Source organism: Squalius cephalus, assembly GCF_949319135.1.
Source record: "Squalius cephalus genome assembly, chromosome: 13".
NCBI lineage: Eukaryota > Metazoa > Chordata > Actinopteri > Cypriniformes > Leuciscidae > Squalius > Squalius cephalus.
In genome coordinates, this window is record NC_137134.1 from 37,095,764 (window position 1) to 37,217,659 (window position 121,896).

The 121,896-nt window shown below is 39.8% G+C and overlaps 3 protein-coding genes across 3 annotated transcripts in view; all 3 read right to left on the bottom strand.

Annotated features, from left to right (window-relative positions):
• The window catches only part of LOC307170061 (uncharacterized protein), a 128,398-nt gene extending 87,039 nt beyond the window's left edge, over window positions 1-41,359 (bottom strand). Inside the window, exons 1-4 of the mRNA XM_079891063.1 lie at window positions 40,882-41,359; window positions 40,288-40,531; window positions 36,191-36,838; window positions 34,757-34,978 (exon numbers count right to left, since the gene is read on the bottom strand). Coding sequence (XP_079747189.1) covers window positions 34,757-34,978; window positions 36,191-36,838; window positions 40,288-40,336 — 919 coding nt within the window. The 5' untranslated portion in view covers window positions 40,337-40,531; window positions 40,882-41,359. The remainder of the gene's footprint in view (window positions 1-34,756; window positions 34,979-36,190; window positions 36,839-40,287; window positions 40,532-40,881) is intronic.
• A 22,363-nt stretch (window positions 41,360-63,722) lies between these two features.
• On the bottom strand, window positions 63,723-69,464 carry LOC307169655 (uncharacterized protein; the record flags this gene model as incomplete). The annotated part of the gene is made up of 4 exons (XM_079890386.1): window positions 63,723-63,964; window positions 63,995-64,308; window positions 68,662-68,904; window positions 69,365-69,464. The coding sequence occupies 4 exons, from the start codon at window positions 69,462-69,464 to the stop codon at window positions 63,740-63,742; spliced, it is 882 nt and encodes a 293-aa protein (XP_079746512.1). The 3' UTR covers window positions 63,723-63,739.
• An 18,043-nt stretch (window positions 69,465-87,507) lies between these two features.
• LOC307169656 (uncharacterized protein) lies at window positions 87,508-118,343 on the bottom strand (the record flags this gene model as incomplete). The annotated part of the gene is made up of 4 exons (XM_079890387.1): window positions 87,508-88,279; window positions 89,424-89,440; window positions 97,577-97,865; window positions 117,689-118,343. 4 exons carry the CDS (start codon window positions 118,341-118,343, stop codon window positions 87,633-87,635), a joined length of 1,608 nt encoding a protein of 535 aa, XP_079746513.1. The 3' UTR covers window positions 87,508-87,632.
• Window positions 118,344-121,896: the final 3,553 nt, after the last annotated feature.

Consider the following 121,896-nt stretch of genomic DNA (forward strand, 5'->3'; position numbering starts at 1 on the left):
TGAACAGTAAACATTTCCTTTGTAAATTCCTTTTCCTTTTATTTTAAATAAAAAACTATAATTCATTAGTTTTTGATAAAACAAATACATATGAAATGCACAACGACACACCTAAAGTTGCTCACGCACATACAAGCAAACTCTACACACACGAGATACTCACATACTCATATGAGACGCGCGCGCGCACACACAAACTCTCCACGCACATACTTATATGAAACGCGAGCACACACACACACAAACTCGCGCACATACACATACACATTGTGAACCGAGCACACACACAAACTCTCCGCGCACATACTCATATGAGACGCGAGCACACACACACACACACACACACAATACCATAAAGATGTGGAAAAGTCTATCAAAAGTGTGGCTACATTTCTCCAGGCTCGATGCCAACAGCGCGCGATGCAGTATTTGCGGTAAAATAATTGCTGCAAAGACCGGTACCACGACAGATATGATGAAGCCCTTGACAGTGCACGGAGTAAACATAATAGCAGAAAGTTGCTCCGTCTTCGACTGGTAAATGAAGATATACCTTGTTGATCAGTCTGATAGTGTTTATATTGCAATAATGACCAACTGAATGTACACTGCCGTTCAAAAATGTGTTGGTTAGTCAGAATTTTTTTTCAGTAAGGATGCATTAAAGTGATCAAAAGTGACCTTAAAACATGTCACATGTGTAATGTTACAAAATATTTCGTTTTTAAATAAAACTAAATTACGCGGCTGAAAATAACCGTGCTTTCTGTTACTGAGCCTGTGTCTGTCACTCCTCTTAAAAGTGGAAGCTTGTGCGTAGCTTTGTTGCATTATATTGAAACTTTGTTGATGTTGTTATTGTCATGCGTGTTCTGGTTATTTGCGCATGATTAAACATGAGTCTTTATATGGCGATAAAACAAAGCTTTGTTGCGTTATTTTTTTGAAGTGGGGGGTTGGGGGTGCGCCAACCCGGTTGGGACATAGTAGGGGGTGCGCAGGAAAAAAAGTTTGGGAACCGCTGCACTAGCTCTACCTGGAGATTATAGATTCTCGCGAAAGTGTTGGGTGTCACCCAGCCTGCAGCTCTGCAGATGTCTATTAGCGAGGCGCCATGCGCTAGAGTCCAGGAGGAAGCCACACTCCTGGTGGAGTGTGCCTTCACCCCTAGGGGGCATGGACGACCCTGCGTCTGTTAAGCCAAGACAATGGCGTTCACTATCCAGTGAGACAACCTTTGCTTGGAGAGAGCTGTCGTAGAAATTTTAAACTGTATATTAAACTAACCATGTCTCTAACATCTAACCTAATTTCTCTTTTCAGGCCTAACATGATAACACTTTGAAACACAATGTACTAAAACGTTCTGTCCTGTGTTTTTGAATGCTGTATTTTTGCCATACCCCTTTGACTTTGGTTGTGTGAGTGTATAAATAACACATTTGGGAAATGAAACTAGACAGATGACTAAATTTGAACCTTGTGATTAACATTGAAGTAATCATTAAAACAAAGTTTGCTTTACCTGGTAACAGAAGGGTTTGTCTATGAAAACCAATCAAATTGTGGGGAAATTATGTAATGCAGTATGACATTTTTGCCATACCTCCTTATTCTATAAAAACTGTTGTATTATTTTAGCTGGTGGGATTCTCAATGGAATTTGTCAGAGATCCTCCGGCCTTGCTTCTTCTTGGGGGAGATTCTCAGAGAACTGCTCGAGAGATCCTCCGGCCGTGATTAAAGCATTTAAAGGACATTTGCTAAGGTCTGTTTGTCAATTATTCCTGCGCAGGAAGAAAGCTAGTTAGGGAAGCAAGTTAGTTAGGTAGCTATATAGGGAGATCGTCGACTGGAGACGGCCCCGGCATTTATTAAGCGTCGATTGGAGACGTTAGGGATCGTCGATTGGAGACGGCCCCGGTAGACTTAGGTAGGCTACTTAGGGCGTTTTCACAACTGAAAGTCCGCACCAAGGTCCGAAACAAAGGTCATGTTTTGATACATTGTATACATTTGGTTAGTTTTGGTTTGGTTTCACATTGCAATTATGCGAGCGCACTAAAGAACTTTACATTACGTACTTGCGTCCTGTCATCATCATCTATATGGGCTGCATCTTGACATTGATTGGTTTGTAAACGGACGCGCGTCCGACGCCAGCGTGTTTTCAAGTCGGCGGGTAACTTTGACAAGAATGAATGAACAGAGCAACGATATGCGTCTGTTCATTTATTCTTGTCAAAGTTACCCGCCGACTTGACAACACGCTGACGTCAGACTACTATACTGTTATTATTACGGGCACCGACTATACTCGAGGCGAGTTCAAATTCGCCAAATGAACGTCCTCGTTGTGCGAACATTTTAGCATCGCCGGCAGGACGCAGGAAATATGTGCGTGTGTGTGTGTGTGTGTGTGTATGTGTACGCGCGCACGTTTGAATCAACTGGAAGAAATGCGGTGGGCAGGACTGACAGATCTGCTCATAAATATTCTTCTTCAGTGGTTTAGGCTACGCGGGAACCACGGAACTTCCTGTAAATAGTCTGAAAGTCCGAACCATACAGAAATTGCTTTCACACTAGAAACGAACCAAACCTTTGTTCAGTTTGATCCGGACCGAGACTACCTCTTTTCGTCGGACCAAATTTCGTCTGTTTGGTCCGGACTGTGGTCCGGGGGGAGGTTTCACACCTGTAATTTTGATTCGGACCAAACTGAAAAGTCCGAAAGTCCGGACCAAACAAGGTAGGTGTGAAAGGGCCCTTAGTTAGGTTTAGAGAAAAATCTACGACAGAGCCTTTCCCTTTAGCTTCCCACCATAACAGACAAAGAGCTGGTCTGAGGTCCTGAAACACTGCGTTCTGTCTACATAAGCACGGAGGGCGCGTACTGGACAGAGCAGTGCCAAGGCTGGGTCTGCCTCCTCCGAGGGCAGCGCTTGCAGGTTCACCACCTGATCCCTGAAAGAAGTGGTAGGAACCTTGGGCATGTATCCAGGCCGGGGTCTCAAGATGAGAGTTACGTGAGAGTTAGCCGGCCCGAATTCCAGGCACGCTTTGTCAACTGAAAATGCCTGCAGGTCCCCAGCCCTCTCTTTTTTTTTTCTTTTTTCTTTTTTTTATTGCAAGTTAAAACATTGTAGCTTAAACAAGGTAAAAGATCAATGACATATATACACATACAGAAGAGAGAGGGACATACAGAACACTAAAAAAAGAGAAAAGAAAAGAGAAAAGAAAAAGAAAACAACTAAATATAAATATATCAATATAGTGATGTATGCACATTGGTAAGTTTAAGCAATGAAATATTTTAGTGATATAGATAGAGGCAATTTAAGAGAGTCGTAGTAATTGTGACAGAGTTGTAGTAAAAGTACTATTCATACTACTAATTATAATAATAATTATAACAATAATAATAATAGTAGTAGCAATATTAGTCGTAGTAATAGTAACAATAATATTCATGATAATAATAGTAGGAGTAGTGGTAGCACTGTAATTTATAATAATAATAGTAGTAATTATAATAATAATAATAATAATAATAATACTATATTTTAGGCCAGTCAATACAATTATTGTAGATAAACACTATTCTCTAGGCCTGGGGGCCACTCTACCACTGCCAGTGAGCACGACCAACAGACCCCCCCGACATAGACACCTCCCTCAGATTCACCAATCCACCTGGCCCCTCCCACCCCCACCATCAGCAACACCCAACCCCAGCAGTTAAGCCTCTATGTTTCGCTGAGTCTTCCTCCGCAAGGTACACTTTGGCACCATTACAGGCACCTCCAGACCAAGCTCACCTAGTCTGGTTGTGACCTGACAGGACAAAAGTCAAAAAATTCTTTATTTTATTTTGTGATCTATGGCTTGGACCCTAGTGTGCACCGGTTAGCTCCCTAGCCAGAGACACCACATCCAGCCCAGATATCCGTCCAACACATTTATTTTGCATAACAGAAGCCTGGGATTGGGGCAAAGGCGGTAAAAATGAGAGGCCAGTCAACCCAGAAACCGAGTTACTAATGAACATGCCGACAGGACATGCTAGTCACACCCACCGACAGCACCCAGAATAGTCGCCTGACCCAGATCATTTATATTTAAAAAGAATACAAATGTTTTTATAATATCAATACCAATACCAATACCACCATCCCTACTACCACCATCACCAACAACAACAATAAATAGTAATAATACGCAGCTTTTACATGTAAAATGAAAAGTATAGCTTATAGAACACAATATATACACACACACATATATATGTATACACGAATGATATATTTAATAATACTCAGAAATTATTTTTTATAGAAATAGTTTGTATTTATTCATATTGCGCTTCCTTATTATTAATCCATTTAATATCCCAAAGATTTAGTTGAGGCATCAACTACCTAGCTAGTTTTAATCAATATTTAAGGATGAGAGCAGTGGACTGAAAATGTTATTAAATTTGTATAGTTGGTTTTTAATTGCTGACGTTTGTTTCTCTTTAATAATATAGTCCCTTAATAGATGTAGCCATTGTGTCGTTGATATTTGGTAGAGATATGAGCAGAGGTTTGGAATGTTCAAAGGGAGGGTTAATTTGAGATGTGTCACCTAAAAGACATAGACAAAAGACAAAGACATAATGGGAGTGCATTAATTGTAATTTTAAAGAAATCTGATAGTTTATTAGCGACATCTATCCAGAACTGATGAACCGGTGGGCATAGCCAGAATGCATGAAGGAAAGTGTCTGATGTATTTAAACTGCAGTTAGTACATCTATCGGAAGTTACTAGTCCCATTTTAAACATCTTACGCTGTGTTATGTGTGTTCTGTGCAGGCCCGGGGTGGGTAATCGGGAGAATCGGGAGAATTCCTGGTGGGCCGCTTCACTTTTGGGCCGGTCGAGGAATTTTTTTTTTTTTTTCACATTTGTCACGTTAGTTACATTACACGTTCCGCATTCTGACACCGCAGCGCGCAGCCTCTGCATGGGTTGTACCATGTGAGGGAGTTCTCCCCTCCCCTCCTATAGAGTTGGTTGGGTCCATAGTCCGTCTTTTCCAAAACGTTTTCTCAGGTAGGCTACCGCGGCACCGCCTACCAATAGCTGGGCCGGCCCTACCGTAACGGTACGCGTCAGGGAGGATGGATGGGAGGAAGAGGCCAGGAGGTATGGAAGCTTGTTTCCGCCACAGAATAAAACATTTTAAAAGATAATTGCGACTTTTTATCTCAGAATTGCGAGATATAAAGTCAGAATTGCATGAAATAAAGTCACAAATGCGTGTTATAAAGTCAGAATTGCGAGATATAGAGTCAGAATTGCATGATATAAAGTCACAAATGTGTGTTATAAAGTCAGAATTGCGAGATATAGAGTCAGAATTGCGAGATATAAAGTCAGAATTGTGTGAAATAAAGTCACAAATGCGTGTTATAAAGTCAGAATTGCGAGATATAGAGTCAGAATTGCGAGATATAAAGTCAGAATTGTGTGAAATAAAGTCGCAATTGCGTGTTATAAAGTCAGAATTGCGAGATATAGAGTCAAAATTGTGTGAAATAAAGTCAGAATTGTGTGAAATAAAGTCGCAATTGCGTGTTATAAAGTCAGAATTGCGAGATATAAAGTCAAAATTGTGTGAAATAAAGTCGCAATTACTTCTTATAAAGTCAGAGTTGCAAGATATAAAGTCAGAATTGCATGAAATAAAGTCACAAATGCGTGTTATAAAGTCAGAATTGCGAGATATAGAGTCAGAATTGCATGATATAAAGTCACAAATGCGTGTTATAAAGTCAGAATTGCGAGATATAGAGTCAGAATTGCGAGATATAAAGTCAGAATTGTGTGAAATAAAGTCACAAATGCGTGTTATAAAGTCAGAATTGCGAGATATAGAGTCAGAATTGCATGATATAAAGTCACAAATGCGTGTTATAAAGTCAGAATTGCGAGATATAGAGTCAGAATTGCGAGATATAAAGTCAGAATTGTGTGAAATAAAGTCACAAATGCGTGTTATAAAGTCAGAATTGCGAGATATAGAGTCAGAATTGCATGATATAAAGTCACAAATGCGTGTTATAAAGTCAGAATTGCGAGATATAGAGTCAGAATTGCGAGATATAAAGTCAGAATTGTGTGAAATAAAGTCGCAATTGCGTGTTATAAAGTCAGAATTGCGAGATATAGAGTCAGAATTGTGTGAAATAAAGTCTCAATTGCGTGTTATAAAGTCAGAATTGCGAGATATAGAGTCAGAATTGCATGATATAAAGTCACAAATGTGTGTTATAAAGTCAGAATTGCGAGATATAGAGTCAGAATTGCGAGATATAAAGTCAGAATTGTGTGATATAAAGTCACAAATGCGTGTTATAAAGTCAGAATTGCGAGATATAGAGTCAGAATTGCAAGATATAAAGTCAGAATTGTGTGAAATAAAGTCGCAATTGCGTGTTATAAAGTCAGAATTGCGAGATATAGAGTCAAAATCGTGTGAAATAAAGTCAGAATTGTGTGAAATAAAGTCGCAATTGCGTGTTATAAAGTCAGAATTGCGAGATATAAAGTCAAAATTGTGTGAAATAAAGTCGCAATTACTTCTTATAAAGTCAGAGTTGCAAGATATAAAGTCAGAACTGCGTGAAATAAAGTCGCAATTGCTTCTTATAAAGTCTAAGTGAATTATTATTTAACCTTTACATTATTTATTGAACCATGGTATTAATACAAACTACACAATAGTACGAGCTGAACTGTTGCTTCATTTATCCAATTTGGAAAAAGTGCTAATTTGGAATTCCACCATGGAAAAAGTGGGCCGGTCTTGGGCCTGAAACTCCCGGGCTGAAAAGTGGCCCCACTCCGGCCCTGGTTCTGTGTATAATTTTATACTGAATTAACTGGATGTTTATGTTTGTACTTATGATAAAAGTGTTTCTGCAAATTGTTTTCCAAAATTCCTCATTTGTGTTGATATTGAGATATTTTTCCCATTGTTTAACTGGTGCTACTATTGTTTTAGAGTCTATAGATGATATTAGGGTGTATAATTTACTTAGTGTTTTTAATGAGTTACTAATTGTGGTGATATGTTTTAGAATTGGGGGAGGTTGTGCAATGTCTTTGTTTCCAATTATGGTTTTAATAGAATTCCTGATTTGTAAGTAATAGTAATACTGTTCTTTTCCTAAATAAAATTTCTGAGTTAATTCTATAAATGTAGCGAAGGTGTTGCCAGTAAACAGGTGATGTAGATGTGTGATACCTTTCTTTTTCCATTTAATATTGTTAAGCGGAATTTTGTTGATAGTAAAATCAGGATTATTCCATATAGGTGAGTTAATGTGTGGTATCAGCTCATGTTTTGTCAATGTATTAATTTGCCACCAAGCAGTGAGAGTTGTTTTAATCGTTATGTTCTTAAAAAGATTGTTCTGGTTGATTTTTTTTGTGTGAGGGATGGGAGATCAGATATGGTTATTTCTTTGCATTCTGTTTGTTCTAACTCTAGCCATGGGTTTTGGGGGTTGTCACCTTTGATCCATTTGCAAAAGTATTGTAGATGGGATGCTAATGTAACGGAGTTGTATATAAATGTGTGTGTGTCTCCACTTGCGGGTAATGTTATGTTAAATTATCACACTTGGGGATGATTGGATAGAATATATGAGTGACATGGTTTCCTATTGGCTGGCTGGTTCTCTTTGCTGCGTGCGTCCTGTGTTGTAACTACCAGTTCACATGTGTAAAGCCAGCGGTAAGTCGTGTGATTGAGAGCTCTGAATTCTGTCTGTAAATTATCTGTCAATTATATGTGTGATATATCATGAGCAATAGCCTACTTATTTTGAGACCAAGAAAAGTGTTATGTGAAAAATGTGTCTTGTTACAGTGTTTTTCAGGTAAATTGTTATATTTTTGATATGAAAGAATGAATTCATTTGAAACATGGTTTATTTTGTGAATCTGTTAAACTGTGTCATAACTACCAGTTCACATGTGTAAAGCCAGGGTGCGCCAGAGTGGTGTGACGCAGGCTGAATTATTTTGACTCACTCACCCTGGTTACACGATGTTTTTCAGGAGAATAAAATTGATTGGACCTGATTATTGAAGCACGAGTTTTATTAACAACACAACACAACGCAGAGGCACAATAAAAACCAGTTACATTGGTGCCGTGACCCGGATGGGAGTGAGGTTTAGGGGGTGAGTGTAACGGAGGCCAGCTAGTAGTTGCTGTGCAAGTAAACCTTTTTTAAAAAAAATAGACGCTCTAGCATCTGTCGCCAGAGCGTCTATTGAGATCAGAGGAGTGAGGTTTACTTGCACAGCAACTACTAGCTGGCCTCCGTTACACTCACCCCCCTAAACCTCACTACCATCCGGGTCACGGCACCAATGTAACCCCTCTCACCGGGTCCTTCAAACCCCGCTCCGTGCAGGTCTCGAACCCGGGTCTCCGGCATGAGAGTCAGGCACTCTAACAAAGAGGCTAAAGACTGCAGCCTCTAGCATCTGTCGCCAGAGCGTCTATTGAGATCAGAGGAGTGAGGTTTACTTGCACAGCAACTACTAGCTGGCCTCCGTTACACTAAGTAATAGTGCTGAAAATTTGGTGCTGCTAGACCACCTTGAGCTTTATTTTTTTGAAGGGTTTGTAAACCATGATGTAAACCATTTCTTAGTTGGTTGTACCGGAGTCATGGTGAATAAATAAAGGAGTTTTGGTAGAATACACATTTTAACTGGCAATACGACCTATAATGGAAAGCGATAGGTTCATCCATCGAGTTAAATCATCTTCTATCGTTTTCAACAGTGGATTGAAATTGAGGCTAAACAAGTCAGAGAGGTTCTGGGATATGTTTATTCCCAAATACTGTATGTAATATTATTAATTTTGAACGGTGTGTCTCTTATGCTCCTGTCATGTGGTTTCATGTTCAGGGGTAAAATTGTTGATTTCGTCCAATTTATGGAGTAGTCTGATATGATAGAATATTCATTGATGTATTTCTGTAAGAGATGTTTTCGGATTTTGTACAAATAGTAGTATGTCGTCTGCGTCAGAGCATGTGAGCGGAGTGGAGCGGGAGCAGGTGGGGAGCGGGAGCGGGCATATCTTGGACAGAGCGCAGAGCGGCATTTTTAAAAGGACGGAGCGTTGCCTTATTTCCCGCTCCAATTTCGCTTAGCTCACACCACGAGTCTGAAGCATGCTCAGTCAAACCTAAACCAGGATCCATCTGTCTTGCACAGTCATCAACAGTAGACTATTTTCAGTCAAAACTCGGCTCAATAATGGAGTTCAAAAAGCAGGCTACTTCGAAAAGGAAAATGAGAAGTCATACAGGTGTAGGCTACTATTAATATAACTAACTAACAATGATAATGTGGTACAAGAAAACAAATGTGGAGACATTGTTTCAGTCAGCAAAGATTCATTTTGGAATCTCAAAAGACACATCTCTCGAAAACATGAACGTGACCATACGCGAACACGCAACAAAAGGTTAGCAAATTGAATACGGTAACTTGTAACAAAGTGTAAATTAAATATAGCGTAATATTCAAATAAATTCGTAACCATTAGTAGACCTAATGGTTCGTTTTATTTAGCCGAATTTGTATCGTCCGTAATAATATTTATATTATTAGGCCCATTTATTCGTTTCATTTTACAGCAGTTTGTGTGTATGGAAGCCAATTTAAATTTTAATCGTGCGCGTTGCAAAAGTTCACGTATCAAAATTCTGGCCTTATAGTTAATTTACTTTTAAAAAATGTATATGTATATTTTTGTTTATATCATTTTTATTTATATTATTAGGCCCATTTATTCGTTTAATTTTACAGGACTTTTTGTGTAATTTGAAATAAAACATTTATATTTGAAAAATTACTCAGTTCTTTAGGAGGTAAGCTAAAAGTGATATACATGTAGATTTTTTTCCTTTTTCGGAGCGAGCGGGAGGGTGATTTGAGTGGAGCGCGAAGCAAACCTCGTTGAGTGCTGAGCAATAATGAGCGGAGTGGCCTGATGTAGCTTTGAGCGGGGGAGCGGAGGGGTGAACAGTTCCGTGAGAGATGAGCGGAGATTCTCACCGCTCCACTCTGCTCACATGCTCCGGTCTGCGTATATTGAAATTTTATGATTAGTGTTAAATGATAGAACTCCAATAATTTTATCATTCTGTCTTATTGCAGCAGCAAGAGGTTCTACAAATAAGGCGAAAAGTAATGGTGATAAGGGGCATCCTTGGCGATTACCTCGTTGAAGTTGGAATGGTGATATTATGCCATTCGTTATGACAGATGCTAGTGGGGTTTTATATAGTGTTTTAATCCAGTGAATAAAGCAGTCTCCAAACCCGCATTTTTTAAGTGTCATGTAAAGAAAGTGGCAACTAACTTTATCAAAAGCTTTTTCTGCGTTTAATGATTATGGTCATTATGGTCTTTCTTTTGTTTTGATTACATAGGTTCATAATGTTGAATAATCGTCTGGTATTATTTGATGACTGGCGTCCTTTGATGAAACCCGTTTGGTCTGGATGGATGAGGGATGAAATGACTGATTTGAGACGTGTAGCCAAAGCTTTACTAATAATTTTTAAGTCAGTATTTAAAAGAGATAATGGGCGATAACTAGTGCATAACGTTGGGTCTTTGTTTGGTTTAAGTAAGACTGAAATTAGTGCTGTGTTCATGTGAGGTGGAATAAAAGAAGTGCTTTTAATTTCTGCTGTCATTCGCAAAAATAATGGTGATATAGTTGACCAGAAATGTTTGTAATATTCTGGTGGGTATCCATTTAAACCTGGGGCTTTATTGTTCGATAGAGATTCAAGAGCTTTTTTATATTCAGTTGCTGATATGGATTCTTCTAATGATTCTCTCTGTGTCCTCTTGATGCCCTCTTGATGGAGGCCAAAGCGACCAGGGGCGCTGTCTTCATAGACAGGAAATTAAGCTCCACTGATCGCAATGGCTCAAAGGCAGCTCTTTGCGGGGAGGCAAAGAGATCAACCTGTGCATCGCCAAACTGTTCCCAAATCAGCTGAACCGCCTGGGGTCTCCATTCTCCAGGAAGTGGCTGAACGGTTCAGCTCTCCCAGAATGTGAATGGCTTGAAGCGACCTCAGATGCTTCTGACTCCATAGGAGGAGATGGCGGGCGAGTTGAAACATACGGCAGGAACGTAGACCACCTTGTCGGTTGATGTAGGCTACTGTCACTGTGTTGTCTGAACGGACTACTACGTGTTGGTCCTTGAGCAACGCCTAGAAACGGTGCAGAGCCAAGCATACTGCCAGGGACTCGATTAGGAAGCCAGTGCTGAAGCAGTCTCAGATGAAGCGATCCGAGCGGTCTGGCTTCCGCTGCTGACGCCATATGCCCCAGGAGCCTCTGAAATAACTTCAGTGGAACCACACTCTTGCCCTCGAATTGACTCAGGCAGTTCAGCAGTGACTGCGCAGGCTCATTCGCAAGCTGCGCGCTCATGGTGACCGAGTCGATTTCCATACCGAGAAAAGAGATCCTCTGCACAGGGGAGAGTTTGCTCCTTTCTCAGTTGACCCGGAGGCCCAAAAGTACTCTCGTGTTGCGTAAGTTTAGCTTACGCTACGGGAACCCTGTAAAATGCCGTGCGTGCTGAATTTCAAACACTTACGTCCCAAGGGCAGTGCCCGAGGCTCATGTAAAGTGAAGCAATCACAGCGGCATAACAGGTACTTCCAGGTTATAAAACCTTACAAATGTAGACAGCGAGGCCCAGCCTGCTGCCATACAAATGTCATGGATAGAAACCCCACTTGACCATGCCCACGACGAGGCCATACCTCTAGTCGAGTGGGCCCTCACCCCCAAAGGGCAGTTTAGACCTTTGGATGCATAAGCTGACGCGATAGCGTCCACTATCCATCTGGACAGGGTCTGTTTCGAGATGGATAGCCCTTTAATGCGGCCACCGAACGAAACGAAAAGCTACTCCGATTGCCTGAAAGCGGCGGAGCGCTCCACATAAATCCTTAATGCCCTCACTGGGCAGAGAAGGTTAACCCCTGCCTCACTATCAGACATAGGGAGGGCCGAGAGGGAGATAACTTGCGCTCTGAAGGGAGTCGTAAGCACTTTAGGGACGTAGCGCTTACTGAAAGCGCGTGCAGGTTGCCCACCCGTTTTACTGAGGCTAGCGCCAGCAGAAAAGCGGTTTTAAACGATAGGTATTTTAACTCTACCGTGTGCAGTGGTTCAAACGGTTCGCCCTTCATGGCCTCGAGGACCGTGGAAAGGTCCCAAACCGGAACCGAGGGTGGCCGAGGAGGATTCATCCTCCTAGCACCCCTGAGGAAACTAATTATGAGGTCGTTCTTCCCTAGCGACTGGCCATTTGCAGGGTTTGTGAACACTGCTATAGCCGCCACGTACACTTTGAGCATGGAAGGGGTTCTCCCGCTGTCCAACAGCTCTTGTAGGAAAGAAAGAACCACCTTTACCTCACCTTTTAGCGGGTTTAAATCATGAGCTGAGCACCACTCTGCAAACACTGACCATTTAGAGTTGTAAAGCCGTCTAGTAGACAGAGCTCTTACCTCTGTGATCGTGTTTAGCACTCCCTCTGGGAGGCGCAGTGGTGGTAGTTGATTGCCCACACATGCAGAGCCCACAGCTCGGGGTATGGGTGCCAAATCGCTCCCTGGGCCTGAGACAATAGCTCTTTCCTCAGCAGAATCGGCCATGGAGCCGCGCTCTCTAGTTCCATCAGTTCTGGGAACCAGACTTGATTTTCCCATAGCGGAGCTATGAGAAGTATCGAGCATTTGCTCTCCCTGAGTCGTTTGATTACCTGTGGTAACAGAGCGACCAGGGGAAAAGCATACAGCGGGCGTCTGGGCCAGTTTTGGGCCAGCGCGTCCATCTCTTTCGAGAAGAACATTGGGCAGTGAGCGTTGGCTTGCGACGCGAACAGGTCTACCTCTGCTCTGCCGAAAACGTCCCAGATATTTCGCACCGTGAGGGGGTGCAGGGACCACTCTCCCGGGGAGAGCTTTGCCCTGGATAGCATATCTGGGCCCACGTTCAGGACGCCCGGCACGTGCGCCGCTCTCAGCGAGCGCAGATTGTGCTGGCTCCATATGAGGAGGCGCTTTGCTATTGCAAAAAGGCTCTGGGATTTGAGGCCGCCCTGGCGATTTATGTAGGACACCACTGACGTGTTGTCTGTTCTGACTAGAACATGGTGGTTCCTCAGTGCAGGGAGGAAGAACTGAAGGGCATTCTCGATCGCTTTCATCTCTAGACAGTTTATGTGGAGACGCTTTTCTGCGTTTGACCACAGGCCCATAGAAGGTCTCCCTTCGTATGGGGCGCCCCAACCCGTGTTGGACGCATCTGTCAAGACCACTTTGATTCGTGAAGCGATGCCCAGGTTCACGCCTGACTGGTACCAGCCGGGTCTCGTCCACGGTTTCAGGGCGTTCGTTCAATATTATAATCTTATCAGTTAACGGTTAATAATCGATTAACGAGCGGCGGTTGTCGGTCGGGAAAATTAATCGAAATGAGCATCCCTAGCGCATATTCATCAAACCCAGCTGTAGTACTGACGAGGCTGAGGCCATGAGACCCATCATCCTCTGGAACACTCTGAGGGGGAGATTTTTCCCCACAGTGAATGTCGCTGCCAGGCGCTGTATCACTGCCGCGCGTTCTCGAGTCAGGCGCGCCACCATACAGTCGAAGTCCAGTTCTATCCCCAGAAAGGAAATTTTCTGGCTGGGGAGTAGAATGCTTTTGGCCCAGTTGACTCTGAGACCCAACTGCTCGAGATGGGTCAGCAGTAGTGTTCTGTGTAACACCAATTCTTCTTTTGACTGTGCTATAATTAGCCAGTCATCCAGATAGTTCAGGACTCTCACGCCCCTTCGTCTGAGGGGCGCGAGGGCCGTGTCCATGCACTTTGTAAATGTACGAGGTGCCAAAGACAGGACGAAGGGAAGAACGGTGTACTGATAAGCCTGGCCCTCGAAGGCGAACCTCAAGAAGGGCTTGTGACGGGCTGCTATTTGGATCTGAAAATAAGCATCCTTCAGATCCACTGATATAAACCAGTCCCCGGGTCGAATTAGAGCGAGAATTTGTCTGGTTGTAATCATTTTGAACGAGCGCTTCACCAGCGCTTTGTTCAGGTGTCTGAGATCTAGTATAGGGCGGAGCCCGCCATCCTTCTTTGGTGCTAAGAAGTAACGGCTGTAAAACCCCGACTTGCTTCCTGCCGAGGGGACTGTTTCCACAGCCCCTTTTCTCAGTAAATTCGCTATTTTGGTGCGAAGTAGGTGTGCTACTTCCTGATTCACAGAGGTTTCGACCCGGGCTATGAAGCGCGGTGGTCTGCGAGCGAACTGTAGCGAGTATCCCCGTTTCACTATATTTAGCACCCATTCCGAAGCCCCTGGAATGCTTTCCCACGCTTTCACGTGAATGGCCAGGGGTAGAATGAAATCTGGGTTGTGGTCGCTCATATTCGGGGACCCGGAGCCCCAGCCATGATGACGTACTTCGTTCATCATGTTCATTTCGGGCAGCTGCTTTGATACAGATACAGCTCTGTGAGCTCAGTGTGCGCTGAGAGGCAGACACGTGACCTGCACTCACACATTGAGGCTCTATGTGTGTGCGCAGCACAGATACAGTCATATTCACAAGCGGGGGTGAGCGCTGTACAGCGGGCACATTTCCTACACTTAGAACATGAACGGTGTGAGCCGGTTTGACTGATATGCACCTGTCCTACATTTAAGACACCTTCGGCCTGAGCCGGAATATGACCCAAAATAATGCTCTTTTTGAGAGATATGTGGGTCGCCGTGAGAACGGCGTTTGTGTGCAGGCGAGCGAGTTGTGGAACTGACTCGTTGGCTGCTGGATACACCCTTCGAGTCGCCTCTGCTGAGGGAACTGAGAGAGGGGTTCGTGCATACTTCGATGGCGGTCCGGCCGCAGCGGGGCTTGACCATCGGCGTTTTCCTAGAGTGGCTAGGAAGACTTGGGAGGCTCAAAGCTCGGCGCGAGCTCGTGCCTGGGTCCCCGGGCGGGAGGCGGGAGGCGGCGGCTGGTGGAGTGCGAATGCTGACAATCCCGAACCTGGCATTGTGAGGTGGGCGGAGGAGGCGGTGGGGGCGCTGTTTTCCGAGCGGGCGGCTGCTTCCTAGCGCGTCCTGCTGCGGAACTAGAACGCCGCGGCAGAAAATGTCTCATGGCCTGAGACGTTTGCTGCACCTCTGTATATCGCTCCGTGAAGCCCTTCACCGAGGGACCGAACAAACCCGCTGGTGACACGGGGGCGTCGAGGAAAGTGGCGCGGTCAGACTCAGACATGTCGGACAGTGTTAGCCACAGGCAGAAAGCAGCCATCCAACCTGTTAGGCGTGGGCTCCTTGGGCGTTGACCACTCGAGGCCGAGGTCTTCTACGGCCTTAGTGATAAGACGGAGAAGCTCGGCGTCGACAGAAGCCCTCACGCTGGATTCCTGCGTCGACGGGGCGGGGTCAGGGATGGAGCCTGACCAGCCATCACTCTCGGACGTCAGAATCGAACAGCTGTCGTCCTCCGCGATGTCCCGCTCCATCTCGTCGGGCGCCGCGACAGCGGGGCGTTGGCCGTCGAGAAAAGAGACGGGAGACTCAGAGAAAGAGGCTCGCGGGGACGCCACCGGCGAGTGCTCTTTCACAGAGACTTCTGGTGGCCTTTGTAGTGTGCAGTGGGGTTTTATAGGCGAAGCCACACCCTGTTCTGGCGGGCTATGACGACAGCGCGGGAAGGCTTCCCATTGGCGCTGGAGTCATGCCAAGACGCACTGATAAGTTGCAGCAGTTGCCGCAGAGCAGCCAATAGGCGCGCAAACTGTCTCGCCTATGTCTGCCTGCTGCAGCAAATGCGTTTTACATTCTAAAAATTAAAGGATAATTTTTTGCTTCAGTATTCTCCAGAAAAGGAGTTTTCCCGTAGCGTAAGCTAAACTTACGCAACACGAGAGTACTCTCGTAAGAGAACCTGGTCTCGAGAGTGAACTAATATCAGCCAGTCGTCGGGATAGCTCAGGATGCGAACCCCGTGTTGCTGGAGTGGCACAAGGGCTGCCTCGATGACTTTCGTGAAGATGCGAGGGACAGATTAAAGCCTATATATTTACTCTAGAAACTAACTCTACAAACATTTGTAAAACAGTGATAGATGGGTCTCTTAACCTTTACACTGAGGAGAAAATCCAACGCAACTTTGAAGGGACCAAGAGAAACATGATGGTAACACTTTACAATAAGGTTCCTTTATTAAACATTAGTAAATGTATTAACTAACATGAACTAACAATGAGCAATACATTTACTACTGTTTTTGTTCATCTGTGTTAATGTTAGTTAATAAAAATTAAGCTGTTCATTGTTTGTTCATGTTAGTTCACAGTGCATTAACTAATGTTAACAATATTTTAATAAAGTATTAGTAAATGTTGAAATTAACATTAACAAAGATGAACAAATGCTGTATAAGTGCAGTTCATTATTAATTAATGCTAACTAATGTAGTTAACTAATGAACCTTATTGTAAAGAGTTACCAACATGATTATGTATTTCTACTCGGCATGACTTTTAGATAAGTAACTAAAGTAAAATTATCAAATGATTTATTCTTGATGCAGGAATAAGGAGCAGACAATAAAAATGGACAATAAAAGTTTAATACTTGGTGCAGAAAATACAAAAAGAAAGTAATATTTTAAAGAGCTTTATTAAAGAGATAATAAAGCATCTCAATCAGCCTCTTCTTCAGCTTCCTGAGCAAGAACAGTTAGTAAAAAATATTGTAAAAAAAAAACACTTGTACTTTTAAACATAGATTATATTAAGTAAATTTATATATGCGATATTGCTCTTTGGGGAGGAACTTTATCCTTGAGTTGATGTGAATCTCACAGTTAAAACTGCTGTTCTTAAAGATAAACTATTTAATGTGACAAATGTTGACAATGTTTCTTTTATACTGTCGATGGTTGTGGCCAGGGCTGTAGAGTTCTAGAATCGCCGGTGTCCCAGATATGAGGTAGTTCAGGGGGTTCGGGGTCATGCTCCCCCGAGAAAATACATATGTGCATTTCAAGACATATGAAGGCTAAAATCTCCATCACTCTTTCTTTTTCTCTCAGTCTCCCTACTATGGTCTGTCTCTTCCCCTCCTAAAGCTGAGCTTTCTCTGATATTCTTTTGTCAGTGAAGAAAGTAAACATAGGGTCAAATGATATTTATATACATCAGTTTTCCTCATTATTTTTGTCTGTTGTTTTTAGTTGAGCTATATTTGATCTCACACTTCATGACCGTTAACTGAAGCGCTAGAACACTTCTGTGAACATAAAGCCTGTCTACTTTAATTTGATTGGTCACATTATTTCACAACCTTTATTATATACACCTCGGAAATATACTGAAGTCTGGACCTCGGTGACTTCATAACTGGCTACAGCCGTGGTTGAGGCTGGTTTAGACAAACTAATAGGAAAGAGAGGTGGCATCACACTTGAAAGTGCTGGAACTGAAGATAATCTACTTAATGTGAGTTTTTGTATGTCTGTGTAGACCAGATGAATCAGTGAAGCTCTTCCCACATGCAGTGCAGTGATACGGTTTCTCTCCAGTGTGGATCCTCTCGTGTGTTTTCAGATGTCCTGACCGACTGAATCTCTTGTCGCAGTGTGAACACTTGTAAGGTTTCTCTCCAGTGTGAATTCTCTGGTGCCGTTTCAAATCTTCAGCTGTAATAAAAGTCTTCTCACACTCAAAGCACATGTGATTTCTTACACCAGTGTGTATTTTCTGATGTTCTTTTAAATGGTACAGACGTGAAAAACTCTTTCCACACAAAGAACATGAATGTGGTTTCTCCTGTGAATGAACTATCATGTGTTTCTTCAGGTTTGAAGCCCTCAAAAATGTTTTGCCACATTGATCACATTCATGCAGTTTCTCTCCAGTGTGGATGATCATGTGAGACTGAAGGTGTCCTTTATGTCTAAAACTCTTCCCACACTGATCACATGTGAACGGTTTCTCTCCAGTGTGGATCCTCATGTGTTTCTGAAGGGTTCCTTGTTGTCTAAAACTCTTCCCACACTGATCACATGTGAACAGTTTCTCTCCAGTGTGGATCCTCATGTGAACATTGAGATTCTGTTTGTATGTGAAACTCTTTCCACACTGAGTGCAAGTGAAAGATTTCTGAGATCTTTGATGTTTCTCCACTTCATTCACTTCTTCATTCTCATCCATCAGGCCTGAAATTAAAGTTTAAAAAAATGCTCAGTAAATGAATAAAAGAAAAATTATGTAGTGAAAAATATATATATCAAATCAAATCAAATCAAGTATATTTGTATAGCGCTTTTCACAATACAGATTGTATCAAAGCAGCTTCACAGTATTAAATTAAAATAATACAACAAGGTTTGTTTCTTGGAATTTAATGATTAATAAAATTAAATTAAATATCCCCAAAATATCCCCAACTGAGCAAGCCAAAGGCAACAGTGGCAAGGAACCGAAAAACTCCATCAAGTGACCTGATGGAGAAAAAAAAAACCTTGGGAGAACCCAGGCTCAGTCGGGGGCCAGTTCTCCTCTGGCGTTTATGAACTAGAGGTCGGATTTAACTGTAAAATTAAAAGTATTATATGAATGCCTGGCTGAAGAGATGCGTCTTTAATCTAGTTTTAAACTGGGAGAGCGAGTCTGAGCAACGAACAGTATCAGGAAGACTATTCCAGAGTTTTGGAGCTAAATGTGAAAATGCTCTCCCTCCTTTGGTGGATCTGGATATCCTAGGTATGACCAAAAGCCTCGAATTTAGTGATCTTAAAGAGCGCGGTGGATTATAGGGTGATAGAAGATCCGTTAAATAGACTGGAGCTAAGCCGTTTAGGGCTTTATAAGTCAGTAGCAATACCTTGTAGTTAATACGGGTGTTTTGGTGATTGGAAAGGACTGTATAATTTGACTGGTCTTTAAAAGGTTGTGACCACCAGGGGCATCGATTAGAATGCAGACAAGATGTTCCATTTAGGTGTTTATTGAAATAAAGGTTTAAATATGTGTGGTTCTGAAACAGAGATACAGGCATAAATCAGTAAATGTAGACTCTCTATATAAATGTCAAATAGTTACTATATGCCTAGCAGGTATATAATAAAACAACACAATCAAGAGATTTAATGATAGTTTTGTTATGACTTAAATGCAGTGTTATAATAAATGCTTATTACTAAGCAAATACAAACTTAGAAATGCAGTAGCACACTACACTCACCTAAAAGATTATTAGGAACACCATACTAATACTGTGTTTGACCCCCTTTCGCCTTCAGAACTGCCTTAATTCTACGTGGCATTGATTCAACAAGGTGCTGAAAGCATTCTTTAGAAATGTTGGCCCATATTGATAGGATAGCATCTTGCAGTTGATGGAGATTTGTGGGATGCACATCCAGGGCACGAAGCTCCCGTTCCACCACATCCCAAAGATGCTCTATTGGGTTGAGATCTGGTGACTGTGGGGGCCATTTTAGTACAGTGAACACATCGTCATGTTCAAGAAAACAATTTGAAATGATTCGAGCTTTGTGACATGGTGCATTATCCTGCTGGAAGTAGCCATCAGAGGATGGGTACATGGTGGTCATAAAGGGATGGACATGGTCAGAAACAATGCTCAGGTAGGCCGTGGCATTTAAACGATGCCCAATTGGCACTAAGGGGCCTAAAGTGTGCAAGAAAACATCCCCCACACCATTACACCACCACCACCAGCCTGCACAGTGGTAACAAGGCATGATGATCCATGTTCTCATTCTGTTTACGCCTAATTCTGACTCTACCATCTGAATGTCTCAACAGAAATCGAGACTCATCAGACCAGGCAACATTTTTCCAGTCTTCAACTGTCCAATTTTGGTGAGCTTGTGCAAATTGTAGCCTCTTTTTCCTATTTGTAGTGGAAATGAGTGGTACCCGGTGGGGTCTTCTGCTGTTGTAGCCCATCCGCCTCAAGGTTGTGCGTGTTGTGGCTTCACAAATGCTTTGCTGCATACCTCGGTTGTAACAAGTGGTTATTTCAGTCAAAGTTGCTCTTCTATCAGCTTGAATCAGTCGGCCCATTCTCCTCTGACTTCTAGCATCAACAAGGCATTTTCGCCCACAGGACTGCCGCATACTGGATGTTTTTCCCTTTTCACACCATTCTTTGTAAACCCTAGAAATGGTTGTGCGTGAAAATCCCAGTAACTGAGCAGATTGTGAAATACTCAGACCGGCCCGTCTGGCACCAACAACCATGCCACGCTCAAAATTGCTTAAATCAACTTTCTTTCCCATTCTGACATTCAGTTTGGAGTTCAGGAGATTGTCTTGACCAGGACCACACCCCTAAATGCATTGAAGCAACTGCCATGTGATTGGTTGATTAGATAATTGCATTAATGAGAAACTGAACAGGTGTTCCTAATAATCCTTTAGGTGAGTGTATATCCCTGTTCAAAGATTAATTTGCTGCACATTAACTGCAACAATATACAACATACTAAATTCAGCTGAACATATAATAATTATGAGCTGCAGAATTACTCCTTAAATAAATGTTACACATTGTGCAATAACAAAAAAACATTATTTCAATTGAGACACATAAGGCTTGCAGAGCAACACCTCCATTAATTAAAAACGTTCTCAATTAAACACACGAGCAGTGCGAAGCTTCGCCATTATACGACAACGAGCAGCAACATGTCACGACATTATTGTGAGGTAAAAACAACAACAAACTTCAGTATACTTACTGGTAGTTGCACGCACACAATACTTGGAACTTGTAAATAAGTACAGCAACACTATCTTAGATTATCTATATAAATATAAACTACACAGTCTTTCAACGCCAGCACTCTCTTCCAAACGTTTCCGAAACTGAAACTTAAACTGTCTGCTTTCGCGAGCCGCAGAGCGCAGTGACGCTCCTGATTGACTGATTCTCAAACAGCCAGTTTTATCTGCCTGAAAAAGGTCGTCCTTCGTCACAACGGGACTTTATACGTAATCAATGAAGTGATGTTAAAATCGGTGTTAAATGATCATATTTTCTTGATCTAGTAAGAACTCTAGCGGCGGCATTTTGGACTAACTGTATCTAGTTTATATTGAGGATGCGGGACAACCAGCTAATAAAGCATTACAGTAATCTAGTCTCGAGGTCATGAACGCATGAACTAACTTTTCTGCATCAGAAACTGATAGCATATTACGTAGCTTAGCAATGTTTCTAAGGTGGAAAAAGGCTGTTTTTGTAACATATGAAATATGATTTTCAAAAGACAGGTTGCAATCTAGTATAACACCCAGGTCTTTTACTGTAGAGGATAAAGTAACAGGACATCCTACTATGTTAAAGTTGTATTGTGAGAGGTTTTGTGGGCGTTTTTTTGAACCGATGATTAGTACCGCTGTCTTTAAGAACTCTAGCGGCGGCATTTTGGACTAACTGTAGCTTGTTTATTGAGGATGCAGGACAACCAGCTAATAAAGCATTACAGTAATCTAGTCTCGAGGTCATGAACGCATGAAAACCCAGATGTTATAGCAGAAAGTACTGAGTTTTGTTCAAACAATTGATATACAAGGTTTTGTTGATTTTGATCCATTATGTCCCTGGAATTTTCCATGAAAGGGGTTCATTAATGTACTAGACATTATTTTTTTATTCATTAGAGTCACAAATCTATAGAGCCCCTAATAATGGATATTATGATGGGAGGAAAAAATATATTTCAATGCTTTACACGTGGGAAGGCAAACGCATTTGCAAGGGAGATGTAAGGGCGGCCTCAGGCAGTGGTTCAGGCTTTAGGATTGTCCAATAAAGAAACATTATCAGCATGCTGGTAAAAAACTGTATATTTCTTATCTATTACCACCCATCGCTACCAACCACGGACAGTTAGTATAGTAAAAAATATGTGGGAGAGCATTGCAAGTTTGTGACTATATTTTAGGGGAGCAACGGTACATGTATTCATCCCGAACCGTACGGTATGGGCCCGGATTGGGTCCTTCAATACTTGTGATCCAATTGACCAAAACGCATCTTAACACCAGCTGTAGACAAAGCCTCACAATCTTCTTTAATCCTTTTGAACATGTGATTGAAACCAAATGTGAGACATTTAAACTGACCAATCAGCAGATTACAGCTTTCCCACATCGTACTGAAGGTGTGACATTTAGCAAACCTCAGATGTACACACACATCTTGGCCGACAGACCTTTATCACTATCAGCACTTCTTTACGGATCACTAATGGCCCTTGTGGTAAGAAAGAGGGGGTTGGAGCAGGAAAGCAAACGTCTTTGTTCATTTGCAACCCTAAAGAACGCAAAAACAATGAAATATAGTTTTTCCATCACCATGTCCCTTTAGGGGCTCTGAGTAAATCACATTTTTGCAGTGAGAACTATTAAATATTTGATAAACTATGCAACTACCTAAAATATTAACATTTAAAAATACACAATAATGCTATAGTTTTAACACTCCCTGTTTTTACACAAACTAAACCACGTGTAGCAAAGTCTATTTATTTGATCTTTGTTTTTAAATGTTGGTGTTTTAGCAAGATAATAACAATATTTTGGAATGCGCAAAAACTGTATTAAGACATATCCATAATTTTGGTAACATGGTTGCAGTAATTGTGAACCAGATGTAAAATAAACAGAAAAAAAATGCTCAGAGAATACTAATATTGACTTACAGATAACAAACATCCTTGTTAAAAAAATCTTTGCACCCGGTTCATATTATTTGCTGCTTTAATTATAATTCACAACTAGATTTGTCCTACTATAACAGAGCTAAATCTGATGAACTGCTTTATAACCTTAATGTTCTTCAGCCTCACTAATGAAGAATCAGGAATAAACACCAACCTCTTTGTTCTTCAGTGTGTTTCATTCTGCAGTGTTCTGGATCTCTCATGTTCTCACTGTCCTTCAATAAACTCTGTCTTTGCAGATTTCAGCTCTTCCTGATGGTTTGATGCTCGTCTTCACTTGTAGCTGATGGGAATATTCCAGCATTTATTGGTGAATTGCAGTGGGAGGAGCTTCACTGAAGGAGGAGGAGCTTCACTGAAGGAGGAGGAGCAGATCTGACAAAATCAATAAGAAATCACTGACTGAATTTGTTTTCATACTAATAATTTTAATTATATATGGTCACATATCTGTCTATCTAGAGAAGTGACTTTTAAGTAAATTAATGGAAAAGTGTCAACCACATACTTTATTTCTACATTTATCTTACCTCTCATTAACATATTGGCAAAGAATTGTATAAAATATTAAGGAATACAACAATTAACAGGCACCAAATATATATAAGAATAAAGATGAAAGAATAAAACTTATAAAAAATAAATGTACAGATTTGCAAGAAACAAATAAAGCAACAATTGAGTTTCACTTATTTTGTTTTTGTTAATCATATTTTATATGAAACATTTTTAAATCCAGATTATTGAAATAAACAGTGTTATGAAACATACCTATATCTTTCAGATGTCACAATAGCTGATTGTGTCGTTTGCTCAAATCTGTTGACAATAAAATGAGCTTAATGTGTGAATTTACAGATCTGAAGACATCAGCATAATGAATGAGGAGAAAACAGGATCTATTGACATGAAATAAAGAGGCTTTTCAGCTGCTCTGATAATAGTGATGAGCCATAGACTATCAATACTCATTCAACAAGCCATTCAGGATCAGCACATCATCTCACTTTATTATAAGTATTTGCTGCTAGAAACAGATTGTTTGAGTCAGAATATCTGCTGAAAGACTATTAAAATGCTTTAAAATGACTATTATTTCTCAAATGACAGAAAACATAGTAATAATATGAAGACAGACACTATGACACCCATCTTTATCAACCATTGTAATTTGTCTATATGAATCTAAATATAGTAAATATTTCCTAATAACAACAAAGTAGTTCACTAACATCTTACCGTTTTGTATGTGAAGAGAAACCAAATCATGAAGACTGTATTTTAGTTAGCAGACACGTGAATCGCGCAATGTTTTACTCTTCAGTTAATTCTTAGCAGTGTTCTTGTGAGTAATTCTCAGAGGCTTGATAAATACGGGCCCAGACCTTTATCACTATCAGCACTTCTACCTTTACCCAGGGCTCGACATTAACGCTTGTCCGGGACAAGTGGATCTTTTGAAGAGACAAGTAAAAGAGAATTTTACTTGCCCGAACTGAATAGTAGCCTGATTAAACGTCAATGACAACAACAACAAAACTAACTAACTAAGGAATCACTAAACGAGAGAATTCTGATTTATTACATTTATTGTAAGTTGTGATCGATAGTGATCGGATAATAAATGTATTACTGACGGTAACAATGTTGTGCTGTTGAGGTTCACAGCCTCTCGAGGAGAAATCTGAACAAATGAGCGCAGCTCGCACAGAGAAACTCAGTGAACAACACACTGCCTATTCATTCGGTTCACATGACGTCACCGTAGCTTTGCGCCGCCATCTTTACGACCGACGGTCTCAGTAATGCCTGCAATATGTTGTGCACTTGAAAGAGGAATCCTGAACTGGTATTTTATACCAAAAGAAAAGGATATAAGAGAGAATAATTTATTTAAGTCTCATGTTGGTTTGTGGTTAATTATATTTCCATTATACTCTCGATGCCTAACATTATACAGACAGATATCGACAGATAATGTTTTTTCTTCATTTTATTTGTTGGATCTGTTTAAATGTTAAAGCACTTTATCATGGTAAGTTAGTAAGATTTGGGGTTGTTTTGAATATAACTGTCTGTCTGTCTGTTAGTTAATACATACCTAAATCTAATAAATATTTTTCTGAAGTTCATAAAGATATTGTCTTCGCCATATGCGCTTTAGATGTTATTTTGTGTAAGTAACGTTAACGTTAGCTCTGCAGATGATGCATAATCTCAGCCTTGAAATGCATATTAAAGGACTAGTTCTTCCAAAAATGATAATTCTGCCGTCATTTACTCACCTTCATGTGCAAATCCTTAAGTTTACTTTCCGTGGAAGACAAAGGGACATTTTTGAATATGTAGCCTAATGGAGACTCTTCTTGTTGATGTATTGAAAGTGAATGACTCTGAGTAACGTTAGCCTACTGGGGGCTGTCACGCAATAAATAATAATAAGAAAAGACAAAAAAAAAACATCACAAAAGTATAATAAAAGTGATCTAATACGACTCGTCCGTTATATTAATATCGTTATTTATTCATATGATAGCGTTATGTGACGAACAAACTGCAATTTAAGTCGTTATATTATAATCACTGATGAGCTTTACCTCTTGATAGCTTTGAATCGCAGCCGAATCGTGAGTGAATCATTCAAAAAGATTCGACTCGAAATATTCTTTCATTTCGATATTTGTGTGTATTAAACCTTCTCTATAATTGAACATCTGTTCTTTCAGACAGATATGGCAGTCTTTTATGATATTTGGCTGATGTCTCTGGCTGTGCTGATGCTGGTGTATGGAGCTAGAATTGTCTCTTTATTACATGCGAGAAAATAAATGATCTGAGAGAAAAAAAAAGTTTGAGAGAAAAAGTTATCACACTGATAGCAAAAAAAGCATTTCATGAGAGAAAAAAGAATATTTGAGAGAAAAAGTTTTCATACCAATAGCAAAAAATAATAATATTTGAGACCAAAAAAAGTTTTGAGAGAAAGTATTTTCTCATAGAACATAAAAAAATATACATTTGAAATTTTTACAATTATTTCTGAGAAAAAAAAACCTCTCTCAAAATACTTTGAAAAAACTCTCAAATATAGATTTTTTTGCTATCAGTGTGAAAACATTATCTCTAAAAAAAAAGTGTTTCTCTCAAAACGCTTTTCTTTGCTCTCGATGCAATTTCTTGCTCTCGTGTCAGATTTTGCTTTCACTGTGAAAATTGTGTCATGGGCGGGGCCCCGTTCCTATTGGCCAGTCGGGTGAGCATCATCTTGTCTTGGGAGTCGAAGCCCTATGAGTCGAACTGAATCATTATATGTTCGGTTCACCGGCATAGATGCCGCCTCTGCCTTAGTTGCCTTAGTGAGTTGCCTCTGCCTTCGTGCTTGAACCCCTAAAAAAAAAAAATCGTCAGTAAAGGCATGCGTCAGTATAGCATGACCCTGCGTCAAGTCGCAAAGCACCACAGGTTACGGCAAATAAAGATTCAGGAATTGAATGCAGGGTAGGAGAGTTACAAAGTGCAAAGTATAAGGAGAAGTGCAAATCAGGACAGACCCGAACTAGGGAGACTTCATCTGAACATCCCGAATAAGCACTTCCGCTTCGTCTGGAGAGCTGCAGAGGTGAGCTTCATCACCAATGTGGATCCTGAGGGTAGCTGGATACAACAGCGCGTAGCGGATCCTCATCTCGCGCTGTTTCTTTTTCACCGGGTCAAAAAGGCGGCGTTTCTGCGTCAAACCGTGGCTGAAGTCGGAATAAATGAAAAACTCTAGAGCCTTGGTACATCAGCTCATTTTTCTCCTGAGCAAGGCGGAGGATCTTAAGTTTTTCCTGAAAGTGGAGAAACTTTGCCAGAATGGGTCTTGGTCCAGCTTTGGAATTCCGTTTGGAGGAGGCTCCAGGAATGCAATGAGCACGGTCGATCACCGGTGGAGTGGGAAAGCTGGCTTCGCCCAAGAGAAGGGTGAGTAGACGTCCAATTAAGCCGATTGTATCAGTACCTTCAGCTCACTCAGGAACGTGAATGAAGCGAAGATTTAGGGCTCTGCTCCGATTTTCGGCGTCCTCGGCTTTCTGTAGAAGGACAGCATTTTGCTTCTCCAGGGTCTCAACGCGTTGCTCTAGATCAGTTATGTTATCCTGGTTTGAACTGACTCTAAATTCGAGCTCGCCTACTTGATCCCCGAGAGATTTAAGGGAAGACTGCAACGCATTGGCAGCTGTTTGCAGGTTGTCAAGTTTCGGGTCAAAATACGTGAACATCTCTTGCTTAAGTTGTTGGAGAGCGTTCAGAATGAATGCGTTGGTCGTGTTTTGTTCCATGGCAGAGCATAGGTGAGATGATCAAGTGAACAGTTTGTAAAAGTGTTCGTCCAACAAGTCACAAAAAGGAGGTTTTGTAACACTCAGAACATGACGTGGGATAGATATGCACGAAGGTTAGTTAATTAGCGCATTTAGCAGACTGAGATTTATGGAGCTTCACTCAAGCACTACTGCTGTGTCGGCCATCTTGAAAACATTTCATACAACAGTTCAATAAACAGTTAAAATTTCAATGTATTTGGAATATATGGCACATATATTTTTTGGGGGACACTTTTGGGGACCCATACAGAAAAAAATACATTGAAATATATTCTGAAATATAACAAAAATATATGACGTTAAGTGTGAAATATATTTATTGGGCCAATTTCAAATATTTGCATATATTCCGAAATATATTCTGAAAATATATTTCAAATATATTTCTTTTGTGTATGGGTGTGAAGCTGCTTTGATACAATCTGTATTGTAAAAAGCGCTATATAAATAAAGGTGACTTGACTTGACTACTGGGTACTCCATTAGTTCCTTCTGGACAATGTAGATTAATTAGGTCTAATAAAACACTAAGGGCAGATTTTGTTGTTGTGGTGTGCCTAAGACCATGACATAAAATTGCTAGGGATTCTTCATGACTAATCTTAGCACTGGGGTAGAACTTCTCTCCACTGCAATCTTGTGCATCACCACCTGCTGCAGAATTCATCTACAAGAATTGTGGAAAATAAAATAATATAATTTTGTAAACATATTTTAATCTTACAATAATACAAACATGTCTGTTTTCTTTGGTTAGCCTAGAAGTAAAACAAAAAGTGTACAGCAAGTCCCCTAAAAGTCCCGAATGGCACATGAACATGAACCCGGATGAACATCTTCGCGAACGTCCGCTGGACATCAAGAGGACGTTAAAGATGGACGTTCAGGGGACGTTCACAGAGGCCATTTAGGGGACGTTCTGGGGACCTTTTTTGGTTAGTTGAGTAAATACTTGGTGCAGCAAATACAAAAGGTAAAATTGGAAACAAACGTAATTTTTGTTTGATTCTGCAGATTAGTAATTATATTCATACTCATTTGTCTTATTTGCATATTACATCATCCTTGATCAGTTTAAAGGAAGAAAAAAAGGCATTACCAATAATTTATAACTTGCTGCAAATCTTTTAATTCTTTCTCTACAACATTTCTGAAGACCCAAGTTTGATTTGAAGACAAAAAACGTCATATGTAACCCTCGTTCCCTGAGGAGGGAAACGGCAACATTACATCAGTGAATGAAGAAATGGAGGTTTTTAAGGTTCGCTTAGAAGCCTATCACCTTCGAGTTCTACAAAACGAGCCAATGCCATGGGTCTGCGGAATTTGCATAGTCCAACTCCACCCCACCGCGTAAGTATAAAGGGACACTGAACTCCAGGCCGTTCCAGCGGTTATGGCAGAGGGACGTAACGTCTGTAACCAAGATGTTCCCTTTCGTTCAGTCACTGCAAGGTACGTCTGTGAATGACGAAATGGGGGTCCCAATTTAATCACGCCACGGCGTCTGTCTTGCAGTGCCCTGTGCAAGACTGAGCTCCCTGTCGTGAGGCTAGCGCGGACGAAGGGCTAGGCTTAATGCAGGAAAACCAACGTACACTGGGTGGCATATCCCAGGTAGATGATGTAACACAGCGCCTACCCGTAGGGAGGACTTAGAATACACATATGACCCGAGAGTGGGATGCATATGAAAAACTCAGAGGTATCCAGCCCGCATGGTGGAATGTTTCAACCTCCAGTCACGGGAAAGACATGTCCTCAGTGGAGACTTACCGTGGAAATACACATGTGGGGGTTGCCCAACGGGGGAGCCATGCACATGAAGGCACAATCACAAGGGCTGACAGAGGGGGTATGCACTCCGGTGACGACATCAACAGTGCAGGAGGAACTCAGGGTCTAAGAAGAACTTACCTCTGCACCAGATCCCACTTCATCTCTCTCCATAACCACACCTCTGCCACAGCCACAGTCACCCAAGGCGTTCCCCAAGGCTCCGTACTCGGCCCCCTCCTCTTCATCATCTACATCCTTCCCCTTGGTCAGATATTTCGCCATTTCAACCTGAATTACCACTGTTATGCCGATGACACCCAGATCTACCTCAGCACAAAGTCCCCCCACAATCCTCCCCTCTCCCACATCAACTCCTGTCTGTCAGCTACTAAAATCTGGATGCAACAGAACTTCCTCAAACTCAACAGCAATAAAACAGAATTCCTCATCATTGGCTCCAAATTCACACTCGGCAAAACCAATAACCCCACTCTCACCATCGACGGCACCATTGTCTCCCCATCTCCCCAGGCACGCAACCTTGGCGTGATTTTTGATTCAACCCTCTCCCTTGAGCCCCACATCCGTCAGGTAATTAAAACATCCTTCTTTCACCTCCGCAATGTTGCTAAAATCAGACCCTCACTCACACCCCCTGCTGCTGAAAGACTCATTCACGCCTTCATCTCCTCACGACTGGACTACTGCAACTCACTACTCCTTGGTATAAGCTCAACTTACATAAAAAGACTACAACTGGTCCAAAACGCAGCCGCCCGACTCATCACCCGCTCCAAATCCTGGCACCACATCACGCCAGTTTTAAAACAACTGCACTGGCTTCCCATTTCCCACCGGATCAAATACAAAATTCTGGTTCTTACCTACAAAGCCATCCACCACCTGGCCCCATCATACCTCACTGACCTCCTCTCCCCCTACCAACCCTCACGGTCCCTCAGATCCACCTCAGCCGGTCTCCTATCCATCCCCAAGTCAAAACTGTGCAGTTTTGGGGACAGAGCTTTCTCGAGGGCAGCTCCAAGGCTCTGGAACTCCCTTCCCCTTGAGATCCGCACCTCTGAGTCCCTTACCATCTTTCAGTCCCGCCTCAAGACCCATCTCTTCACCTCTGCCTATCCATAGCCCCCCAATTTTTTTATTTTATTTTTTATTTTTTTTCTCTCTGCCCTGTAAAGCGACTTTGAGTTAGAGAAAAGCGCTATAAAAATTCATTTTTATTATCAATTTATTATTATTATTATTATTAACTCATCTGAGTGAAATAGCGCACACATCCAGTCCATGAAGTGGAATGGTGCAGCAAGCGATGACACCGAGCAAGTCCTACTTACCGGCTAGTGAAAACGAGTACATAAGAGGACACTAGCTCTACCCGGAGATTATAGAATCTTGCGAAAGTGTTGGGTGTCACCCAGCCTGCAGCTCTGCAGATGTCTGTTAGTGAGGCGCCATGCGCTAGAGCCCAGGAGGAAACCACACTCCTGGTGGAGTGGTAGGAACCTTGGGCATGTATCCAGGCCGGGGTCTCAAGATAATGTGAGAGTTAGCCGGCCCGAATTACAGGCATGCTTTACCAACTGAAAATGCCTGCAGGTCCCCTGTCCTCTTGATGGAGGCCAAACAGTAACTTAAGCTCCACTGATCACGATGGCTCAAAGGGAGCTCTCTGCAGGGCTGATAAGATTACTGCGAGGTCTGAAGAGGGTATAAGAGGAAAGCGAGGAGGATTTAGTCTTCTGGTCCCCCTCAGGAACCTGACGACCGGGTCATGCTGTCCCACCGTTTTCGACTCCACAAGGTTGTAGTGCGCAGAGATCGGAGCCACGTAAACTTTCAGGGTGGAAGGAGACAGCCTTCATTCCAACCCTTCTTGGAGGAAGGAGAGCATGGACCCAATCAGGCATTTTCTGGGGTCTTCTCTGCGAGAAGAACACCAGGAGACGAAGAGGTTCCACTTCAACGCATGTCTCGTGGAGAGGGCCCTAACGGAATTGATGGTAGTCACCACCTGAGGTGGTAGGGTACTCAAACCTGCCGTGTCCAGTCCAGGACCCACGCATGCAGGTATCACAGATCGGGACGTGGGTGCCAGAGGGTGCCCCGTCTCTGTGAAAGGAGGTCCTTCGTCAGAGGGATTGGCCAGGAAGGGGCTGTCGCGAAGAGCACCAGTTCGGAGAACCAAGTCCGGGCTCACTGGGGGAAACTCATATTTGCAGAGGCCCTGCGGCCAGCTGTGCGCTAGTGCATCCGTGCCAAGGGTCCACTCAGTCAGGGAATAAAACAAGGGGCAGTGGGAAGAGTCTAGGGAGGCAAAGAGATCAACCTGTGCATCGCCAAACTCTTCCCTAATCAGCTGAACCGTCCAGTAGCACCTCACTGCAGTACACGAGACCCAGGGGCGGAGTTGGATCCAGATATAAGGGGTGGAGATTGGTAGGTTTAGGGGTGGGTTTAGGGATCAGGGGGTGGAGATGGGTAGGTTTACCCATGAGAGCTCGTCGGCCGCATGGTTCAGCTCTCCCGGAATGTGAATGGCTTGAAGCGACCTCAGATGCTTCTGACTCCATAGGAGGAGATGGCGGGCGAGTTGCGACATGCTGCGGGAATGTAGACCACCTAGTCGGTTGATGTAGGCTACTGTCGCCGTGTTGTCTGAACGGACTACTACGTCTTGGTCCTTGAGCAAAGCCTAGAAACGGTGCAGAGCCAAGCATACTGCCAGGGACTCGATTGCTAAGCCAGTGATGAAGCGGTCTCATATGAAGCAGTCCGAGCGGTGTGGCTTCCGCTGCGGATGCCATATGCCCCAGGAGCCTCTGAAATAACTTCAGTGGAACCCCACTCTTGCCCTCGAATTGACTCAGGCAATTCAGCAGTGACTGCGCGTGCTCGCTCAGAAGCTGCGCGCCCATGGTGACCGAGTCGATTTCCATACCGAGAAAAGAGATCCTCTGAGAGTTTGAGAGAGGGGAGAGTTTGCTCCTTTCTCAGTTGACCCGAAGGCCCAAACAGGTGCGGTGCCGGAGCACCATGTCCCTGTGTTCGCAGACCTGGTCTCGAGAGTGAACTAGGATCAGCCAGTCGTCGAGATAGCTCAGGATGCGAACCCCATGTTGCCGGAGTGGCACAAGGGCTGCCTCGACGACTTTCGTGAAGATGCGAGAGACAGATTAAAGCCTATATATTTACTCTTTTGTAATATATTTAAACATTTGTAAAACAGTGATAGATGGTTCTCTTAACCTTTACGCTGAGGAGAAAATCCAATGCAACTTTGAAGGGACCAAGAGAAACATGATTATGTATTTCTACTAAGGGTGTAACGATACGCGTATTCGTATTGAACCATTCAGTACGAGGCTTTCGGTTTGGTTTTTGGTACGCATTTTCAAACCGAACGGTACGTTTTACCATTTTTCCTGCTGACCAAAATTTCGTTATTTCAAATGTAGGCGCGTTGCGCGGGGCAAGCGCACTCATAATGTAAGAGACGCCGGCGCGACCACATTGCCCAACATCAAATGGCAAACGTAATGCAAGCGGAACGAAACTGCTCGTTATTGTGTGGTTGAAGGACCGTTTATCAGTTTGGACCAGTGTAGCGCGGAGCCGATCGTGATCATGCGACACTGTTACTACACAGCGCTAATAAGAGATCCAGTAAAGAAAGCATTTGAATTCGCCACAGAAGTAATAACATCGCTGCGAGATCTAGTGGGAAACATTCACTTTTCTCCTTTATTAACGGATCAAACAGCGCTGACGTGGAAACCTGGAAGAAACATTGTGCCATGAATGAACTATCCAGTGTCCACAGATCTGCAACATTCACCATGGATTTACTGTAGTAACTGCAACAATGGAAGTTTGGCAGGAATAGTAGGCTATAATGCCTTCAAGCAACATTACGTCGGTTTTATTTTGACATTATGAATACAATTGCTGCCCTCAAATGTAAATCTGAAATAAAATACACCTTTGTTTATAACTACTACAATATTACATTTCATTTTTTCCAAGGAGCTGTTTTGTTTTATATGCTCCTAAGAAGAGTCTATTATAGCTCTAGAATTGCTCAAAGTAAAAAAAATCATACTTTATGATGTTGGTTTTAATAAAAAAAAAAAGAAATAAAAAAAATTCAATCAAGGAAATTTCTCTGGCATTTATTTCTTTTTGCTGTATCAAAAACGTACCGAACCGAACCGTGACACAAGTGTATCGTATCGAACCGTGAATTTTGTGAACCGTTACACCCCTAATTTCTACATGTATTTCTACATGACTTTTAGATGTAACTAAAGTAAAATTATCAAATTATTTATTCTTGATGCAGGAAGAAGGAGCAGACAATAGAAATGGACAATAAATGTTTAATACTTGGTGCAGAAAATACAAAAAGAAAGTAAATTGGAAGCAAATAAGACAGATCTCTCTCTTTATTGACTAACAAGATAATAAAGCATCTCAATCAGCCTCTTCTTCAGCTTCCTAAGCAAGAACAGTTAGTAAAAAAAAAAGTAAAAAAAACACTTGTACTTTTAAACATATAGATTATATTAAGCAAAATGATATATGCGATATTGCTCTTTGGGAAGGAACTTTATCTTTGAGTTGATGTGAATCTCACAGTTAAATATAAACTATTGTGACAAATGTTGACAATGTTTCTTTTATACTGTCGATGGTTGTGGCCAGGGCTGTAGAGTTCTAGAATCGCCGGTGTCCCAGATATGAGTCAGTTCAAGGGGTTCGGGGTCATGAACATAGGCTCAACTGATATTTATATACATCAGTTTTCCTGATTATTTTTGTCGGTTGTTTATCATGTCTATCCTAAAATAGCTGTCAAATATGAAATGTTTAGTTTAGCTATATTTGATCTCACACTTCATGACCGTTAACTGAAGCGCTAGAACATGCGCTCAGCAGCTTCTGTGAACATAAAGCCTGTTTACTTTAATTTGATTGGTCATCTCAATATTCTGATGTTGATGAGCGGCGACAGACCGCAGAGCTCAGATGAGAAGATCTTGGAGCTGTGCAATATCCTTGCAGCACTAAAGTAGAGTTAATACTATGTTAGGCAATTATTTCACAACCTTTGTTATATACACCTCAGAAATATACTGAAGTCTGGACCTCGGTGACTTCATAACTGGCTACAGCCGTGGTTGAGGCTGGTTTAGACAAACTAACAGGAAAGAGAGGTGGCATCGCACTTGAAAGTGCTGGAACTGAAGATAAGCTACTTAATGTGAGTTTTTGTATGACTGTGTAGAGTAGATGGTTGAGTGAAGCTCTTCCCACATGCAGTGCAGTGATACGGTTTCTCTCCAGTGTGGATCCTCTCGTGTGTTTTCAGATGTTCTGACCGATTGAATCTCTTGTCGCAGTGTGAACACTTGTAAGGTTTCTCTCCAGTGTGGATCCTCTGGTGCTTTTTCAAATCTGCAGCTGTGATAAAAGTCTTCCCACACTCAAAGCACATGTGATTTCTTACACCAGTGTGTATTTTCTGATGTTCTTTTAAACTCTGCAGACGTGAAAATCTCTTTCCACACAAAGAACATGAATGTGGTTTCTCCTGTGAATGAACTGTCATGTGGATCTTCAGGTTTGAAGCCCTCAAAAATGTTTTGCTACATTGATCACATTCATGCAGTTTCTCACCAGTGTGGATGATCATGTGTTTCTTAAGGTTTCCTTTATGTGTAAAACTCTTTCCACACTGATCACATGTGAACGGTTTCTCTCCAGTGTGGATCCTCATGTGCATCTCGAGACTTTGTTTGTATGTGAAACTCTTTCCACACTGAGTGCAAGTGATAGATTTCTGAGATCTTCTTTGATGTTTCTCCACTTCATTCACTTCTTCATTCTCATCCATCGGGCCTGAAATTAAAGTTAAAAAAGTGGTCAGTAAATCAATAAAATAAAAATTATGTAGTGAATAAATATATAAAACCCAGATGTAATGGAAGAAAGTATTAAGTTGTGTTCAAACAACTGTTATACAAGATTATGATGATTTTGATCCATTATGTCATACTTTTTCATGAAAGGGGACCATTTATGTACTAGACATTATTTATTTTTTATTCATTAGAGTCACAAATCTATAGAGCCCCTAACAATGGGACATTATGATGGGAGGAAAAAATATTTTTTGTCAAAAATGGCGGATTCGGCTGATTATGATTGGTCAGATCGCTTGTCAGTCAAACTCGCTGCGAAGGGTCATTTGGCACAGCCTTTGTCGCGCCGCAGTGGCGCAATCAGCCTTCAGAGGATGCAGCTACTGTATTACATAGCAAAATATCTATAAAACAGCACACCAATCAAAAACAAGGGTAAAACAGCTACTGATGTAGACAGACAGCCGGCTCATCCATATTCAAAATATACTAGGCATTTAAAAGCTTTAGCGAGAAATTTAAAACATGAAAAGCCCTGAAAGCAATCATAATATTTTGACTTTTAGATGTAACTAAAATTATGAAATGTTTTATTCTTGATGAAAGGAGCAGACAATAAAATGTACAATAAAATTAATACTTGCTGCAGCAAATACACAAAGTATGTAAAAGTAAAAAAACTAATGAGACAGATCTCCCTCTTTATTGTCTAACAAGATATCAAAGCATCTCAAGAGAATGAAAGTGAAGAAGACCATTTGCAAAGCTAGATGACAATATATATCGCATCTGCGTTTTTTGAAATACACTGTAAGTGGAAGAATAACTATTTAATATGAAAACAACGAAGAACAAGTTAAAAATAATTCAGCCTCTTCTTCAGCTTCAGTTTGTGAAAAACTGTAGAAAACTTGAACTTCCCTTCATTAAAGTGTAAAAAACAACACAAAAATTAACATAAAATTAAACTCATAATAAAGCAAATTGATATAGATTATATTATATAGCAAACTTATATATAAAGGATATTGTTCTTTAGGAATCAGAGTTGAAACTGCTGGTCTTAAAGATTAACTTTATTCACGGTGGCAAAATTTAGATGATGTTTCTTTGCCCTGTTACTCGTGGCTGGTTAGGACCGACTAATAGGGAAGAGATGCGGCATCGGAACTGAAGATGATCTACTTACTGTGATTGTATTTGGTGTGACTGTGTAGAGAAGATGAACGAGTGAAGCTCTTCCCACATGCAGTGCAGTGATACGGTTTCTCTCCAGTGTGGATCCTCTCGTGTTGTTTCAGATGTCCTGACTGACTGAATCTCTTGTTGCAGTGTGAACACTTGTAAGGTTTCTCTCCAGTGTGGATCCTCTGGTGCTGTTTCAAAGCTTCATCTCTAACAAAAGTCTTCCCACACTCAAAGCACATGTGATTTCTTACACCAGTGTGTATTTTCTGATGAACTTTTAAATTCTGCAGACGTGAAAAACTCTTTCCACACACAGAACATGAATGTGGTTTCTCCTGTGAATGAACTTTCATGTGTCTCTTCAGGGCTGAAGCCCACAAAAATGTTTTACCACATTGATCACATTCGTGCAGTTTCTCTCCAGTGTGGATGATCATGTGTTTCTGAAGGGTTCCTTGTTGTGTAAAACTCTTCCCACACTGATCACATGTGAACGGTTTCTCTCCAGTGTGGATCCTCATGTGCATCTCGAGACTCCGTTTGTGTGGGAAACTCTTTCCACACTGAGTGCAAGTGAAAGATTTCTGAGATCTTCTTTGATGTTTCTCCACTTCATTCACTTCTTCATTCTCATCCATCAGGCCTGAAACTAAAGTTTAAAAGTGCTCAGTAAATCAATAAAAGAAAAATGATGTAGTGAAAAAAAAATCTATCACAAGTGGACGTGCTAAACACTGGTGTAAACAGGGTCTAAAACAATTTGAGCTTGTCCACTTTTGACCACTTCCAGAGGTAGTGGAAAACACATTCAACCGGATTGCTTTGGTAGTGTAGACGCTCATGTGGTCGAGTGTGTTCAAACAGACACAAATGCGTAAACATTATGGGAAGCGCTGTAGCCAGACGGCATTTAAACTTTGTTGGCTGAAGACCCAAGTTTGGTTTGAAGAAGGAAAACTCTGTGTTTGACGTGGACTTGCAGCTTTAAGAGCAGAAACAAAACTCTTCATATAATTTCTGTCCGTCTCTGGTCATGCTCACATGCAAATTGCATGAGCTTATTTCACCCATTATATTGAAAGCCCGTACATTAACCTGCCCATAGACCGTCCCCTCAAAGAAACAGAACAAAAGTGGACAATAGAGATGGATTTGAAACACCAGGTGTAAACGGGAATGGGCCCTTGTATACTTGTGATCCAACTGACCAAAACGCATCTTAACACCTGCTGTAGACAAAGCCTCACAATCTTCTTTAATCCTTTTGAACATGTGATTGAAACCAAATGTGAGACATTTAAACTGACCAATCAGCAGATTACAGCTTTCCCACATCGTACTGAAGGTGTGACATTTAGCAAACCTCAGATGTACACACACATCTTGGCCGACAGACCTTTATCACTATCAGCACTTCTTTACGGGTCACTAATGGCCCTTGTGGTAAGAAAGAGGGGGTTGGAGCAGGAAAGCAAACGTCTTTGTTCATTTGCAACCCTAAAGAACGCAAAAACAATGAAATATAGTTTTTCCATCACCATGTCCCTTTAGGGCAGGGGTCGGCAATTAACTTTGGCCGCGGGCCAATTTTCCTTTTAGCCAGTAGATGGCGGGCCAGCTACACGGAGTAGCCCTATGGGTACAAATTAAATACTCTTAACTATTAATTATTAATTATTATACTCTTAACGTCTACATTGCATATCAATGAAATCATTTTAAACAGATCAAGTACTATTGTGTTAACATATTACAGCTATTTTAATAAAGGTGTGAATAGCTATGCCTAATTTGCTTACAGTCCGACTTTTGAACTTTATTCCTTTTTTATTATTATTATTTATTCGGGACACACACATACACACCTATGGTTTAAGGAGGTCTGCGCGGGACTGTTTTTTTTTTTCTCTTCTTTTCGTCCCGCTCCCACAAGGTTCAATTCAGCAATTAAAATACACTCTGTGTTCACCCGCATTATTTCCCGACCTGACGAGTCCGCAAAATTTAGATCTAGTTTCCAGAATCTCACATTCAAATGTCTCTAACGGAAATTTGAGAGATTAAGTAGCAGCCTATAACAATTATAAATGCTTTGTGTTCGTGTCAACATAAAATATTATTTTAACATTGTAGGCTACTGTCAGCAGAGAAAAAAATGTCACAGAAAAAAATAATGAAATATAAATAACATAAATTAAATAGGACAAAGCCTATCACTCAAATTGTTAAGCAACATAAACGAAAACCATATTGCCCTACTGACAAATGAAGCATGCTATTTTCTGCCAACTATTTCAAACATCCTTGCAAAAAAATAATGTTGTTTATTATTTATTAACAATGGTTTCAGTACCAAACAGCCTGGTGGTCAGAATGAAGTGCGGATACGCTGTCAAAACATGTCGGGAGTGGGCTATTGTCAGTCAGACTGCCCGCTCCGTCCAAAGTATAGGTAGGCTACAGAGTTCCGACCGCTACCGTCTTTATATTTTAAAATTGAATCCCGCGCCGCATGATTCATGCGCGTTTTACACAGTATGCGGCGGTGAAATCGCCGCGCGGCTACGGCTTTTCTCAAGTAGCCTAGTGGAAGAGTTTTGTGCAGCATTTAGTGCAAATATTTTTTATCAGGTAGGCTAATACATATTATCAGGAAGATCAGGCCTTTCCTAACTGAGCATGCAACACAACTTCTCGTCCAGGCCCTGGTCATTTCTAGGCTTGACTACTGTAATGCTCTTCTGGCCGGACTTCCAGCATGTGCAACTAAACCTCTACAGATGATCCAAAATGCTGCAGCCCGTCTTGTCTTCAACGAGCCAAAGAGGGCCCACGTCACTCCTCTGTTCAGCTCACTGCACTGGCTACCTCTCGCTGCTCGCATCAAGTTCAAGGCATTGACGCTTGCTTACAGATCTATCACAGGCTCAGCTCCCTCCTACTTTCACTCACTCCTACGAGTCTACATCCCTGCCAGAAGCCTACGATCGGCCAACGAGCGACGTCTCGTGGTTCCATCCCAGAAAGCCACAAAATCACTTTCCAGAACATTCTCATTCACAGTTCCATGCTGGTGGAACGCTCTCCCCACCCTCATCCGGAATGCAGAATCCCTGACAACCTTCAAAAAACATCTGAAAACCCATCTCTTCCGGGAGCACTTAACCTCATAAAAAAAAAAAAAAAAAAAAAAAAAAAAAACACCTCCCCTTTCCCTCTAAACCTCACTTATCGGGCTTATGCTACTCTGAATAATGCCTGAATGTTGTATCTTGAGCACCTCTTACGCTGCTTTTTGTTTTTTGCCTCTTCATGATGACTCGCTTAATCTAGTCCTACTTTGTAAGTCGCTTTGGATAAAAGCGTCTGCTAAATGACTAAATGTAAATGTAAATTTATCAGTGTGTTATAGGCTACCCGAGTAAATAATAAGTAACGAATGATACACGGGGCCTATTTGTAAACCGTTATTGTAAAATAAAAATAAGCTGAAAAACGGACTTCCAAAATAATCCGGCGGGCCAGAAAATATTGCTGGCGGGCCAGTTTTGGCCCGCGGGCCGCCTATTGCCGACCCCTGCTTTAGGGGCTCTGAATAAATCACATTTTTGAAGTGAGAACTATTAAATATTTGATAAACTATGCAACTACCTAAAATATTAACATTTTAAAAATATGCAATAATGCTATAATTTTAACACTCCCTGTTTTTACACAAACTAAACCACGTGTAGCAAAGTCTATTTATTTGATCTTTGTTTTTAAATGTTGGTGTTTTAGCAAGATAATAACAATATTTTGGAATGCGCAAAAACTGTATTAAGACATATCCATAATTTTGGTAACATGGTTGCAGTAATTGTGAACCAGATGTAAAATAAACAGAAAAAAATGCTCAGATAATACTAATATTGACTTACAGATAACAAACATCCTTGTTAAAAAATAAATGTTTGCACCTGGTTCATATTATTTGCTGCTTTAATTATAATTCACAACTAGATTTTTCCTACTATAACAGAGCTAAATCTGATGAACTGCTTTATAACCTTAATGTTCTTCAGCCTCACTAATGAAGAATCAGGAATAAACACCAACCTCTTTGTTCTTCAGTGTGTTTCATTCTGCAGTGTTCTGGATCTCTCATGTTCTCACTGTCCTTCAATAAACTCTGTCTTTGCAGATTTCAGCTCTTCCTGATGGTTTGATGCTCGTCTTCACTTGTAGCTGATGGGAATATTCCAGCATTTATTGGTGAATTGCAGTGGGAGGAGCTTCACTGAAGGAGGAGGAGCTTCACTGAAGGAGGAGGAGGAGCTTCATTGAAGGGGGAGGAGCAGATCTGACAAAATCAAGAAGAAATCACTTACTGAGTTTATGTTTTTATTCTAATTCACACATTTTAATTATTTATGGTCACATATCTATCTATCTGTAACTTTTAAGTAAATTAAAGGAAAAGTGTCAACCTCATACTTTATTCCTACATTTATCTTACCTCTCATTAACATATTGGCAAAAAAATTAAGGAGTACAACAATTAACAGACACCAAATATATGTAAGAATAAAGATGAAAGAATAAAACTTAGAAAAGATTTGCGTTTCACTTATTTTGTTTTTGTTTTATCATGTTTTATATGAAACGTGTTTAAATCCAGATTATTGAAATAAACAGTGTTATGAAACTTACCTATATCTTGCAGATGTCACAATAGCTGATTGTGTCGTTTGCTCAAATCTGTTGACAATAAAATGAGCTTAATGTGTGAATTTACAGATCTGAAGACATCAGCATAATGAATGAGGAGAAAACAGGATCTATTGACATGAAATAAAGAGGCTTTTCAGCTGCTCTGATAATAGTGATGAGCCATAGACTATCAATACTTATTCAACAAGCCATTCAGGATCAGCAGATCATCTCACTTTATTATAAGTATTTGCTGCTAGAAACCGATTGTTTGAGTCAGAATATCTGCTGAAAGACTATTAAAATGCTTTAAAATTACTATTATTTCTCAAATGACAGAAAACATAGTAATAATATAAAGACAGACACTATGACACCCATCTTTATCAACCAAAGTAATTTGTCTATATGAATCTAAATATAGTTTGATTTCCTAATAACAACAAAGTAGTTCGCTAACATCTTACCGTTTTGTATGTGAAGAGAAACCAAATCATGAAGACTGTATTTTAGTTAGCAGACACACGAATCACGCAATGTTTTACTCTTCAGTTAATTCTTAGCAGTGTTCTTGTGAGTAATTCTCAGAGGCTTGATAAATACGGGCCCAGACCTTTATCACTATCAGCACTTCTACCTTTACCCAGGGCTGTTATCTGAATACCATCACGATTGAAAATATAACATTGATTTCATACAACAGTTCAATAAACAGTTAAAAACTGCTAAAAAAAGTCACTTAGAGGAACCATTCCCCTTGACAACAACTTCTCCCTTCTTATAACACCAGTTACATCCATGTTCCCCATTAAATTGCTTTATATTTTGGACAGTGCAGTGAGCAACACACAGACAGATTAAACAGACGAACACTCATGCTTTGTGCATTACTGTTAGACATTCCTGCTCTAGCTGAATGCATTTATCGACAAATGGCTGCATAAAATAATTCATTTTGGGCTTAGAAGCACCAAACCACTAACCAGCCAGCAGCACATCTGCTTCTCATGTCTGGGGGAAGCCCGTCGATTATGATTTGGATCGGCCAAATGTGGAAGGGAGACGCTTTAAAAATGGGGATACCAACAACATTCCAAGTAAGTGAAAGGTTCAACTGGTCTGGATCATTTAGGGGATCTACAGCTTTATACAAGGCACCATCAAATATATCTTGAACAGCTTTTGGCCCTGGTCCATTTGTAATCCAACGCTGATCTAAATGTTGAATCTAACATCTTACCAAGTCTTTCGTTCATTTGTCACGTGACAGACGCAATGAACGTTCATGACCGGATTGAGCCCTGCTTCAGATACGAGCCTCCTGCAGAGGTAGTGAAGCAGGCCAACACTGCCACTGTGGCATAGGCTACAACAGGCCTAATGTGTGAAACTAGCGCTGTGGTTTTATGGGGAGGTGGAGTAACTACTATGTGTCCCTTTTGTTTTGAGATTTTTTATTGTTTTGATGTTGTTGTTTTACATGTTTTTTATTTAATCACCTCTATCTTTATTTTTTATAGTGCAATCAATAAATTAATTGTACATTTTGAAAAAAAAAAAAACCTTCTTTTTTTTCATAAATCAGGGTTTATACTAAGTAAACAAGGACTGACATTTTTAAAATTAGGGTTGGGTTACGCGCGCGCACTGATGTTTTACAAAGTCTCACTCCAGCCAAATAACCAAAGTTGGCAACCCTGCTGAGGGCAGATTTTGTTGTTGTGGTGTGCCTAAGACCATAACATAAAAATTGATAATAGGGATTCTTCATGACTAATCTTAGCACTGGGGTAGATCTTCTCTCCACTGCAATCTTGTGCATCACCACCTGCTGCAGAATTCATCTACAAGAATTGTGGAAAATAAAATAATATTTAATAAAATAAAATTTTTGTAAATGTATATATTTTAATCTTACAATCATACAAACGTGTCTGATTTCTTTGGTAAGCCTAGAAGTAAAACAAAAAGTGTACAATATGTCCCCTAAAAGTCCCGAATGGCCGCTGGACATCCTGTGAACATCTTCGCAAACGTCCGCTGGACATCAAGAGGAAGCTAAACATGGACGTTTGGGGGACGTTCACAGAGGCCATTTGGGGGACGTTCACAGAGGCCATTTAGGGGACGTTCTGGGGACCTTTCATTGTTAGCTGGGTTAATACTTGGTGCAGCAAATACAAAAGGTAAAATTGGAAATAAATGTAATTTTTTTATGAATTCTGTAGATTAGGAATTATATTCATACTCATTTGCCTTATTTGCATATTACATCATCCTTGATCAGTTTAAAGGAAGAAAAAAGGCATTATCACTAATTTATAACTTGCTGCAAATCTTTTAATTCTCTCTCTAAAACATTTCTGAAGACCCAAGTTCGTCTCTGTTACGTATGTAACCCTCGTTCATTGAGTAGGGAAACGGCAATGTTATGTCAGTGAATGAAGAAATGGAGGTTTCGCTTAGAAGCCTATCATCTTAGAGTTCTACAAAACGAGCCAATGGCAATGGCATGGTAAATGCCATGGGTCTGCGGAATTTGTATAGTGCAACTCCGCCCCACCGCGTGGGTATAAAAGGACACTGAACTCCAAGCCATTCCAGCGGTACAGCAGTTGTGGCAGAGGGATGTAACATCTCTGTTCCCTCCTCAGGGAAAGAGTTATATACGTAATCAAGATTGTGTCATGAGGATAACATGGACGAAGAGCTAGGCTTAACGCAGGAATACCAAGGTACACTGGGTGGCATATCCCAGGTGGAATATGTAACACAGCGCCTACCCATAGGGAGGACTTAGAATACACATATAACCTGAGAGTGGGATGCATATGGAAAACTCAGAGGTATCCAGCCCGCATGGTGGAATGTTTCAACTTTGAGTCAAGGGAAAGACACGTCCTCAGTGGAGACTTACCGTGGAAATACACGTGGGGGTTGCCCAACGGGGGACCCATACACATGGAGGCACCTAGCCAATCACGAGGGCTGACCGAGCCGGCATGCACTCTGGTGACGGCATCAACAGTGCAGGAGGAACTCAGGGTCTAAGAAGAACTCATCTGAGTGAAATAGCGCACACATCCAGTCCGTGGAGTGTAATGGCGCAGCAAGTGATGACACCGAGCAGGTCCTACTTACTGGCTAGTGAAAGCAGGTACATGAGAGGACACTAGCTCTACTCGGAGATTATACAACCCCAAATCAGAAAAAGTTGGGACACTGTACAAATTGTGAGTAAAAAAAGGAATGGAATAATTTACAAATCTCATAAACTTATATTTTATTCACAATAGAATATAGATAACATATCAAATGTTGAAAGTGAGACATTTTGAAATGTCACGCCAAATATTGTCTCATTTTGGATTTCATGAGAGCTACATATTCCAAAAAAGTTGGGACAGGTAGCAATAAGAGGCCGGAAAAGTTAAATGTACATATAAGGAACCACTGGAGAACCAATTTGCAACTTATTAGGTCAATTGGCAACATGATTGGGTATAAAAAGAGCCTCTCAGAGTGGCAGTGTCTCTCAGAAGTCAAGATGGGCAGAGGATCACCAATTCCCCCAATGCTGCGGCAAAAAATAGTGGAGCAATATCAGAAAGGAGTTTCTCAGAGAAAAATTGCAAAGAGTTTGAAGTTATCATCATCTACAGTGCATAATATCATCCAAAGATTCAGAGAATCTGGAACAATCTCTGTGCGTAAGGGTCAAGGCCGGAAAACCATACTGGAAGCCCATGATCTTCGGGCACTTAGACGGCACTGCATCACATACAGGAAGGCTACTGTAATAGAAATCACAACATGGGCTCAGGAAAACATTGTCGGGGAACACAATCCACCGTGCCATTCGCTGTTGCCGGCTAAAACTCTATAGGTCAAATAAGAAGTCATATCTAAACAGGATCCAGAAGCGCAGGCGTTTTCTCTGGGCCAAGGCTCATTTAAAATGGACTGTGGCAAAGTAGAAAACTGTTCTGTGGTCAGACGAATCAAAATTTGAAGTTCTTTTTGGAAAACTGGGACACCATGTCATCCAGACTAAAGAGGACAAGGACAACCCAAGTTGTTATCAGCGCTCAGTTCAGAAGCCTGCATCTCTGATGGTATGGGGTTGCATGAGTGCGTGTGGCATGGGCAGCTTACACATCTGGAAAGGCAACATCAATGCTGAAAGGTATATCCAAGTTCTAGAACAACATATGCTCCCATCCAGACGTTGTCTCTTTCAGGGAAGACCTTGCATTTTCCAACATGACAATGCCAGACCATATACTGCATCAATTACAATATCATGGCTGCGTGGAAGGAGGATCCGGGTACTGAAATGGCCAGTCCAGATCTTTCACCCATAGAAAACATTTGGTGCATCATAAAGAGGAAGATGCAACAAAGAAGACCTAAGACAGTTGAGCAACTAGAAGCCTGTATTAGACAAGAATGGGACAACATTCCTATTCCTCAACTTGAGCAACTTGTCTCCTCAGTCCCCAGATGTTTGCAGACTGTTATAAAAAGAAGAGGGGATGCCACACAGTGGTAAACATGGCCTTGTCCCAACTTTTTTGAGATGTGTTGATGCCATGAAATTTAAAATCAACTTACTTTTCCCTTAAAATGATACATTTTCTCATTTTCTCAGTTTAAACATTTGATATGTCATCTATGTTGTATTTTGAATAAAATATTGAAATTTGAAACTTCCACATCATTGCATTCTGTTTTTACATACAATTTGCACAGTGTCCCAACTTTTTCTGATTTGGGGTTGTAGAATCTCGCGAAAGTGTTGGGTGTCGCCCAGCCTGCAGCTCTGCAGATGTCTGTTAGCGAGGCGCCATGCGCTAGAGCCCAGGAGGAAGCCACACTCCTGGTGGAGTGTGCCTTCACTCCTAGGGGGCATGGACGACCCTGCATCTGGTAAGCCAAGACAATGGCGTCCACTATCCAGTGAGACAACCTTTGCTTGGAGAGAGCCTTTCTCTTCAGCTTCCCACCATAACAGACAAAGAGCTGGTCTGAGGTCCTGAAACACTGCGTTTTGTCTACATAAGTATGGAGGGCACATACTGGACAGAGTCGCATGTTCACCACCTGATCCCTGAAAGGAGTGGTAGGAACCTTGGGCATGTATCCAGGCCGGGGTCTCAAGATAATGTGAGAGTTAGCCGGCCAGAATTCCAGGCACGCTTTACCAACTGAAAATGCCTGCAGGTCCCCTGCCCTCTTGATGGAGGCCAAAGTGACCAGAAGCGCTGACTTCATAAACAGGAACTTAAGCTCCACTGATCACGATGGCTCAAAGGGAGCTCTCTGCAGGGCTGATAAGACCACTGCGAGGTCTGAAGAGGGTATAAGAGGAGAGCGAGGGGGATTTAGTATTTTCGCCCCCCTCAGGAACCTGACGACCGGGTCATGCTGTTCCCCTGTTTTCGACTCCACAAGGTCATAGTGCGCAGAGATCGGAGCCACGTAAACTTTCAGGGTGGAAGGAGAAAGCCTTCGTTACAACCCTTCTTGGAGGAAGGAGAGCACGGACCCGATCAGGCATTTCCTGGGGTCTTCTCTGTGAGAAGAACACCAGGTGACAAAGAGGTTCCACTTCAACGCATAGGCGTGTCTCGTGGAGAGGGCCCTTGCGGAATTGATGAAACAGGGAAGGACCAGCAGAGGGGGACGAGAGTGGTGAGACGGAGCATTGCACACTGACATCCGCGGCCTCTGGGGGCTCAGAGATGGGGGTGTCAATTCTTTCTTTAACCACATTAGTGTGGCCAGCAGCGGGGTGTAGAACAAAGATTCTCCTCCAGCCCTCCACCAGGGGAAGGAGTGGCCCTACTACCATCTCCTGCAAAGAGCTGCAGTCCGCAGCTGCATCCCATCTCTGAGCAGTCCGCATCAGGACCAGGGTAGACGAAAACCTACAGGCTTTGGAGGGGTGCTTGGGATCACCACGCCATGTAGAAGTGCTCCGAGGACACAACTGCATCGCAACAGAGCGCTCCACCGGGGGACCCCAGTGTACCCTTTAGCCACAGCTCCATCAAAGGAAGAGAAGGTGGAGGAGGCCGCCGAACGGTAGCGGGAAAACAATTGAGACTGCCAGGACCTCGTGACCTCCTCATGCACCTCCAGGAAGAAAGGTATTGGGGGCGAGCGCTGACGGGTGTCGGCACTGTCACGGAGGCGATAGGTTGGGGTTTGGTAGAGGGGACTCTACCTCTATGGAGGTCATTGAGTCTTGACCGCAGCACTGCGATGGTCATGTTCACGCAATGAGAACATGACTAGTCCACAAACGCTGCCTGAGTGTGATCTAAACCCAAACACGCTAGGCAGCGATTGTGCCCATCAGATGGCAAAACGAACCGACCACACCCAGAAGTGCATGGACGAGACATCTTTACGCCACGCGCAAGATCTTTTGTGAGTGAGAGGAAAAAGCTCAGCAGAGTGCTAAAGCGCCCAAGGAGAAGAACACACACTGTTGGCAGATCACTGCACAGATCAGCAGCAGGCAATGTGATCTTACTGGAGCGCGTCGTTGCACCAACACACTGGAGACCCGACTGTCTCGTAGTGGCAGAGTTGCGCTACGCAAATTTCACAGACCAATGGCATTTCCCTTGCCAGTTGCTCGTTTTTCTATAAATTGAAGGTGATAGGCTTCTAAGCGATACCCCCATCACATCATTCACTGACGTAACTCGCTGTGACTGAACGAAAGGGAACTCTGTGTTTGATGTGGACTTGCAGCTTTAAGAGCAGATCTGTATGTTTTACTGTCCGTCTCCAGTTGCGTTCACATACAAATTGTGTGAGCTTATTTCATCCAATAGATAAAAGAATTGAGAAATCCCATATATTAACTGACCCAGAGACACTCCCTCAAAGAAATCTGGACAGAAGTGGTTGAAAGTAGACAAAAGAGACGGATTAAAACACCAGGAGTAAACGTGAATGGGCCCTTGGTATACTTGTGATCCAACTGACCAAAATGCTTCTTAACACCAGCTCTAAACAAAGCTTTACAATCGTATTTCATCCCTTCCCTGACCATGTGACTGAAACCAAATGTGAGACATTTAAACTGACCAATCAGCAGATTACAGCTTCTCACATCATACTTTAGGTGTGACATTAGAGGATTTCGCACCGAAGGAACCTTTTCATAGTTCATAGAACTATTGGTGGAAGTACCCAGATTTTGGCGTGTTCGCACCCGGAAACTAGGAATGATTTTAGTTTTAGGAACTCCTTTTGGAGGAACTAATTTACTCCTACTTCAGAGTCGGTCTAAACCAGCACTATAGGAACTATCCGTGACGTTAGTGTTCGCTGTTTGGACGAACGCACGCGAAACACCAGCATCCGCCATTTTAAAAAAAAATGGCTGTGAAAACACACAGATTAAAGCCTATATATTTACTCTAGAAACTAACTCTACAAACATGTAAAACAGTGATAGATGGGCCTCTTAATCTTTAGGCTGAGGAGAAAATCCAATGCAATTTTGAAGGGACCAAGAGAAACATGATTTTGTATTTCTACTCAGCATGACTTTTAGATGTAACTAAAGTAAAATTATCAAATTATTTATTCTTGATGCAAGAAGGAGGAGCAGACAATAAAAATGGACAATAAAAGTTTAATACTTGGTTCAGAAAATACAAAAAGAAAGTAAAACTGGAAACAAATAAGACAGATCTCTCTCTTTATTGACTAACAAGATAGCAAAGCATCTCAATCAGCCTCTTCTTCAGCTTCCTGAGCAAGAACAGTTAGTAAAAAATGTTTAAAAAAAACACTTGTACTTTTAAACATATAGATTATATTAAGCAAAATTAAATATGCGATATTGCTCTTTGGGAAGGAAGTTTATCTTTGAGTTGCCGCCTCGGTGACTTCATAACTGGCTATAGCCGTGGTTGAGGCTGGTTAAGACAAACTAATAGGAAAGAGAGGTGGCATCGCACTTGAAAATGCTGGAACTGAAGATAAGCTACTTAATGTGAGATTTTGTATGACTGTGTAGAGCAGATAATTGAGTGAAGCTCTTCCCACATGCAGTGCAGTGATACGGTTTCTCTCCAGTGTGGATCCTCTTGTGTGTTTTCAGGGATTCTAACCGATTGAATCTCTTGTTGCAGAGTGAACACTTGTAAGGTTTCTCTCCAGTGTGAATTCTCTGATGCCGTTTCAAAACTACAGCTGTGATAAAAGTCTTCCCACATTCAAAGCACATATGATTTCTTACACCAGTGTGTATTTTCTGATGTGCTTTTAAATTCTGCGGACGTGAAAAACTCTTTCCACACAAAGAACATGAATGTGGTTTCTCCTGTGAATGAACTTTCATGTGGCTCTTCAGGTTTGAAGCCTTAAAAAATGTTTTACCACATTGATCACATTGATGCAGTTTCTCTCCAGTGTGGATGATCATGTGTTTCTGAAAGTGTCCTTTATGTGCAAAACTCCTCCCACACTGATCACATGTGAATGGTTTCTCTCCAGCGTGGATCTTCATGTGTTCCTGAAAGTGTCCTTGATGTCTAAAACTCTTCCCACACTGATCACATGTGAACGGTTTCTCTCCAGTGTGGATCCTCATGTGAACCTTGAGATTCTGTTTGTATGTGAAACTCTTTCCACACTGAGTGCAAGTGAAAGATTTCTGAGATCTTCTTTGATGTTTCTCCACTTCATTCACTTCTTCATTCTCATCCATCGGGCCTGAAATTAAAGTAAAAAAAAAAAAAGCTCAGTAAATCACTAAAAGAAATATTATGTATTGAAATTTAAAAAAAAATAAAAAGTATTGAGTTTTGTTCAAACAACTGTTATACAAGATTATGATGATTTTGATCCATTATGTCCCTGGAATTTTCCATTAAAGGAGTACATTAATGTACTAGACATTATTTTTTATTCATTAGAGTCACAAATCTATAGAGCCCCTAATAAAGGGACATTATGATGGGAGGAAAAAAAATATATTTCAATGCTTTTGTGTTCCCGCAAGACACTTTTTGATACTTTTTTTGTTACATTTATTTTAAAGGTCCCATTGCATGAAATTTTCACTTTATGAGTTTTTTTTAACCTTAAAGGGCATATTGCAGGTTAGAGTACCCAGTAAAATAATGTAGGAGCTAGATGTAAATATAAACATATACTTATAAAACGCTATTTAGGCTTCTGGAGTCATTTTTGTGAGAAAATTTTACTTCCGCATTTGAAAACCGCCGAACCGGAAGTGACGTAACGGGAGGGAGAGTGGTCAAAGTAAACAATAGGAAAGCAATGGATCGCAATGACAGCTCGGACGCTGAGGAAATTGTAGCCTAAATGTTTACTCGTATGATACATATAATTCATATAATTGATATATATAATGATATCATATAATTATGAGCCTGATATGAAACCAAGTGAGCAGGACAGGCCAGGATTAGACAGAACAACGGTGAGTTCTGGTGTGAGGAAAACAGGGCGAGAGAACAGTGTTAGCTTATTGATGTATTCACGTTAGCCGATGGTATAACACTATGCTCAGATCACAATACTGTACAGATTATCATCATGTGTCAGGCAATAGCAAAGCTAGTATTTAGACCCTTACCTGCATGTGTTGTGTGTATCAGCCATTAGGAGACAGTTTCCAGAGGAAGAGGGACTTTATAAAGGCTTTGAATGGACTCATTTGGTGACAGTGAATAAAAAAATGATCACAATCACAACTGTCTTAATGTATAAAAACTTTATATGTAGAAACAGTCAACACAAACATTAAAGTCGGTTTGTACAGATTGAAAATTAATTATAGGACTTAATATATTATATTTATAATAATAATAATAAGTGTCGGCTGCAAACTAATAACAAACACAAATGCATTACATTACAAGTTTAAGTAGGATATGTTAATGAATTAAATTAAGACAAGGCACATTTTGTAAAACAGATGTACAATAAGTGATCTCTGACGGATCCGTGAGCGTCATGTTTCCTGCCAGTGGCCGAACCACATGCTGACGGCGGACCGGGCGACCCGATGAAGGAGCCGGGACAGTGTGCACATATCGCCGTCATCATATCACAGGGATTATAATCATCCAGTATATAGTGAATGCTACACACTACCGCATTTTTCAAAGCAGAAGCAGAAGTGAAGTCCCATCTCTTACCCTGCACAAAACGCACACAGGCATGGAAGATCGCACCGTCCTTTTTCTTATTCGGAAACCTGTGGACTTCGGATGTCCTGACAGGCCATAATTCACAATCATTTACCACGACGATGATTAATTGAAATACAATATCCACCGAAAACACACTGAATCACGACCGCTCCAACTGAACACCAACCTACTCTGCACTGAGCGAACGCAGAGCCGGCGAACGACTCCCTATGGTGACGTAATATGACACGATGGTGAAAAAAAGCGTTTTTTCAACACGGTCAAGGAAACTGTCACGTTTTCTATTAAATTTGTGCCCTTATGTCTTGCAAAACAATTTTTAATCCTGCATTTACTTTTTATATGGTATTTTCATACAAGGTTATATTCATTTTGAAAAAAGATAAAAACCTGCAATATGCCCTTTAATATGAGTTCCTAGGGGAGTTCCTATGGTCCCCCAGTGGCTAGACGTTTTGATGGGTGTAAACCAAGCCCTGGGTATTTTTGAGAAAATGAAAGCTCAGACGGGCAAATCTAGAATCTTCCCTTTATGTAGTCATAAGGGGAAAGGTCACCTCCCCTTTCTCTTCTTTGCCCACAAAGAGAATTTGGCCCGCCCATGAGAAAATGAGCTGCGCGAGCACGATATTGTTTTTTCCTTTTTTGCAAACAAGCGAAGCATGGCAGTTGCTCAGTGTTTGGATGTACAAATGAACACAAAAGTATTTTTTTAGTTCCTTCATCCGAGCCTCTGAAGAACCAGTGGGTTATGTGAATGTCTTATGTGTAATTATTTCATTTCAGACAGATAATCTTTCTCTCAAAGTCGTTCAATACTATTTATGCATCAGTAAATCTAGCCAGTGACAAAACGATCAACTTCACGTCGTTTCTCTTAGGATGAAAATAATCTTACTCAAACTGTGATTAATATACACTCACCTAAAGGATTATTAGGAACACCATACTAATACTGTGTTTGACCCCCTTTCGCCTTCAGAACTGCCTTAATTCTACGTGGCATTGATTCAACAAGGTGCTGAAAGCATTCTTTAGAAATGTTGGCCCATATTGATAGGATAGCATCTTGCAGTTGATGGAGATTTGTGGGATGCACATCCAGGGCACGAAGCTCCCGTTCCACCACATCCCAAAGATGCTCTATTGGGTTGAGATCTGGTGACTGTGGGGGCCATTTTAGTACAGTGAACTCATTGTCATGTTCAAGAAACCAATTTGAAATGATTCGAGCTTTGTGACATGGTGCATTATCCTGCTGGAAGTAGCCATCAGAGGATGGGTACATGGTGGTCATAAAGGGATGGACATGGTCAGAAACAATGCTCAGGTAGGCAGAAAACATCCCCCACACCATTACACCACCACCACCAGCCTGCACAGTGGTAACAAGGCATGATGTATCCATGTTCTCAAAACGCCAAATTCTGACTCTACCATCTGAATGTCTCAACAGAAATCGAGACTCATCAGACCAGGCAACATTTTTCCAGTCTTCAACTGTCCAATTTTGGTGAGCTTGTGCAAATTGTAGCCTCTTTTTCCTATTTGTAGTGGAAATGAGTGGTACCCGGTGGGGTCTTCTGCTGTTGTAGCCCATCCGCCTCAAGGTTGTGCGTGTTGTGGCTTCACAAATGCTTTGCTGCATACCTCGGTTGTAACGAGTGGTTATGTCAGTCAAAGTTGCTCTTCTATCAGCTTGAATCAGTCGGCCCATTCTCCTCTGACCTCTAGCATCAACAAGGCATTTTCGCCCACAGGACTGCCGCATACTGGATGTTTTTCCCTTTTCACACCATTCTTTGTAAACCCTAGAAATGGTTGTGCGTGAAAATCCCAGTAACTGAGCAGATTGTGAAATACTCAGACCGGCCCGTCTGGCACCAACAACCATGCCACGCTCAAAATTGCTTAAATCACCTTTCTTTCCCATTCTGACATTCAGTTTGGAGTTCAGGAGATTGTCTTGACCAGGACCACACCCCTAAATGCATTGAAGCAACTGCCATGTGATTGGTTGATTAGATAATTGCATTAATGAGAAATTGAACAGGTGTTCCTAATAATCCTTTAGGTGAGTGTATATACAGAAAGCGATCAAAGAACAATCCCTTTCCAATCGCCCAAACTGTCAATCACACAGCGCGAGTTTATCTGGACACTTGCCAAAACTCGTTATGAAATCAATGACGCTGTTACGCTGCACAACGAAGCTCTTACTGTACTTACCTCATGTTTGCATTGGTGAAATCATTAGTGAGAGTGCAGAAACTGCGTTGCAATGATAAGATCTTCATTCACGTGATCAACAGGCCTGTTTCTGTCATCTGCTCAATGCTCTTCACTGCAACCTTTTATGTGATGGGAATAGATCTAAATACTTAAACTTATCACGATTCGTTAATCTCGATAGCTGTAATTGTAAAAACGTATACTAGCTGTAATAGTAAAAGTTTGAGAGAGAGTTGACATGTAGCCTAATGCTAGATATTTCATATGCAAGCATGTCAGCCAATCACAGCAGTGGGCGTTTACACTGAAGTCTCACAGCAGACACGCCCCTTCAAAGAGAGCGTTCAAATCAGAGACTCAAATCAGACTAGGAAAAATGCCTTTTATTTCTAAATTATAACAACTTTTGATAAAAAAACATACTAACATTATAAGGGCACCCCAGGAAACATTCTAAAATAATAAAATAATCCATGCAATGGGACCTTTAACATTTTAAAAATATGCAATAATGCTATAATTTTAACATTCCCTGTTTACACAAACTACACCATGTGTAGCAAAGTCTATTTATTTGAGTAGTTTTTTTTTATTTTTTAAATGTTGGTGTTTTAGAAAGATAATAATAATATTTTGGAATGCACTAAACTGTATTAAGACATATACATAATTTGGTTGCAGTAATTGTGAACCAGATGTAAAATAAACAGAAAAAAAAAAGCTCAGATAATAATAAAATTGACTTACTAACAAACATCCTTGTTAAAAAAAATTGCACCTGGTTCATATCATTTGCTAGCCTGGCAAGCCAGACCTACATCAAGATGTAAGGTCTGGCAACTCACCATAGACACGGCTCAATCCGAGGGGCGGGATAAACGGCTGTCTTTCAAATTCCCTCTGCACGCAATAGGACAGCGCTTCAACCAACCAGAGCGTTTCCCCAACAGCGGAGCTAACGTTAGTTGATAGATTCAACTTTTGCCATATCTGGCTGGCAAAACTACAAACACATCTTCCTTTTTTAAGAATGACCTAAGTGCCGTTCTTTGTTATTTTCTCAAAGAAAAGCTTAACTCCAATTCCTCCAGAGTCGCGGCCAAAGCCGATTCGAAAGACCGCTGTTCGTCTTCAGCCATTCTTTGTTTTCAAGTAGCAGGGAATTCACACGGAACCGTCACACTGTCGTCATTCTGTTAAGCCCGCCCACCGACTCTATACACGATGTGATTGGCCTGTTAAATTTTGCTGCCGCTAGGGTGCGTCTAGATTTCTAGGCTAATTATTTGCTGCTTTAATTCTAATTCACAACTAGATTGTTCCTACTATAACAGAGCTAAATCTGATGAACTGCTTTATAACCTAAATGTTCTTCAGCCTCACAAATGAAGAATAGGGATGGGTACCGAAACCCGGTATTAAACGGGCCCCGGTGCTGAATTATGAAAGACCGCTGGATCGATAAGCTCGAACGTTATCGGTTCTGCTGTCGGTACTGGAGAAATTAAGAAAGTACACGTGCTATTTATTATTGCTTATTGCGGCGTATAAACTTAAAAACCAATCCAAACGCCACAGCAGGCTAAGACATGTGGGTTTATACTGAAGACGCACCACGCTGAACCATTGCACATGATGGGATGTCTTTATTGTTCCATTTAACAAGCTTAGAAAGAACCAACACTTACTTTAATAGATGCATTTCATCAGCCGTGCAAAGATACCTCAGACAGTGCAGTAACAGAAGATGATGACTAGTGTTGTCAAAAGTACCGGTACTTCGGTATCAAGTCGGTACTGAAATTTTTAAAATGTGACGATACCAGCATTTCTGTAGTACCGGTAGTACCGAGTACCGGGTATATTCGGCACCCAGTAATAGGCAGCTGCTTCAGTCGCTCCATGTTTATCTAAGTGCGGGGCTCCAGACTAACTTTTTTACTAGGAACACTGTCTGTAGCCGATATATACCAAAATATATATAGTGTATGTGAATATTAAACCGCAAAAAGACTATTTAAATATTAACCCTGCATGTTCTGCTTGTCTCTGTGTGAATGAATGGCGCAGACGTGCGGTTTCATTTACCTCACACACACAGACGCACGAGTGACGCTCGCGATGTTTTCAGTCTCTGCTGCCTCACGATATGATGACATGATGAAATTCATCTCCAGAGCCTCTCTGAGAGTCACTTTATGAGCATTTTACCATTTCATTTGAGAAAAACTATCGTCATATAATACACAGAAACTAAAAGGTCTTCAGTGCTTATATGTATAATTTACTTATGATTACCGTCATAAATAGTAGGCTAAGTCATTGAATTGAATTTAATATTTTTTTCAAATAGTTAAATAAAATAGAAAAATAGTTCCAACAGATTTTGCTGTGGTACCGAAATTGGTACCGAGAACCGTAAAATTTTAATGGTATCGGTACCGACTACTGGAATTTTGGTACCGTGACATCCCTAATGATGACGATGGTAACGGTCAACAGAAAGTTTCTCCACATGCTCACCCTGCAGCCATAATCCAAACACCCCGCCGTGCCACGCAGGTGAGCACACACACTAATACAGACACCACACCCCCGGTGACACCCACAGTAATCAATGACGTCACTATGCGCATGCACATACACAACAGTATAGAAAAAGGAGGAAATATCATAGAAGACAAGTCAAACCCAATATATGGCTCCTATATTGCTATTAAGAAATTATTATCTTGCAAATTTAATCTGGCCAGCCACTTCTATATATAATAATATTGAACCATTTGTCTGTGATGCATTTTTGCTAAAGAGAGAGAGTGTGTGTGAGAGACAGAGAGAGAGAGAGAGAGAGAGAGATCTTTCACGCGGAGCCACGGCACGCACAACACAACAGCCCTGCTTAATGAGTGACGATGAGGACAGAACTAAACATTCAAACGGTTACACTTCAGATCTTTGATATTAAACTAATTTTATTTTAAATTTAGATTTTGGCTTCCAATGATTATAAAAAACAAGATATTTGAGGTAAAACCATTAAAAACTAAAGCCGCATTCTCTCCAGCGCAGCTTCCTTCCCTTCACAGTGGTGCGCTGTCATTTCTCCCTAAAACCCAAACGTAGCGTCAGAATCTGCACAATCGGTGATTGTTGTAAAATGTGGTCTATACTGTTGCTAAACTGCGGGACGCGTTTGATAATAAAACTACCAAAATTGACGCAATAGACGCTGTTCCAAATGCGGCGCGCGCTCCGAAACACACCGCAACAAGACAAGCAACATATATTTTGGGCTTCATGTGCGCATCTAAACGATCAAATATACACAAAAATATGTCAAAATGGCCATCTTGGAGATTCACTTAAACAGTTTATTCACTTAAATACAGTTTATGTCTTAAATGGGCGTAAATAGTTGGGAGAAAATATGATGCGTAATAATGATTAGATCTGCATTTGGTCTTAAAGAGGCAGCAGTCTAATAAACCTGCTGACGATTGTTCCATTAATGTGAATCAAACAACAAAAGGCAAAGAGAAAATCAGTCACAGCTCTTGAATGAATAATTTTGACTTTTATAAGCTTTAATCTATCTATATAAACTATCTATCTATGATAAACTATGCAGTGTTATTTTACATCTGACATTAGATGTCTTTTTAACCCATATTACTCCTGAACAGTAACGTCAGTAGACATTACTGAAATTAAAGCACTGGGTATATCATTTGTATATTTGTTTTATTGTATAAATTTTTTTTGTTTGACCATGTGTGTTTTTGGTGTCCTATGTCTTCTGTATATAAAACACAAAAGCCTGAACCCTTCTGCATAACATACATGTTTTATTTGTTTTGTTGCTTTTTCCTTTGCTATAGATATTTATTTTACATTTCAAAATATAAAGCAATATTAATTATGTTTTAAATTATTTCTTTTTTTCCTTTTTTTATATATAGCAAAAATAACCGATAAGAATACCATTAAAGTACCGGATCGATAAGGAGTATCGGTAAGAGTAGTAATACCGTTAAAACCTTAACGATACCCGTCCCTAAAGAATCAGGAATAAACACCAACCTCTTTGTTCTTCAGTGTATTTCATTCTGCAGTGTTCTGGATCTCTCATGTTCTCATTGTCCTTTAAAAAAGATTAAAACAAAAATATATTTACAGATTTGCAAGAAACAAATGGCGCACCAATAAGTTAACTCAACTTTTTGTTTGTTCGTTGTGTTGCATATGAAACATGGTTCATCACATTTTATTGAAATAAAAGCCATTATAAAACTTGCCTAGCCTATATCTTGCAGATGTCACAATAGCTGATTGTGTCGTTTGCTCAAATCTGTTGACAATAAAATGAGCTTAATGTGTGAATTTACAGATCTGAAGACATCAGCATAATGAATGAGGAGAAAACAGGATCTATTGACATGAAATAAAGAGGCTTTTCAGCTGCTCTGATAATAGTGATGAGCATAGACTATCAATACTCATTCAACAAGAATATAGAGAATACAATAATGAGACAGTAAAATATAACAACAGTAATATAAATGTAAATATAAAGACAGCCGCTGATGACATTATCAACCCTTGTAATTTGTCCATATGAATCCGATTCCCTAATAACTTCATAACAACAAGTAGTTCGCTATAACATCTTACCGTTTTGTATGGGAAAAGAAACAGACACACGATGAAAACCTTTCTGAAAAGACCCCGTAAAATGTTGAGTAAACTTTATAGTGCAGTTACGAGATTTAACGTGTGAACTGTTTACCTCAAAAGACTCGGAAAGCGCGCGTCGGCGAAAGATGTGACGTCATCACCGCGAGACGAAATAAATGATAGATTATCAAAAACTCATTTTTAAGCTTAACTTTTCTCCACTCAACACTGTAATTTGGAACAAAAAATATATTAAGTTCAAAAATAAATCTTTATTTTACAGAAACTGGTACAATAACGGTATAATTTTGGTCAGTTATTTAAGAATAATGAACATCTCTTTACTGTGAATTCCTTAATCATTATAAGATCGCTTTAACTACTAAAGAGTTTGATGTAGCATTTGATGCCATTCCCAGTGGCCTTATTCAACTTTTATCAGGCATGTTTTTAAAAGTCTCTTCTGCTCACAAATGCTTCATAAAAAAAAAAAACAGTAATATTGTAATGTTATTAAAAAATGTTTAAAAAAATTATGTGAATATATAGTAAAGTATAATTTGTTCCTGTGACCAAAGCTGAATTTTAGCATCATTACTCCAGTCTTCAGTGTCACATGATCCTTCAGAAATCATTCTAATATGATGATTTGATGCTCAAAAATGTTTTTTTCAGGCTTCTTTGATTAATAGAAAGTTACAAAGAACAGAAATATAAATCTTTTGTAGTATTTTGTGTAATATTAATCACTACCGTTCAAAAGTTTTGGGATCAGTAAGTAATTGTATTTATTTTTTGGCTGGGGAAAGAAATAAAATAAATCAATGGGAAATCAATGAACCCCTAAAATGGGATCATCAACATGTGAAAAACTACTTAAACCCAAAATCGTATCAATTTATTTAGAGATTTCTGTAACTTATCCAACCATACACAGAACAGATCAGACATCCAAGAAATGCATGCTTACTCAAAATGACATTGCACTAAACATGATGCAAGTAGTTTTACATTTTGTTTAGCCAGAAAACTAACATATCTAGCATGAAGTTTTGTTCTAGCATTAACCTTACCTAAAGTTTTCATAGCCATACTTGCACCTCTTAAATCATTGTCAAGGACACAGCCAAGATAATTAACACTATTTCTGTCTGATATTACACAATCCCCTGCCTTGACACACAGGTTAGGAACCTTGTTCAGTTTACTTTTAGACTCACATAACATGATCCTGTTTCTTACCTAAATGCAATAAGAGTTTATTTTCAGAGAGCCAGTCTCTTACTTTATATAACTCCTCATATCACTTGTATTTTACTGACATCCTTGTCTGAAACCAGTAAAGCAGAGAACAAATTACAGTCACAAACTGCTTGCATATCATTTATGTATAGGAGGAATAAAAGGGGGCCTAAGACACTTCCCTGGGGAACTCCATTATTAATAATCGTTTATTCAGAGAGAAACCCATCAATTTCTACACTTTGAATTCTCCCAGTTTAATAAAAGTTCAACCAGGCTATCAGCATACTTGAAAACACATGACACTTAATTTATCTTACAGTACTGAATGATTCACTGCAGTCAAAAGCTTTTTGGAGATCTAAGAGTACCTGTCACGGTTGATGAATTCACTGACTCTTCCTTGCGCTGTGTTTGTGTGTTTGTGAGTGCATGGGAGTGTGTTTGGGGGCGTGGTCGCTGATGATGGTGAATCACCAGCGCCTATTTATTCTCACCTCTTGCATCTGTGTTTCATCCATTGAGTCTGGTTTCTGATATTGTTTTAAATAAACCAGTTTTACTTGCTATTGCTGCTTCTGTGCTCTTTGCCGTGACAGAACCATTGCACACATTTTATATGAAATATTGCTCTTTGGGGAGGAACTTTATCTTTGAGTTGATGTGAATCTCACAGTTAAATATAAACTATTGTGACAAATGTTGACAATGTTTCTTTTATACTGTTGATGGTTGTGGCCAGGGCTGTAGAGTTCTAGAATCGCCGGTGTCCCAGATATGAGGTAGTTCAGGGGGTTCGGGGTCATGCTCCCCCGAGAAAATACATATGTGCATTTCAAGACATATGAAGGCTAAAATCTCCATCACTTTCTTTTTCTCTCAGTCTCCCTACTATGGGGTTCGGGGGTAAATTATTTCACAACCTTTGTTATATAGAAATATATAGAACATATTAAACATAGGCTCAACTGATATTTATATACATCAGTTTTCCTGATTATTTTTGTCAGTTGTTTAACATTTCTATCCTAAAATAGCTGTCAAATATGAAATGTTTAGTTTAGCTATATTTGATCCCACACTTCATGACCGTTAACTGAAGCGCTAGGATATGCACTCAGCAGCTTCTGTGAATATAAGGCCCGTCTACTTTAATTTGATTGGTCATCTCAATATTCTGATGTTGATGAGCGGCGACAGACCGCAGAGCTCAGACGAGAAGATCTTGGAGCTGTGCAATATCCTTGCAACACTAAAGTAGAGTTAATACTATATTAGCGAATTATTTCACAACCTTTGTTATATACACTTCGGAAATATACTGAAGTCTGGACCTCGGTGACTTCATAACTGGCTACAGCCGTGGTTGTGGCTGGTTTAGACAAACTAATAGGAAAGAGAGGTGGCATCGCACTTGAAAGTGCTGGAACTGAAGATGAGCTACTTAATGTGAGTTTTTGTGTGACTGTGTAGATTAGATGATTGAGTGAAGCTCTTCCCACATGCAGTGCAGTGATACGGTTTCTCTCCAGTGTGGATCCTCTCGTGTGTTTTCAGGTTTCCTGACCGACTGAATCTCTTGTCGCAGTGTGAACACTTGTAAGGTTTCTCTCCAGTGTGAATTCTCTGGTGCCGTTTCAAATCATCAGCTGTGATAAAAGTCTTTCCACACTCAAAGCACACATGATTTCTTACACCAGTGTGTATTTTCTGGTGTTCTTTTAAATCCTGCAGACGTGAAAAACTCTTTCCACACAAAGAACATGAATGTGGTTTCTCCTGTGAATGAATGAATGTCATGTGGCTCTTCAGGTCTGAAGCCCTCAAAAATGTTTTGCCACATTGATCACATTCATGCAGTTTCTCTCCAGTGTGGATGATCATGTGAGACTTAAAGGTTCCTTTATGTGTAAAACTCTTCCCACACTGATCACATGAGAACGGTTTCTCTCCAGTGTGGATCCTCATGTGAACATTGAGATTACGTTTGCATGTGAAACTATTTCCACACTGAGTGCAAGTGAAAGATTTCTGAGATCTTCTTTGATGTTTCTCCACTTCATTCACTTCTTCATTCTCATCCATTGGGCCTGAAATTAAAGTAAAAAAAAGTGGTCAGTAAATCAATAAAATAAAAATTATGTAGTGAAAAAATATATAAAACCCAGATGTAAGAAAGTATTAAGTTGTGTTCAAACAACTGTTATACAAGATTATGATGATTTTGATCCATTATGTCAATTTTTTCATGAAAGGGGTCCATTTATCTACTAGACATTATTTATTTTTTTATTCATTAGAGTCACAAATCTATAGAGCCCCTAACAATGGGACATTATGATGGGAGGAAAAAATATCTGTTGTCAAAAATGGCAGATTCGGCTGATTATGATTGGTCAGATCGCTTGTCAGTCAAACTCGCTGCGAAGGGTCATTTGGCACAGCCTTCGCCGCGCCGCAGTGGCGCAATCAGCCTTCAGAGGATGCAGCTACTGTATTACATAGCAAAATATCTATAAAACAGCACACCAATCAAAAACAAGGGTAAAACAGCTACTGATGTAGACAGACAGCCGGCTCATCCATATTCAAAATATAATACGCATTTAAAAGCTTTAGTGAGAAATTTAAAACATGAAAAGCCCTGAAAGCAATCATAATATTTTGACTTTTAGATGCAACTAAAATTATGAAATGTTTTACTCTTGATGGAAGGAGCAGACAATAAAATGTACAATAAAATTAATACTTGCTGCAGCAAATACACAAAGTACGTAAAAGTAAAAAAACTAATGAGACAGATCTCCCTCTTTATTGTCTAACAAGATATGAAAGCATCTCAAGAGAATAAAAGTAAAGAAGGCCATTTGCAAAGCTAGATGACAATATATATCGCATCTGCGTTTTTTTAAATAAACCGTAAGTGGAAGAATAACTATTTAATTTTAAAACAACAATGAAGAACAAGTTAAAAATAATTCAGCCTCTTCTTCAGCTTCAGTTTGTAAAAAACTGTAGAAAACTTGAACTTTCCTTCATAAAAGTGTAAAAAACAACACAAAAATTAACATAAAATTAAACTCATAATAAAGCAAATTGATATAGATTATATTATACACTCACCTAAAGGATTATTAGGAACACCTGTTCAATTTCTCATTAATGCAATTATCTAATCAACCAATCACATGGCAGTTGCTTCAATGCATTTAGGGGTGTGGTCCTGGTCAAGACAATCTCCTGAACTCCAAACTGAATGTCAGAATGGGAAAGAAAGGTGATTTAAGCAATTTTGAGCGTGGCATGGTTGTTGGTGCCAGACGGGCCGGTCTGAGTATTTTACAATCTGCTCAGTTACTGGGATTTTCACGCACAACCATTTCTAGGGTTTACAAAGAATGGTGTGAAAAGGGAAAAACATCCAGTATGCGGCAGTCCTGTGGGCGAAAATGCCTTGTTGATGCTAGAGGTCAGAGGAGAATAGGCCGACTGATTTAGGCTGATAGAAGAGCAACTTTGACTGAAACTCGTTACAACCGAGGTATGCAGCAAATCATTTGTGAAGCCACAACACGCACAACCTTGAGGCGGATGGGCTACAACAGCCGAAGACCCCACCGGGTACCACTCATCTCCACTATAAATAGGAAAAAGAGACTACAATTTGCACAAGCTCACCAAAATTGGACAGTTGAAGACTGGAAAAATGTTGCCTGGTCTGATGAGTCTCGATTTCTGTTGAGACATTCTGATGGTAGAGTCAGAATTTGGCGTTTTGAGAACATGGATCCATCATGCCTTGTTACCACTGTGCAGGCTGGTGGTGGTGGTGTAATGGTGTGGGGGATGTTTTCTTGGCACACTTTAGGCCCCTTAGTGCCAATTGGGCATCGTTTAAATGCCACGGCCTACCTGAGCATTGTTTCTGACCATGTCCATCCCTTTATGACCACCATGTACCCATCCTCTGATGGCTACTTCCAGCAGGATAATGCACCATGTCACAAAGCATCATTTCAAATTGGTTTCTTGAACATGACAATGAGTTCACTGTACTAAAATGGCCCCCACAGTCACCAGATCTCAACCCAATAGAGCATCTTTGGGATGTGGTGGAACGGGAGCTTCGTGCCCTGGATATCCATCCCACAAATCTCCATGAACTGCAAGATGCTATCCTATCAATATGGGCCAACATTTCTAAAGAATGCTTTCAGCACCTTGTTGAATCAATGCCACGTAGAATTAAGGCAGTTCTGAAGGCGAAAGGGGGTCAAACACAGTATTAGTATGGTGTTCCTAATAATCCTTTAGGTGAGTGTATAGCAAACTTATATATAAGGGATATTGTTCTTTAGGAATCGGAGTTGAAACTGCTGGTCTTAAAGATTAACTTTATTCACGGTGACAAATTTAGATGATGTTTCTTTGTCCTGTTACTCGTGGCTGGTTAGGACCGACTAATAGGGAAGAGATGCGGCATCGGAACTGAAGATGATCTACTTACTGTGATTGTTTTTGGTGTGACTGTGTAGAGAAGATGAACGAGTGAAGCTCTTCCCACATGCAGTGCAGTGATACGGTTTCTCTCCAGTGTGGATCCTCTCGTGTGTTTTCAAATCTGCAGCTGTGATAAAAGTCTTCCCACACTCAAAGCACATATGATTTCTTACACCAGTGTGTATTTTCTGATGTTCTTTTAAATGGTACAGACGTGAAAAACTCTTTCCACACAAAGAACATGAATGTGGTTTCTCCTGTGAATGAATGAATGTCATGTGGCTCTTCAGGCCTGAAGCCCTCAAAAATGTTTTACCACATTGATCACATTTGTGCAGTTTCTCTCCAGTGTGGATGATCATGTGAGACTTAAGGTTTCCTTGTTGTCTAAAACTCTTCCCACACTGATCACATGTGAACGGTTTCTCTCCAGTGTGGATGCTCATGTGAACATTGAGCTTCTGTTTGTATGTGAAACTCTTTCCACACTGAGTGCAAGTGAAAGATTTCTGAGATCTTCTTTGTTGTTTCTCCACTTCATTCACTTCTTCTTTCTCATCCAGCGGGCCTGAAATTAAAGTTAAAAAAGTGCTCAGTAAATCAATAAAAGAAAAATTATGTAGTGAAAACCTGTTATACAAGATTATGATGATTTTGATCCATTATGTCATACTTTTTCATGAAAGGGGTCCATTTATGTACTAGACATTATTTATTTTTTATTTATTAGAGTCACAAATCTATAGAGCCCCTAACAATGGGACATTATGATGGGAGCAAAAAATATTTGTTGTCAAAAATGGCAGATTCGGCTGATTATGATTAGTCAGATCGCTTGTCAGTCAAACTCGCTGCGAAGGGTCATTTGGGACAGCCTTCGCCGCGCCGCAGTGGCGCAATCAGCCTTCAGAGGATGCAGCTACTGTATTAGGGGCCGCTCACATATCGCGCCTAAAAACGTGTCGAAAACGCTAGGCGCGCCGCGTTGTCCTTTTTTCCAAAGCGCTCGGGTGGTTGCGCTCCGGAGGCGTCTGTCGTTGCTAAGCTTGGTTCTTGTCACGTGACCTGCGGTGCGCTTGCGGCATTCTGAAAAGTTGAGATGTTTTTATCTCGATGCGGCGCGGACGCGCTTGGAAAAAACGAGCGCGTCGCACCGCGACCGCGTCGCTTCCATTATGAGCGCGCATACCGCGCGGCTACATTTGAAATAACAAACTTGCGCGCGCAAAAGACGCGATATGTGAGCGGCCCCTTACATAGCAAAATATCTATAAAACAGCACACCAATCAAAAACAAGGGTAAAACAGCTACTGATGTAGACAGTAGGGGTGGAGCCGAACCCGAATACGGTATTCGGAATGGCACAAATAATGTGTTTTTTTCCGAATACTTATTTCGAACAAATACTTTAAAAATATTTGTATTCGGGAACAAGAAAAACTTTATATCAAAAAACTGCGTTTCCTCATGAGACATGGCGACCGGCGGCGCTGCTGATGTGGTGGCTGTAAATCCACTTGTTGATAAGAAAATAAATATTTTGGATTAGGCTAATGTCACGTTGTCATAAGGGGCCGTTCACATAGCGCGTTTTCTGCGCGTGCAGATTTCAAATGTAGGCGCGTGTTTTTCCAGGCGCGTCTATGTCGACGGTTGCATAGCAACGACAGACGCCACGAGAGAGCTTGTGGAAAGGAGAAAGCGGTGCGAACTGCGCTCCATGATGACGAGGAAGTATCAGCAAAGAATTAATTGATTTCTAGCCCTTGCATTAGCTTTAGATATATTTATGGAGATGAGAAATGAAATAAAAAGGCGTCATTATGTCATTAATATCATTAATATCAGTCCGTCAGAAAAGCAGATCTAGGCTTATTCTTGGCTGGATAACTCTAAGCAGGTTTAAAAAGCCCTTTTAAAATTAAATATGAATGCAGTTTTGGATTAAATAAAAGTACAGTCAAGTCAAATAAAACACTCTTTATCTCCTGTATAGTTTGGTAACCATTCATTAACATTACTTAATGCGTTATCTACAACAACACATTGAGTGAACAATATATTTTTACAACATCAATTAATGTTTGTGAATGTTATTTAATACAAACACACTGGTCATGTTTGTTCACTTCATTCATTGTGCATTAAATAATGTTAACATAAATAATGTTAGCTTTTGATTTTAAAAATGTTTTTTTAAATTAACCCCAAGGAGAATAGTTGCGACAGAATATAACTATTATTTATTGTTAGGTCATTTTATCTAATGTAGATAATAAAATAATACTAAAGTTTCTATCTTTGTAACCGTGATATAAACTTTAATATATGTAAATTTAATCTAAATTAAGCTTTGGTACCAAAATTGGTACCGAGAACTGTGGATTTTCACTGGTATTGGTACCGAATACTGAAATTTTGTTACCGTGACAACACTAGTAGCTCTGTTAGCTCGGTAATTTAGACAATAGGCTGTTGACAGAGTAATGTTAACGTAGGTAATGGCTGTTATGTTATTTTCTTTTCAATGACATTCCTTGTTACATGTTCATTGCTGGATTTATGGAAAAACATCAACCAATATTGCATATCTATAATTATTATAATGGATATAATTAAAGAATACTTACACTATAACGTAAATTAGAAGTGTAACGCAAAAAAACTGGATTTTTACATCTATTTTGAATTTTACTCGAATACAAATACAAATACAAATACTTTTCCCCCCTCAACAAATACAAATACAGATACAAATACCGGCTGCTTTGCACACCCCTAGTAGACAGACAGCCGGCTCATCCATATTCAAAATATAATATGCATTTAAAAGCTTTAGTGAGAAATTTAAAACATGAAAAGCCCTGAAAGCAATCATAATATTTTGACTTTTAGATGTAACTAAAATTATGAAATGTTTTACTCTTGATGGAAGGAGCAGACAATAAAATGTACAATAAAATTAATACTTGCTGCAGCAAATACACAAAGTATGTAAAAGTAAAAAAACTAATGAGACAGATCTCCCTCTTTATTGTCTAACAAGATATCAAAGCATCTCAAGAGAATAAAAGTGAAGAAGGCCATTTGCAAAGCTAGATGACAGTATATATCGCATCTGCGTTTTTTGAAATACACCGTAAGTGGAAGAATAACTATTTAATTTGAAAACAACAACGAAGAACAAGTTAAAAATAAATCAGCCTCTTCTTCAGCTTCAGTTTGTGAAAAACTGTAGAAAACTTGTACTTTCCTACATAAAAGTGTAAAAAACAACAATTAAAAAATTAAACTCATAATAAAGCAAATTGATATAGATTATATTATACACGGGTGTGGTGCTGGAGCACCATGTCCCTGTGTTCGCAAACCTGGTCTTGAGAGTGAGCTAGGATCAGCCAGTCATCGAGATGCTCAGGATGCGAACCCTGTGTTGCCGGAGCGGCACAAGGGATGCCTTGACAACTTTTGTGAAGATGCGAGAGACAGATTAAAGCCTATATATTTACTCTTTTGTAATATACACTCACCTAAAGGATTATTAGGAACACCTGTTCAATTTCTCATTAATACAATTATCTAATCAACCAATCACATGGCAGTTGCTTCAATGCATTTAGGGGTGTGGTCCTGGTCAAGACAATCTCCTGAACTCCAAACTGAATGTCAGAATGGGAAAGAAAGGTGATTTAAGCAATTTTGAGCGTGGCATGGTTGTTGGTGCCAGACGGGCCGGTCTGAGTATTTCACAATCTGCTCAGTTACTGGGATTTTCACGCACAACCATTTCTAGGGTTTACAAAGAATGGTGTGAAAAGGGAAAAACATCCAGTATGCGGCAGTCCTGTGGGCGAAAATGCCTTGTTGATGCTAGAGGTCAGAGGAGAATGGGCCGACTGATTTAGGCTGATAGAAGAGCAACTTTGACTGAAACTCGTTACAACCGAGGTATGCAGCAAAGCATTTGTGAAGCCACAACATGCACAACCTTGAGGCGGATGGGCTACAACAGCCGAAGACCCCACCGGGTACCACTCATCTCCACTACAAATAGGAAAAAGAGACTACAATTTGCACAAGCTCACCAAAATTGGACAGTTGAAGACTGGAAAAACTTTGCCTGGTCTGATGAGTCTCGATTTCTGTTGAGACATTCAGATGGTAGAGTCAGAATTTGGCGTAAACAGAATGAGAACATGGATCCATCATGCCTTGTTACCACTGTGCAGGCTGGTGGTGGTGGTGTAATGGTGTGGGGGATGTTTTCTTGGCACACTTTAGGCCCCTTAGTGCCAATTGGGCATCGTTTAAATGCCACGGCCTACCTGAGCATTGTTTCTGACCATGTCCATCCCTTTATGACCACCATGTACCCATCCTCTGATGGCTACTTCCAGCAGGATAATGCACCATGTCACAAAGCATCATTTCAAATTGGTTTCTTGAACATGACAATGAGTTCACTGTACTAAAATGGCCCCCACAGTCACCAGATCTCAACCCAATAGAGCATCTTTGGGATGTGGTGGAACGGGAGCTTCGTGCCCTGGATGTGCATCCCACAAATCTCCATCAACTGCAAGATGCTATCCTATCAATATGGGCCAACATTTCTAAAGAATGCTTTCAGCACCTTGTTGAATCAATGCCACGTAGAACTAAGGCAGTTCTGAAGGCGAAAGGGGGTCAAACACAGTATTAGTATGGTGTTCCTAATAATCCTTTAGGTGAGTGTATAGCAAACTTATATATAAGGGATATTGTTCTTTAGGAATCAGAGTTGAAACTGCTGGTCTTAAAGATTAACTTTATTCACGGTGACAAATTTAGATAATGTTTCTTTGTCCTGTTACTCGTGGCTGGTTAGGACCGACTAATAGGGAAGAGATGCGGCATCGGAACTGAAGATGATCTACTTACTGTGATTGTTTTTGGTGTGACTGTGTAGAGAAGATGAACGAGTGAAGCTCTTCCCACATGCAGTGCAGTGATACGGTTTCTCTCCAGTGTGGATCCTCTCGTGTGTTTTCAGATGTCCTGACTGATTGAATCTCTTGTCGCAGTGTGAACACTTGTAAGGTTTCTTTCCAGTGTGAATTCTCTGGTGCTGTTTCAAAACTTCACCTGTAACAAAAGTCTTCCCACACTCAGCACATGTGATTTCTTACACCAGTGTGTGTTTTCTGATGAACTTTTAAACTCTGCAGACGTGAAAATCTCTTTCCACACAAAGAACATGAATGTGGTTTCTCCTGTGAATGAACTGTCATGTGTCTCTTCAGGGCTGAAGCCCTCAAAAATGTTTTACCACATTGATCACATTCATGCAGTTTCTCTCCAGTGTGGATCTTCATGTGTTCCTGAAGGGTTTCTTGTTGTCTAAAACTCCTCCCACACTGATCACATGTGAACGGTTTCTCTCCAGTGTGGATCTTCATGTGTTCCTGAAGGTGTCCTTGTTGTCTAAAACTCCTCCCACACTGATCACATGTGAACGGTTTCTCTCCAGTGTGGATCTTCATGTGTTCCTGAAGGGTTTCTTGTTGTCTAAAACTCTTCCCACACTGATCACATGTGAACGGTTTCTCTCCAGTGTGGATCCTCATGTGAACCTTGAGATTACGTTTGTATGTGAAACTCTTCCCACACTGAGTGCAAGTGAAAGATTTCTGAGATCTTCTTTGATGTTTCTCCACTTCATTCACTTCTTCATTGTCATCCATCGGGCCTGAAATTAAAGTTAAAAAAGTGCTCAGTAAATCAATCAAAGAGAAAAAATATAAAGTGAAAAAATATATAAAACCCTCATCTAATAACAGAAAGTATTGAGTTGAGCGATCTTTGTCTTTTTAAAAGACTTCCCACAACAGCGCTAAAACAAGTTCCTTGTTCTGACTAACTCTTAAAGACAGCCATCTAACGGTGTAATACTGTAACTTTCACTGAAGTCCATATATCAAGCACTAACGGACCATTTCTCAATACCAAATACGGCATAATATTTATAAAATAATATTTATTGAACAACAATATTTAAATTAAAAAGACAGTATACACTATAATACAGTAGACAATATAATAGCCATAAACGGGAAATAAACGCAAGCAAACTATTGAGTCAAACGGGGAAAAAAAAGCAGCACTAAAGTACATGATTTTGGTTAAATATAGCCTAAATTTTATGAAACTTTATTTTCCCCTTAACCCAAAGATTGCCCGTTTGATAAACCCTAAATGAATAACATCTCATGTTTAATGATGTGGCTGTTCTCTGCGGGAACATGAGCGCTGAACGGCCGCTGACGGCCTGGAGATCACATCTGCGAAAGTGTCTGAACTAATTGTAAAATAGGCACTATGTTTATATGAGTCACATATTTGAGGTCTAAGTAACTACGTTCTCGCCTAAAAAACTCTCAAAACTAAATTTCGTGACAACAATAATAGTATTATTTTTAAATGGTGGATTTGCTGACTGAAGTGACTGTCGCCGCAAGCAGAGCGATACAAACGGTGAAACGGTCCCAGTGCTGATACTGTGGGAATATTGCACGGCTGGAAAAGGTTCCCAGATTTGAGGAACCAGAAAGAACTGTTGTAAAATATATTCTTTATTCATTATAGGCACGCATCTATAGAGCCCCTTATAACAGGACATTATGATGGGAGGAAAATTTATATTTCATTGCTTTTGCGTTGCCACAATAAACTTATGTTCTCCCGAGAAACTTTGCGTCTGCTTGCAAAATGTTTTGCATTGAAACTTTTTTTTATTCAAATGCAAAGTTTCTCATGGGAAAAGAAAGGTTTTTTTGAGGGAGAATAAGGGTGGCATCAGGCAGTGGTTCAGGCTTTAGGATTGTCAAATGAATAAAGAAATTTCTCGTCTATTACCACCCACCACTACCAACAACGGAAATAAACATAGTTAGTAGGGCTGGGAAAATAAATCGATGAAATCTCGATTCGTGGATTGATTACAATATTTTCAAAATGCATCGCCATTCTCTCTCGAATTGATTCTGAGCTTAGTTTTTAACAGCATGCTTAAATGCTCATGAAGAAGAGCGGTCATGCGTTTGTCTGAGTCTGATAATGTACTCGCTCCTCAGAATGCTTTTATGACCCAAGATTAATGTAAACGGCCCACTGCAAACACCCTTATAATTCACTTCAATCTTTTAGAAGTTTATGAATGATTATTTTATAGAAGGTTCAAGCGGTGTGTGTGAGCCATGGAAGCAAGCAGAGTACGGCTGTTTCTAAAGCACGCAGTGACATCGGCTGTTAAAAACTAAGCTTAGAATCGATTCGAGAGAGAATCGCGATGCATTGGGAAAATCTCCGAATCGATCAGGAATAATTTCTCGATTCACGATGCACTGATTTATTCTCCCAGCCCAAGAAGTTAGAATAGCAAAACACTGGAGTAAACGCCTCTAAAACGCTTTGAGCTTGTCCACTTTTGACCACTTCTAGAGGTAGTCGGAAACGCATTAATTTGCCGGCCCACAGTCCCTCCCCTCGAAGAACTCAGGACAGATGTGGTTGAAAGTAGACAAAAGAGACAGATTAAAACACCAGGTGTAAATGGGAATGTGTCTTCCTCGTCTACTTATGGTCCAATCAACCAAAACGCATCTTAACACCAGCTGTAGACAAAGCTTTACAATCTTCTTTAATCCTTTTCTTGATCTTGTGACAAACAAAATGTGAGACATTTAAACTGACCAATCAGCAGATTACAGCTTTCCCACATCGTACTGAAGGTGTGACATTTAGCAAACCTCAGATGTACACACACATCTTGGCCGACAGACCTTTATCACTATCAGCACTTCTTTACGGGTCACTAATGGCCCTTGTGGTAAGAAAGAGGGGGTTGGAGCAGGAAAGCAAACGTCTTTGTTCATTTGCAACCCTAAAGAACGCAAAAACAATGAAATATAGTTTTTCCATCACCATGTCCCTTTAGGGGCTCTGAATAAATCACATTTTTGTAGTGAGAACTATTAAATATTTGATAAACTATGCAACTACCTAAAATATTAACATTTTAAAAATATGCAATAATGCTATAATTTTAACACGAGTTTTTACACAAACTAAACCACGTGTAGCAAAGTCTATTTATTTGATCATTGTTTTTAAAAATGTTGGTGTTTTAGCAAGATAATAACAATATTTTGGAATGCGCAAAAACTGTATTTAAACATATCCATAATTTTGGTAACATGGTTGCAGTAATTGTGAACCAGATGTAAAATAAACAGAAAAAAATGCTCAGATAATAGCCTACTAATATTGACTTACAGATAACAAACATCCTTGTTTGTGGAAAACTGGGTGGGGTGTTCTGGGATAGTCCTAAAATGGTTCAGGTCATACTTAGATGGGAGAGGTTATTATGTGAGTATAGGAGACCATAAGTCTGAGTGGACGCCCATGACATGCGGAGTCCCTCAAGGCTCAATTCTTGTGCCACTCCTGTTCAACCTGTATATGCTCCCAATGAGCCAAATAATGAGAAAGAACCAAATCTCTTACCACAGCTATGCAGACGACACACAGCTCTACTTAGCCCTATCGCCTAACGATTACAGCCCTATTGACAATAACAGTTGCAGCTCATACAGAACGCTGCCGCCAGGATTCTGAGCAGAACCAGAAAATATGAACATATCACACCAGTCCTCAGGTCTTTACACTGGCTCCCAGTTAAATTTAGGATTGATTTTAAAGTATTATTACTGGTATATAAATCATTCAATGGCCTAGGACCTCAATACATTGCAGATATGCTCACTGAATATAAACCCAACAGATCACTCAGATCACTAGGATCATATCAGCTAGAAATACCAAGGGTTCACTCTAAGCATGGCGAGTCTGCTTTTAGCTATTATGCTGGAACAGCTTCCAGAGGAGATCAGACGTGCTCCTACTGTAGTCACATTCAAAACCAGACTCAAAACACTTCTGTTTAACTATGCATTTACTGAATGAGCACTGTGCCGCTGTTCGTCCGACTGTTTGTACTGTACAGTATTTTATTTTATTTTTTTAAAACTGTTTTAAATGTTTTATTATTTTAAGTTCTTCTATGTAAAGTACTTTGAATTGCCTATGTGTATGAAATGTGCTCTATAAATAAACTTGCCTTGCCTTGCCTTGCCTTGTTAAAAAAAATGTTTGCACCCGGTTCATATTATTTGCTGCTTTAATTATAATTCACAACTAGATTTGTCCTACTATAACAGAGCTAAATCTGATGAACTGCTTTATAACCTTAACCCTCTATTGCATGACTTTTTGTTTTTTGGGAAAAAAAATCTTGGGCTTGGGGGTCCTTGATAACATATCCATCATAAAATGTGCCCCCCCTCCACCCCTGAACCAGATATGGGTACGTTGCCTCAGGGCAACACTGTGCTACGAGGGTGCTAAAACTCAAAGGTTTTCTACATAAGTGGAATAGGGAAAACAAGCAATATGTGCATTAGAAAATGATTTATTTTGAAAAACATCAATCACAAATGGTTTTAACCAATCACAAACATTAAACAATCAACAAAAACAACTATTACTACTAATTACAACTAACACCCCCATATGTATGTGTATGTGTAGTGTTTGGTGTAAATGTTCATATGAAAATGAAAATTTTTACATAAAGTGTTATGGGGGGTGTTAGTTGTAATTAGTAGTAATAGTTGTTTTTGTTGATTATTTGATGTTTGTGATTGTTGTTTTTTTTATTGTTTTTTCTCTGTTTATGTAACGTATAGGGTGCTTTCACACTTGCATTTTTGGTGCACACCTGGGTTCAATTGACATCAGAGTTTGGTTTGATTGGATGAAAACTTCTCATCCTTTCCGAACCATACCCCAGTCTGAATAAAAAGTGTGGTCTGGTGTTCACGTAAATTGTGGAAGTGACGTATGATTTGATAAAACTTTGTGTTTGTGTGTTCTCACTCCCTTTTCTGGCAAACGTGACTGACACACACTGCATACTTGGGGGTGGGGGGGGGGGGGGTACTCTTAAGCAATTAAAATGTCTTTTCCGTTGCTTTTTTTGTTTGTTTTTTTACAGTTAAAATTACAGAAAAAAAATACAATCACAACTAACACCCCCCCATATGTATGTGTATGTGTAGTGTTTGGTGTAAATGTTTATATGAATATGAACATTTATACATAAAATGTTATGGGGGGTGTTAGTTGTATTTAGTAGTAATAGTTGTTTTTGTTGATTATTTGATGTTTGTGATAGGTTGAAACCATTTGTGATTGATGTTTGTCAAAATAAACCTTCTAATGCACATATTGCTTGTTTTCCCTATTCCACCTATGTAGAAAACCTTCGAGTTTTAGTACCCTCGTAGCACAGTGTTGCCCTGAGGCAACGAACAAAAAAACACAGTTTTAGTATATAAATAAAAACAAAATAAATCTTTAAACAATCAAACATACTTCTTTACATACTGATGCACATGCATATATTTTTTAATAAAACAATATTTTAACTTAAACATGTTAAAAAGTGATATTTATCTTACTAATTGGTGGCACTCTGTAGCATGTGGTTTTGCTTCATTAAAGCACAGCTCCACCCCCCCAAAAAAGGTCACACCCACTTCAGCCCCTCATTCCATTGTTTCAAAGCAGCTTCACAGAGATAAGCGTATAATTTAAGGTAACAGAGATTGTTTTGGCTTTATAGCAGAGTTAAGTTATTTTCCATCTAAAGTTAGTTTTGATTGATTTGCTTCCGTCGCAACGATCATTTGTCATCAAATCAGGGGCCGCTAAGACGACACCATTCCCTCTACACAGACTTTAAACGCGAACCTGTGAGAAACGCTAATGGCGTTCACATGAGCATTTAGAATGAGTTCTATAGTTATGTGCGTTTGAAAATACGCAGGTTTGGAATTCCCTACAAGCCAAGCCTAAACAAAGTACTTGTCTTTCCTTATAAATTTTGATAAAGAATTTTATTTTATTTTGTTGCTTTGGGGTAGGAACGCGAAACGACATGTCAGGTGATATTATATATTAAAAATATATATATATAAAAAATTAAAGGGGCGGTGTGAGGTCCAAAAATGTGGTTTTTTGCCTGAGGGCAACAGCATGCCATAGAGCAGGTGTCACCAACCCTGCTCCTGGAGGGCTACAGTCCTGCAGATTTCAGCTCCAACCCCAATCAAACACACCTGGACCAGCTAATCAAGCTGTTCAGGGTTGCTTGATAATTACAGGCAGGTGTGTTGGAACAGGGTTGGACCTAAAGTCTGCAGGACAGTAGCCCTCCAGGAGCAGGGTTGGTGACACCTGCCATAGAGGGTTAATGTTCTTCAGCCTCACTAATGAAGAATCAGGAATAAACACCAACCTCTTTGTTCTTCAGTGTGTTTCATTCTGCAGTGTTCTGGATCTCTCATGTTCTCACTGTCCTTCAATAAACTCTGTCTTTAAAGATTTCAGCTCTTCCTGATGGTTTGATGCTCGTCTTCACTTGTAGCTGATGGGAATATTCCAGCATTTATTGGTGAATTGCAGTGGGAGGAGCTTCACTGAAGGAGGAGGAGCTTCACTGAAGGAGGAGGAGCGTCACTGACAGAGGAGGGGCTTCACTGAAGGAGGAGGAGCGTCACTGACAGAGGAGGGGCTTCACTGAAGGAGGAGGAGCTTCACTGAAGGAGGATTTTTTTGTAAAAAAATTAAGAATAAAAAAAAAGATTAAAACATAAAAATATATTTACAGATTTGCAAGAAACAAATGGCGCACCAATATATATATAAAATCTATGTGAATTTATAGTAAAGTCTTATTTGTTCCTGGCTGTGACCAAAGCTGAATTTTAGCATCATTACTCCAGTCTTCAGTCAAGTCAAGTTAAGTCAAGTTTATTTATATAGCGCTTTTCACAATACAGATTGTATCAAAGCAGCTTCACAGTATTAAATTAAAATAATACATCAATGTTTGTTTCTAGTGTAAAACGTCCACATTTGGTAATGCTGATCAATAGTATTGTTGATTGATTAATTAAATTAAGTATCCCCAAATATCCCCAACTGAGCAAGCCAAAGGCAACAGTGGCAAGGAACCGAAAAACTCCATCAGGTGACCTAATGGAGAAAAAAAAAACCTTGGGAGAACCCAGGCTCAGTCGGGGGCCAGTTCTCCTCTGGCGTTTATGAACTAGAGACCGGATTTAACTGTAAGATTAAAAGTATTATATGAATGCCTGGCTGAAGAGATGCGTCTTTAATCTAGTTTTAAACTGGGAGAGCGAGTCTGAGCAACGAACAGTATCCGGAAGACTATTCCAGAGTTTTGGAGCCAAATGTGAAAATGCTCTCCCTCCTTTGGTGGATCTGGATATCCTAGGTATGACCAAAAGCCTCGAATTTAGTGATCTTAAAGAGCGCGATGGATTATAGGGCGATAGAAGATCGGTTAAATAGACGGGAGCTAAGCCGTTTAGGGCTTTATAAGTCAGTAGCAATACCTTGTAGTTAATACGGAACTTTATAGGTAACCAATGTAGTGATGATAAAATCGGTGTTATATGATCATATTTTCTTGATCTAGTAAGAACTCTAGCGGCGGCATTTTGGACTAACTGTAGCTTGTTTATTGAGGATGCAGGACAACCAGCTAATAAAGCATTACAGTAATCTAGTCTCGAGGTCATGAATGCATGAACTAACTTTTCTGCGTCAGAAACTGATAGCATAGGCTGTTCTTGTAACATATGAAATATGATTTTCAAAAGACAGGTTGCAGTCAAGTATAACACCCAGGTCTTTTACTGTAGAGGATGAAGTAACAGGACATCCTACTATGTTAAAGTTGTATTGTGAGAGGTTTTGTGGGCGTTTGTTTGAACCGATGATTAGTACACTGTAAATGATTTCTGTTGTTTTCACAGCATTATACTGTTTTTCTCAACAGTTTATTGCTGTATAACCTATGTACAGTATGTTACTGTAGATTTAGTTGCTTTCACAGTATTATTTTGTATTTTCAACAGTTATGTACTGTGCACTCAGTTGACAGTATGTTACTGTAGATTTTCAATGCATTCTGGGAAATTATTAGTTACTGTAAATCTAAATACAGCAGTGCAAATTGACCGCGAAAAACACCACACACAATTCCACAGGACTACTAACATTATCCTTACAAAAAACATTTCCAGGACTGGGTCCTACAGTCTAACAGTCTTAATTTCTGTCAGTGGGGGTGCAGGAGAGCGCGTTTACTTTGAAAGAGTTTTTCTGTTGTGACTCAGTGCATCGTCACGTCTTTTCTGCCGACCTGGAACTTCGTCATATGGTAAGTAATAAATCTTAATATGTGTATGTGTTCGAACTTCTAGCTAATAACTTTAAAGTTTTTTAGAGAATAGCTGACCACGATTTCGATGTTTAATTTATTCTCAACATTTTACTATAAGCTGTCTACAGTATGATAGGCTACTCTATGTTTCAATGTAGTTTGGGACATGTTAACCTACTGTAAATTTAAATAGAGTAGTACGAAATGACCGCGAAAAATAACCACAAGCTGCCATTTTATGAAGAAATCTTTAGTTCCCTGAGTAGCCTAACTTTGAGAGCGCAGGCCTTTGCATCGCGTCGCTGTGTCTGTCGGCGAAGTTTTCGCCATAAATATCTGGTTAGTGATGAATCTTTATTATTATTTTTTTATGCAAACTAAATAGTAGCAGGTTAACGTTTAGTTTAGAAGAAGAACTGCCCGCGGCTTATGTTCTACTACGCCTCGTTTAAGTCAGAAGCGTATTTCCTTCTTGTTGATAGCTAGCCTACTTGATTAATAAATGTGATTTTATTAACATAAATTGCATATGTAGCCTCTTATAAGGTCAGAATGATCTAATAATTTTGTTATTTACCATTTTAAGTCGGTGGAAGTGCCCGCGCGTTCATTATTTTATATCATACGGTTTATATCAAATCGATCAATATATCCTGAAATCGGATACCCAAGGTTAGGATTCGGATTCTTGTTATAAAATTAAATTTTCGATTCCTCTTATTGATTTATTCGCGCTTATTTTCGTCTAAATCAGAATTTTCTTTTACACGCCTGTGAGGACCTGACCTGGCGATCTGCCAGGACCTTGTGCAGTTGACTCAGTCAGTGTTCATTCATACACTTTTGTTACAAATTGATTTCTATTAGTAACACTAACACCAATGGGTTTTTATTTTGCACAAGTGATGGTTTAGAGCTTATTGTGATGTGACTTATTACAGATTATGCTATATTGTGATCACTCTTGATTCAGTAAAATATTTTTTATTTTTTTGTAGGTTTCTTGTCAGGATAAATCCTGAAAATTCGAAATGCACATCACAGTTCCAGGTGAGCAGAAAGAGTGGGAAGGTTGTTCGGAGGAAGACCATGGCCTTGAATCCACACGTTGCATCTTACATCAGGGACTTTGCAGAATATGATTGGCACAATCATTAAGGTAAGAGTAATATTAGGGATGTGCAGTGGAGTCCATATCTGTAGAAATTATTTGTCTGAATCTGTATTTAGAAAAAATCCAAAAAGGGTGGAAATGACTTAAACCATACATTTTTCAATTGATAGTCTGTTTTAAAATGTAATTATGTTCCCTTTACAGTTTCCATATATGCCTTGTATAAGTCAAAGAATTCATATTGTTATATTATAATTGTAACATCTCTTTAAATAAGTTTTAATTAAAATATGAAATGGTAAAAATAGGGTTGAGTGATATGGTAAAAAATCATCTTGATAAAATGTTTCATATCAGTCAGTGTTGATAATTATCACAATCAATGTCAAATATTTATTTCTTTTAAGTTTTAAATGTTCTCAAACATACATTAAATAATGAAGACAACAGGTAAAGTTGTCCTGAAATGTATATGTATATTCATATAATGAAATGTAATAGGGGTGGGAATCTTTTTGATTCTACGATTCGATTCAAATCTATTCTTGGGGTCACGATTTGATTCAAAAGTACTTTTGAAATTGGGAATTCTCTTTTGAATCAAATTTCAATTTGATATACTGTATGCATAGAATAGAATTAAAATATATGATCAAATCTAAAATCAAATCTATGCATATCTTAATGAAATTTGATTCAAAATCGAGAATCGAACAGCAGAGAAATGAACAGCAGCTACTGTTAGTCCTAATCAAGTGGGAGTTATTTAGTTTAAACACACCTGAGACACACCTCATATCTGCGTTAATTTAATCTAACCCGCTGCCGCTCAGCGTTCACATTAGCCTCTCACGGCGTGAGCTCACGCACGTGTTTTTCATCATTAAAATTAGTAAGAATCAAATCGACAGACATGACTGAAAGGAACTGACTATAGTAAGCATCGTAAGCCTAAATTGATCGTAGAGACCATTGGTGGTAATTGTTCTATAATCAATTTAAGGTTACAATACTTTGGGGAAACGCAGCCCTGATCAGTGACCGATTGTTTGGAGTCAGAGATATAGAATATGGGCCATTGCCTTCTCAATATTTATTACTTTAGCTTCTGATACAGGACATGTTCATTCTCTTTTACAGAGTATTTGTTCGTTACCACAGAAAACCGTTTGCGTGTCCAAGTTGAACGTGTTTCTTGTATGTAAAAACTAAAGTAGCCTACCTAAGCTATTTTCTGTGAATGTGCGAGACTTCCGGTTCATTACCCACTATATGGAAATAACGAGATGAATAACAAAGTGCTGTAAATGATAAAAATATTTGTGCTATAAACTGTTGACAATTATGACAAATTCAATACATCAAAATATCAAGAAGCATAACAAGCTTTTTTGTACTGCTAGAAATAACTGTAAGCAGATGACACCGGAAGCCAGACACATTTCATTTACAAATGGCCATGCCCACTGTAAAAATAAGGTGGATACCATAGACAAAAAAAAAATCTCCTAAAAAGGTGTTGATAATGTGAGTTAGGTTTTTTTGATTATTAATTGTATGTTTTGCCTCTGATTGATTTGTGCTTATCATTCCTTGCAGGATTATCAGAAGTGTTGTCGCTCTTCTTCCACTTGACACCATCACTACCCTCCTCACCTGGCCTTCATCCTCACCTGTCTTGCTTTCTTTCTAAGTTTCTTTTTTACCTGTTCAGGATCATTTTTGCATGAATTGAAATACATGAATTGTTCACTGATTTTAATTATTAATTATATATTGTTCATTAGTCTTATTTTAAAGCAGATTTTTATTGTTGTGTTATATTACATTATTATTACTAATGTATTGTTTAAAAATACACAATAAACCTTGTTGTGCAGTTAAAGCTTCAATTGTTCTTTTTTCTATTTCCCATTAACAGTTAAAATAATATTCCTATATTAAAATAATATTCCTATAATAAAATATTAAAATAATAATAGCACTATAAAAGTCATAAAATAACATTTCATAACTGTATAATACTATACAGTATTATTACAAATCAACGGTGTAATACTGTGTTTTAACATGGTAAAAAAATACAGTAAAATAATGTATTTAATTTTACAGAATGCTTAACAGTACTGTATTTAGTGTTACAGTAATATTACTGTTGAATGAAATACAGCAACTACTGGATAATTGTTGCCAGTAAGTTACTGTTGATTTGACAATACATTTTTTTACAGTGTACCTCTGTCTTGTCTGGATTTAATAAAAGAAAATTGCGCGTCATCCAATCTTTTATATCTTTAACACACTCTGTCAATTTGGATAATTTAGCATTTTCATCCGGCCGTGATGAAATATAGATTTGAGTATCATCAGCATAACAATGGAAACTAATTCCATGTTTCCTTATAATAGCCAAGGCTAGAGATAATAGGGATTTTTTTCTAACATTTAAGAGTGTAACATTTAGTACAAGTACTTCAAATGAAATAAACTTATAACCCGTTTTCTGAGTAACCTTAAGAAAATCTCTATAGATTGTTGCAACACCGTTTGCAACAATCTATAGAGATTGTTGCAACACAACCAATCAGACGGGGCTCATGCTTATAGGAGTATCCTGATGGAGTAGACTCATTTAGACCGAAATAATCATTTGGTTTAAGCCAGGTTTCAGTAAGGCAAAGTACATCGAAGCTATTATCTGTGACTATTTCATTTACAATAACTGCCTTAGGTGTGAGTGATCTAATTTTTAGAAGACCTAGCTTTAGAAATTGTTTTTGTTTACTAATAGCTAGGGTTGGGTACCGAAACCCGGTTCCAAAAGAGAACCGGTTCCGACGTAAACGGTAGTAACGAGACCGAATAAGAACGAAACTTTCGGTGCCTGACTTTTTTTTACCGCCCCCTATAAAACATCTCGTGGCACGAATGTTCCAATAATAAAACATCTCCAGTTAACCAGCAGAGCAATAAGAGACAATCTAGCATTAAAATGTGTTTTTTAAATCAAGTGATCAAAGTGCTTGTTGCTGCTGCGATCAGTGGCGCTGATACAGTGTTTTCTTTTGTGGCCCACGCAAACCGCACCGTCTTTACTCGGACGCGCGCTTCAATACGTTGCAGAGACTCTCTATTCGTTCCGGTGAAATCAAAATATAATGCACACAAACGTGCCCCTGCTTGATATACAACCACTGATGAGCATAATCGGTTTTGAAAAAAAAAAAAAAAAAAAACTGTACGAATGCGGATTAGATCACAAAATCTCTGACACGCTTGACTAAAGTTCAAGTTCAGCTGCCAGTGTCGTGGTGGACATGGAGTCTAGTATTTTAATACCAACTGCAAATCTTGCATATCAAGTATGAAGTATATCAAGTATATTTATATGAGGCTATACTGTGTGTGTTAAATATTTCTGCTCAGTGTCAGATATTTTTCTATTTTAAAGTAAAAGTCATAATATGAGAAGAGAAAATTTTTATCTTAACTTAGCCTAAGTGTTTTAGGCTACATCAGTAGCCTATTAAACGGCACATTTTTCCATTTAATCAGAAATCAGAAAATCTTTCAAGATTTAAGTTAATATTGTGTCCAGTTTGGACACACACACACACACACACACACACACACACACACACACACAGGTATTATTATTTTTTGATAAAGTGTGCGGTTTCATTTTCTTAAGTACCGGTTCAAGAACCGTTTAAGAACCGGAACCGTTTAAAAAATACAGAGTAGGTACTGGTCTCGGATAAAATCCAACCAATACCCAACCCTACTAATAGCAGTATTTTCTGTTTTAATAACAATTAGATTTTTCCTAGATCCTGCAGTAGATTTATTATTTGATCGCACTAAACGAGGAATAGATAGTTTCTATGCAATGTTCAACACTATTATTTATATCAGTTAAAATGGTGCAGCAGAGACTATGATTTGGACTTTTGGTTACTTGTCAAAAGGTATTTAACATTTTGGAGATGTTATCCGACAGAAGATCCGCTCCGAATCTGCTTGGGTGTAAGCCATCAGCACGGAAAAGCCTAGGACGCTCCCAAAACAGATTCCAAAGATTTACAAAGAGCAGTTTCTGCTCATTGCACCATGACATTAACCATTCATTTAGCGCGAATAATCTACTAAACTTTTCATGTCCTAGTCGGTACGTGGGAAGCGGTCCTGACACAATGATCGTTATATCAGGCGATGTGCTGCGTACCGTATCGATCAGATTCCTGAAGTCTTTCTTCAGAACCTCCGTCTGGCGCAGCCTGATGTCGTTCAGAAGTGTCTGACACCTTTAGTGTCACATGATCCTTCAAGAAATCATTCTAATATGATGATTTGATGCTCAATTATCTTTTTCTTTTTTGATTAATAGAAAGTTCAAAAGAACAGAAATAGAAATCTTTTGTAATATTAATCACTACCGTTCAAAAGTTTGGGGTCAGTAAGAAATTTAATTTAATTTTTGGCTGGGGAAATTCTTGAAACCCATCTTCAGATGCACCTGAACACATCATCAGTGATGTAACCTAGGGTCCTCGGGTGTTTCGGGTCTTTGCTCTGTGGATTTGGAGAAGCAGCTGAAATTCCCCCAGCACATTGTCAGCACAACTATGAGGCCAGATATCACTCTAGTCTCAGAGAGCACAAAGAATATAATCATCAGGGAGCTGACCGTGCCATGGGAGGACCGCTTGGGAGAAGCCCACGAAAGAAAGATGACCAAATATGAACATCTGGTCACAGACTGCCGAGCACAGGGCTGGAAGGCGAGGTGCATGCCTATCGATGTGCTGGGGGAATTTCAGCTGCTTCTCCAAATCCACAGAGAGTTTCCAGTCCTTGGCTGATGCCAGAATCCCTGCAGGTGCCTTCCTCCGTGCTTGTGGGTGTTCTCCTGCCCTAACAAATGCGATTGAGCGAGTGATGTTGCTCCCTCGGCCGCCTTTGCTGATCTCTTTGCTGATGGTGTCTGCAATAGATTTCAGCACCTGGTTGTGACGCCAAGTGTAACGACCCTGGCCGAGCGCTGTTGGGCAGGAGCTCAGAATGTGCTCCAGCGTTCCACGAGCTGGGCACAGTTGGCAAGTTGGTGTGTCTGCTTTTCCCCATGTACAGAGGTTTGCTGGGCTAGGCAGGACGTCGTACACTGCCTGAATCAGGAAGGTTATGCGGTGCGGCTCGCTTTGCCAGAGCTCCGTCCAAGTGACCTTGCGGTCCATGGCCTGCTCCCACCTGGTCCAGGCACCCTGTTACCCCATTCCAGCTGCTCTGCTCGTCCTTTCTTCCTCCACAGCAGCTCTGACCTCTTCCTGTATTCGGCTGCGTTTCTCCTTCCCCTTCAACTCTTTATGTCGAGGAGGTGTTGGGAACATCCCCAAGCCTGCTCTGCCTCGGGCCACCACTCCCACAAGCTCTTTGTGCTGCAGTCGAGCCTGTGCATCGAGCACAGCGGCTTGGGCGCTCCACTTCCTCCCTGTCTTCACCAGCACTCCTGCCATACATCAGCACCTCACGTGCCCGAGTCACTTTAAACTCCTCTTCCAGGGATTTCAGAGGCAACCGGAGCATTGTGGTGTTTCCATAGAGGGCGATGTTGCTGAGACTCCTGGGCAACCCTAACCATCTCCTGAGACAGCTGCTGACCTTTCTTTCCAAGGTCTCCACCGTGGAAATGGGAACCTCATACACAAGTAGTGGCCAGAGTATTCTTGGTAGGATACCATGTTGGTAAATCCACGCTTTAAACTTGCCGGGGAGGCCAGAACGGTCTGTTGCTCTTAACCAGCTGTCCAGCTCCTGGCAGGTTGACTGGACTGATGCGGAGTCTCTGAGGCTGCTGTCAAAAACTTTGCCCAAGCTTTTCACCGGCTGTTCTGACAGTGATGGTATCTTTGCCCCTTTGATGCTGAAATGGAACCTGTCTGTGACCTTGCCCTTCTTCAGCACTAGCGAACGGGACTTGGCTGATTTGAACTCCATCCGAGCCCACCGGATGAGCTTTTCCAGCCCTTGGAGTATCCACCTGCCTCCTGGCACTAACTCTGTGGTGAATGTCAGGTCATCCATAAATGCTCTGATTGGCGGTTGGCGGACCCCTCCTCTGCTTTGGGGCCCCCGACACTCAGGCTCTGCCGATTTGACAATCATATTCATAGCCACCGCAAATAGGATTACAGAGATGGTGCAGCCTGTGATTATTCCCACCTCCAGTTTGTGCCAATCTGATGTCACAAATCCTGCAGAGACTCGCATCCTGAAATGGTTGTAATAATCCAAGATCAGATCTGCAGTGTGATGTGGCACATGGTGCTTGGTCATGGTGGTCTGGACCAGCTTGGCTAGGTCTAACCACAGTATCGTGAGGTCTCCCTTGTGTTCACGAGCTTCCCGGATGAGCTGAGTCACCACTCCCGTGTGTTCTAAGCAACCTGGGACTTCAGCAATTCCTCCCTTTTGCACAGATGTGTCTATGTAGTTGTTAGTTAAGAGGAAGTTGGTCAGACACCATGCTACTATACTGAAGATCATCTTGCCTTTCACACTCAGCAATGACATTATTCTGAACTGATTGATCTTCTTGGAATCTTTCTCCTTGGGGATCCAGACTCCCTCAGAAAATCTCCACTGCTGTGCCACCTTTCCTCTTCTCCAAATGACTCGAATGATCTTCCAGAGTCGCCTGAGTAGCAAGGGGCAGTTCTAGATCGTGCCTTACGCACAACCTCCTGGACTTCTTTCAACGGTGGCTCCCTGCTGTCAAACTCCTTGGTGGGGGAGGTGGATCTACAAGGATGTTGCACTGGCCCAACTCTTCCTCCCGGAGAGGGTCACTGTAAGTGCTGTGCAGGTGCTGGTCAATTTCCTCTTTTGAACAGAGCAACTTTCCGTCACGCTTCTGTCCCAGGAGCTGTTTAGTGAAGCCAAAGGGGTTGGCAATGAACGAAGCTCTCTTTCTGGATCTCTCCTTTCGACGCCTTCGGTGCCATTCTGCTCTGCGCAAGGTCATCAGCCTTTTCCTCAAGACAGCTCTCAACTCCAGGGGGGAGCGTTGCTCCTCACTGGCTTCCTTGTGCTGCATCTTGAGGGACTTCAACTCCTGCTGGATTTTGTGGATCTTCGCTGCCCTGTGGTTCATGGAGTAGGTGGTTGAAGTTGATCGCTTCTCCTCGGCACCGAAGCTCTCCTGAGCTAGGCTGGAGATGATGGTCGTCATTGCCTGCAGCCTTCGATCCACATCTCCCTTCTCTGTTGCTTCAAACACCTTGTCGACGTCCTCGTCGAACTGCCTCCAGACTGCCGTCTGGCCACTTGATTCGCGCCTTTGCCTGGGGCAGAAGATTTGGGGGGACGGTTAGTGGCACACGGAGGCTCTGAGCGCTATGGGGTGCTTCCTGGCTCGGCTCCTCCTGAGTCTCATCAGATGTAGCATCTGTGCGCTGTGACACATGTTCGTTCTCCAAACACTTCATCCTGGCTTGGTGGATCTTTAGGCCACGGCTGTTTTTGCAGGTTTTCCCGCACCTGCATACTGCAGTCGTTGTTGTTGGGAAAGAAATAAAATAAATCAATACTTTTATTCATCAAGGATGAATTCAGTCAAATATCCAAATGCAGCGCTCTAGTCTAAATTACAACAGTAAAGTTAAATACAAATAGCCTATAATATGAAACTAAACTTAGCCCTCAGCCAAAACGATTGACAGGGAACGAATTATATATTCACGAGACCAAAGATCGCCCGTTAGGTCTACACAAGACGAATTATATCTCATGTTTAACCACTACCGTCGGAGTCAGCGGCGACGTCAGAAGAACTAGCCGAGGAAAGGCTCATCCAGCCGGGAAACATGAGCGCCGAGCGCCCGCTGATCGCATGGATCTCACAACCGGGGAAAAAAAAATCATCTTTATAAATAAACCACAGATTTCAGCTTTAAACAACTACATTCTCCCTGAAAAACTCTTAAAATTAAATTTCGTGCACAGTAACAGTAGTATTATATTAAACTGTATAAAAAAATGGCGCTTCTTATGTTGTCATTCCCCTTGTAGCACGCGAAAGTGACGATTCTCTGTCAACCAATCAACGTCCTGCAGTGAGTCTAGCTCCACCTTTTAGTACTATACCACTGTGCTAGGTACCCCAATGGAAGGGTACCTAAAAAGTGGTACGGTACAGTTCGGCATTTTGGTACCATTCACAACTTTTGATAGTGGAAACGCAAATAAATGCGTACCGTTCCGTTCCGTACCGTACCGCTCAGTGGAAACGAGCCATAAGAGTACCTGTCACGGTTGATGAATTCACTGACTCTTGCGCTGTGTTTGTGTGTGTGTTTGTGGGCGTGGTCGCTAATGATCCTCCAGGTGAATCACCAGCGCCTATTTATTCTCACCTCTTGTGTCTGTGTTTCATCCATTGAGTCTGGTTTCTGATATTGTTTTAAATAAACCAGTTTTACTTGCTATTGCCGCTTTTGTGCTCTTTGCCGTGACAGAACCATTGCACACATTTTACCTCCATCAATCTGCTTCCTTATAAAATCTGTTAAATAAAATACATTTACATTTGATCATTTAGCAGACGCTTTTATCAAAAGTGACTTATAAATGAGGAGAGCAATAGAAGCAATCAAACTAACAACAGGAAAACATTAGAAGTAACTAATTGTTTTTTTTTTCTTGATGCAAGAAGAAAGAGCAGACAATAAAAAATGGACAATAAAAGTTTAATATTTGGTTCAGCAAATACAAAAAGAAAGTAAAACTGGAAACAAATAAGACAGATCTCTCTCTTTATTGACTAACAAGATAATAAAGCATCTCAATCAGCCTCTTCTTCAGCTTCCTGAGCAAGAACAGTTAGTAAAAAAAAAAGTAAAAAAAAAAAAAACACTTGTACTTTTAAACGTATAGATTATATTAAGCAACATTATATATGTGATATTGCTCTTTGGGAAGGAACTTTATCTTTGAGTTGATGTGAATCTCACAGTTAAATATAAACTACTTAATGTGACAAATGTTGACAACGTTTCTTTTATACTGTTGATGGTTGTGGCCAGGGCTGTAGAGTTCTAGAATCGCCGGTGTCCCAGATATATCGCCTGTCTACTTTGATTTGATTGATCATCTCAATATTCTGATGTTGATGAGCGGCGACAGACCGCAGAGCTCAGACGAGAAGATCTTGGAGCTGTGCAATATCCTTGCAACACTAAAGTAGAGTTAATTCTATATTAGAGAATTATTTCACAACCTTTGTTATATACACCTCAGAAATATACTGAAGTCTGGACCTCGGTGACTTCATAACTGGATACAGCCGTGGTTGAGGCTGGTTAAGACAAACTAATAGGAAAGAGAGGTGGCATCGCACTTGAAAGTGCTGGAACTGAAGATAAGCTACTTAATGTGAGTTTTTGAATGAATGCGTAGAGTAGATGAATGAGTGAAGCTCTTCCCACATGCAGTGCAGTGATACGGTTTCTCTCCAGTGTGGATCCTCTCGTGTGATTTCAGGGATCCTGCCTGATTGAATCTCTTGTCGCAGTGTGAACACTTGTAAGGTTTCTCTCCAGTGTGAATTCTCTGGTGCTTTCTCAAATCTGCAGCTGTGATAAAAGTCTTCTCACACTCAAAGCACATGTGATTTCTTACACCAGTGTGTATTTTCTGATGAACTTGTAAACTCTGCAGACGTGAAAAACTCTTTCCACACAAAGAACATGAATGTGGTTTCTCCTGTGAATGAACTGTCATGTGACTCTTCAGGTCTGAAGCCCTCAAAAATGTTTTACCACATTGATCACATTCGTGCAGTTTCTCTCCAGCGTGGATCTTCATGTGACCCTGAAGGTGTCCTTGTTGTGTAAAACTCTTCCCACACTGATCACATGTGAACGGTTTCTCTCTAGTGTGGATCCTCATGTGAATCTCGAGACTCTGTTTGCATGTGAAACTCTTTCCACACTGAGTGCAAGTGAAAGATTTCTGAGATCTTCTTTGATGTTTCTCCACTTCATTCACTTCTTCATTCTCATCCATCGGGCCTGAAATTTAAGTTAAAAAAGTGCTCAGTAAATCAATCAAAGAAAAAAAATATGTAGTGAAAAAATATATATAAAATCCTCATCTAATAACAGAAAGTACTGAGTTGAGCAATCTTTGTCTTTTTAAAAAATTTCCCACAACAGCGCTAAAACAAGTTCCTTGTTCTGACTAACTCTTAAAGACAGCCATCTAACGGTGTAATACTGTAACTCCACTATATACCAATCACTAACAGACCATTTCTCAATACCAAATACGGCATACTATTTATAAAATAATATTCGTTTTAAGTTATTCGAATCGATTCTGAGCTTAGTTTTTAACAGCAGATGGCGCTGTAGGCTAGTTTTTAACCGCACGCTTTAATGCTCGCGAAGAAAAGCGCTCGTGCGCTCGTCTGAGTCTGAGAATGTACTCTCACCTCAGAATGCTTTTATGACCCAAGATTAATGTAAACCGCCCACTGCAAACACCCTTATAATTCACTTCAACCTTTTAGAAGTTTATGAATGATTATTTTATAGAAGGTTCAAGCGGTGTGTGTGAGCCATGGAAGCAATCAGAGTACGGCTGTTTCTAAAGCACGCAGTGATTTCGGCTGTTAAAAACTAAGCTTAGAATCGATTCGAGAGAGAATTGCGATGCATTGGGAAAATCTCCGAATCGATCAGGAATAATTTCTCGATTCACGATGCATCGATTTATTCTCCCAGCCCAAGAAGTTAGAATAGCAAAACACTGGAGTAAACGCCTCTAAAAAGCTTTGAGCTTGTCCACTTTTGACCACTTCTAGAGGTAGTCGGAAACACATTAATCGGGATTGCTTTCATAATGTAGACGCTCATGTGGTTGAGTGTGTTCAAACAGCAACAAAAGACCGTCTAATCTCCGTCTACTGATCTAATGCTAAACATTATGAGAAGCGTGCTAGCCAGACGAGATTTTAACTCTGACGGCTAAAGACACAAGTTTGGTTTGAAGATAAAAAACTTTGTGTTTGACGTGGATTTGCAGCTATCAGAGCAGAAATCAAAGCGGTATTCTGTTAATCTCCAGTCGCGTTCACATGCAAATTGTGTGATCTTATTTCGTCCATTAGACTGAAAGAATTGAGAAAGCCCATACATTTGCCGGCCCACAGACCCTCCCCTTGAAGAAATCTGGACAGAAGGGGTTGAAAGTAGACAAAAGAGACAGATTAAAACACCAGGTGTAAATGGGAATGTGTCTCCCTCGTCTACTTATGGTCCAATCAACCAAAACACATCTTAACACCAGCAGTAAACAGAGCTTTACAATCTTCTTTAATCCCTTTCTTGATCTTGTGACAAACAAAATGTGAGACATTTAAACTGACCAATCAGCAGATTACAGCTCTCCCACATCGTACTGAAGGTGTGACATTTAGCAAACCTCAGATGTACACACACATCTTGGCCGACAGACCTTTATCACTATCAGCACTTCTTTACGGATCACTAATGGCCCTTGTGGTAAGAAAGAGGGGGTTGGAGCAGGAAAGCAAACGTCTTTGTTCATTTGCAACCCTAAAGAACGTAAAAACAATGAAATATAGTTTTTCCATCATGTCCCTTTAGGAGCTCTGAATAAATCACATTTTTGAAGTGAGAACTATTAAATATTTGATAAACTATGCAACTACCTAAAATATTAACATTTTAAAAATACGCAATAATGCTATAATTTTAAAACTCCCTGTTTTTTACACAAACTAAACCACGTGTAGCAAAGTCTATTTATTTCATAATTGTTTTTATATGTTGGTGTTTTAGCAAGATAATAACAATATTTGGAATGCGCTAAAACTGTATTAAGACATATCCATAATTTTGATAACATGGTTGCAGTAATTGTGAACCAGATGTAAAATAAACAGAAATAAATGCTCAGATAATACTTATATTGACTTACAGATAACAAACATCCTTGTTAAAAAATAAAAATGCACCCGGTTCATATTATTTGCTGCTTTAATTGTAATTCACAACTAGATTTGTCCTACTATAACAGAGCTAAATCTGATGAACTGCTTAATAACCTTAATGTTCTTCAGCCTCACTAATGAAGAATCAGGAATAAACACCAACCTCTTTGTTCTTCAGTGTGTTTCATTCTGCAGTGTTCTGGATCTCTCATGTTCTCACTGTCCTTCAATAAACTCTGTCTTTGCAGATTTCAGCTCTTCCTGATGGTTTGATGCTCGTCTTCACTTGTAGCTGATGGGAATATTCCAGCATTTATTGGTGAATTGCAGTGGGAGGAGCTTCATTGAAGGAGGAGGAGCTTACATGGAGGAGGAGGAGCTTACATGGAGGAGGAGGAGTTTCATTGAAGGTGGAGGAGCAGATCTGACAAAATCAAGAAGAAATCACTTATTGAGTTAAAAAATAGTCAACCCACTTTAAAGGGACATTGTTTAAGAATTTCTCCTAGGGCTGGGCGATATATCGCATGACATTGTTAGGCGCATCTCGTCAGTAAAGCCAGTTCCTTGATTAGTAGTAAATCGCCATCACCTGCTTTCAGATGGAGCGGCATTTACTACACAGAGCCGTAGTTAACTGACAAGCTGAGCCATATCACATTAATATCGCGGACGTATCGCCTGCGATAATTAATGTGATATGGCTTAGGGCGTTTTTCCACTGGGTTCGTTTGCTGCGTTCCGAACCCGAGTGCGCTAGTTCCCAGCGCCCCCCTCAGCGTTGGTCTGGTTTCACACTCAATTAGTTGTATCGAACCCAGGTGCGTTTGCAGTGATCTTACGTCATCGCAAACGCACACGGAAAACGCATGGAGAATACAACTCGACTGAGCATAGCTGTAATTTGTATGTTTTTTTGGTGCTATTATGCACAACATAGTGTCTCTTCAGTGTCCCACAACGTTCCCCTGCCACTCATGGTTGTCGTGTGTGAGGAAACAATGATATCGACAGTGATACGCATGCGCGGGATACTATACTTCCTGAACAAGCGCGCACCCGAGTCCGTGTTGCTTGCACATTAACGCGAACCGCGCCACGGTTCGGGAGCAACCGAGCTCAGACCACCTCCTCCAGGTAGTCTCGGGTTCGGTACTCTAGTGCGCATCCGGGTCCGATGACAGCGTTCACATTAGCGATTTTTCATGCGAACCGCACCCCGGTCCGCACTAAACTGCCAGTGTGAAAGCGCCCTCAGCTTGTCAGTTAACTACGGCTCTTTGTAGTATTGCCACTCTATCTGAAAGCAGGTGATGGCGATTTACTACTAATGATGGCTTGTTAGCCAATGGCTGCTCCCGGGGGTGGTACGCTATTCGAGCGCTGGATTGACCCCCTGCCATGGACCTACCCGTCCCATGTATATAAAGATAATAAATTATTCGTTTACAAGGAAAAGTTAGATAATTAGCAGAGGTATTTGTACACCATTGAGACATATTTATGAATAATTTATATTCATTTTAGATAATAAAATACCTAAAAACTTACACATTGTCCCTTAAAGTATTTATGGTCACATTATAAAAAAATTAAGAATAAAAAAAAAAAGATTAAAACATAAAAATATATTTACAGATTTGCAAGAAAGAAATGGCGCACCAATACAGTTAGGCTTACTCAACTTGTTTTTGTTTATTGTGTTGCATATGAAACATGGTTCATCACAGATTATTGAAATAAAAGCCATTATAAAACTTACCTATATCTTGTAGATGTCACAATAGCTGATCATGTCCTTTGCTCAAATCTGTTGACAATAAAATGAGCTTAATGTGTGAATTTACAGATCTGAAGACATCAGCATAATGAATGAGGAGAAAACAGGATCTATTGACATGAAATAAAGAGGCTTTTCAGCTGCTCTGATAATAGTGATGAGCCATAGACTATCAATACTCATTCAACAAGAATATAGAGAATACAAGAATGATACAGTAAAATATAACAACAGTAATATAAATGTAAATATAAAGACAGCCGCTGATGACATTATCAATCCTTGTAATTTGTCCATATGAATCCGATTCCCTAATAACTTCATAACAACAAAGTAGTTCGCTAACATCTTACCGTTTTGTATGTGAAAAGAAACAGACACACGATAAAACCTTTCTGAAAAGACCCCGTAAAATGTTGCGTAAACTTTATAGTGCAGTTACGAGATTTAACGTGTGAACTGTTTACCTCAAAAGACTCTGGAGACGCGTCGCGCAACGGTGAAAGTGGTGACGTCATCACCGCGAGACTAAATAGTAAAGTATAATAAATTTTTTTTTAATATGTATCAGATAACAAGCAGATACAAAGTATAGAACAAATATAACTTCTACAGGAATTAAATTATATCAAGTATATGTAAAGCTTCACATATATAAATATATATATAAAAATAAATCAATACAAATAAAATAAAAGACATACAGAGGAAACATTATGCATCAGTGGTATTATCAAAAATATCATCATAATATTTCAAGAATCTGTCACTTTTCTTGTTTTTAATCAACCTTAGAGACTTCAGAAATGTATCAATTTCAATTAAGAAATCCGGAAAAGTAGGCTGCGATTTAGAGAATTTTTGCTTGTGAATAAAAAAATTTCCAAACAAAATAAAAAAATGTACAATGTAATTAATTGAAGTACTAGCTTTATCTTCTTTATAGTAACAGATTATATCCTTTAATTTAAATTATTTGGAAGAATCAAGGTGCCTGCCAATATGAAGATACAGTATAACCTATTCCAGAAGTTTTGAGTTTTTTCACATTGGAAAAATAAATGGATCATCCTTATCCCCACAGAATGAGCAAGAACTGTCAACATCCATATATTTTGCAACAGTATCATTCACTTGGTATATTTTATGTAAGATCTTAAAATGAACTTCCTTAGTCTTATTTGAAATACAATACTTATGAGGTAACAACCAGGCTTCCTTCCAGTCTATAAATTCAATAAAAGAGGCCCAATAAAATTTGCCTTTAGCAACATTATATTTTTTACTCTGAAAAATGTGTCGAATATGCTTATTATTACATTTCTTACTAAGTATATTGCATCTAAGATCAAATCAGGTTCTTTGGTGACACTCTTACTAAAAGTTAGATGACATTTAACAAGTTGACTTGCTTTAAGCACTGCATTATATTCTTTAAACGGTAAAGGGAAATTATGAACAGACATAAATTCTTCATAAGATAAAAAATGACCAGATTTATCAAAAATTGAGAGAATTCCAATTATATTCCTGTTAAACCATGTAGAGAGAAAAACAGATTTATTCCTAATCCTTATATTAGAGTTATTCCATAGAAAGTTGTGGGTGTAGCATAACTTCCAAGCAAGAAGAGCCTGCTGATGAAATGTAGAAAGTGCAACTGGCAATCTGTTCGGCAAGTAGTTACATTTCAATATAAAGGGGAGGCCACCAATTTTGGTAAAGATATGATTCGGTATAAAAAAACCATATAGAATTAGGATTTGTTAAGCATTTTTTGATCCAATTTATCCGAAAGGTGTTCACTGTATCACTAAAATCTAACACTTCAAGTCCACCTTTTTTTCGACAATTTGAAAGGACTGTTTTTTTTAGCTTGTGAGGTTTGTTTTTCCATATGAAGTCTAGAAAAAAATTGTTAATTCCTTTAGCAGTAGAGTCATTGACAAAAAGAGAAAGACAAAACGAGATAATCCTTCTGCTTTGGACAAAAGAACCCTCCCATAAAGGGAAAGGTCTCTTTGGAGCCAAAGATTAAAGAAGTTTTTGGTTTTCTTGACCCGTCCAGAAAAATGTAGCTGTTGTCGAGCTGCTACATTTTTTGTTAAATAAATACCAAGATACCTTATGGTCTCTTTTACAGAGATAGCATCGATTGAAGAATCGTCACTTTTATAGAGCGTCATTATCTCACACTTATTCAGTTTCAATCCAGAAGCACATGAAAACTGCTCAATGACATTTATAGCCTTGGTTAATTGACTCTTATCTTTTAAAAAGAGAGTTGTGTCATCAGCCAACTGGGAGATTTTAATTTCTCTATCAAAGATGGATATACCTTCCAAGCTTTGTTCATGAATAATACTTAATGATAAAAGTTCTGTAACTAAAATAAACAAAAAGGGGGAAATTGGACAGCCCTGTCTGACACCGCAGGTAATGAAAAATCTCTTAGAAGTATTAAAGCTAATTAAGACAGAGCTGCTAATATCTTTATAAAACATTTCAATAATATTAACAAAAAAGTCACCAAAACCAAATAACTTGAGAGTCTGCAAAAGAACTTCATGCTCAAGGGTGTCAAAAGCTTTATAAAAGTCTAGGAAAAGAATCACGGCTTTAGAATGTATAAAATCTGTATAGTCCAAAAGATCTAAAATAAGTCTTATGTTGTTACTGATATGCCTATCTTTTATAAAAACCTGATTGTGTCTCTGCAACAAACTGATTAAGTTTGACCTTTAATCTATTAGCAAAAACCAAGGCTAAAATTTTATAATCAATAGTCAGGAGCGTAATTGGACGCCAATTGTCTATTAAAAGAGTGTCCTTGTCTGGTTTGGGAACAAGGGAGATGATGCCTTGTTTCATTGATGCTGTCATTTATTTTGAATCAATACATTCTTTGTACATACAAAGCAATGATTGTTTGATTAACTCCCAAAAATGAATATAAAACTCAACAGTTAATCCATCACTGCGTGGAGATTTCCCTTTCTTCATTGAGTGAAGCGCTATTCGAATTTCCTCAATAGTCAAATCAGAATCACAGAAGGCTTTAAAGTCAGTATCAATAACTGGAACATGAGCTTGAACTTTCTTTATAAAATTGTCGCAATTGTGTTTATCAAACACGGATGTGTAAATGTTTTTGTAGAAGTCTGTGACAAAATTAGATATCAAATTAGGATCTAGAGCATTACAATCATCCAGCCTTGAGGTCATGAACGCATGAACTAATTGTTCTGCATTTTTCATTGAGAGCATATGACGTAATTTATATATATTTTTAAGATGAAAAATTTGTTTTTTACAGATGCTAGACACGTGACCTTCAAATGAAAGATCGGTATCAAAGAGCACACCCATGTTCCTAAACGACGACGAAGACTTGACAGAGCAGCCATCGAGTGTTAGACAGTATTCTAGGTTATTACGTGAGGAAGTTTTTTGTCCAATAATTAGAATCTCTGTTTTTTCAGAGTTAAGTAGTAGGAAATTACTAGTCATCCAGTTTTTTTTATATCAGCTATGCATTCTGTTAATTTAGTGAATTGGTAAGTTTCGTTAGGGCAAATGATGCAAATCATTTGTGACTCTAACGAGAGCTGTCTCAGTACTATGGTACGGTCTAAATCCTGACTGGAAATCCTTGCAGATTTAATTTCTTTCTAAAAAGGAACATAGTTTTGAAGATACTGCCTTTTCTAGTATCTTTTACAGAAAAGGTAGATTCGAGATAATTGACTAATTCTGTAGATCAAGTTGTGGTTTAATGAGCGGTTTAATCATAGCCAGCTTTAAAGTTTTTTGGTACGTATCCTAATGACAAAGACCAATTAATGAAATTAAGAAGAGGATCTATGACCTCTGGAAGCATCTCTTTCAGTAGCTTAGTCGGTATAGGGTCTAACATACATGTTATCGATTTAGATGATTTAACGAGTTTAGTAAATTCTTCCTCTCCAAAAGTAACAAATGAATCAAATTTTTCCTCAGGGAGACTACAATGCACTGCCTGATGCGATACTGTAGTAGACGGTTGCATAGTTATAATTTTCTCCCTGATATCATCAACCTTATAAGTAAAGAAGTTCATAAAGTCATTACTGCTGTGTTGCTTGGAAACGTCTGGGATTGAAGCTTTATTTTTCATTACTTTAGCCACTGTGTCAAATAAATACCTAGGGTTTTGTTTATTTTCTTCTAATAGGTTTGAAAAATAAGCAGATCTAGCAGCTTTTAAGGCCTCTCTGTAAGCAATCGAGCTCTCTTTCCATGAAATGCGAAATACCTCTAGTTTTGTTTTCTTCCAGTTGCGCTCCATTTTTCTGGCTGTTCTCTTAAGGCCCGAGTGTGCTCGTTGTACCACGGCGTTGGACTATTTTCTTTAATCTTCTTTAAGCGCAACGGAGCAACTGTGTCTAAAGTGCTGGAAAAGAGAGAGTTAAAAGTTTCTGTCGCAATATCGAGTATTAAACCTACAATAGGACAACAATATACAAATGCTGTGACCTTTCCCAGTTTCATCTATGTGACCAGCCCACACAGCCTTCTGGCAAGTGATTTGACTCTTAAGCCAAGACACACCAAGCCGACGCCGACAAACTAGCGCTGATGAAGCGACTGTGTTGTAGCCTCGTGTCGGGGTAAAAAGCTGCACCTGAACACACCGAGAGAACTACAGCCGACTGTCACCATTCTGCGCCTGCGTGTAAATGAGACAACTGTCTATTTCTGCAGATATATTCATCTATATTCGTCATTTAAAAAGGGAAACCGATGCGGCTGGCTGCAGATACAAACCGTAAACAAAGCTTACCGTTTTGAATATCAATCCTGCTAAACACTTTCTTTATTCCACTCCTCTCGTTTTAATATTAAATATTCGCCATGGAACACTCAGGTAAGATGACGTAACATTAGAACGGTCTTCTATCTGTACCATTTTGACTTTGCTCGCTGTTTTGCTATTATTCTCGTTCACTGACTCGTTTACTAAGCTGAAGTGAACAGCCAATCAGAGTTCCCTCTTTCACCGACGGCGATTCAACATGTCGAATCAGCCGAAAAAAAAACGACGAAGACCAATTTCAGCCGACGGTGCAGAACACTCTGAGGAAACTTAGTCGGTCGACGCACAAAAACTGCCCGATGGCCGACCGCCGGCTTGGTGTGTTCCAGGCTTTAGATATCCTTAAAATTAAGAAATTATTTATTCTTGATGCAAGAAAGAGCAGACAATAAAAATGGACAATATTTGTTTAATATTAACTAATTTGTTTAAATTATAAACAAAAGTTTAATATTTTGGTGCAGCAAATACAAAAAGAAAGTAAAACTGGAAACAAATAAGACAGATCTCTCTCTTTATTGACTAACAAGATAATAAAACATCTCAATCAGCCTCTTCTTCAGCTTCCTGAGCTAGTATTATAGCTAATATTAAGCAAAATTATATATGCGATATTGCTCTTTGGGTAATTTTTATTTTCTTTATTTTCTGGTTGAGACAAACTAATAGGAAAAAGAGGTGTTATCGCACTTGAAAGTGAACTGAAGATAAGCTACTTAATGTGAGTTTTTGTATGACTGTGTAGATTAGATGATTGAGTGAAGCTCTTCCCACATGCAGTGCAGTGATACGGTTTCTCTCCAGTGTGGATCCTCTCGTGTGTTTTCAGGGTTCCTGAGTCACTGAATCTCTTGTCGCAGTGTGAACACTTGTAAGGTTTCTCTCCAGTGTGGATCCTCTCGTGTTTTTTCCGGGATCCTGACCGACTGAATCTCTTGTCACAGTGTGAACACATGTAAGGTTTCTCTCCAGTGTGAATTCTCTGGTGCTTTTTCAAATCTTCAGCTGTGATAAAAGTCTTCTCACACTCAAAGCACACATGATTTCTTACACCAGTGTGTATTTTCTGATGTTCTTTTAAATGGTACAGACGTGAAAAACTCTTTCCACACAAAGAACATGAATGTGGTTTCTCCTGTGAATGAACTGTCATGTGTCTCTTCAGGTTTGAAGCAGACAAAAATGTTTTGCCACACTGATCACATTCATGCAGTTTCTCTCCAGTGTGGATGATCATGTGAACATTGAGACTCTGTTTGTGTGTGAAACTCTTCCCACACTGATCACATGTGAACGGTTTCTCTCCAGTGTGGATGATCATGTGAACCTCGAGATTCTGTTTGCGTGTAAAACTCTTTCCACACTGAGTGCAAGTGAAAGATTTCTGAGATCTTCTTTGATGTTTCTCCACTTCATTCACTTCTTCATTCTCATCCATCGGGCCTGAAATTAAAGTTAAAAAAGTTCTCAGTAAATCAATAAAAGATAAATTATGTAGTGAAAAAAAACGATCACAAGTGCTTGTCCACTTTTGACCACTTCCAGAGGTAGTCGAAAACACATTCAACCGGATTGCTTTGGTAGTGTAGACGCTCATGTGGTCGAGTGTGTTCAAACACACACAAATGCGTAAACATTATGGGAAGCGCTGTAGCCAGACGGCATTTAAACTTTGTTGGCTGAAGACCCAAGTTTGGTTTGAAGAAGGAAAACTCTGTGTTTGACGTGGACTTGCAGCTTTAAGAGCAGAAACAAAACTCTTCGTCTATTTTTCTGTCCGTCTCTGGTCATGCTCACATGCAAATTGCATGAGCTTATTTCACCCATTATATTGAAAGCCTTACATTTACCTGCCCATAGACCGTCCCCACAAAGAAACAGAACAAATATGGTCGAAAGTGGATAAAAGAGATGGATTTGAAACACCAGGTGTAAACGGGAATGGGCCCTTGTATACTTGTGATCCAACTGACCAAAACGCATCTTAACACCAGCTGTAGACAAAGCCTCACAATCTTCTTTAATCCTTTTGAACATGTGATTGAAACCAAATGTGAGACATTTAAACTGACCAATCAGCAGATTACAGCTTTCCCACATCGTACTGAAGGTGTGACATTTAGCAAACCTCAGATGTACACACACATCTTGGCCGACAGACCTTTATCACTATCAGCACTTCTTTACGGATCACTAATGGCCCTTGTGGTAAGAAAGAGGGGGTTGGAGCAGGAAAGCAAACGTCTTTGTTCATTTGCAACCCTAAAGAACGCAAAAACAATGAAATATAGTTTTTCCATCACCATGTCCCTTTAGGGGCTCTGAGTAAATCACATTTTTGAAGTGATAAGTTTTAAATATTTGATAAATTATGCAACTACCTAAAATATTAACAATTTAAAAATACGCAATAATGCTATAATTTTAACACTCCCTGTTTTTACACAAACTAAACCATGTGTAGCAAAGTCTATTTTCTTTGATCATTGTTTTTAAATGTTGGTGTTTTAGCAAGATAATAACAATATTTTGGAATGCGCTAAACTGTATTAAGACATATCCATAATTTTGGTAACATGGTTGCAGTAATTGTGAACCAGATGTAAAAATAAACAGAAAAAAATGCTCAGATAATACTTATATTGACTTACAGATAACAAACATCCATAGTAATCGATTGTCGAGTTCACGCGCATAGGTTTAGTACCTATGATCACGCGCGTGAACTCGACAATCAATTACTATGGACTTCGACTGAAAACAGGATGTAAATACAGGTATGTGCGCTGGCTGAATAAACATCATTTTTATTCATATCTTTCACATCTACTGCAGTCAGATTCACCCGCATTCACTCCGAAGGAATCACTCACATGACCTGTGCACTTGTAATGACACATCAAAGATGTTAAGAGGCTAAAAGCAGGTTTAAAGGTGCTCTAAGTGATGTCACGCGTTTTTTTAGGCCAAAATATTTTTTGTCACATCCAGCAAACATCTCCTCACTATCCGCTAGCTGCCTGTCCCCTGAACACACTGTAAAAAACGCGGTCTCTCTAGACACCACAGGCTCCACAAACAGCAACAAAAACAAAATGGGCTCACCCGCACCACGAAACATAACTGACAAGAATGATGTGGGGGTGGGGTTTGGGGGGTTAGTGCGTGGATGAGGAGGAGAGAGGGTCTAGCTAGCCTCCGTTTTGTTTGACAATACTTCGAACGTCAACAAGAAGTGACATCACCCAACATCACTTAGAACACCTTTAAAACGTACCCCATTGAAGTCAACAGGGTGCAAATTTTAAAAAGAGGATAACACGGTGTAGGCTACACCGATTTTTGTCGTTGTTCTCTGTACTGACAGCACTTCAAATGTACAAAAAAATGAGCTCAATGTTAAAATTGACCGGAGTTCTCCTTTAATGTTCTTCAGCCTCACTAATGAAGAATCAGGAATAAACACCAACCTCTTTGTTCTTCAGTGTGTTTCATTCTGCAGTGTTCTGGATCTCTCATGTTCTCACTGTCCTTCAATAAACTCTGTCTTTGCAGATTTCAGCTCTTCCTGATGGTTTGATGCTCGTCTTCACTTGTAGCTGATGGGAATATTCCAGCATTTATTGGTGAATTGCAGTGGGAGGAGCTTCACCGAAGGAGGAGGAGCTTTATTGAAGGAGGAGGAGCTTCACTGAAGGAGGAGGAGGAGATCTGACAAAATCAAGAAGAAATCACTTACAGAGTTTGTTTTTATTCTAATTTACACATTTTAAATGTTTATGGTCACATATCTATCTATCTATCTATCTATCTAGAGAAGAAACTTTTAAGTAAATTAATGGAAAAGTGTCAACCACATACTTTATTTCTACATTTATCTTACCTCTCATTAACATATTGGCAAAGGATTTTTATAAAATATTATGGAGTATAACAATTAACAGACACCAACTATATATAAGAATAAAGATGAAAGAATACACCTTATACATTTTTTTACAGATCTGCAAGAAACAAAGCAACAACTGAGTTTCACTTATTTTGTTTTTGTTTATCATATTTTATATGAAACATTTTTAAATCCAGATTATTGAAATAAACAGTTATGAAACTGCCTAGGAAATTGCCTAGTGTTAATCTGCATCGCTATTTGTACTTGTTGTGAATACGCAGGCCACAAGAAGTAATTAGTTTTTTTTAAAATATTTTTTCCCACTTTTACTCAGGACATGCAAGCTGGCAACAAAGGATTTCATTCATTAAGCTAAGCTAAGCTAGCGCCGACCCTGTCAAACTAAAACAATGCATGCACTGGGACAAAAATGCATTTGCCCACCTATCTAAATGTAGGAAAGAAGGTGGATAAGCCCTATTTAAAAAAACGGTGGAGTGTTCCTTTAACCCAGTGGTTCCCAATCCTGGTCCTGGGGACCCACAGCTCTGCACATTTTATATGTCTCCTTTATCTGACACACCCAGTTCAGTTCATAGAGCTCTTTCCTAACGAGATGATGATCTGAATCAGGTGTGTTAAATGAGGGACACATACAAACTGTGCAGAGCTGTGGGTCCCCAGGACCAGGATTGGGAACCACTGCTTTAACCTGTTAAGCTGCAACCCCACTTTTGAAAAATCCCCAGAAATGGCATACCCAAACTGAAACAGATACAGTTCATGAACCCTTTGTACTAAAATCACAAGTATGATCTCATTTGAAAGCTGACAGCTGGTAGTTTATTGTAAATGTAGAATCAATTATTGTCATAATGAAAACAAATAGTTAGAAACCAGTGTTGTAGTCGAGACCAGGTCACTCGAGTCCGAGTCAAGACCGAGACCAGAGAGGGTCGAGTCCGAGTCGAGACCGAGACCAGAGAGAGTCGAGTCCGAGTCGAGTCGAGACCGAGACCAGAGAGGTTGGATAACCTAAGGTTGGGTCTAAAAACCAGACCTAAAGATATTTTCAAGAATCTGTAAAATATTTGGTCGTAACAATAAAATTTGCACCATACTCAAACAGTAAATCAAATATACCATGGAATAATGTACACTTTAATGGTAAAAAGGCCACATAGTAAGTGGTGTAAAGGTCATTTTATTACAATTATTACTTAAGATTATTACAATCAGTAAGTGCTCTTGTCCACATAACATTGTTGTATCACTCCATACAGAACGTTAGTCTCAAGTCATGCGCAGTTGCGCACAAGAAAGTCAGCAATCATTGGACGTTTCAATCAAACAACAATTTAAAGAAATATTAACATACAGTAACAATCATGAAATATTTTGAATGGGACTCGAGTGGACTCGGGAATAAGTCCGAGTCCTAATATGTTCGAGTACGAGTCAATTCCGAGTCAAAATGCACACGAGTCCATGACAAGACCGAGACCATTAAAATATGGTCTCGAGACCGAGTCCGAGACCGAGTCCGAGTCTCGAGTACACAACACTGTTAGAAACAGCTTCAAAGTTTTGTAAAGTTATTAGAAATGTATTTTTATGACACATCTTCATGAAAATAAAATTGAAGTTGGCACTGTATCAATCTAGAAATGCACTGCAGCTAAAGCCACATGTCTGACCATGTTATGTTTAAAATCTGAAGATGATAAGTCTAAAATTCTGTATTTAGTTAAATGTTTTTCAAGATCATGTCATATGACTTTATTTTGATTAGACTCTAAAATGCAACTGATCTTCTAATCTTCATCTTCTAAGCATCCATTCAGTCTATTGTCTCTATAGTTTTGTGGTGCAAACAAGCCCCATTCAGTCTCAGTCTCTCCTGCACACATTTACACCTCTCCAGTCTGGTTATGGCTCTAAATATTCAGTCTCAGTCTCTCCTGCACACATTCACACCTATCCAGCCTGGTTATGGCTCTAAATTCTCTTTTGTCTGCATTATAATTACTAACGACTGGCTATTCACAGGCTATTCATAGAGATTCAATCCCTAATTTATTTGATCAAAGTTCTCACTTCACATTTGAAACTATATCAAATGTCCTTCTTGAATAAAGAAACATTTCAGTAAGCATTCCTATTTAGAAAAAAAAAATCATAAAAAATCATAAATCATAAAAGAACTAGAAAAAAAAGTTAGTTGAGACAAACTTTAAGTTGGCTTGAGAAAGCCGGACAAGAGAGTTTGAAGAAGTAAGTATAGTAGTTTGAAGTTTAAAGTAGCTTAAAGTTTGATAGATAGATTAGTTATAAATAAAGACTAGTTATAAAGACAAAGATTAGTTATAAAGAAAGAAGGGTTAGTTAGAAAGAAAGATTAGTTAGATAGAAAGAAAGATTAGTTAGAAAGAAAAAAGGAAGATTAGTTAGAAAGAAAGAAAGCTAGATAGATTAGTTAGAAAGAAAGAAAGCTAGATTAGTAAGAAAGAAAGAAAAATAATTAGTCAGAAAGAAAGATTAGTTAGAAAGAAAGTTTAGTTTGAAAGAAAGAATGAATGCAAGAAAGATAGATTAGCTAGAAAGAAAGGAAGGAAGATTACTTAGAAAGAAAGAGAGATTTGTTAGAAAGAAAGAGATTCAAAAGAAAGAAAGATGGATTAGTTATAAAGAAAGATTAGTTAGAAAGAAAGATATACAAGATAGATTAGTTAGAAAGAAAGAATGAAAGAACGATTAGTTAGAAAGAAAGATAGAGATAGATTCATAAGAAAGAAAGAAAGAAAGATGGATTATTTAGAAAGAATGATAAATTGGTTAGACAGAAAGAAAGATTAGTTAGAAAGAAAGAAAGGAGGATTACTTAGAAAGAAAGATAGATTAGTTAGAAAGAAAGAGATTCCTTAGGAAAAAAATAAAGATTAGTTAGAAAGAAAGAATAATTAGTCAGAAAGAAAGAAAGATTAGTTAGAAAGAAATAATGAAAGAAAGATTAGTTAGAATGAAAGATAGATTAGTTAGAAAGAAAGAAAGAAAGAAAGATAGATTAGAAAGAAAGAAAGAGATTTGTAGGAGCCAAAATGTGTTTGGGTTATGTGTTGTGCTCATTTTGACCATTGAGTGGCGCTGTGATATCAGTGTATAAATGTAGCCTTCCTTATGTTGTAGCTAGGTGTGTTGAGTCGGAAAGGCAAAAAGGTTTTGACCGCAGTAGCTGCGGTAAACGTATGTAAACAAAAAATCCAATTCTGGACATTGTGCACGGTGCTGTTGTGGAGCCAATAAACTGTGTATGATGGTGCAATTGAAGAATGGTCTTTTCGTTTTTAATGGAGGAGATGAACAGCGTAATACCAAAGCAAGAAAGTGAGTCAACCTAATCACTCCGGGACCAAAATAACTCAGTATCTTAAAATATCAGATTTAGCTCCTACAAGATTAGTTAGAAAAAAAGATAGATTAGTTAGAAAGAAAGAATGAAAGAAAGATTAGTTAGTAAGAAAGATAGATTAGTTAGAAAGAAAGAAAGATAGATTAGTTAGAAGGAAAGAGAGAAGGAAGGAAAGAAAGAAAAAAGAAAGAAAGATTTGTTAAATTAGTTAGAAAAAAAAGAAAAAGAAAGTTAGATTAGTTAGAAAGAAAGAAATATTAGTTAGAAAGATAGATAGATTAGAAAGAAAGAAAGAGTAGTTAAAAAGAAAGAAAGAATAGTTAGAAAAGAAAGAACAATAGATATATTAGTTAGAAAGAAAGATTAGTTAGAAAAAAGAAAGATTAGTTAGAGAGAAAGAAAAATAATGATTTGTTAGAAAAAAAGAAAGTAGGAAAAGAAACAGAAAGAACGATAGATAGATTAATTGAAAGAAAGATTAGTTAGAAAGAAAGAAAGATTAGTAAGAAAGAAAGCATTAAAGAAAGATTAGTTAGAAAGAAAGATAGATTAGTTAGAAAGAAAGATAGATTAAAAAGAAAGAAAGATTGGTTAGAAAGAAAGAAAGAAAGATGGATTAGTTAGAAAGAAAGATTAGTTAGAAATAAAAAAGAGATTAGTTAGTAAGAATGAAAGAAAGATTAGCTTGATAGATAGATAGATAGATAGATAGATAGATAGATAGATAGATCTCGAACAATATCAGGAAGACCATTCCAGAGTTAAGGAGCTAAATGTGAAAACGCCCTCCCTCCTTTAGTGGACTTAGATATCCTAGGAATGACCAGAAGCCTAGAATTTAGTGATCTTAAATAGCGGGATGGATTGTAGGGCGATAGAAGTTCCGTTAAATACCCAGGAGCTAAACCATTTAAGGCTTTATAGGTCAGTAGCAATACTTTGTAATTGATACAGAACTTAATAGGTAGCTAGTGTAGAGATGATAGAATTGGTGTTATATGATCATATTTCCTTTAGTCAAGTCAAGTCATCTTCATTTATATAGCGCTTTTAACAACGTAGATTGTTTCAAAGCAGCTTCACAGAGATAAGCGTATAATTTAAGGTAACAGAGATTGTTTTGGCTTTATAGCAGAGTTAAGTTATTTTCCATCTAAAGTTAGTTTTGATTGATTTGCTTCCGTCGCAACGATCATTTGTTATTAAATTAGGGGCCACTAAGACGACACCATTCCCTCTACACAGACTTTAAACGCGAACCTGTGAGAAACGCTGATGGCGTTCAGATGCGCATTTAGAATGGGTTCTATAGTTATGTGCATTTGAAAATACGCAGGTTTGGAATTCCCTACAAGCCAAGCCTAAACAAAGTACTTGTCTTTCCTTATAAATTTTGATAAAGAATTTTATTTTATTTTGTTGCTTTGGGGTAGGAACACGAAACTAATTTTCCCGACAAAGCCTTATCTGTAGAGTGGTAAAGGGATCCTCCATAGGGAGAGACTAGTTGGCACTTCAGCACTGCGTTGTCATCGGTCCAGGCGAAGGTCCTTCGTCAGATCTGGATACGGCCTGGATCCGGCAGGCTGCAGGAAAACCTCGGGATAAACACAGACACTAAAATTAGCGTAGATGCCATTCTTCTCATGATGTAACGAGTACATCAGGATTTATGGGAAGTGTTCCCGGTTCCGGCTGACCTAATCTATGCAGCCTAACATTAAATTATAGAAGTCTATAATGTATTATGTGAATGCTAGGTCAAAGAGATGTGTTTTTAGTCTAGCTTTGAACTGACAGAGTGTGTCTGCTTCCCGGACAATGTTAGGAAGACTGTTCCAAAGTTTTGGTGCTAAATAGGAAAAGGATCTACCGCCAGCAGTCGATTTTGATATTCTAAGTATTAGTAACTGGCCGGAATTTTGAGATCGCAATAGACGTGACGGACTATAATGCGTTAAGAGCTCGCTCAAGTACTGCAGAGCTAAACCATTTAGTGCTTTGTAAGTAATCAGCAATATTTTAAAATTTATGCGATGTTTAATAGGGAGCCAATGCAGTTTTGACAGAACTGGGCTAATATGGTCATACTTCCTGGTTCTGGTAAGAACTCGAGCTGCTGCGTTTTGAACTAGCTGTAGTTTGTTTATTAAGCGTGCAGGGCAACCACCCAGTAGAGCATTACAATAATCTAGCCTTGTGGTCATGAACGCATGAACTAATTGTTCCGCATTTGTCAATGAGAGCATATGTGACCCGATCTGGCGAAATGAGTCGGAAGTCGCAACGTTCCATTTTAAGATATGGGCCGATTATGTGGAAAAACAATGAAATAATAGATTTAAAAAAAAAAAAAAATTTTTTGCTAAAATCCAAAGAACAGACATCCAAAAATAATCTCCTACAGTTTCGTAGTCCAGATAATTGAGTAAAGGTATTTAAATGACTATTAAAGTTTACAAAGTTTTACTAAATTCGCTGAAAATGAATATTGCTTTTCTCAACTTCTCTCCTCACCTCTGAGCATTTCCCGGGAATCCCCTCAAACGTCTCTGCTCTCCAAATATGGTGTTTCACGTTGTATAGAACCAATCAAAGAGCTTAGAAATGTACACAAACGCTGATCATTTGTCAATGGGAAGCCCCGTTTCGACTGACCGGCACGCGATTGGTCCAGCCATCCTCCTGTCAGACTCGTAGCGCTATGTGTAAACAAGCTAGATCTCCTCAGAAAGATTAAATATTATTCATTTGAGAAATGTCGCTGTCAAAAGAGAGCAAAGTCGCCAAAAAGTTGCCAAAAGCGTTGAAATCACTAGAGGCTTCTAACCTAAGCTCTGCTGCTGGTCATCAAGAGTGGCTAAGGCTAGTCAGTGATTTTTTTTGGCTATGGAGACGTGTCATCCTCTGATGACAGCGACAGCAGTGACAGCCCTGTGGTATTTATTGTGTATGGATGTGAGTGAGTGCAATTATTCTGTGAGTGTATTTATCTGCAAGGAGAATCCATTACAATGTGTTTGATTTATTTTAACCCAATATTTAACTGTTGGTATCTCCGTTATGAATGTGTTAAACTGTCAACTAGCCTACACAAAGATATGATTGCATAGGCTAACATTATTTTGTTCTCTGTTTCCTTGTCTCTCTGCCTCTCTCAATTTCTCTCTCTCTCGCTCTCTCTCTCTCTCTCTCTCTCTCTCTCTCTCTCTCTCTCTCTCTCTCTCTCTCTCTCTCACACACACACACACACACACACACACACACACCCTCTCTCAAGGAAAACTGTAGCACCTCTGTTCAATCTTTCTGATTTTAGTAAATGTTTGTAAAAGTGCCTTTTAAATTATTTATTAAAATAAAAACTTTAAAATAATTTGAGCTTCAGCCTGGTTTAATAGCATATATTAATGTCTTTGGTCAAATTAAGCTGTACAATAAATAGTTTATCCCTTTAAATGCAATGGATTTTGAAAGATATCAACAAAAAACGGGCAAAAAACTTTAAAAGCGATTTTCTCAGGTTTTCAATTGTAAAAAGAGGACAGACGACCATAATTAAAATGTGTATATCTTTACAACCATTCAAGGTATGACTTTGACTTGGATATCATTTGAAAGCTTATGGTCTCCTCTTTCCATTAATACCAAAATCTCAATTTTTAAATTTGGGTCACTGTGACTCATTTTGCTGGATCAGGTCACATATGGCGTAATTTAGATATATTTTTAAGATGGAAAAATGCAGTTTTACAGATACTAGACACGTGACTTTCAAATGAAAGATTGGTATCAAAGAGCACACCCAGGTTCCTAACCGACGACGAAGACTTAACAGAGCAGCCATCGAGTGTTAGACAGTATTCTAGGTTATTACGTGAGGAAGTTTTTTGTCCAATAATTTGAAACTCTGTTTTTTCAGAATTTAGAAGTAGGAAATTACGAGTCATCCAATTTTTTATATTCGCTATGCATTCCGTTAATTTTGTGAATTGATAAGTTTCGTTAGGTTTTGAAGAAATATACAAATGAGTATCGTCAACATAACAGTGAAAGCTAATTCCATGTTTCCTAATGATATCTCCTAATGGTAACATGTACAGAGTGAACAGCAACGGTCCTAGTACTGAGCCTTGTGGTACGCCATACTGAACAATGTGATCGATGAGACATCTCATCATTTACTGCTACAAACTGATAACGGTCAGATAAGTATGATTTAAACCATGCTAGTGCATTTCCCGTAATGTCAACATAATGTTCTAATCTATTTAAAAGAACGTTGTGGTCAATGGTGTCAAATGCAGCACTAAGATCGAGTAACACTAATAGCGAGATCGGATGATAAGAGCAAATCATTTGTGACTCTAACGAGAGCTGTCTCGGTACTATGGTACGGTCTAAATCCGGACTGGAAATCCTCGCAGATATCATTTCTTTCAAGAAAGGAACACAGTTGTGAGGATACTGCCTTTTCTTATATCTTTGACAGAAAAGGTAGATTCGAGATAGGCCTGTAATTGACTAATTCTGTAGGATCAAGTTGCGTTTTTTTAACAAGCGGTTTAATCATAGCCAGCTTAAAGTTTTTTGGTACGTATCCTAATGACAAAGACGAATTAATGATATTAAGAAGAGGATCTAGGACCTCTGGAAGCATCTCTTCCAGTAACTTAGTCGGTATAGGGTCTAACATACATGTTGTCGATTTAGATGATTTAATGAGTTTAGTAAATTCTTCCTCTCCTATAGCAACGAATGAATCAAATTTTTCCTCAGGGAGACTACAATGCACTGCCTGATGCGATACTGTAGTAGACGGTTGCATAGTTATAATTTTGTCCCTGATATTATCAATCTTATAAGTGAAGAAGTTCATAAAGTCATTACTGCTGTGTTGCTTGGAAACTTCGGTGCTTGAAGCTTTATTTTTCGTTAGTTTAGCCACCGTTTCAAATAAATACCTAGGATTATGTTTATTTTCTTCTAATAGGGTTGAAAAATAAGCTTTTAAAGCCTCTCTGTAAGTAATTGAGCTCTCCTTCCATGAAATGCGAAATACCTCTAGTTTTGTTTTCTTCCAGTTGCGCTCCATTTTTCTGGCTGCTCTCTTAAGGGCCCGAGTGTGCTCGTTGTACCACGGCGTTGGACTATTTTCTTTAATCTTCTTTAAGCGCAACGGAGCAACTGTGTCTAAAGTGCTGGAAAAGAGAGAGTTAAACGTTTCTGTTGTAATATCTAGTTCTTCTAAGCTATCTGAGATGCTGAGATGCTGAAACTGATTAGGAAGATTATTAATAAAGCAATCTTTAGAAGCAGAAGTGATAGGTCTCACATATTTGTAACACGGAGTCGGCTTTGCAGCCTTGGCTAAATGGAAATTACACGAGACTAGGTAATGATCTGAGATGTCATCGCTCTGCTGCAGAATTTCAACGGCATCCACATCTATTCCGTGTGATAATATTAGATCTAGAGTATGATTACGACGATGAGTAGGTCCTGACACGTGTTGTCTAACTCCAATTGAATTTACAATGTCTTTAGCTACACAGAACTGTATAGCACCACAGAGAAAAACTAAATTTGCACAATCTACATTTTCAGTTCAAGGTACGTTGTTATGGAACAGCTTGTCAGCTGAATTGAAAATGCAAACACAGTTGAATATTTTTCAAAGAAAACTGAAAAAGTGGTTCAAACAAAAGCAGATATGTGAACATTGATGGTTGTACATAGTCTTAGTTGTTTATTTTATTTTATTTTATTTCATTTTTTTATTTATTTTTTAGCCCAACCAGGGACTGGGGCTGCAAATTAGCCTCCGGCTAGAAGCCTATATGTAGAGCATCGGCTGCATGAAATTGTAGCAATGTTATACTGCATTGTCCCTGTTAACCCTCGTGTTATGTTGGAATTCTGTGCACTCCCCTTATGGTCCGGGTCAAATTGACCCGCATTGGATTCAATACAATTCCTCAAAAATCACACTATGAAAAACAACAAAGATTCAGGTTCAAACTGTAAACTTTTAATATCAACATTTGTCAAATATTCCAAAAAATATATATCTGAAGATATGATTTAATGAAAATGTTTTTTAACCATTTTTTAAAACTATTTAAAATTTGAATATACGTTATATTTATATATATTTGCATATACATTTTTACTTTTTTTTTTTTTTTTTTTTGCTTAGAACATCATAACTGAACAATTAATCAATTAATCTGAGCTAATTTTTCCTGCTGTCTATGTCGAAGTCTCAATATATTTCAGATATCTTGAATATATAAATGAGAGCTTATTTTACTATCTGTGTCTGTCAAAAATGTTCATTTGTAATTTGCAATTAATTCTGAACACCATGATTTAGCTTTTTCAAGTGTGTTTGGTTTGGGTTAGAGCACTTTTAGATACACTTACACTTTAGAACTGGAGTTGATGCCCTGACATACATAAAATAAATGTTTTTATTTTGTGTCTGTACAGTTGCTTTTGAATAGCTGCCTATGATGGTCAAACTGACCTGCGAACATCACAAACGTAATAGTAATTTTGTTTGTATATGTAAAAAAAAACCCACCAGCATGTTGAAACTTTGCATGCATGTTCATGATCATAAATGTGAAAAAGTCACAAAATATCAAGAAAAAAACAAAAGGTTTAATATTATTTCAGGTAGCTTGAAAAAATAAATGATAGGTAATTTTTACCCTCTGTGGCTGACAAAATATTTTTCTGTATTGAAATAAGTGTGGAAAACCAAATGTTTTAGCTTCATAAGGTAGTAAAAAAATAAAATAACAAAATATAACCAAGAAATGTTATTATTTTGGGTCCGTACAGTTGCCTTAGAGCGTTAAAATATGCGGGTCAAATTGACCCGCGAACATCACGAAAGGAACAGTAATTTTGTTTGTATATGTCAAAAAACACCAGCATGTTGAAACTTTGCATGCATGTTCATGATGATAAATGAGAAAAAGTCACAAAATATCAAGAAAAAAAACATAGGTTAACCAGTATTTCCAACAACTAGAAAATCTAAACGGGTCAAATTGACCCGCAACATAACACAAGGGTTAAATAAACTAATAAATAAATACATTTGTTGATGACTGTTGATGCTGGAAAATCTGCTGTATTAGTTTTATTAGATTTAACCACTGGTTTTGACACAATTGATCACTCAGTAATGATCTCACGTCTGGAGGAGTATGTGGGGGTTCAAGGGAGTGTCCTGGAGTGGTTTAAATCCTATCTGACTGATAGAAGTATGGTAGTGAAGATCGGGACATGCTTATCCAGATCAACACCTATCATGTGTGGAGTGCCGCAAGGTTCCATTCTTGCTCCTATTTTATTCTCGCTATATATGATTCCTTTGGGAAATATCTTCAGGAAATATAATATCAAGTTTCACTGTTACGCTGATGATGTACAAGTGTACCTGCCTGAAAATGGTTTAGAACTTCTTATGACCTTTTAGATCTCAAAACATGTTTGACTGCGAATTGTTTACATCTAAATGAAAGTAAGTCTGAGATTTTAGTTTGCAGCTCGAGTGGAGCCAGGAGTACAACTCAATTGGACTTCGGCCCTTTGTCACCTCATGTTAAACATGTATTCGTAATCTAGGTGTAAATATTGACAGCTCTTTAAAACTAGATAAACACATACATTTGGTGGTAAAGTCAACTTTCTTTCATTTACGCAATTTAGCAAAGATGAAATCATGCTTGACGTTTAAAGGTCTTGAAACCGCGATTCACGCTTTGATAACATCCAGACTTGACTATTGTAATGCCTTATATTCGGGAATTAGTCAGTCATCTATTTCTCGTTTACAAAAAGTTCAAAATTCAGCTGCTAGACTTTTAATTGGGATAAAAAAACGCGAACACATTACCCATTCTTTGATCTCCTTGCACTGGCTTCCAGTTTATTTTAGGATTAATTTGAAACTTTTGTTATTGTTGTACAAATCCCTTCATGGACTGGCACCGGCATATCTGTCAGATCTCTTAACTGAAAATCAGACTGGACGAAGTCTGAGATCAGAGAGTCAGAAACTACTCAAAATACCCAGGACACTCCGAAAGAAAAAAGGAGATCGCGCCTTTGCTGAAGCGGCGCCTAAACTGTGGAATAGCTTGCCTATACATATTAGAGACGCCGATACGGTGCAGGTTTTCAAAGGAAAACTTAAAACATATCTGTTTTCAATAGCTTTTAATAAGTGACATTTTTATTACATGTGTTGCCTATATGATGTTGTCTTTGTAGAGTAGTTTTTCTCCTCTTTTTTTGCTATGTGATACAATGTAAAGCACTTTGGTCAACTTGTGTTGTTTTTAACTGTGCTATATAAATAAAGTTGCTATTGCTATTGCTGCTATTAATTTGATTGGTCATCTCAATATTCTGATGTTGATGAGTGGCGACAGACCGCAGAGCTCAGACGAGGAAGATCTTGGAGCTGTGCAATATCCTTGCAGCACTAAAGTAGAGTTAATACTATATTAGGGAATTATTTCACAACCTTTATTATATACACCTCGGAAATATACTGAAGTCTGGACCTCGGTAACTTCATAACTGGCTACAGCCGTGGTTGAGGCTGGTTAAGACAAACTAATAGGAAAGAGAGGTGGCATCACACTTGAAAGTGCTGGAACTGAAGATAAGCTACTTAATGTGAGTTTTTGTGTGACTGTATAGATTAGATGATTGAGTGAAGCTCTTCCCACATGCAGTGCAGTGATACGGTTTCTCTCCAGTGTGGATCCTCTCGTGTTTTGTTAGGGATCCTGACTCACTGAATCTCTTGTCGCAGTGTGAACACTTGTAAGGTTTCTCTCCAGTGTGAATTCTCTGGTGCTTTTTCAAAACTACAGCTGTGATAAAAGTCTTCTCACACTCAAAGCACATGTGATTTCTTACACCAGTGTGTATTTTCTGATGAACTTTTAAACTCTGCAGAAGTGAAAAACTCTTTCCACACAAAGAACATGAATGTGGTTTCTCCTGTGAATGAACTGTCATGTGTCTCTTCAGGTGTGAAGCCCTCAAAAATGTTTTACCACATTGATCACATTCGTGCAGTTTCTCTCCAGTGTGGATGTTCATGTGTTCCTGAAGGTGTCCTTTATGTGCAAAACTCTTCCCGCACTGATCACATGTGAACGGTTTCTCTCCAGTGTGGATCCTCATGTGAACCTTCAGATTCTGTTTGTATGTGAAACTCTTTCCACACTGAGTGCAAGTGAAAGATTTCTGAGATCTTCTTTGATGTTTCTCCTCTTCATTCACTTCTTCATTCTCATCCATCGGGCCTGAAATTAAAGTAAAAAAATGCTCAGTAAATCAATAAAAGAAAAATGATGTAGTGAAAAAAATAAAAATAAAACCCAGATGTAATAGCAGAAAGTATTGAGTTTTGTTCAAACAACAGTTATACAAGATTATGATGATTTTGATCCATTATGTCCCTGGAATTTTCCATGAAAGGGGTGCATTAATGTACTAGACATTATTTTTTATTTATTCATTAGAGGCACAAATCTATAGAGCCCCTAATAATGGGATATTATTATAAATAATATTTCAATGCTTTTGTGTTCCCGCAAAAAACTTTTTGATACTCGCAAAACAGAGATATTTGTGAGCAAAAGCAAAATTACACGTGGGAAGGCAAACGCTTTTGCGAGGGAGATGTACGGGCGTCCTGAGGCAGTGGTTCAGGCTTTAGTGGTTTTGTCGAATAAAGAAACATTATCAGCATGCTGGTGTAAAACTGTATATTTCTTATCTATTACCACCCATCGCTACCAACCACGGACTGTTAGTATAGTAAAAAATATGTGGGAGAGCATTGCAAGTTTGTGACTATATTTTAGAGGAGCAACGGTACATGTATTCATCCCGAACCGTACGGTATGGGCCCGGATTGGGCCCTTGTATACTTGTGATCCAACTGACCAAAACGCATCTTAACACCAGCTGTAGACAAAGCCTCACAATCTTCTTTAATCCTTTTGAACATGTGATTGAAACCAAATGTGAGACATTTAAACTGACCAATCAGCAGATTACAGCTTTCCCACATCGTACTGAAGGTGTGACATTTAGCAAACCTCAGATGTACACACACATCTTGGCCGACAGACCTTTATCACTATCAGCACTTCTTTACGGATCACTAATGGCCCTTGTGGTAAGAAAGAGGGGGTTGGAGCAGGAAAGCAAACGTCTTTGTTCATTTGCAACCCTAAAGAACGCAAAAACAATGAAATATAGTTTTTCCATCACCATGTCCCTTTAGGGGCTCTGAGTAAATCACATTTTTGTAGTGAGAACTATTAAATATTTGATAAACTATGCAACTACCTAAAATATTAACATTTTAAAAATACGCAATAATGCTATAATTTTAAAACTCCCTGTTTTTACACAAACTAAACCATGTGTAGCAAAGCCTATTTATTTGATCATTGTTTTAAAATGTTGGTGTTTTAGCAAGATAATAACAATATTTTGGAATGCACAAAAACTGTATTAAGACATATCCATAATTTTGGTAAGATGGTTGCAGTAATTGGGAACCAGATGTAAAATAAACAGAAAAAAATGCTCAGATAATACTAATATTGACTTACAGATAACAAACATCCTTGTTAAAAAAATGTTTGCACCCGGTTCATATTATTTGCTGCTTTAATTATAGAATTATAATTATATCTATATCTATAATTATAACTAGAATTTTCCTACTATAACAGAGCTAAATCTGATGAACTGCTTTATAACCTTAATGTTCTTCAGCCTCACTAATGAAGAATCAGGAATAAACACCAACCTCTTTGTTCTTCAGTGTGTTTCATTCTGCAGTGTTCTGGATCTCTCATGTTCTCACTGTCCTTCAATAAACTCTGTCTTTGCAGATTTCAGCTCTTCCTGATGGTTTGATGCTCGTCTTCACTTGTAGCTGATGGGAATATTCCAGCATTTATTGGTGAATTGCAGTGGGAGGAGCTTCACTGAAGGAGGAGGAGCTTACATTGAGGAGGAGGAGCTTAATTGAAGGAGGAGGAGCTTACATGGAGGAGGAGGAGCTTCATTGAAGGAGGAGGGACAGATCTGACAAAATCAAGAAGAAATCACTGACTTAGTTAAAAAATAGTCCACCCACTTTAAGTATTTATGGTCACATTATAAAAAAATTAAGAATACTAATAAAAAAAAAAGATAAAACCAAAAATATATTTACAGTTTTGCAAGAAACAAATGGCGCACCAATTGAGTTAACTCAACTTTTTTTTTTGTTTATTATGAAACACGGTTCATCACTTTACATCACACTCACACTTGTCACAATAGCTGATCGTGTCGTTTGCTCAAATCTGTTGACAATAAAATGAGCTTAATGTGTGAATTTACAGATCTGAAGACATCAGCATAATGAATGAGGAGAAAACAGGATCTATTGACATGAAATAAAGAGGCTTTTCAGCTGCTCTGATAATAGTGATGAGCCATAGACTATCAATACTCATTCAACAAGAAAATAGAGAATACAAGAATGATACAGAAAATATATAACAATGAGTAATATAAATGTAAATATAAAGACAGCCACTGATGACATTATCAATCCTTGTAATTTGTCCATATGAATCCGATTCTCTAACAACGTCAAAACAACAAAGTAGTTCGCTAACATCTTACCGTTTTGTATGGGAAAAGAAACAGACACACGATGACAATCTATATTGAGTAAACCGTGTAAACTTTATAGTGCAGTTACGAGATTAAACGTGTGAACTGTTTACCTCAAAAGACTCAGGAGACGCACGATGGTGAAAGTTTTGACGTCATCACCGCGAGACGAAATGATAGATTATACAAATTTTTAACCATAACTTTTCTCCACTCAGTTCTGTGATTTGAAAAAAAAATATATATATATTACGTTTAAAAATAAATATTTATTTTACAGAAACTGATACAATAACAGTATAATTTTGGTCAGACAGTTATTTAAGAATAATGAACATCTCTTTACTGTGAATTCCTTAATCATTATAAGATCCCTGTAACTACTAAAGAGTTTGATGTAGTATTTGATGCCATTCCAAGTGGCCTTATTCAACTTTTATCAGGCATGTTTTTAAAAGTCTCTTCTGCTCACAAAGGCTGCATTTAAAAAAAAAAACAGTAATGTTGTGAAATGTTATTACATTTTTTTATTATTATATGTGAATATATATAGTAAAGTATAATTTGTTCCTGTGACGAAAGCTGAATTTTAGCATCATTACTCCAGTCTTCAGTGTCACATGATCCTTCAGAAATCATTCTATGATTTGATGCTCAAAAATAAAAAGAACTCAGGATTCTTTGATTAATAGAAAGTTACAAAGAACAGAAATATAAATCTTTTGTAATATTAATCACTACCATTCAAAAGTTTGGGATCAGTAGAAATTGTATTTATGTTTTGGCTGGGGAAAGAAATAAAATAAATCAATGGGAAATCAATGAATCCCTAAAATGGGATCATCAACATGTGAAAAACTACTCTAACCCAAAATCATATACATTTATTTAGAGATTTCTGTAACTTATCCAACCATACACAAAACAGATCAGACATCCAAGAAAATGACATTGCACTAAACATGATGCAAGTAGTTTTACATTTTGTTTACCCAGAAAACGTCTCGGGTTACGACTGTAACCCTTGTTCCCTGAGAAAGGGAACGAGACACTGCGTCGGTGACGACACTATGGGAACGCCCTTCAGCGTAGCACGTCTGAATTCATGAATGAAAACTAATCCAATCCTATTGGCGTTGCGTGTGACGGCATATACGGGTGTGTACAAAAGCACGCCGGCACACAGAAAAGTCAGCTTTGCTATGAAGCAAGTCGCTTCAGGCGGGGTGAGGTGTGGTGAACCGACGCAGTGTCTCGTTCCCTTTCTCAGGGAACAAGGGTTACAGTCTCGAACTGCGTCGGTGACAACACTATGGGAACGAGATACCCACTATGCCACAACGAAACCCCGCCTGTCCAGTGTGAAGCTGTCTCCAGGCACAACTAGGACGAGAGCACTCGTGTGCCGGGTGTAGAAGGAAGGTACAGACTGTAGAATGTCATGAATGTGTGCGGAGTTGCCCAGCCAGCCGCCTCACATATGTCATGGATAGGAGCCCCTGAAAGGAGGGCTCTAGAGGACGCCATGCCTCTGGTAGAGTGAGCCCTTACGGCCACAGGTGAAGGCAAATTGCGCACCTGATAGGCCAGGGAAAAAGCCTGAACGATCCAATTGCTGATGGTTTGCTTTGAGGCGGAGAGCCCCTACTTAGGGGACCCGAAACACACCAGAGCAACTGGTCCGACCTTCCTCCACTGTGAAGACCTCTGAACGTGAATGATCAATAGTATCGTTGATTGATTAATTAAATTAAATATCCCCAAATATCCCCAACTGAGCAAGCCAAAGGCAACAGTAGCCCAAACTGGGGTGCAGAATGGCCTTGACTCTCCCAGGAGCAAACTCCAGGCACCGAGAAGATACTGAGAGTGCCTGGAGATCTCCCACCCTCTTAAGAGAGGTGATGGCAAGGAGAAAAGCCATCTTGAGAGTCAGGTTCTTGGCCTTAGCCGACTCCAGCGGTTCAAAGGGGGCCTCAGCCAGCCCTTCGAGAACCACCGCAAGGTCCCAGGTGGGAATCCTGGTACGAGCCATTGGTCTTATCCTCCAGGTCCCGTGGAGGAAACGTACGACCAGCTGATGCTTCCCCAGAGGCCCATCACTCAGAGGAGCATGGAAAGCTGCAATGGCTGCCACGTACACCTTGAGTGTGGACAGGGGTAAGCCCAGCAGAGAAGCGGTCTTGGAGAACTCCAGTACTGAAGCCACTGGGCAGTTAACTGGGTCCAACGCACGCTCTCTACACCAAGTGGAAAACACATTCCACTTAAGGCCGTACAACCTCCTCGTGGAAGGAGTTCTGGAACTAAGTATAGTCTTGACTACTTCTACTGACAGGCCAGCTTCTAGGTACTGTGCCCCCTCAGGGGACAGACCCATAGTTTCCACAGCTCTGGCCGAGGGTGGAGAACTAAGCTTTCCGCCTGAGACAGCAGGTCCCCCCTCAGAGGGATCTGCCATGGCGGGCCTGCCAGGAGTTATATGATGTCTGAAAACCATACTCGGGCCAGCCACAACGGGGCTACTAACAGTAGGCCGACTCCGTCTCAACGAACCCTTTCCAGAACTCCCGGGAGCAGATCAGGGGAAATGCATACAGACGCAGCCTCGGCCACGTCTGCACCATGACATCCAACCCCAGCGGGGCTGGATGCGTGAGGGAAAACCACAATGGACAGTGTGTCGTCTCTCGAGACGCAAATTGGTCCACTTCCACTGGGCCAAACCTCTCACATATCAACTCCACCATCTTGGGGTGGAGTCTCCATTCCCCGGGCCTCAGCCCCTGCCTCGACAGCATGTCTGCCCCCTGGTTCTGGTCCCCCGGGACATACATCACCTTGAAAGACGACAGTCTCCGCTGGGACCACAGGAGGATCTGATGCGCCAGTCTCCACAGAGGGCACGACCTCAGACACCCCTGGCGGTTTAAATAGGACACCACTGACGTATTGTCGGTTCTCACGAGAACGTGGCGACCTTGGAGGTCTTGCAGAAAACTCCCCAGAGCTCGGAACACCACGAACATTTCCAGGCAATTTATATGCCATGAGGAATGATGGTCCTGCCAGAGACCTCTCGTAAAGCGGCCGTCCATGACCGCGCCCCAGCTAGTGAGGGAGGCGTCTGTCGAAAATGGCTTTTACGGCGACATGACGCTTCCAACTTGGGACCTAGGGACAGAAACCAAGGTCTCTTCCACATTGATAGGGAATGAAGGCATCTGCACGTAACCCTTATCATGCGGCTTGGATTTCCCCTCGGGGAAAACCCCTTGGCTTTCAACCACCACTGCAGGGCCCTCATGTGCAGCAGGCCAGAAGGTATCACGCTGCTGCCATGAGACCCAACACTCTCTAGAAGTGTTTCACTGTGATGGCTTGGCCTAGCTTCACTCTGGTTACTGTGGTCAGTATGGACAATGCGTGCAGGAGACATTTTTGCTTGCATCGTCGTCGAGTCTCAGACCACCCCCAGGAACGTAGTCCGTTGGGTGGGTGTCAACACACTCTTCCTCGTGTTGAGCCTCAACCCCAAGCGCTGGATGTGGCCAAGGACGACATCTCGATGCCGAACTGCCAGTGCTCGAGACTGTGCTAGGATAAGCCAGTTGTCTTGTCAGATGTAATTGAGCACACGGATGCCCTGGAGCCTTAGCAGGGCCAGGGCTGCATCTGTACACTTGGTGAACGTGCGAGGGGAGAGTGCTAGGCCGAATGGAAGAACCCGATATTGGTACGCTTCGCCCCCGAAAGCGAACCTCAGGAACCTCCTGTGAGATGGAAGGATGGAGACGTGAAAGTATGCGTCCTTTAAATCTATCGTGACAAACCAATCCTCGGATTGGAATTGACTCACGATGATGGGAATAGTGAGCATCTTGAACCTGAACCTCCTCAGAGACCGATTCAAGTGCCTCAGATCTAAAAGTGGACGCAACCCTCCATCCTTCTTCGGAACTATGAAGTACCGGCTGTAGAATCCGGACTCCCTGACTAGTGGGGGAACATGCTCTATGGCCCCTTTTGCCAGCAGCGAGTAAACTTCCTGTTCTAACACCAGAACCTGCTCTGGGTCTACTGCAGTCCAAACCACCCCGTTAATACTTACCTCTTTTTTGGTGGGCAGACCTGGAACTGCAGCCTGTACCCTATTTCTACAGTGCGCAGGACCCATGGAGAAATATTGGGGAGACGTTGCCATGCCTCGACAAAATTCAGCAAGGGAACCAGCCCCTACGGGCTGGTGTCAAATGTCTTGTGAGAGCCCTTGACGATACCCTGAAGCGGAGGACCGGCAGGGAATTATCGAAAACGACTCTCGGTGTGCGGATGCCAGCACTGCCTGGCCGCAAGCTCTTGGGGCAGACAGAGCAGCGTGCGTTCGCTGGAAACTGATGTGTCCCGAAGCGCAATTAGCGGCGGGATGCTGACACTAGTTTCCTGAGGGCCCGGTGAGAGGGAGGATCTCGATCGCTCTCTTTTTGGGGGGGCCAGCCCTCCAAGGTCTCACATAAGTTAGGACCTCTCTCCCGACACCTTCCTGGCCTGAAGGACAGTCCTCAGATCCGTCTTCTCAGGAGGCTTGGGCGAGAGCGCCACCTAGAGTCCCAAGCTCAGCTTTTGCTTTTTTTTTTTTTTTTTTTGAGGGGGACTTATAGAAGCGACACTCTCCTTCAGATATTAGGCTAAATTCAAATATCTAACCAAGTTCTAAAGTCAGATAATATTTTTATTATTTTAATTCCTCAGAATTAAATGCAGCCATAAACACTGGATAGTGCACCAGAATACTGTTTAAATACTTATTTATACGATCTACTACACGCTGCCTCGGCAAACGTGAGCCGTTACAAATTGGCTTTCATCCCTCGAGAAGAAAGTCAACAGGCGCGAGGCTGAAACACCCGAAACGCACGACTGTGTGCGGCGAGTTATTTCACAATGAACAGCCTGCCAGCACCCTCAGGAGCTGACTGTGAATGCCTTGACCCAAACAGTATTATTTCCCAGATCGCGTGTGTCCCTTTTATTGCAGACCCTTAACGTGCTGTCTCAACAAACGCGAGATTAGAGTCGTTCACAATAAATTTGGCTTTCATCTCTCGAGAAGAAAGTCAACAGGCGCGGCTCAATACGCACTGTGTGCGGCGAATTATTTCTCAATGAACACAGCCAGCACCCTTCAGGGACTGACTGCATGCCTATAGCACCCACACAGAATCTTTATTGCAAACTGCAAATAGACTCGTAATCAACGCGCGCCTCGGCAAACGCGAGATCTGAGGTACTAGATTCTGTATTGCAATGCAGACATTCAATCTACGCGCTACCTCGGCAAATGCGAGATGTCAGTCATAGAATCGTATCGCAAACTGCAAAGTAGACTCGTAATCAATGCGCTGCCTCAGCAAACGCGAGATCCGAGCGACTAGATTCTGTATTGCAAAGCAGACCTTAAATCTACGCGTTGCCTCGACAAACGCGAGATCCCAGCCACAGAATCTTATTGCAAAGTACACTCGTAATCAACGCGCTGCCTCGGCAAACGCGAGATCCGAGTTACTAGATTCTGTATTGAAATGCAGAGATAAAATCTACGCGCTCCCTCGGCAAACACGAGATCCAAGCCACAGAATCTTATTGCAGAGTAGACTCGTAATCTACGCGCTGCCTCAGCAAACGTGAAATCCGAGCCCCTAGATTCTATTTTGCAATGCAGACTTTACAGAACATACAACACCAAATAGGACAGAATTGTTTCACACACACAGAGCGCTTGCTGAATAGCAAAAAGCTGACTTTTCTGTGTGCCGGCGTGCTTTTGTACACACCCGTATATGCCGTCACATGCTACGTCATCACGCAACGGCAATAGGATTGGATTAGTTTTCATTCATGAATTCAGACGTGCTACGCTGAAGGGCGTTCCCATAGTGTCGTCACCGACACAGTTCGAGTTCCCTCGAAAGGGAACTAACATATCTAGCATGAAGTTTTGTTCTAGCATTAGC